We start from the raw sequence: 118,861 nt of genomic DNA, 5'->3' as shown, positions 1-118,861 counted from the left end.
CTCTACTCTGTTTCTGCCTTGCTCCCAAGTCTCATACCTTTCAGAGCCTTTCCCAGGTCCCACCTCTGCCTCCTCAGACTCTTACTGGGCTTTCTGTATGGCTCAGGAGGAGCATGTGAGAGAAGAACATTTTCTTGGCCCATTCTTCCTGCAATATAGCCAGAGCTGTTTGTTTCTCCACCAGGAACAGCCCATCACCTTCATCCCATCTCAGGCTTCCGAGAGGAGCAGGTTGTAAAAAGAGCAGAACAGGACTTCCAGTGTTTACTGGAGTATTCAAACACCTCTTGGATATTTTGCAATAGAAGGAACAGGCATTCTCTATCCCTACTCAAATCTTCCTCAGACTCTTCTTGGGCAAGTCCCCACTGACTATTAGGCAACACAAAAAACAGAGCTGAAACTCCCAGAAGTTGCCTGGGGCTGTACCTCCAGATGGTTTTGCCAAGAAACCCTGGGTCCCAAAGAAGCACCCCTGGATTCTCTTCAACATGCAATGCTTTATTCTTCTCCGCTGATTGCACTGGCTCCGTGGTAATGCAACCAGCCAACTCTTTGTGGTTTAGCTGCTATTTCCTTGCCTGTGTGGTCCTTCTGTTCTTCACTTTCCTGCAGGAGATGGTCTTTGATGTCTTCTTCCTTGCTCTGAAGGTTTTGCAAGTCTGCCCAGTTGTCCCTCAGGATCTGAGCTGCTGCCTGCTGCACAGTAGGTTGCTTGTCTTCCTGCAGTCAATGGAGGGCTGAAATGACACAGAAAGATGCATCAATGACTGTGAAATCCCAAGTCAGAACACTCATGCCTTCCCTGTCTTCCCAAGCAGAGCAACACTTGAGAAAGCTTGAAAGCCTTCCATGGGTTCAGTCTCATATCCAGGCTGATGTTTGGGACAGGGCACCAGAGAGAAGAGGCAGTGTAGGGTCAGCAGAAGGTGGTGATGACTTTCCCCAGTCAAGGAGACTGTAAAAAAAGAGGGACAATTTTAACCTACATATCCTTAGAAGACTCATACACTGCTCTGTCCCAGATGTCTGGGATGTCTGGCCATACACATGCCCTTGAAACTCTTCCTTGTGAAGAAGGAGGCCCATCATAGTCACCAAAGCCCTGATGTTGGCCTGGTTGAGCTGCAGACAGAGAAGGGAGACATTTGCTTCAGCTGAACCCCACTGAACTCAGTATCCCCCAGACACAAGCTGTCTCTTCCCAAAATAATTATTTCCTCTATTTCTCTGGAGGAAAGGAGCTTGTTCAAGAGGGTAGTATTTCCCTTCTTTTGTACCCATAACCCTTCTGACTGAAAGGCCACTGGGATTCATCTGGTTCTCAGCAGGAATTCTCCAGGCCCAGCTCATGGGAGAGGTGGGAAGGTGGAATACACACACACAGCATTTCCATGCTTGTTAGCAGCACCTTCCAACTCCAGACGTTTTCACAGACAAGCTGCTTCTTGTCAAAGCATTTCTGACATGCTATCACTACACAGAAAGGCAAGGTGAACTCCAGCATCATAGCTACTGCTGAAGGGCCAACAGAAGCAGCAACTCACACCACTTCTTCACCATCCAGCCAGTTGCTGACCACATTTCTGACCACATAGCAGAACAAAGGGTAAATCTTGTCACAAAACTCATCTTCCTCCATTTGAGGGAAGGAACATTTTTCCCAGTCCTGGAAGTTGAGATTTACACCTTTTGATCCCCTTTCCAGAACTGTTTCAAAAGAAGGGAGGGGAAAAGGTCCCTATGTAAAGTATGGATCAGTGGGAGCATGTTGCATGATCACCCAGGTCTGTCTCAAATGGCAGTCCCATGCACATCAGCATTCAGTTCTGAACCAATTTGGATTCAGGAGCATATGTGAGGTGCCTTAAAATTCCTTCCTTGAAAAGTTAAGCTATTTCTCTCCTCCATCTTCTCTTCCTAGTTCCCTTTAGGTAACTCCTTTGTACATACATATTTCTATATATGTATATGTTATATGTATAGCATATATCATATATATTGGTTCCTGATGACCATTAAAAGGCAAATGTCACACCCATTTTCAAGGGCAAGAGGAAGGATCCGGGGAACTATAGAGCCATCAGCCTAATCTCAGGCTCCAGGAAGATTATGGAGCAGATCTTCCTGGCACCTGTGTTCAAGCTTGTTAACAGAGGGTTGAAGAAGAGCTGAAAGCACTGTCTGATCCTGGAAACACTATTAACCTGCAAAATAAGGACTCAAACTGATCATAATATTTTTTCTTTCTGGATGTAAGACAAGACTTGCTAAAAGATGTAAGTATTGTTTGACCATGCAAGTAGAAAAAGGCAGAAGTTGACCACAGTCATGTTTAAGTGCTGTTAGTTTTTGGCACAGTGAGATTTAAATATGTCCAAGTTAAAGTTCTTGTGCTACAAAGTACAAAGGTCAAGGCTGTGTTTGTCTTTGCCAGCTGAATTAAGATGCTGTTCTTTCTTTTTCCTGACCTCCTATTCAAAGTCTGGTTTATGTGTCAGCTGGCTACTGTGTCCTAATAGCATCATTCAATCCATAATATAGAAGAAGGAACTTTAAAGTCACTAGTTTTTTATGATTTGTTTTTTTTTGCTTTTTTTTTTTTTTGCTTTCTCATCTGAGATGTTATATGGGGCAGCTGCCTACTGTCTTCAGTATAGATGCATTGCAAATTATGATCTCTGCCTATAGGACTAAAAGTGGTTTGTCCTTGCTTTAATGAATATGCCTTAATTACAGAGACTGCTGTACTATGTCAAACAGGACTTGTCATAGGAGAGCATAAGCTCCCACTGGACTGGACAAAAACTGTGAACAAAGTAGGTGAATGTGAATTTTGCCCAAGAGTGAATCACAACTTATTTCTGTGGCAGAGTATGGCTCCTAGGGTAACACAGCCCAGTGATGTCCTGTGAAGGATGACATACTGAGCCCATCCAAAATCAATGGAGGTCCACTGGCCAGCAATAGAAAAGCAGAAGTAGTTTGGGATCAGCCTCCAGTCCTTCTTTCTATGTACTTATGCCCTGTCTCCACTGCTGGGGCATGGCTTTTTGCACAACACTGGTGTATGGGGCAGAGAGTTACAGGCAGCAGCGTATGGCTGCCTGTTACTCAGGTGGAGGAGTTTCCTCCGTCTCAGTGCCTCAGACAACTTAGGGAGCTTGTTCCTGAGAAACCAGCTCTGCAGTCATGGTTGACCCAGTTCACATTTACTGTGGAACTGCAGCTACCACTGCAAGGCTTGTAAATGCTCTTTTTCTTGAAGATGGCTGAAATTTTATTTCATGATTTTAAGCCTGCCACCATAGGTACCCATTTGGGTGCAACTCAGGCCACCCCATGACCTTTGTCACACAGAAATCCCTCTCAGGGCTTAAATTATCGCTGTACTGTTGTTAATGTTTGCTTTTCTCATTTAACAGAATCATAGAATAGTTTGAGTTGGAAGGAACATTTAAAGGCCATCTCATCCAACCCCCCTGCAATGAGCAGGGACATCTTCCATTAGATCAGGTTGCTCAGAGCCCTGTCCAGCCTGTCCTTGGATGTTTCCAGGGATGCGGCATCTACCACCACTCTGGGCAACCTGTTCCAGTGTTCCACCACCCACAGTGTAAAAAATTTCTTCCTTACATCTAGTCTGAATCTACCCTCCTTTACCTTAAAGCCATGACGCCTTGCCCTATTGCAACAGGCCCTACTAAAAAGTCTGTCCACATCTTTCTTACAGGTTCCCTTTAAGCCCTGGGAGGCCGCTCGAAGGTCTCCCCGGAGCCTTCTCTTCTCCAGGCTGAACCCCCCCCAACTCTCTCAGCCTGGCCTCACAGCGGGGTGCTTCAGCCCCCCGAGCATCTTCGTGGCCTCTGCTGACCCCGCTCGAGCAGCTCCGTGTCCTTCTGCTGTTGGGGGCCCCCGAGCTGGCCCCAGCACTGCAGGGGGGTCTCCCCAGAGCGGAGCAGTGGGGGAGAATCCCCTCCCTAGCCCTGCTGCCCCCCCTGCTCTGGCTGCAGCCCAGGGCACGGGTGGATTTCTGGGCTGCGAGCGCACATCGCTGGCTCACAGTCAGTTTTCCACCCGCTAATGCCCCCCAAGCCTTTCTCTGAGGGCTGTTTCCTAAGGCGAGGTGCCAAGCACGGGAATGACAGAGCGCTGTCTCCCGCCTCCCCCCCACCCCCCCCCCAAGAGCGCTGGCGGCCGCGGCGCTTTTCGCGGGCTTTTCCCCGGTGTCAGCTCCCGCGCGCTGCCGCCAGAGGGCGCCGCCGCCCCGCGGAACGCGCCGGCGGGGAGGGGGCGGGGCTCCCGTTGCCTTGGCGTCCCATGGCCGGTGGCGCCGCGGCGGGCGGGGCGCGGGGTAGGCCCTGAGCGAACTGCGCCTGCAGCCGGGCCGGGGGGTTTTGGGGAGGTCTGTGGGGCAGGGCCGGGCAGCAGAAAGAGCATGTGGGTGTAGCCAGGCCCCGGGTGGTGCTTGGATTCCGGGGGGTTGTCGTGAACGTTTAGGCCTTGGGGGCGAGAGCGCGCAGGGCCATGAGAGGGATTTGGGTGTGGGTGGTGGCGGGGTGAGGGGAGATACTTCAAAGCTTGGCGGTGTAGGGGAATATTCTGGTCATTCACGGGTTGGAGGGGGACAGTATGGGAGGGGCTTAGGCACTGGGTGACAGTGCCAGTGGGGTGTGGTGGCTGCGGACAGGGAGGCTCAGGCCACTGTGAGGGGTGGCCCAGCTTCATCCACTGAGGTGCCTGGTGATGAAGCTGGTGGCGGGGGAATATGTGCAAGGGACACAGAGGAAGGGATTGAGGGCAGGGGGAATTGTTAGCCTGCTTTGGAGATTGTGAAGGGTTTACGGTGTGGCTGCGGGGTGCTGAGGTAGTTGTTCATGGGGACTGAGGCTGTGGAGCCACTGCTTGAGGTACAGGGATAATAGTGTGAGTGCAAGTGCTGGTGTGGTTCCAACCAACGGTAGTGACTGAGCTTATGGGAGCAGTGGGCTGCCATCCAGGCAGTGCCTGCACTGCGTGTCTGGAAAGCCACAGTAGTTGGGTCACAATGTCTGGGATCTTCTTCTAAGGACGTAATGACAATGTACTTATTGGTTGAGAAAGTGCTGGTAGTGATAATGGGGATCTGTCAAGAGTTACGCCTCATAATGAATTTGTTTGGGAGAACAAATAGATCTTGCCTTCTACAAGCGTTTTCCTTCTGGTTTAAAATCTGCAGTCAATTCTCAGGCCCCCTAAATATGTTCCCTTGTCCCTCGTGTGTGTATTTTCTATGGTTTGCAAAGTCAAGCCAATCTATTATGCTATGTTTTTTTTACCTTGTTGTACAGCTTGGAGGCTTTCTTGTTCCCTGCAGAGGAAGAATTTCATAAATATATCACTGGAGCTCACCCCGGGGCTGTAGTTCCAAACAAACCCCAAAACCTTTTCAGAGTACTGCTGCTTGAAATGTTTCAGTTTGTATCTAGTATTGGTATTGCTGGTGGGAGTCAGAATTTTCCAAGTTTATGTGAATGGAATTACTGTATCTGCAACATAAATAATCAGGTGGTGCAAAGACAGTGATTGACAGCTCTAGACAGTTGTCCTTATGAGAGTGACTTTTCTTCAGCAGCAGAACAGACAAAATCTGCACAAGCAGGTTTCCAATACAGTGGAAGTAAAATTTTTCTGGATAAAACATTATGAAAAAGATATTCCAGGGTCTAAGGAGCTGCGTGGGGATGTAGACTCCAAGGTATGTTTACTCTTTCCTTCATTTACCTTGTAGAGCTGCCACACAGTGAGCATTCCTTTTACACGCCTTTCTGCAATATACAGCACACTGCCTGCCCTCAGCACCCTCACTTGTTTTATCAGCAGGCATCCACTAACTCATCTAGGGTAGAAAGTTATTTTGTATACAGAAAGCTGTCATTGCCTTGCTTCAGGGGGTGGTGAATGCAGTGTGAAGGCAAGCACCAGCGTATGGATTAGAGTGCATCTGTCAGTAGTTGGTTTAATTTAATTCCCTTGATTTTACATCGATTTGGCAGGCTTGCTATGTGGCTTTCCACTGGTATTTTTGTTTGTTTGTTTGTTTGTGCTCTTATTAACAGGAAGAATATCCAGCCTGCTGTATTTAGTCACAGAACAAGTTGTTATCAGTTAAAGCTATTAGAGTGATAATTGTTAGGATTCAGAACTTAAATTCAGAAAAGCCATTTAATATGAAGACAGGTTATATACAGTGTTTCTACTCGTTCAGTAATAAAACCTCCTATGTTATATGAACCAGTCTGGTTTTGGCATTTGATTATGTGACTCCTAAAAGTGAGGAATCTTTATAAGTGCCCTTTTCTTGAGACTTTTATATAATATATGCTACCAGTTCCATTACAGAACTATTCATTGTCAGTTGAATTCTGAGGTTGGTAGTTGTGACAACACACCCAGGGAATACTGCTGACATGCATATCCCTTCAGAGAGTGGTTTTGTTCCAGCTCTGACAATGAAAACTAGTATCAGAGTTGCAGTGAAAGGCAAATATTCATGGTGCTAGGAGAACAGAAGGAGAGGGAAAGAGATGCATATTAACAAGTGGACTCGATAAAACAAGCCTGATAAAGAAACAGAGGCAAAGAACTGGAAAAGGAACAACTGCCTATTTGATTTGCAAGAATGTAAACCACAGCCCACAGGAAAGGATGCAGTAACTAGTGATAGAGGCCCCTGTTCACCAGCATATCTTTACTCAAGACAGCACTTCAGGAAGTCACAAAAACATGGATCTGAGTGCTACCCTGGGCAGGATTATTGTTGTCAAAAAAAATACTGCTTTTTTATTTCAGAACTGTTAGCAACTTGTCACAAGTGACGAAGGCCTGTGAGCATATGACATTTTGTAAATCATTAATTTCTTTTTTTTTTTTTCTTTTTTCCTTTTCTGCTTATCCTTTCCTCCTTTTGGACCCAACTTCTAGCACAAGTACAACAAAAAGCATGGAAGAGAAAAAGAAAGAGGAGAAACCAGAAGAGCAACTTACAGAACCTGAATCAGCTGTCCCAGAAGCCTTACTAGAATTTCAGTAGGTTTACTGTATTTATCTTTTCACTTGTACAGAATATGTGAATGGATAAAACGGATAACAATGACAATTTACCCGATTCAGAGCTTGAGCTGATTGACTGTGGCAGTAGTTTTTCTTCTGTGTTCTTGTTTTGGGGTTTCAAGGCTGTTTTGGAAATATACACTTTTTAAATTGTAAGTATAAGGAAACATTTAAGTGGTTCAGAAACATTTTTATGCCATTAGGTTATAACTTTGGAAAAAGAGCTTTATTAAAAACAAAAACCTCCTACATTCTTGTCTGTTAGTAGCAAGCTTTTGATCAGCATACTCTGAAGTTGCAAGATCATATTTGGCTATTTTTTAGGATTCCTTGGTGTTCACAGAGGTACGTAGTCACTAGCCAAAGCCTCAAGACCTACATTTTGTTCCTTTGGTACAGATAAGACCAGAGCACAAAGGAAAGTGTTTTATTTTTAAAATAATGGAGGGATAACTTAAATGTCCCTTAAAATCAAGCAGAGAAAAGTAAGAGTCAAGAGGGGAATATCTGAAGTAGTTACAAAATAGTCCAATTTATTTGATCTCCAATTGCTTGAGTAGATGAATAAAAGGAGAAAAATTAAACACTGTGACTTTTATCAGAGACAGAAATTGAAAGGGAAAGATGCCAACAGCATCTAATATCCAGCAATTACCAGCACTTAGGGAGCGAGGAGTAGTGCTTTGGTATAGAAATGAAAAGCAGGACAAGCAATCTGAAGAGCAGCCACATATAGTTCCAGTGACATCCATAGGAGTTTACAGAATTAATGTGGGATTTTTTATTTCATTTTACAAAGAACAGAGTACAGGTTTCCATAGTGAAACAGCCCAGATTTGGCTGAATCATATCTCAAATAAATACCATTCCAAAAGTCAACAAACCAACCCATCTATTTTGCTAAGAAATAAGCAAACTGTATTATTAGGCCAAGAAAAAAAACCTGCACCACTCTCTGATAACATTAATGTTATACATGTTCAGATATCCAAGCAAATGACTCCTTTGTCTGAAGAGTGTTCCACTGAAATGGGTGCTGTACTGACACAGGATATTTAGTTTCTACAGCAACAGTAGGGGGAAAAGGGAAGAAAAGTATTTTTCTTTCTGTCTTTATCTTTCTCCCTCTCTCCTCTCATTTCCTCTTGCTCTCTTTTTCCCTCTCTCCACCTCTGTAATCTATAAATTCTCTGTACCACTTGCTTGAACATAGCAGCATAAGCAGCATAATTGTACAAGTGAATTATCTGTCACATTCCACTTTAAGTTTTATCAAGTGTATAGTATTTATTTAACTTCCACTTCTGCTTTTTCTTCCGTACATTGAAGAATGGTTGCTGTTCATAGCGAGTTTGTTATTTTGCATTTTTCAGTACAGTTTTCTGTTTCAGGATTGGTTAAGAACAACAGCCCCTTGAATTACTTGCCCTAGTAACATCCTATAGATGACTGACAAAACTGTCATGGTACTGGAAACAACTGGTGGTGTTTCTAGATAATTAAATCATCTAGATGAAACCTCATATACAGATTTGAGAAGAACGGTATCAAAGGAATAACCGATCAGGCTGTTTTGTAGCTTTAATCTGACAAGTACCATAGAAAAAAATAATCTAAAGAAGAAAGTTCCAATACGTAGCAGACAAAATAGCAAATACTACTCAAATTTTTGACACTAACAGTGACAGATATAGACTACCACTTCATTGAAAATCTTAAAGTAACAGAACTTAAGATCATCAGCAGTATTCAAAATACAGAAATGGTTTAAAATGGCAGGTAGTTTAGGAGGTCACACTGTATGGCCAAGCTGTCCCCTCTGTCTAATAAGTGGTGTATTTTTGCTGTAGCCATCACCACCATACCCCCATATCTCTGTTCTAGTCTCTCTAATAACCTTGTACTTAATGGAAAACCTGAAGAATACCTTGGAGCACACTGACACCAGAGGATGCAAATCTAGTAATCTGCAATTTGCATGTTCTGAGTGATACAAACTTAGTCAGGAGAAAATTATCTTCTTTTAAAACAACTTAATACAATAAGGAGGGGGAAAAAAAAACCAAAACAACAACAACAACAACAAAAAATGCCAAAACAAAAACTCCAGGAACAATAGCTGTTGAAACAGTAAAAGATATTGTGATATTTGTAATACTTGCCTCTATTGTGCCATAGTGTGAATGAATTCTGGGAACAGAGGGAAAGATTACAGAGAATTTTGTAAATAGACACCATTTGCAATCCAGCGTTTCTCATTCCAGAAGAGGGAACATGAGAAAAAAAAATACTTAGTTTACAGATGTAGCAAAGAGGATGATAAGTAGTCTATGAAAATTGTGAAAGTAGTGAGCTAGTTCTTTGACAAAAATGTATAAACATACTTGGAGGATACTACTCAGGCTGCAGACCCTATCCCCTTCATGCTTCTTAAAGGCTAACAAGTTCTGGGTGTACAAATGCAGTTTATGAAGATCAAGAAACCACATTTTTAGAAGAATTGAATCCCATTTAATTCACCAGTTTGGGATTCATCTGACCTATGTCTAGGTGAGTTGCCTAGGTGTCCCTTATCGTGACTGGTGAGTAATAACTATTTCTGGAGCACAAATAATCTTGTCCTAAAAGAGACCTGTGCAATAGGTCATCTAAACGATATCCAGAAAGAATGAACCAGCTTAATCATCTCTAGTGGTTACAAAGGAATAAATAATCAGGGAGTCTGTTTCTCAGTAGGAATATGAGATCCAAACTAACATGAAGGTCCAGGTGTATGTGGGAAGTAATTTCTAATATGAAGGTCCAGGTGTATATGAGAAATAATTTCTTTATGTATAGAAAGCAGATAGTGGTATCTATCCTAATGAGTCAAGTAATATGGTAGGAAAATAAACATCTGAGTAGTATTTACATCTATTCTAGTTTAAATACTATCCTTCCCTCTGCTGTTTCTGTAATAATATCTCTTTCTTTACTCTTTCTCCATAGAATTGAGACAAAAGAAGCAGCAATTGATTGTGTTTTGTCTAACCTGAAACAATTGAAAAAAAGGAACAAAGAATATCATGAAAGAGTAAGTGACCATGCATCCTTCTTCCGACACATTTTATATGTGATATTTTAACTCTGAGATTCAATTTTATTCTTTTAATCCTAATACTACGTTCACTAAAATTAGTCATCACAGTGAATTTCTTACAGTCAATGTAACTAGAGTTAGTGAGTCATTTCGTGTGCTAAAAGTTAGTGTTATCTGAATTAAATGTGACATAAAGCATAAATGTCCTAGATATAACCATGCAGAAAAGGAGCTGCAGGAGTAGAACACTGCAGAATAGGACACAGCAGTAAGGTAAAGTGAGTTCAGTGAAGGTGTTTTCCAATGCACATGAGATCCTCACTGACCGCTTCAGTATCTAATCTTATTCTGCAACTAACACAGGACAGCTAGCCTCTTTCAGTAGGCAACTTTACTGCAGTACATGCAGGTGTGCCTTTTTAAACAATCCTGCAAATGTTCCTCAATGTTTCAGCACACAAAGAATAAATGATACTAACTTAATTCCTGTCAGAAGTATTAGCAGATCTAACCAAGTATTGGGATTTGCTGACAACCTTTGATTCACTTCTGAGGTAACAGAATTGCACAGGTTTATATGAAAATGTAGTTACTCTTGCAAACTTTGTTACAATGAAAACAGAACAAAGAACATCACACAATTGTCTAGGTGCAATTGTTAGCACTGCTTGATGAAGACTCACTTTCTTGTGGATTGAGAGTTGTACTGGGTCATTTTTAGAAAAAGGTTATGTAACTACTGATTGCACCCGAGTGACACTTTAAAGAGCTGCATATATGAACTGCATATAAAGAACCATAATATAGCATCTGATGTCTGAGACCAGTGAACTTCAGAAGTGGATATGTATACGTTCACCTAATGAGTTCAAATTGCTCAAAAATCCTTAAACTGATTAATGTGATTAAACAACGTTGCAGGCTGCACTTCCTATAGAAGTGAAACATGGAAACAATGTTTCTGTCCTTCACCTGCCTGATATTTGCTCTGCTTTTATAAGTATTCATCTGTTTGCCTTTCCATGGTGTTCCTTTCAGTCTTGAAACCTGGATGATATTTCATTTGTGGCCTTAACTATCAGTGGAAGTGGCATTTGGCTCCTCTCTGTAGACATCTGAAGTCTCTCATGGTTACTCCCCCTATTTACTGCTGGTTCATGGTCTCACAAGTACTCCTTCGTGTTTTAGACTGTTCAGGGTACTTCAGGGCATGCTTGAAGTGCTGTTGGTTTAATTTACCTGTGTTTTTACAGTTCTTTGAGCTCAATTCTTTGTTTCCTGCTTCATGTTTCTGAGTGGTTTCATTAATTGTTCTAGAAGTGAGGAATGCTTGAGACTCTCTCTACTGCACAGTTGCTTTTACACTTCGGCTGGTATGGTTATTTGCTCCTTTATAGTATCCTCTGGGAGCAAACATACACGATCAGTAATTTCAAATAATTTGAGTGGCACTTGAGAGGGTCATGTCAAGGGGTTATAATCACAGTTATGGAATCAGTAGTTATAACTAATACCAGCTCTGACAACTCTCTGCTGGGGTTATATGCAGGTGACCTGATTGTCTGATGACATTTCTATATGAAGGTGGTACATTCTCATGAAGAACATTTATGTGAATTAAATAACTCCTACAAATAAAAGTTGTTATTAATTGACCCACAAAGAACTTTCTTTCCAGGCAGTGGAGGACCACTGATGTGCTGCACCAAGTAGAGCAGTGACTCATTGCTCATTTCCTTGTTATGATCTTGAAGTTACTGAGAAACTTCTGAGAATTGCAATCTCTTACTCCTGCTCCATCCTTTTTGAATATGAAGAATAGGTGTTTAGCTGAGTGTTTTTGCAGTGCATCCGGGCACTAGGTTAGATTTTACTTTATTACTTGTCACTTTGAAAACTAATTTGAAAATGTTTTAATACATGCCTTTTCTTCTGTTGTTCTTTCATAGAATGACATTCTGAAGGAAGAACAGCAGGCACGCATCAGGCATATACTAAGGCAAAAAAAAGAAAAGGAGAAAGAACAAGATGAGAAGGAGGTTGTAACTAAGGATAATGTGGAAGAGTCACTGAAAGCAAAATGGCAGTATGTTAAGGACCAAGAACAACTTCTGAAAGGTATGGTGTGAGTTGTGGAAGTGTGGTTTGCAGTTTATGCAGTTGAGATTGTGTACTTTTTTTTTTTTTTTTTGCATTTCAAATGGAGATTCACCTTCCTTGTCACATGAAAAGCGTAAAGCATTTCCTCCCCAGAATTAAGCTGTCTCAACATGGTAAGAGATTGTAAAGGGATTATAAGTAAATCTGTTCCTTCCAAGTGATGTATATTACAGAGGCTTCCTTTTTTTCTATGAAGTTGAAACTCGTGAAAGCTCTATGCACTGGCTCCACTGGAAGTTTAAAAAAAAATATTCGATGGCAACAAAAATAACCAGTTTTGATTGTTGAAAGTTCTGGCAGCCATCCCTGAAATTCTCTGTGGGAGACACATGTGTCTGGCTACAACATTTCAGTGAGAACTGTTCTCTCCCCTTGGCAGAATAAGATCTAGCTGTTTTCAGCAATGACGGTGGCCCTTGGCACTGTGTGAGGCCATCATGTTGTAATGTATTGGAGTGTAGAAGAATCACCCTTCTTTTTCCAATCCCAGTGAAGGCACCTTTATTAATTAATTTGATGAAGTTGTAAGAATTATGAGCTATCAGTTTGAGAAATCGGTAATGTACTTGTCTTCTGATGTTCTTATTTTAATAGATCTGCACTTTCAAATTGAAGAAACTGGCCAAAGATTTTTAGAAAAGCAGGCTGAGAGGGATTATTGGTTGGAGTACAAAAACGTAGGAAGTAAAGAACAGGCCAACAAGATTATGAATCTGGAAAAAGACATTAAGGAAGTCAAAGATGACCTTCACAGAACTACAGGTCAGTTTACAGCTAGTGTAATATAAGTTTTACAGGCTCTTTGTGTATTACTTGCAGGAATTAATTAAATTATAAATTTAGTTTGAGGTCAAGTTCTAGTAATTTCCAGCAGCTTTTCCAAGACAGTGCACCTAAGGTGAGCCACATAGTCCTATAAAATAGAAGAACTCTAGCTTTGTGAAAGTTCCTTTATTAAAGACTTTGATAAAGCTACAGAAATTGTGAACACTTTCAGAAACAGATAAGCTTGTCTTCTGATGATTTTCTTGTAAAATACAGGCAACCTGTTTTAAAAAAATGTTACTGTGAAGGACAGCAGTTTTCTAAAAATATGCCTACATATATTTAAGTCACCTACACACAGGACTCCCTTAGCAGTCATACTTGAAAATGTTGACTGTGCTGTTGTTGCTGTTGAAAACTCCTTTGAGAGGAAAGTAGTATGATCTCATTCTTGGAACAGTCTTTTCAATTGAGCGTACTGGTTTAAATGCAGAACTAGAGGGAGCTGTTTAGCCAGTGGTCTGAACTTTGCCTCCTAGTTGTGTAGCCCCATGTATGAGGCCCTGCAAAATTGCCAGTACAGACATACACAAATACTGGGAACTGTTTCAATACTGACACAACAGTGGAATTAATTTGAGAGCTTATGTGTTCTGGCGCTGAGTGCTTTACAAAGATTTCTTTACTACAGCATTATTTTAAAGTAGTTTAAATATTTTGCTGTTATATAACCCATGCTTCTAATGGGAGAAGGGTGTCCTGGTTTTCTTCCTTTATGTCCCTCTCAGTATGCATGGCCACAGCCAAGCAGCTGGTAGTAACAGGCAGTGACACGGCTCTAAGGGTCTCTGTATATTCTGTGCCAACCATTACCAGGCATCAACTACTGTGGACAAGGGCCAGCTAGCTATCTTTTTGTCTCTTGAAATATATTTTATCATGATTACGATCTGCACTGTGTTTTCTACATTGCCAGATAGCTTGTCAGATATTCATCTCTGTACTCAAGAGATGTTGATCTTTTCTTTAGGCATTTTCCATGTTTGTAATCAATTTAAAACTTTGCTATACAGCTGCTGAAATATGAAATGAAGAAGAGAATGGGCTTTTATATAGAATGCCAGAAAGAGCCAGTAGGAACATTCAGTCTGACCTCTTGCATGTTACAGGATACAGAGCCAAAAATCTCTGGTGGAACGGAAGTATATTTATAGAAAGACTGCTACAGAGGTACATACAGCAGTTGCCTAATTGACATACTGCAAAATGATGCTGCCAGCACTGGATGTTAGCATAGTGTTTTACTCAACTTCCTAAAATCGAATTTATAAAGTGGCTGTGGAGTACAGTCTTCTAGCCTACAAAAAAATTATAAAAAAAACCCTAACAGGCTTCCAGAGTGATACAGCAGCAAATGGGGCTTGTTCACTCCTTGAGTGTGTAACAGGCTTAGGGAATAATCATAGGTGAAGAGGTTTCTTTAGGTACCACTGAAGGGCTTGACACTAACGCAGTTCACGTAGTCTGGAGATAACATTTTAAAATTGCTAGAGGGGAGAGGACGCAAAAGAGCACCATACACTTATGTGAGCTGTGGGGAAAACAGTGTTGCAGTGAGAGAGTTAGGGAAAATAGTCTCATTAGAAACAGTATGAATGTCTGAACAGTTTCTCCTTCATTCTCCCAGTACAACTCAGGTTGTCTAGCTATCCGAAAGAATTAAACTATTAATTAATTATAGTATGTAAGTACTTCCATTTCATTCTTCCAAGTCTAGATGGTGGATTGAATAAGGCAAGCCAGCCTCCCCAGTGTTAAATTAAGAGCTAATGCACAACTAATGCACCTTTCATGTTTGACTGCCTATGACTCCACAGTGGGTCTTGTGACCAGATACTCATTTGCAGCCAGATCAGCAATGAGCTGTCTGCAACACAAGTGCAAAGCTAGGCTGAATTTCAAGCCTCGGGAACAACTGTGAAGTGCCTGCCTTCAAAGAAAATTGCTACAATCTCATTCATTCCTTCAAAAGGAGAAACTACCAAGCAGCAGTGGGCTATTTAGAATAGCACAAAAACAAGTGAAGGGAAGGATGAAATAATTAAATAGCAAGTGACTAGAACTTGAAGCCAGACAAATTCAGTTTGCTGTAAGACAGATTTTCTAAATAATGGCCACAAGTAATGATGAAAGCAAACCATCGAGGCAATTGCCACATTCTCCATTTTGTCCTGTTGTCAGATTAGAACCCTCTGGAAGGCTTATTTAAGTCAGAAAATTTATTAAGCTTTATATAATAACTGAAAAAAATGCCGTGTGAATAAGATGATCCAATATGCTTCTATACCTAACAAATAAGTTTTCTAAGCAAATCTCTCACATGACTCCAGGAGCTCTGCTATTGATAGAGACAAAATGTTAAGATACCAATATTTTAGCAGAGAATTGCTCAGCTTACTGCTCAGTTAACAGTGAATTGCTCAGCTCTTGTAGTTGCCAACAGAAATGTGTAAACCACTTCAGATTACTAGTTTTGCAATTAACACTACTGTCCTTTGAGTTTAGGAGGACAATTTCTATGGAGAATGAGTTTGAATCCTTTTCTGTGGAGCATCTATACATGTGATGCTGAGAAGTTCCAGTTTAGGAACAACAACTCCTTGTTGTCAGGAGAAATTGATGTCAAATAATTATTTCTGATTTTCTTTTTTTTTTTTTCTTTTTTGAAGAATACTATAGAAATGCTTTGAAAGCAGTGAAAAAAGAAAATGACAGGATGCTTGAGATGCACATGAGGTTAAGTAAGGAACAGGCCCCTGAGGTAATCCTTCTGCCTTTCTACAAGTTTGAACTGCATCATAGTTAGGATTAATGTACTCTGCATTAATAATTATTTTAACTTGAATTAAGACTTGGAACTTTTCTAACAAATTGAGAGTAAAATAAACTGTAAATCTTATTCCTAAACATGACACACACAGATGCTGTATGTACTTTTTTTTTTACATCAGACTAACAATGAGTAGATGTGAAGGCATTTTACAAATGAAGTGTGGGAAACTGGGAAATGATGCACTCATATAACTTGTTCAAGGACATGTCAGTTTTTCTGTGACCTTCATTTTGATGTTTGCATACACTTCAAAAAACAATAACACACTAAGAGACTGTCTGCATGGAAATACACATCAATTTGGAAAAAAAAAAAAAAGTTGTTTTGTACTTGTAAATGCAACATTTTTTAAATGCTAAGAGAGTGCAGTCTATGGTAAAATGTAGGCTTATTGATACATAGATTTTTTTTGTCATCTCTGCCAGCTCTGATTTTCAAACATGATTTTAAAAGTATTTATTGTGATGTCTTCTTATGCTCCTGAAATGCAAAGCATACGTCAGTACAGATCACTGGTTGGGCCCATTAGGTATTTAAATTCCCCGACTTCAGTGACATGTTTATGGTGATCTACAGGGGCATCTTCCCTCCCAGTTGTTCCTTTCCACTTACTGACATCAATAATTAAATTGTTGCCTTGGCTCATTAGCATAGACCTCTACATGTTTAAGTCAATTGTTATAGATCAGTAATGCCTCATTTGTGATTTTACTTGTTTTCTTTTAATAGCTAAACATTTGATTTCCTGAAAACAGGAAGATTAGAGCAGTAATGGGAACACAGCAGAACTTGTTAGGCAAAAAGGAAATGTCCTATTTTAATATGGGAAATTATTAAATATTGGTGAATTGCTTGACTCAAATTGCACTAGGCAGGATGATGGAGAAGAAACAGCTGGCCTTATGGGCTAAATCCCCTTGTAATCCCTCAGGGGATGCTACAGTCTGTTGTGTGGATTTTTCTTAATTATTTCCTGCTAAACAGCAGAAGGTTCTTCTTTGTAGTATGCAGCACTGTCAAAGTCCTGCTTTCAGATGAGATGATCTTAAATTATGTTTTCTCAGAATGCTGTAAGATACTTAGACAAAAACAGTTGCAGAGAAATTGAAGAGAATGAATGGCTGAAAGAAGAGGTAAGAGGATCACTTGCATACGGTTTATCATAGTAATCCAGGTTTGAAATACAGTCATAACTGCTTCCAGTGATGGGCTTCTGAAGACTTTCATAGGAAAAGGAAAACAATTTTCCTGTAATTAATCTGTAATCCTGAGTAGCAAACAGCATATGTGATAAATGAAGGTAAAAAGTGAACAACTACCTTCATAAATGAAGAACCCCTTTTCCTGCCCAAGCAGTTATATGATGTTTATATACCTATAATATACAATTATATACAGTTCATATACAATATATAAAATAATATATATACATTATATGCATATAATGTATCACATGTTATATACAATAATATACGATTGCATATATAAAAATATACAATTAAGTATTTATATCTATGGAGATTGAGATACTATATAGTGTAAAGGCTCAATCATGTAAGTATCTGAAGAGTGTAGTTTTAAATTGTATCAAAGTTCTAGTGCTGCAGTGTTGAAAGAAAATGGATATGGATGTTGGAAACAATTTTGGAGAAAGGGCTTGGGACAGCTTTAAATGGGAGGTAATAAAGAAACCATGGAGGTTATTACACTGAATAGAGGAAAATCAAAATCATATGTAGTTGTAACCAATTACTTGATAGCTTTTGTACTGTCCTTTAATGACAATTTAGAGCTATGTATTAGATAGTTGTAACTTTTCTTGTCAAGAAAAAACTGTTTTGTGAGCCAAATTTAGGAAACTGATTTTCCCATGGTGAAAGTTTGATTGTATTTATTCAATCAATACAGGTTCTTTGTTGTGATCAAATCTAAGCAAGAGATAGGAGGGAGGAAATACCTTTCCACACATTTACAACCTTACAGTTTAAAACTGAGCAAAACTTTTTGGGAAATTAATAAATGAACTTACTATTTTTCAGTGCCACATCAACAAGCCTGACAGAGGTTTCTCCATTTTACTTACTAGTTTAAGGTACTTGCCAGTATGCAGGGATACGGCTTTTCTTCTTCCCCTTAATGAGCTCTGAGCCTCCACATTTAACTTTCCAGGGAGGGTGTCCAAACCACAGCTTCTGAGGCAATGAGGTAGGGGTCAATAGGAAAGAATTAATGTTTTAATCTGTATAAACAGACAGGAGCTCAAATCTATACATCCTATCACTGCATAAGTATGAATTCTGTTCCCTTCTCCCTGTTTCACTGAGCATGTATGAATTTTACACGTATTAAGCAGTGTCAACAAGGGAGATCCACTTTGGAGTACTCTTAGGTCCCGACCTCAGAGTCGAGGGATTTGGATTTCTTCCCTCTCAACTAGAAGTTTCCTATGTTATGAATTCATTTCCTATGTTACTAGTTTCCTATGTTATGAATTAGTGCTTTGAATTATTGTGGAAAACAAAATTATTATCGGTAACTTCTCCAGTCATCTGAAATCACCTATTCATTTTCTCTGCTTTTCTTATACAGATGAAATATTTTCTTTCAGCCTAATGTTTATATGTAGCTGACAGACTCTTCCAGTAATTTCCTTTGGGGAGTTAAACCAAAACTTTCAGTTTTGTCCCAGTTCAAAGTCTGTATTTTTTTCAGTTTGGCCACTGAACTGAAAAATGACTTGCCAAAACAACCTTAAACTAGTTACCTCAAACTTTGAATGGATTTGGAGACTTCAGTCACACTTTTTTATGGTTACTGTGTCACACCAAGATGGTGCAAAGCTGCACCACCTCATCATGCCAGGCCACACCCTGTTACTGGCTAGTCTTCTGTCACTTCCACCTTTATTAATCCCTGTGAGAAATGGGAATTAGTTTATAACTGCAAATTTGGATGATTAGAGCTGGGTTAATTTGGCTTTGGTGAAAACAGTTGCATTCAGATCACAGGTACTGCTTTTAAACTTGAGCGTATGGCTAAGATTTTGGGGATGGTATCTGTCCCACAGTACATTCCACTTCCCAGTGAAGAGGGTAAAAACTTGCTTGTACTTCAGGAAAAGTGGGATGAACTGTGGGAACTGAATAACCAGTATCCTTTGGTTAATATAACTTAATGGCAACATGGGATGATTAGCTTCACTAATTTTGTGTAAGAAGGTTTTGTGTATAGGCAGGAATTAGAAAAGCAACACTTGCTGAGCAAGAGCCTGAATTTAACTCTACAAAGAAGTTTTATTTTCTCTCTCAAAGCTCTGATGTGAAAGCAAAAAAGAAGAATCCAGAGCTTGTGTCTCACAGACGTGTTTGGCTACGTAAGAAAATTTTGCTACAGGGGTTGCGTAGCCCAAATGTGTGGCTGTGACTGACAGAGTTGTGCCAGTAAAGGGTTCTAATAAAGGTGTGAAAGAGCCAGAGAAGCCTTCCCTTTGCCTGCAAATGTGTCACTGTTTCTCCACCAAATGCACAGGCTTGCTGATACAGCTGCAATTCTTTCTAGGCATGTGCTTTTAAGGTAGTTACAATGAAAGCTTTCCAAAATGGGTATAGTCTTTCCAAGATGATTTTTTTTTTTTTTTTTTTTTTTTTTTTTTTATAATTGTCAAAAGATTAAGATATACCAAAAGGAAGTAAGTGATTTGAAAGCCTCTATTCAGCTCCTGGAAGAAGAAAATATCAGTTTAGTAACAAAACTGATTGATGTCAGACTTCAGAATCTGAGAGTACCCAGGTAAAACGATGCCTTTACAGACTCAAAAGTGGTTTACTTTTTTTAAAAAAGATAATGCCTTCTTCTGCCTTTATAGCTATTTGGGTTCTCCCTCAACAAAGCTGAGGTAGTTTCCTGGTTGAGGGGAGGTAGGATTTGTTTAAATATGTGTGGGACTTGTGTCTCTGAAGGATGACATTGACACTGTAACCTCCTAAATACAAAAATTCAGGGAGGAAACTGGTTTCTTTAATAATCTGTTAAGACCTAGTGACACTCGCTTTCTTTTAGTGGGGATACCATTGGGACTTGGAAATAGTTTCTTTCTGTTGTAATTGTCTCAGACCCAGCTTCCCAGACCAAGTGCTGAATAACATTTTTCCTTTACTGTTGGCAAAATGTTTAAGGATGTGGAGATTAATACACAGATATATGGGGTTTTGCAATCTCAAGTGAAACAGATGACCTGGTACTGAGTAAGGAAGAGGCTTGAGGATAGATCTGTCTTCAGAGCTGTCCATAGTATTGGTTTCTTTTGTACTGAAATTATTTAACTTGTTCCCTGGAGAAAGATTAATTTAGCTGCAAAATGTCAACACTAATGGTAGTAAAAGAACAATGTAACAATGGGAATAGTCCATCTTCATTTTCCAGTCCCGGCTCAGTGATTTTAGCCATACTGCATAAAAAAGTTCCAAGTCCTGAGAAGTGACCGTTTTTCTCTCCTCTCAAAAGTTTGGACTGCTTTTAAGTGAGAGCTGCCAGCTGTGGTTTGAATCTTGGACTGACTGGAGACTATAACATTTGTTTTCTTTTAGTCTCATGGACATAGTTGAACTTAGGCAATAAGAATAAAAAAGAGCAGCTTATTAGCCACTAAGCTACCTGGCTGCCTCCATTGCATTTTTAAACCATTGCGCTATTCTGCATTTGTGGTTAAGCAGCAAATGGCTTTCAGAAAGGGTGCCCTCTCCCTCAGCCCAAAAGATTGCACAGAATAATTTAGAGAAAAAATCCAGACCTCTAAAATGAGTTTCACTTTATCTTTTTAATTTCATAGGCATTTGTTTCTTACCCAGGCAGCTGACTTGCAAGATGAATTTCCTAAGGAAGAAATGAAAGAATTAGAGTATAAAGAGTATGCAGGTAATGCACATGTCAGCAGCATGTAAGAACTGATGAGTTACTGAATGTTTGCATACTTTTTATTTCTTAAGTTTTTTATCAAACTGCCTGTTTGACATGGTGAACACATTAATATCCCAGTTAATGAAGGACCGTAGTTTGTGTTAAGAAGACAATCCCACAATCTACCTGTAATACAGTTTTAAAATTTAAAATGGTGTTTAGATTGTTGCATGTAATTACTCACATAGACCTAGCTTGGAATGTGGTTAACAGGATTTGCCATCTGTTATGAAGATATGATTCACACTGATCCATATCATCGTAACTTCATTATATCTTGTCCCTGAGAGGACACTTTCACTTGAAGTGTACATGCACTTTACAGTCATTCAACTCATGGAGATACACTGGAGTTAAATTATAAATAAATCCATAGCAAGAGCAGATGAAGCTAAATGGAGCTCAGACTAAATTGAAAATCTTGGTACTGAGTTTTGGGCCGAATCTCCACCTCTTCTGGTGTGTGTGTCCAGGAAAAAGATACACCATTAGACAAGGACGGTATGAGTGTGCTTATCCATTCAGGGTGGTTTGTATGGGTTCCTTAGTATCACATGTTTTATGTACTCACTTGTGTGAGTAGAAGAAAGGGGGGGAAAAAAGGGCAAAATTAAATTGAAGAGGTAAGTTCCAAAAATTGAAGCTATACAGTTACAAATATGCGAACAAGTCTGTTCTGATCAGTTCCAGCCATAGGTGTGCCTTTCTGGAACCAGCAGGCATCAGCAAACTTGTTGACTAAGACTTCTATAGGTTTACTTTGAACGATTCAGCTCTATTAACTTTGCTATACCTTTGCAATAGTTACTGGAAGGAGTATATTTTGTTCCCATAAGCTGGGGTCAAGTCACTGTCCTAGGTGAACATGTAACTTGGCAGTCCATGTCCAGGTTTGTCTATCAGCCTCAGAATTACTCAACTCCAAATGTGAGCTCTTCTGGGGAGTTGCAAGTAGACTAGCTGTGTTTCAGGAACTTGTACGTATGTACAACATATAGAGATATATACATGGATATAGAAAAGCTTTTTACTTGGTTTTGCTGCCTTTCCTATTCTTTTTGACTATTCATGGCTATATAGGATTTAAGTTGAACTGATAAAAGCTGATTTTCCCCCTGCCCCGTCCCACAGACCATTACTTCTAACTTCCAGTCAGTTTCAGTCCCTGATCTTGATCAGAAATGGTGAGCAGAAATATAGACAAATTAGTGAGCAACATCAACATTTGGCTTGGATTGCCAATTAAAAATCTTACCAAGCTGTTGATTGCACCACACTGGCCAAGCCACATTAAAGATTGCAGGCAATGCTCATACTGCATACTAATGCTGATCTTCATAAAGCTTAACAGTTACGTACTCATCATTGTTCATATCTTTAAAAAGCGAAAGCAGATGGAGATGAAAGCCTCAGAAGTGCCACAGTCCCCTGTCAGAAAAATAAGGCCTTTGCAAAGATTCAGTCTAAAACAGAGAAGGAGAAGTATCAAGACAGTGATGAGGAGCCGCGGGAAAAGTCTTTCACTCCAACTCTTGACAGCTTGTTGTATGAAGATGAAAAAGTTTTCCAGGTAAGAGTTAAAGTAATCGAGTCTTTCACTGACACAAACATATTTCAGTGTAAAGCACATGTTACTGCCAGGAGGGTTCTATTCCCAGTGGTGTTACGGCAGAAAAACCTCCAATGTTTTTTACCTAGTGTACAATTCAGATCTTAATCACAGGCACCTGGTGCTATCTGAGATGCTGAGGACACTCCCTGGCCTTCGGATGCTGGGCCAAAAGAGTATACGTCCTGTCATGCAGGTCAGCCTCAGCCTCATGTGGATGTTTGGGATGCCTTAGGGCATTTCCGATAGCACGAGACAATTGAATGGTGTCATAAGAATCAGCAGATGTGTCAGGATGGAATTCCCCCTAGAAGGAATCCGGAATGTCACCTAGTGACAGTTTTCTGTGGCACTGCACAGACTTGTTTGCTTGGATACTGGTCCTTTAGAATTTATGTTGCATAGTAGCATTAAAGGATCAATAAGGAATATATTCCTTCAACAGAAAGCCAAGATGAATCTGTTCCTGGGTGCAAAATACAGGGGTTGAGAAAAGAAAAAGGTACAGGTTATACATAAATAGGCAGTTTGTGATTCTCAAAAGAGGTGGTGGCACCTGCTCAGGAGATCTCTGATCCTAGGTCCCAAAAAGATGTTTCCTGGATGCCTTTGGTACTACATCCTGAGTTATAAAAACTTGAATACATTTCTAAATAAACTAATTTATCTCAGAAAATATATTACTCTACATCATCAATTTCTACTGCGAATTAAAGATGATACAGACGTGGTACACAATGCAGGGCTTGCTGTGTAAAGATACATCTCTGTGTTTCTCTACTCTTAAATAATCTGCTCAAACATTCCCAATATTTAGTTTAAAAAACAAAATCCCAAACCCCAACAACTCTTCTAGAAATCTGGCTTTAGTTTGATTAATACTCTGCTTCTTGTGTTCCAAGAAATCATCTTGCCTTGATCAGAGACTAACTTAAGGAATGGCTCTGTCCTGAAGAGAAAAGCTGAACACTTAACAAAAAAAAATTCTCTCCAGGTGTTTGTTTATTTGCATTTCTTGCCTTGGGAAAGGAATGCTAGCTTTACTCCTTTCTCCTGGCTGTTAGCACTGCAGAGCCCACCCCCCCGAGGGCCATAGGTGTTGCTGAAATCCTAACAGTGAAGGCCGAATTGCAGACAGTGGAGTTGCATTGGCAACTATTATGAAAGCATTTATTAAATAGAGGTGAGTCAGGAGTTTGCACTGTAGGGTTCCTTCTTCCCCATCCCTGGCCTTGGCTGAATGGTCCTGCTCCTGCTCTTAGAAAACCCATAGTGCACATCAGCCTGTAGCTGATTCACTAACCCAGCAGCAAAACTTGCCTTTTTTTCTCTTCCTGAATTAGTTTTCTGTTGGGTTAGTCAACCAAATTGACCCAGAGGTTTAGAGAAGACCTGAGCCAGCACAGATGTGGTGGAAGCACATGGCTGGACTTGGACCTCTCTCCTTTGGCAGTAGAGAGCTGTTGGATTATTTTAATTCTTCTCACAGAACTGAATTTGGGAGCAGAATTTGGTTTGCAGAGAAAGCGTTATTGGTGCAAACACATGGGAAAAGAAGAGGGCAACAGGGCTGCAGCCTCCTAAGGTGAACTGGCTTGCAACGGGAGCCTGTTAACTCTGACATTACCAAACATAACAACCCCAGGGCACCGTCTTTACAGTTGCTTTTAAAAGGAAAGTTGCTGGGTTTTTTTTGAAGAACTGCTGCTTTTCTGTGTAATTGCAGAAGAATAATACTCTTTCTTCTTAAGGAATACTTAAAACTGGGCCCTCTGGAAACAAATCTAATTGTGGTTGGAAGAGCCATGCCTATTCATAAAGAACCAGAAGAAATGCCAGGCAGGAGCCACACAGAAGATGGCATTATTGGTAAATCAGACGGGCACATCACAGCTCAGATGATCAAGGCCTTGTCTAAAGAAAAATTTGGTTAAAAATAGACAAGCTGTGCTGTTAACAAATGTAACATTCTCAGTTCATCATTAAACACTTGCTCTGATCTTCAAGGAGTATGTGGCACTGGGCTTTGTGGAAACTGTTTTTGAGTGCCTGAATCATGATTTACACATATGAGTTTAATGAGAGGTATGTCTGTGTGCAGATGGCTAATTGACAGGTCGCTTTCCCTACCCCTGTGAGAACTCCTGTGTACTTCTGGGGCTTTCTCAGTCCACGTAGCTGCACGTATATCTAATAAAAGATCTGAGTTAATATTTATTTTTTGTGGTCCCCAGTTGCAGTCTGACGAATATGTAATTCCTCCTTGATCAGACACTGAATGGGTAAACGCAGGCTGCCATAAAATGTTACAAAATACTTAATACTCTGCTAAAGCAGAATCTAATTTATCCAAGCATAATTCAACTGTTGCTAGAAATTGAATGTTTGAATGCATTTTAGGTCTCCATAAAATCCCTACTTAAATATATTGAAATAACCAAAATTTAACTGAAAAAAGTAATAATAAAAAGTATAAAGTCTTAATTTTTTTTTTCTTTACAATTGGCCAAATATGTTGTGTAACTCTCTATCTTTGGTTTGTGGCTAGTCTCTATGAGCACGTATCTTAGTGTGTTGATTCAGTGGGTTTTTTCCCACTTCCTTTGCACATCCTGAACACCCTACCAGGGGTACACAACACAGTTACTTCCCACAGGCACAAGTAAGCTTCTGGCCTATGCATTTCATATTTAGAAACTTCTAAAAGCATTGAATAATCTGATTTAAATCCTTGGCGGGTTAATCGGCTGTTTGGAATAAAGCTTTTTAAAAACCAAACATTTTAAGCAGCCTGTATCTATGCAGTGTCTCATCCTGCTCTTTAGTGCAAATATTTTTCATTTTTCAATTGAGCTCAGCTACTCCTGCCCAGTAGGCGTCTCCTTGAGCTGCAGGTGAGTGAACTGGCCTCCACCGGCTGCAGCTCCTTGGAAACAGGGCTCACAAGAGACATGGGAAGGTAGGAGCTTTCATCTCAGACCTAATCTCACTCGTGTTGCCGTGTAGCAAACAGTCAAAATGAGTTTGGACGCGTCTCTGCTGTAACCCAACCGAGCCACCACAAGACTGAGGTGACTCCTAGTGCTCAAGTGTTGAGAGAACAGGGATCAGTACTTGCGAGGCGGTAATGTTTTCAGCACGACAGAAACCTCCCCCTCTTCTCTGAGTGAAGTGCAAGCCCCATGAAATGGCTTATTTGAAAGAGAGATTAGTTCTGCTCCGTGATTAGTTTAGCTTTTCCTTTAGTCGCAGAATCAGAATGTGGCTTATGCTGAACAGCTTTTCAGTTAAAGAAAGGCCTCTCCTTCTTCCCACCGCTCCCCAAAGGGCGTTTACCTTTCCTAGTGATGTACATGTAGGGACCATCTCTCGGCTTCTCTTTGCTTACGCCCAGCAAGCATGCCACCATGTGTGGGACATACGGCAGGGCAACATAAACACGGACCTTGGAAAAAAAGAAACTTCGCCTCTTCAAGTCACTGTTTAGCCTTTCACCATAAATGCCTGTGTGGGTGAGAGGGAGTTAAAAAGGAATCTGAAACATGCTAATTAGGTTACAAGCCACAGGCAGCCTGCACCAGCCAGAAGCAACAGCCTGTAGCAAAACATATTTAGTGAAGTGTCCCAAATCCCCTTGATTTCTATAGGATTAGCATTAAGGCCACCGTGAGGCTGTTATATGGAGAAAGCTAGGTCTTCAGCAAATGCGGCAGCTGGATTTGATAATTTCGTTACTGGCAAAATCTCTCAGAAATGAGCAACATGTAAAACAAGGGGCTGAGCAGTCCACTTTCTGGCAGCACGGCCAATGCTCCCAACTCAGACAATGGGAGTCAGGGCTCACTACTCCAGTTAGGGCAAAACTTAGAGGAGTCACCCTTAAATTCCCAGCATTAAGAAACACCTTTCCTTTACTGTATTTCTGCTGTGCAAGACAACTCTAGGACACTAGTTAGGCTACAAGATCCAGGAAAGCATCCATATGTCCTCACAACTGTAATCCAAGCAAAGCCTCGATTGAGCTGGAGTTACACATTTAACTGGCACAAAGAAACTTGCACTTTCAACAGGGAAAAAAACCTCACAAGTGTTCACTGGAAATTCAAAGTTAAAGAAATATGAGCGTTACCCAAGTTGCATGTAAGTGTGTGGTAATAAAAGCCTTTTTAATAGAACCAAAGTCCATTTGCTGGAACTGAGAAACATCAATCCAGCAAATGCCTAAAAAGCACACTGGAGCGGGGTAGACTCTCGCCTGGATCCTCTCCAGTGCTGAAAGGAGCCGCTTACCTCAGCACGCTGCTGGGTTGAACCCGCGCTGAGCCATTTCCCTGTAGAGGCAAGCAATTGGACTGTATGGCTTTAGAGCCTGGCTCTGCAAGTCTGATCTCTCCCCAGCCCAAGCTGTGGGGAATGGAGGTTACTTAAAAACCAGACCAGAAGTTGAGAGGTTTGCAGCCTCCAGTGCAGCTCGGTTATATAACAAGGCAATCCTTCCACAGGCTCAGACCTGTGTGTTTTGGGAAATGAGGGGAGGAAACTTGTTCTGCAGCATTTATTCTTGTTTGGCTACTTTCTGAGAGAGAAGTTATTAAACACTCTGCTTCTGTGGGCTAAAAGGAGTTTGCCACAATAAGGTCAAGGCAGAAGCTAATGGACTGAAAAGTTACACTACAGTGACAAGCAAGGAACAGAGAATCTAATGGTATTCGTGTTTTAAGCCACTGATGTTTTGCAGCTGGGTGTTCCTCTGAAAAAGATTTTCCCTTGAATTTTGAGTCCACTGTAGAAGTAAGGATGTTTCTTGGTAACACTGCACTTCAGAGCTCGCCTTCTGCAGACTACCACAAACACTGTGTTGGTTTGGGACAGGACACAGTAACGATATGCCAACAACCGCTGCCATATGTGGCCCACCGAACATCCTCCCTGAGCCGTGGAAAAAAGGACTTGACATGGGGCTGGATCTTTTCCTCACTTTTAAGTGCAGAAAGAGGCTAAAATTGAGTCAAATAATGCTCTTCTAGAGACTACTTAGGCAACTTCTGGAGCTGGCACGGGGAAGCTCAGCAGTTACCACGCTGAACGCTCTGAAAACAAGCCCGAGAGCTCAGGTCTCCTCGTGTGCCGCAGCTGCCGGATATCCAGAGCACTGTGCTTGCATCCAGCGCATTTTCAGTACCGTTATCAGCTCACACAACATAACTTTTAAGGAAGTTGGCTGTTTGTTCCAAGGCTTTTTGATCTTTGCCTCAGGAAATTTCATCAGCAGAGAAGCAAGAAAAGAAATAAATGTGTTCTACTCAACTTGTAGACTGATTTATTTTGGGCAAGTGAAATGGATACGGTATTTACTCAGCCCTCAGATACCAAAGGGTGCCAGGGGGGCAGCAGCAGTGTTACACCTTCAGGAGACGCTGCTCAGGGTTCTGCTCCTCACTCCTCCTGGTTTCACGCGTCCCTCCATTCTCCACTGTGATCATGGAAAACAGCAGTAGTAGCTCATCACTCTTTCTTGTTGGGCAAATTCAGCAGAAGCTGTCAAGACTGTTTCTGCTCTCTCCACCGCAGCGTGAGCAAGCTCCAAGGGTCAAGTCAGAAGATTGCCAACAGGCCAAGGAGAAAGCTTTTATTTAGTTTACATATGCTCCCGTTATCATTGCTTTTTCTTCTGTATTCAGCACATTTCTTCACTACCTCTAACATTATCTTGTCAATCTTCTCATCAGCATTTCCTATCTCTCCCAGTGTTTTTTGGCACCTAATTCTCATTTTTCTGCCACAATCTTTATCGCAATTATGTCTTGGCTTTCAAGTTGCAATTCATTTATGTCACTACAAAATTTATACCGGGCTCTGAAAACGGTCACTTTTTGTCTAGTAAGAGATGCAGGGTTTGACCCTGTCCCGCCTTCCTGCTGAAGGGCTGTTTGGCAGCTGGGAGAGTCTGTGACTTACTCCAGTAGCTGGTGGAATGGACCATCTGACATCATGTAAAGTCATGCAAAGACAGTTTTTAAACATTTCCTGGGGTACTGTCAGTGTCAATTTACTGCACAGAACAGTTCAGTTTGTTTCAAAATCATAAAGAACAGAAGCAGCAAAAGAATTGAGGTTTCTCTTCAGATGAAAAATCTACATTTGGGCTTTTAGAAAACACAAGTTACAAGCTGTTCAGGTTCTTGTTCTGGCAAGAGTAACTGTCTCAGGAGGTAAATACAGTTGTTTTAATGATATAGTTCTCCGAGTATAAAAAAAAAAAAAAATTATGACATTCTGACACACTAGTTTCCTTCACAAAGCTCTAAAAGGAACCACACTCATACAGTTCACATTTTTGATATTCTGAGTACAAGCAAAAAACTAAAAAGTTGTTGTTCTCCAGTGGTGCAGTCCCTTGTTGAACACCTCAGTTGTAGAAAGGTAAAGGTTTAAGTAAACAGTCTATTAAATGCCCCAGATCTGGGTGTGTGCATCATATACAAGTAACAGGCTCAGGCTTTTTTTTTAAATTCATGATTTCAGAAAGGAATTTTAAATCTACTGGTCCATATTGACAGTTTTATGTTGTACACCCCTCAGGACAAGTTGCAGGTTAGTTGAGGAAAGTTCCACTTCTATCAAATCTCCCTGGGATGAAAACTAGTGTCTCATGGCAGACGATGCTCTCAGCAAACTGTTTGAAGCATCTCCGACCTCACCTTCTCCTGGAAGATTAGGGAAGACACCTAAATAATTTGGGGGGGCATATTTGTGCTTCTTGCTCAGTCACAAACAGTACAAGTTTATTGCCATGAATATTTTGAAAAACTTGAAGATCGTGGCTATCACATTAAGTAAGGAACCCAGCTCTTAATGAGATAACTCATTATTTGTAGTGGAACTAAGGCCGTCTACTACAGCACCGCCGGGAGGATGCTGCATAGATCATGTCACTCAGATTCACAGTGCTGCCCTTCCTGTAATACAATATACACATATGAAATATGTTTGGTATTTTATTAAGTAAACAAAGCAATTATCAGTGCACATCTTAAGCAGCAAAAAGAAAAGAAGCACCTCAGACTTTCATACCGTAACAAAAGTTCTGTGGAAGCTGCATTTTATTTGAAAATCCACCCATTTTTGCTAACATACATTTTAATATTTTAAACAAAAATAGAATCTGCAGAGACAATGCAGCAAGTATGCTTAATTCATGTACAGAATTGCTTTCATATCATGGACTATCCCTCTGAAGGCCCCACTCCACCCAAAAGTTATGATGTATTTACACAAAGCACCGATCAACAGTGCTACTTTAGTTCTTCGTTAACTAAATACCCACTAGACATATGTAAGGAAGCTACTTTCCCTTTTTTACTTTTAAAAGGTACATGATCATAAACATGGCACTAGCCAAATGAAAATTCCACCCCCCTCCCGCAACACACACCACCTCAGTGTTGGTTTTGGTTTTGTGTTTTTTTTTTTTTTCTTTTTTTTTCTTTTTTTTTTTTTTTGTTACAGAAAAGAAGGAAAGTCTTAAAGTGAAAGCAATTCCTCACATTCATTTTGGAAAGGCCTTATAATGTCAAATGTAAAAATAATGACATGCCAAGCACAAAGCAATAAAGTTCCTTCCCAATGCACTAATGCTGAATTAAAAATGTAGTGCTTCTTCTAGTCAGTTAACTGTTCCCTTGCAAAATCCTAGGCACAGAATTGACTATAAGGATTAATGCATTTTACAGCTCTTCCCTAATTCCCATATATACTGAGAATTCATTAGATTCAGACCTTTAAAATATTTAGTGCTCTGTATGTCAGCTGAAAAGCATTCTGAATCAGATTCATTCTTTGTGGATAAAAATCAGACATACTGTATACATCCATACTCATTTTCATAAGGAGGTTTTTTTGATACAATATTAATGTTAAATTGATAATCATAAATAAATACAAACAATAATACATAAGGAATGTCTACTGCAAACTGAATATATAATTTTTAAAAAAAGTTAATTTCCATTACTGCTGTGCCTACATTTGTGAGGACTGAAGAAAAGGTAACTGCAGAATTAAGAGTTAGGATTTGACCCTCCCCTGCCCAAAGTCTTGTTTTGAGTTACGGTAAAGGACACCTCTCCATTGCAGACAGCATTTCCAAACACCAATCTCAATTTCCAGAATAAAGGCTTCTCTTCGTATGTTACCGATTATGGATTAGAAGCTGAAAGTACTGATGTGTTAGTCACCAGGACAAGAAGTAGATCTTAGTCTTAATTCATGGCAATTCTTGGCTTTTTACTGTATAATGATGTTTTCCTATGGAGGTGTCCCAGGTTCCTTCATTGGTCTTCATCATTTCACTGCATCGTTTAATGGAAGAGGAGAGTTTGAGAGAATGAAGTTCATCTTTTCCTGGAAGTGGGGGTTTACTGGTGAGCACATTTTTTGAAACGTTCCTTTCTCTTCCATCTAAGAGAGTTACATAAACTGAATCTGAAAAGATTAAAAACCCTTGTGTTAACATCCAACAGAAGTAGGACTTCACTATAAACTTGTGTTTTCTTCAAAACTGTCCATTCTTCAAATGACCAAGCTACCCCAAGATCTGAAGTTTTAAACAGAAATAAGAAGTTTTATGAAAATCAGGGCCAGAAACCAACCAAAAGCCATTAGGATCTTTTTCCAACTACACCAGCCTTTGGAATATCTCTTTGCATTAAGCTGGCTTGTCCAGCAATAAAAAACCCTACTTAACCATGCAGTATTGTCACCAGTGGCAGCATAACACAGATCAATGTCATTAAGAAGAGAATTCGAGGACATTTTTCATGCTGAACCAGAGGAAGTGCACAAAAGAAAAGCAGAGTGCTGTGTGCAATAAAGCCTACTCTTTCTTTACACTACGTATTCTTGAATTTTTTTGTGTTTTCACTCATTTTAGTATTTAATTCACACCTGTCCCTGATGGATAAAAAAAGGAACAGAACTCCTCCAGTGCATATCTGCACCAAACTTTAAGCCTTGCACACAAGAAACAAGTACCTCCTCCTGCATCAAGTGAGCTCCGTGGTCAAGCAATGCGGTGAAGCGCAGGAGCAGACTACTAGCAGCAGTCAGGTGTTTACTGCTAACCATGAACCCTAAACCTTTTCCTGATGAAATAGTAAATACCAGGTAGCACCACTTCCTTCTCCCTGACTGCAGCAAGTACCGAGCATGCTGACTCTTGCAGTTCTGAAGGGATCTATCAAACTTTATTTCCAATGGACTGCAGCAAAACCAACTTGATTGGGCCTTTAACCCACTCCAGTTAAGTATATCGAGCTTCCGAGTCACTTCCACAATGCTTCCAACTCAACATGACTTGTTCTTATTTTCTTCAAAACCAGTTCTAGTCATGTTAATAAAACTTGAATTAGAACTTTAATTTTGTTTTATATCACAAAAAACAGCATCTCCCCAGAATAATGGACAATACCTAAGTTGTTCTACAAGAAATCCTGGAGAGAAAGCTCTGCAAAGGGATCCTTTCCTGAGGCTCTGTGAGGACTCTGACTGGAAGGGCTGGATGCTGCAGACAGCTAGTAGGAAAGACGACAGAGAAAGGGAAAGAAAAAGAAAAAAAGGTCTCAGAATGACAGAATATGAAAGCTGAATGTGTAATGAAAGGACAAGGGGAGGTTAAGAGGCAAACTTGGCAGAAATCAACTATTAAAACAAGATGTTTGGTCATATGGAAAACAGAAAGCCTCTGCAATGGTTGGTGTAATGCAGAAACAAGCTGGACATGACCCTCCAGAAACGAAACTTCAATTGGCATTTGCCAAATAAGCCAATAACCTCACACTTTCACAGCAGCTTTCTTGAGAAGAAGCTACATTAAGTGTGACACTCCTGTGAAACAGGTTAGCACTCTCCCCACTTTACTGGCAAAACTCCGTACTGGCAGGGAGAGATGAGACTGGGGGTCTGGCCAGAGCACAGCAGCTTCCCAGAAGCCTTCTCCATAACAAACAGCTCTCAGCATCTTTTCCTCTCAAAATTGGATGTGTATAAAAAGAAGCTGGAGAGCAGACAACAGATAATTGTCAATTTGGGGCCTAGGAGGAGAACATGAGATATGTTCTGGGGGTAGGGAAAAAAAACATAAAATAGATGAGAGTTTGTCAACTGCTGCTGTTTTAGGCAAGAACTTAAGACTGAGACCAATAGTCTATACTAACAAAAAAAAAAAAAAATCACATCTTATATATTTAAAGCACCACATTACAAATTCAGCCATATAAAGCACATAATTTACAAGTAGGTAATACTATGTACGCTGCTGTGGCTGGAAATGACCAATAATCTGCAGGCTGTAATTGCAGGAGTATCTGCTATTTGTTGATTTATTTTTTTAGCCCTTTGCTTTCTTTGTTAGTGCTTTCCCAGTTATAAATGGTGCTTTATTAAATTCTATTTGCCCTCCTCCTTCACAGGACTTACGTGTTTTTGCAGTTACAAAAAAAAACCTCAACTCTCTCCATTTCAGATTCCACCACTTTAACAGCTCTCTCGTAATTGAGTCATTAATCGCCAGTGCATACTTGCACTTCATACCCATTGCAAAAAACCTCGTATGAAGACGTATTTCCTTTGGAAATACCGAATGCCTGCCAACCTATCCATGACAGGGAACATGCTTATGGGAACTGCTTGCAGAAGTGCCCAGAGTGTAAATATTGCCATTGCAAATTTAAGTTTCTCACGTTAATGTTTTATCTCAGAAACAACGTGAGGAGAAAGAGAGTACTGATCCTGAAAGAGCTCCATCTGGTTGGAATCTTTATCTCCCTCCTGAAACCCCACTCCCAATGGGGCACTTGGATCCAGTCCCCATAAACGGATTATGGAGAAGTCACGAGTCAGAATGGAAAGTGCTTGAGAAGCAGTTTCAGGATGTCAGAAGTTCCCCTTCTAAACTTGGTCCTTCCCTTTGGAAAGCTGTAGCTCAACACACCCCACTGCTCTCCAGGATTTGGGCCAGAGTAATGATGAAGTCCAACAGAGTCCTAACTTCTGTAAGGCATGTCTGCTGCGACTTGATTTCATCAGACACTCCTCTTCTTCACGGTCAAATGGCTTGAAGTGACATATTAAAAGCCCTGTTAAACTGAGTTGGCAAATCTCCAATTGATATCAAGTCCAAAGTAATGTCCCAGTTTGAAAGCAGTGTGGAAGACTGGTAGGTTTAGAGCTCTGTCATTTGTGCAACATCAGCATGTAACCAGAAACAAAGGTGAAATTTCAGGAAGCCTTTTCAGATTAAATACTGGGAAAAAACTTGACAATGGTACTTCCTAGATGCCATGGCCAAATTCAGATAAGACATAGTACCTTACAGGAAATATATATTTTAAACGAGATTCCTCCAATTATTAAAAAGGAGGCCTAAAAAAAATGTGGAAAGTATACTTAGACAGTTTCCTACATTGCATCTATCCAGAATACCACTTACGAATACATCTGAAAACCAGAACCTACCTTAGCAGCTTCTGAGGAGAAGCATTTAAAACAGCAGCACTGGAAACCATCGGTTTCTCTAGCGCTAATAAATCTAGAGCTGTGGATTTAGCCTCCTTACTGCCCAGCACTTCTGTGATCTGAAACGCAACATCCTGCACTGGATCAGACCCAAAGCTCAGACTCCAACAGCAGTTGTCACTTCTCACCACTTCCAACAGAGACAAAAACTCTCCAGAGTCACAGTAACACAGAACCGCCCACCCGTGAGTGTTGTGCTGATTCTCATGATTAGCTTAGATACTGGTTTCTCATTAAACATGTCTCTCAGGCTGTTTTAGCATATATTTCAGGACTAACGTGCCAAAAGGAAGACTGTAAAGTCTACTTTCTGGCATGAAACTTCGTGTCCTCAGCTTCATACCCTGTTCTTCCAAAAAGCAAACAAACGAAAACAAACCAACCCCAAAACCCCCACAAAACCAACTGCCTCATTTGCACATTTACTGATTCTTCACCATCACCAGGCAGTCACTCCTACTTCTTCTGAAGAATTCGGTGACATTAACAACTGCAGCATTACAATTCACACAGATGCTGGCAGCAGGCTGAGTAATTGCTATTTTAAATCTTAATATTTTCACTATCCAGCTTCTTCCCCTTCCAAGGCCATGTCTTTTTGGGAGTAATCAGACCAGAATATGTAACGCTTACAGGCATACCGCTGAACTGTCAGTACTGTACCATTTTGTATTAGCCAACACGATAATGTTTCTGGTGATGGTGAAGATTCAAGCACTGCTGTTGTGCGTTACGACACTCAGGTCTTACAATGGGTAGTTATATTCCATGTAACTGGACATTATTCAGATCTAGCTCTTCTGAAATACTCTGCATTTGCTGTACTGTATCACATCTGGCATCCCTCTGGCTGCTCTTTAACCTTGTTTCGGCCATCGATTCAGCCTCTCCCTTCCTCATACACGCACACGCTCTCCCCCGCCACCAGCTAAAATTTAATCAAACAACTCCGGCCATTCTCTCTGTTCCGGGTAGCATGATATAATATTTTTCAGCGAGGAAAGCCTGCTATTTTATCATAATGAAAACTATGATTTTCTTTCTCTAGTGGGAAATACTGACCCTAATGCAAGGTGATTTAAAAGAAAAAAGGGACACACTAGCTTCTTTTAAAGCTACAAATATCTTCTGCACCTAGATCTTCAAAGAAACAACTGTTCTAGTCTGCTCCTCAACTTTTTGAAATTAGTTTGCCCTTAACCAAACTACCCTTGATAACAACAATTAGAAATAAAGTTGCATGCATGTAAACAGAACACCTGAAAGAAGTGCAAAATAGCTATGTCTAGAGGTAGGAAAGTATATTTATTGAGACAAATCCTTAAGGGTATCAAGTTAGGAGCACCAGTTTAAGTTATAAAGAAACTGGACAACACTGGGATGCCTATTTTACCAGTCTGTATACAGAGTAGGAGTTGTTCCCAACACACTACAACTTGGCAATACAGTTTTTCAGCAACAACTCTGTATCTGTCATTACACTTTTAAAGTACCTTCAAATTTCTTTAGTATAGACAGCAACCAAGATCTACCAGCAGACTAGAGGTAAGTGATATACTCTGGTGCTTTAAACGTAAATATGAAAAACTATTTAGATTTTGGCAGTGATGACACCATGGACAAAACTTGTATTAGAGTAATGGTGTTCAGAGTGATCCACGTGGGATGTTGGCAGTTCGAATTCTGTGCCTTTCAGATAACCATCACGCATTCTTTAAGATTTGTTCACTTACCCCAAGAACACACTTCTTTATTTCTTTATTTTCCTATTTCTATTTCTGGCACAACAGGAGTATTAACTAAATGTAAACAGACAAATATGTTCTCTGAAGAACCTCAAGACTAAGCATACAGTATATTTAGTGTAATAATATTGTAATTCCCCTCTGTGGCTATACATTAGCCAATGCCATCTTGGCCACATATGGGAAAGCAGCTCTCACACACAGCCTTTGTTTCTTTGAAGCTGCTTGACTGACATCAGACTTCTGAAAACTCAACACCTGAAGCAACGCGGGCTGTGTGTGTGTCTCAAGAAAAACCCTTCTTGGGCACACAGCAAAGGCCGATTCAAAGGCTGTGTTTTCTGTCAAATTAATTCTCACAGGAGCCAAACATGCTGTCAGAGAGGCACAATAAATACAGCTATCCACACTTCACTTGTAACCAATTCCTCTTTCTCCTGTTATGACAGCCAGCAGCGATTCAACCCAGACCAAGCCCTGCAATGTCAAATGAAGCAGAAAGGCTCACCTGGCTATTCAGACCTGTTTATTGGGCAGGTAGACTGATTTTTTTTTTTTTTTTTTTAAAGAGACATTTCAAAATTGACACTTTGGAAATTACAGAAAAAAACCCTCTTACCACTGAGAATCCTTTAACTTGTTCTTTAAGGTATTGTAAATATATTTTTTCCCCTTTAAGTAGTATAAAACCCATGTGAAAGATACCAAAATCACTTAAGTGACAGTAAATGTGCAAAGCGGCTCTCAGAAGCCTAAGAGAAAGTCAACTGAAAACTGTATTTCTAGCTAAAGAAACCCAAGAGCATCCTGTTCAGATAAAGCCTTTAAAAATAATTTTTAAATCTCCCCACAAGGCCCTATTTTAAGGAAGACAACAGACATACTGCCCGTCGGCAGCACACAGCAGAGCCTCTCCTGTTAAAGGATCAGATTCATGCATTGGAAAACATTTGAGGCTCTTTTCCTTTCCAACCCACTGCTGAATGCTTTTCACTCCACACTCTAACCCCAAACCCCACATATACACCAATGTGTATACCTAAGTGAGGTTATACACGCATGTTTTTAGTCATCTATAAAGGCAGAGGTCTTTATAGTGAGATCAAAATACAGTCCAAATATGTTATATTTTTCTAAAAGCGTTAAGATGTACAGTGTGAACTTCAACGATGAAACAACTGACTAGTAAGTAAAACCACACTGTTAATACTGGAGTTCCAAATCTGCTAGTTAAACTTGGCTCTGCCTCTAACTACAGTTTACAAACACAACAAAGTCTTAACGATCTCAATATTTGCTGAAAATAGTATGGAGGTGTTCAAGATTGTCCATCCCTCATCCCTCCTATTTATTTTAAAAACATTTCTCCTACTGCAAAAAACTATCATCAGATGGCTCTTGGGTTAAAAAAATGAATTCAGATAGAAACTCCCAGTGACTGAAGTTTGCAAAACAAACAAAACAGTAAAGGTAGGTGTTTAACTCCGGTATTGATAAAGTCAGTTCTATTCAATGTTCATCAGAGTAACCCTTCAGCAAACTCTCTCATTCCAGTACGTTAGGAAATGAATCTATGCACAACATATCATGCGAAGTAGAAAAGCAGGCAATTTAAGGAATGCTCCATTTAATGCAACACCTCACTTAACAGGGAAAGGCCAGACAGATTGGTAGAGCTATTGAAATTCTTCACTATGCTGGAAATACTATCTGCTGAAGAAACACTGAGGAATAAAGAGACCTTTAGAGAACACAATGGTTAAAACTAGATGAACATGCCACGTGCCCCCCACTGAGGGTGGTCAGTACTAACAACCAGGTGCTGGGTTGAAGTTTCACCAGGTTTGACAGCACGTCTTTTCAAACACATCTGTAACAGTCATAGACTTGAAAGGCTACACACACCCTGTTTGTCCCCTGGAAAATGCTGTCATAAAAGCATGCAGCTTACGTTTGAAAAATAAATTTCCAGACTTGGTTTCTTCATAATCTAATACTTTTAAGTGTAACAGGTCAAAGAACAGTGCCGCATATACTTAGGAAAATGCTGCAGTAGCACAATCTCACGAGGCCACACTTAGAGGTAAAGCAGCAGAGAACACAAACTTTGGGGGAGAAGCCTGTCTTTGGCAAACAGCACAGGCATTAACTATTCTTATCTTTTCACTGGAGTGTTGAGGATAATCTCAGCCACATTCCCAGAAAAACAATGCCCTAAAACGCTGCCCTCTTTGCTTCAGTAAAACAAACTTGATGCTGTCAACCTGACATAAGAAGCAATCCTTACATGACCTACCGGGCTTGTGCAATACATTTGTCCAACATAAGAAAATAGGAAAATACTTTCAAAGAATCTGACCCAGCTGCAATTTTTTCCTAGCACCACTGACGGTGAATATACACACCTGTGCTCCCGGTACAGGGCCAAAAGGGTTTGGTGGTCTCATGACTGGCTGACTGTATATTAAAGTTGGCTGTGTCATTACTGGTATGCCTCCCATCTGCGATGGCTGAAAAAATCCAAACACCAAATTACATATAGCATTACCACATTGCAAGAATTTAAGGAGAAGGAAAACAGTAAGTGGGTGAAAAGTTTTGGTTATATTTGATACATGCAATCATATAAGATATTTCTACAATATTCTGCAAATAAAGGTAATATTTTTAAGTGTAACAGGTCAAAGAACAGTATTGCATACGCTTAAGAAAAAGCTGTAACAGCATACTCTCACTAGAAAGGACCATTAGAGCCTTTTCAAGGAGTACTCTCAATAACAACTCAGCGCGTTTAATCTCTTGCTGCAAAGATCCAAACCACTAAAATACTTGTTAAAGCACAAGCATTTGTGCTGGTCCTCTTGCTCCCCAAACTGCGGTCTGACAACAAGCCTCTGTCTGCCTTCGAAAGCACAAGCACAGTTTTACAGGTATCAGTGTAGAGCTGACAGAGTTCAACAAAAATTGAAAACTGAGAACTGTATGTACAATTAATGTTAAGTCATTATGCAGTCAAAGTCTGAAGTGTTACTGACACTCTGGCTGAGCCAAATTAAGAGTTTAACATATATTAATGGTCTTAAAAGTCAGGTTTTATTTGTTTTAGGTAGACGCCCGTCTCTGGTGCCGCTTTTGGCACTCCCCTCAGGCTCAGGTTGATAGCCAGCAGCAGTCCTACCGAAGCAATCCCCATTCCAAGCAGCTCTTCCTTGACTAATGGTGGTGGTACTCCTATCACACCAACCAGCTGCTTGGGCAGTCACAGGGTGAACCCATTCAAGAAACTGACCCTGATGAAAACACCTACAAAAAAGTAAATTAAAAATAACTGCTGGCACAAGGAAGACAGAGGAACCAGCAGCCAGGGAATGATAAAGATGTTAACAAAACTGCCTGTCCCAGTATGCCCTCACGAAGGGAAAAACCTGCTACTAGACTGCTGCTTAGAAACAACCATGCTCAGAACTATGGTACCTACTACAGCTTTTGGGAAAAATTAAACAAAATGGGTCAACATTTCAGAGATTCCTAGCAGTAAGTGTCCTAAGTAAATTTTGAATGAGCCAGGTCAGTTTTCAGGCTGTGTTACAAAGCCACTGGTCATTCTGTAACGACTCATCTCGCCTGCCTGCTCAGGTGTTGCACACATTTGAACAAGCAACAACTCAGGTAACAGAGCTATGGCTTCCATTAACTCCAGCTTCCATTTCACATCGGCACTTAAACCCCACCATGAAAGCTGCTTCATGAAACATGCAAGATTGCTTTCTATACACTGTATGCATATAGTTAAACGTAGGTATGTAGTGTATAGAAAGTAACACATATAACATAACATACATGCGTTACCTTCCCCAGCTGCTGAATCAAAATAACTAAGAAAATGCTTCTAGCACCACCAGTGCCAAGTTGTGTAGGCCAAGTCTGAATCAACATTAAAGGTAGTTTAACCACAATGACTTTGCACAGAACATACTACTGGAGTTCACGGATGGATAACGGCGAACACGATGCTCTCCCAAAAGACTCTCAAGAACATTGTTGGCCATTTTAGCAGTTCACTTACAGAGCATATACAAATGATAAATCATTAATCGAATTTGATTATATGATGAAACATTTAGCTTATTTTCATCATCCTAATCTGAGTGCCATTTAACAGAATAATTGTTCTAAGGAAGTTTTCTCCCCTTTTATTCATCCAGCAAAGTTGTACTATATAAAAATATACTAATAAAGAAGAGTTAAGGCATATAATTTCAAAATATTTTCAAATTTGAGATATGAACAAGAATTTGAAAAACTTTTCAGAGCAACAAGCAGCAAGGTCATGTTTATGTCAAAAGCCTTTCACTACTGGTGCATCACTAAGAGATTCAATTCTCAGCGACACCAGGGCACACTGCAGTGTCACAAACTTGCAGTTTTGTAGCATCATTCATTACAGATGCCTTTTGCTGAGGTTGGGACCAAGGATTTAAGGAAGGTTTCACTTCACCAATAAAACATTCCTGCTGTGAATGTAGCTATTTATACTCATGATACACTTATTGCTATGATACACTAATTTGTACACCAGTAAAGCCCATGAAGAATAGACGCTCTTAATTTTAAAAAGTTTATGAAAAACCAAGCAAGGTAAGAAAGGGCAGACTTAACTTCACATAAAAATCACTGAAATAGTTCAGAAAACCAGGACTTAATGATTTGGTGAGGAATAAACTAACAGGAGCTGAAATTCAGTCTTCAGTCAAATGGTTCAGAAAAACGACTGCTACCAAACTGTAAGCAATCAAATGATACACAGCATCCGACTTCTTTTGAGTCACAGAAGTTCCACTCACCATCCCATAGCCCATCATTCCTGTTGGCGTTGTGGCAGGATACGCCATTACAGGTGGTGCCTGGTGTGAAAAACAGTGGTGAACTGAGAGCAGAAGAGATCAGCTGCATACTGGTAAGACATTGCTTTCTAAGGGTCAACTGCAGCACTTAGCTTATTATTAATACAGCAAAGAATAAATAGGATTTGCAGTCTTGTGTTAAGCATGTATCCAAATTATTTCAGATGGAATACAATACCTAAGCTAAAGTTTCTAGGAGATCTTGGCAAATCTGTAATTATGTATTTGCTTATAACCTGTTACAACTCCGGCTGGCTAAACTAAACTGCAAAGTACCATTCTCAGCATCCTGTTTGAAGAACACTGTATGAGACAGAAGTTTGAGAGAAAATATTCAGGAAGCAGAAGCATTTTTTTAATCCCATGAAGTATATATTTATATTTTAATATCAGAAATAATGGTGCTCAAGGAGTCTTAAGAGAGAATTTTAAAGACTGAAAGACCAAATGACCATTGCTTCTGCTAACACTAGATGAATTCTCTTCTCTTTAGCCAGGATGTACACACTATGGGGATTCTCCTACCATACTGAAATATAAATGCAACTCTAACATGAAAATCCAACTTGCATTCCCTCTCACCCACTTAGTACAGTGAATTTGAACAGGTTAAAAGTCATCTTAATACTTTGCAAATATGTTTGTATTACCTTTAACCTAAGTTAACTTTTATGAAGTTACGGTAAGATTGCCATCAACAGACAAAACCTGTGGTGAAGTTGCGTGTTGTAAACAACTTGGCAACATATACATAGAAAAACAGCTGATAACTCTTAGAAAGAAAAATACATTAAAGACAGTTCTTCATATCCTAACCACATTTTTTTGTTCCACAGTTTTATTATCCACTGTCTAAATTAGTATTAACTCTTACAAGGACAAAAAAAGGGTTTTTCTCCCAGAACTATAAATTGGTGCTTTGGTGCTTATAAATATTCAGATAATTTGCTGTCTATCCACTCCACGTCCTGTTAGCCTCTCCTTTAAGAAAAAAACCAGTCTAACTTTCATGCTATTGCTGTGGAGATTACTATTCATGACAAGACAAATAACATATGCATTTCTTAGTACACAGAGATTATTGATACAGAAAAGAGGAAAGTGACAATAATACTGAATTAATTAAAGCAGATAAATTGTAACATCAAGAGCAGGACATCAGCAAAGCTGCTTCTGAATTCAGTTCTAAGGTATCAGCTGCCTTTTCATAGATAGTAGCCAGTGTCAGTGGCATTTTAATTGCCATTAGATTTTCACAACTGAGAATTATCTAGACTGTGTACCATCCATATATTTCACACAGCTGGCAAAGCTATCCTAATAATTAATTTTTAGTTTGTTTTGCTTGTGTATCCACATCTACACACACAAACATGCTGACTACATTTATTTTTGAATGCTCAAGTATGGACCTACCATCCTTTAGTTACAGAGTTACCCTGCAATAAAAACAGAATACAGGGAAAGACCAATATCACTGTTGACATAAAGAAAAAAATACTTTGAAATTAAAGACTGCATTCCTCAGACAGCAAGCACAGGTTATCGCTTGCCCTTTGTAAACTGTCAGCATGGATTCTCTTTTTTCATATGAGCATTAATGGCATATTGGTCTCTCCTTAGCTAAAAAAAACCAAAACAACAAAAAAAAAAACAACAAAACAAACCAAAAAACCAACAACAACAAAAAAATCTACCATAAATGTGGATAAAGTGCCAAGTATAACAGAAGCCCGTGAGGTTTCATGCAGTTATTCAAACACAAACATTTTGATCGTCATTCATAATTCACCAAGTGCATTAAAGGCAGCACAGACACACACCCCAGCTCTCTGGCAGCAAATGGTACAGTTTAAAGCAAGGAAAAATAATCTTGGTATTTCCCATGCCATCATTCGAGTCAAGAGCCTGCAGACCACCTATGAAGTTTGTGTATGCTAGGAAAAGCTCAATTTTTGGCACACCAAAGATTTTAAAATGAGAAATGTGTAAATAGCAAGAAGGTTATGAGATTCTGCAACAGCAGTGGTTAATATCAGCATGCCAGTCGATTGCAAAAAGGCTGTGGGTTGTTTCACTTACGTATTGTGGAAAATGCATGCCATTCTGTATTTCCCAGGGAGAACAATTACATAATGCAATAACACTGGATTAGAAGCAAATACTTACACAATGGAATATACACAGATAGCTTTTTAGTTCACAGATACATTAAATGTTTACCCCAACACATTCTTGTAATTGAAGTAATTTACTGAGACAACATACACCTGTGATACTGTCATTGTTATTGGGATTGTAATTGTTTTGCATAGTCCATTTATTTGGTATATGCCTTTTTTCCAAAGACAAGAAAGCCTTATTTTCAAAAGCATACTTATTTAGCAAGCAGCAGCAACTCCACAATAAATAGACCAGCAGAGAAAGACAAACTTCTTTTTCTCCTCGGTTATTTCTGTTTCAAGATTTTTATGTTAATAGAACAGTTTCACAGGAAGAGAGGTGTCTCAACAGTATCTCTAAATAATAAAAGCAGTTAAATGTAATGACTTATCACAAGAAGATGTATATACAAGACATGAGTTATTAAACAGATTCAAGCACATAAGTAAACTCAAACCACCAGTCATTAAAGCAGGTGAGTAGTTAAAGTTTCTTCAATATCTACACACCCTCCGCTAAGGTCCACAGACACTTCTCTCTACATAAAATGTAGTGAGCTGATAAGGGACACCCAGTAGGGAAGAGGTGATGGATCCAGAGGAACAAGCTCTCTCTTCCCAAATCCACAGCACTGCATTATTACACTGCGGATTCAACCTCCCCCGGTGAGTTACAGACTCAGATGCAGTAAATCCTCGGGGGTGGATTGTTACCTGGTCTGCCCATGTACAGTTCTCCAGGTCATTGGTGAAAGGGTGAATGGGGTTCACATGCAAAAATGTTGTTAGCATTGTGAAAACTACTCATACAAACTCTTAACATCATTTTTTTTTTTTTCTTCACATAATTAAGAACACCCTTGCTCTACAACCTACCCAAAAATCCTTGCCGATACTACCTGATACAATAAACACTATAAAGTTGATCATTAAAACTGACATGCATTAAAAACAAATCACACACATCGGGCAGGAAAGCGGTAGTCACATACATTAAGAAAGCTACAGCCAACATCACTGTACAGACACTGTTACAAGTATCAAGAGGATTAATCTCTCAGCCCCTTCTTGCCCACAGAGCAGGCTGAGTTGTAATGTTATACATACTGCACGTATCAGTGCACCTGAAGAACACACTTTTCACACTTCTACTTTTCTAGACTACAAAGTGCTCCCCCCAGAATTCACGGTTTTATGTCAGTTGAGTGAAACACGAAGGATGCTATCTTGCCATGAGAGGAGCTGGTCAAACACTAGTGAAATTTCTGCTAAACCTGCACATGTTACATCCCAAACTTTACTAGAATGGCACAGCTAAGAAAAATAAATCCAAACAGTACACATCTCAGACTGACCATTTCAGTTTTCTACTACCCTTTCACTGCAACTACAGATCACTTTCAAATTTCTCCGTCATATATCAGCCTGTATACCTAGGTCTCAGGGAACTGACTATTTTAAAATGAGTATTTGCTTACCAATGTTGGAGCATTCCACGCAGTTGTAGGTGCAATCTTGGGTTGCCAGTTGGAACCACCTGTTAGTTTCTTTTCACCTGGCTGAGTCCAGTTTACATCACTTCAAATAAATTTTTTAAATAATTGTTAGAAAACATTGGATTTTGTTACAAAACTCCCTCAGGTAAACACAATTTCCTCTTGGAAATGTGGCTTTTGTTAGTGAAGAAACTCATTTAGCAAAGGAGTTGGTAAAAGGTCTCATGACAGCTTCACTAGGAAAAGTAAGGTAAGATGTTCAACAGGAGCCACCTCTGCTTTATCTAATCCCAGCCAAGTTCCCCAGCATAGGTAAATTACTCTAACCGACCTTCCTTGGGTCAAGACAGTTTAGGTTAGGAGCAACTGCACACTAGATTTCTGAAGGATTTAAAAGTTTGCACAGATGGTCCTGATAAGCCTGAAATCTGCTAATCACATTCTCAACTTTGCAGCTAGAGAAAATGTTCACTATTTTAGAATATGTTCTGCTTCAAAATTCACTTGTCTAAAGGTCAACCACAAGTCGGAGGTTGTAGTTTCACAGTCTTTAATACAGCTCTGCACACACTCAGATCACACAAAGTATTTACAAGGTGTGCTAAGATTACCTACACCTACAAAGAAACATTTTGATGAACCAATTTCCTAAAGATATACAAAGCCTGGAAGGAATCCAAGACAGGAGGATATCTTGGCTGCTGTTACCACTGTCACTACCACTCAGTCTACAGCACCTTCCAACAGCTCTCAACAATTCGTTATACCTTGTAGGAGAAAAAGTACAGTCCCAAACATGCTCTGAAGGTTAACATTATGTTTTTACACACAGGTTTGAACCCATACTTTCACAGAACTATACTATCAAGAAGATCAAAATCAAAATGCTCAACTCTTGATGAAGCATACTCACTTTTTAGTAGTTCCATTTCCAATGCCCAAATCTGTCACAAAGTAGAAAAAAATACTATTGAAATTGTATTAATTTAAAAGAATTAAAGTTGTGTATGTTAGTGGTTCAATACTTACTGCCTACAAGATTGGCTAAGGATGAATCCAGATCATCTGACACTAATTTGTTTGGTGGTACTTTGGCAACTGGAAGACTCTGGTTTTGAGAGGCCACTGTTGGTTTTAGGAGACCACCTAGTTCATCAAAGCCTTGGAATGATAAACATAAAAGTAATTTGAATCACTCCTCTACCGTGAATGTAATGACATTCAATTAAATATACACCAAGTCCACCACAGTGGCTAAAATACAAAATTTAACCTAGTGATGATATATTGTACAAGAAGGACAAAACTTATTATGCCTTTTGGTAAAGGAGATATTTACTATGGAATGGACATTTCTCTAGTTTAACTAGATGACATCAATTTGACATGGAATGGATTCACAATGATTGCAAAGCAATCAAAACGTACAACAAACTAAAGAATAAGTTTATAAGATTGAAATACTTTAGATAAACACATATGTATTTGCTTACAGTAGATCACTAGATTACTTAAAAAGAATCCTATGTCAAGAGATCAGTGTTAAAAGACGAGAAAGTATTTACTTTCCAGATGCTCAAAAGAGCAGGAAGAGTACTAACTAAGGCTACAGCCCAAATTAACTGCATGTATCTTGATAATTTACCATGTTCTGAAATAACATCAAAAGAGTAACAGATAGGCAAAGAAGTGCCAAAAATGTGTTGCACAAATATATAAAATTAAGATGTAAATTTAAATCTTCTGATCACACTCTACAAATACAGACTTAATTTCACTTGACAGCAGGTAAAAATTAAGGCTGTTCACTGTGAGAAGTTCTAATGCACAAAATACTTAAGTGACAGAAACAAATGTAAACATTTCAACAGGGTGCACATAGAGATAGGGTGTAAGGAAAAAGAAAAACTGGATAAGGATGTTGCTATTGACCTTTCAGAGTCAGCCTTCTTCAGCTGGAACACTGTCACAGCAGTATGAGCAAATACAGATTAAGAGATTTATACCTCAAGAAATAAGAAGTTAAAGGACATATGTCATCTATTTTAGTAAATGTCTTACCACCAGAATCTAGGACAACATTAGAAGATTTGTTTCCAAACACAGACTCAAAGTCAACATTAAGGCCAGCCGATGGCTGTGGTTGAGCAACAGGAGATGGAGTGAACCCTGTGGGGAAAAAGAAAGAAGATTAATGTTTTTATACAGCATTTCCCATGAACCCATCTTTATGCAAGATAAACCAAACAAATATGTAGACTATTTAAGTACCACAGAAAGACTAAATCCAGATTACACCAAGGAGCATATGAGAGAAAGAGCTGGAAGCAGTTTAGTTGAAGTTCATTTGGAGTTACTCCTCCAGTGAAAGGTGTTGTCTCAAACTGGACAGACAGGCCATAAGAGATACTCCTCCTCCCCACAGTTCCTAAATCTCTGGACTAACTATTCACATCTTCCTTCTTCTTTTACCAAATACTTGCAATAAAATTACTGAGGAAATAGTCATCATGCTTCTTCAGGAAAAGAAGCTGGCTGGGTACAGAATCTGTTTCAAGATAACTCGCCTGCCTGAAGATTATTCCCTCCATGTTTTGTATTAGTTGAGCAGTTCTCTTAGATACAGCTGGAGTAAGATCCAAAGCATCCCAAGGTGTCTGACTAGTAATGCCTTCGATTAGACACTCTTAATACTACTAATTTTATAGTTTTTTTGGACACATATTTTGCAGGTGACCATGTACTGCAGGTAAATTTATAGTAATTATGGCAAGATACTGGGGGTTAAAGGCAATTTTCAACTCCTATTCCTGTCCGAACTTACTGCATTTGTCACCTATGTATCTGTAAAGCACTGTTCTCCAAACACACAATTTTTTTTCCTGTGAAAACTTACTGCAGTACAAGGCATTGTGTATGATGTTCAGCAGTATTAAATCGATAGTTCTGTAATATGGAAGTGAATACTGATTTGTTTCTAAAATTGTATATTTTAACGTTATATGTGATCACACACACAAATATGCATGTACATCATCTTGATATTCAGGCAATTACAGAAGTAATTATCACTTTGTATGAAAAGCACCAAAATAATGCAACACCATCTTGAAAACTAGCTCTTCTGGTTTCTTACAGAAATTTTGATGCTACAGAAAAATAAAAGGATCATGAATACTTCAGCAGTAAAATATTGCAGTGAATGGAAATAACTGACCAAGAATACCTCTTGGATTTCATTTAGCTTGCTGTGACAGTACATCATTTCAATCTTACTATTTTCCTGAAATAAGTCACATTTCATCTAAAAAATTAATAATCACAGGATGCTATCCTTGAGCATAATTTTTACAGAAATTTGGATTACCTGTTCCTTCCTATTTGTCTTAAAGGAACATACAATTTATAACTCAGAAGCATCATCTCTAAGAATTAAAATAATGTACTTTTCATTAAAATCAAATAAAAGAAAACAGCATAAAGCAAAACATGGGAAGCAGTAATGTGGAAAAATATAGGGAGTAAGTAAACAACAAAACGAGTATCTTTATGACAAGTTACCATCAAGTTGTAACAAGCCATTTCAGAGGCTCTGAACTGCAGGTAGGAATTCCTTTGATGGGATGTCCTGCAACTCTTAAAACTGTGCCTGTACCAATAGAAAACTTGACTTACAATAGCTCATATTTTTCTTTAGAAAATGGCCTTAACTGAAATAGGCTGAGTTTTTCCTTCTCTTGCATTTTAGGAAGTCCCAAGCTGTATGAAGCTAAGGAGACGAGACAAGCTAGAGGACAAAACATTACACAGGACTCCTTTCAGTTAGCCTCTGAAAAAGATCAAATCCTACTCCCGGTATCAACTACCAGCCCAGGGCATTTTGTCTAACATGGATGTTTTGAAAGGTGCAAAGGTCAGTATTTTTAACGGAGTTCTTTTGAGGGAGTAAGCTTCGACAAGACTTGACAGAAACTAATCATCCTGCTTTCTAGATATGGAACAAAGGGAACAGAGTCATACGTAGTATTTAGCCTTTCGTCAAAGGACTCTAGCTAATTTCTTTTTAAAGACACTAAACCAAAATGTGACTTTATAGTGCTTTTAAGAACTAACTCTTCCACAGACCATTCATTGAAGGTGTTCCTGAACCTTGCGTAGCAACAACATTAATACTCCCTGCTCAATCTGGTTTAGACAGATTATCATCTGTCACAGTCTACAACCCATTTCGCAACTGTTGGGATGGTATTCCAGAATCAGTATTGGTACTGGGTTACTATACAGACATTACAGAGCTGCACAGATGATTAGCCAGTAATTCAACGCAGCAAATACCTTTCTCATGTTCTATTGCAAACCTCTGTACTAGTTTAGCGCACTGTTTAAGAGTAGCATATCAACAAAAATGCTATAAGCAGCAAGAACACCCCAATCCCTTTATCTTAAAAGCAATGAGGCAGAGTAAAACGAGAAGCTACTTATAACATGCAAGTCTTTGGTGTGGTATGTAGCAACATATAAACTACAAGAGATCCTGAAATGGGGAGATACTCATTTCATGTTTAGACTCAACAAGCCTTAGTTTAGCACAAACTGAAAAAATATATACCATTTGTGACAACAGACCTAGCACAAGCACATGAATAAAAGGTGGAGCCGCTATAACAACGCACTTCTGTAGCCAATAACATACCTACTAGTTCTAAGTACACACCACATTAAAACTTCTGTGTTTGTGGTAAAGTTGTATCCCATTACCTACCTCCAAATAGACCAGCTACAGAAGAAGGCTCATTGCGGAAATGAGAAGCATTAGGGTAAGCTTGAGGACCACAAAAAGAATCTGATAAGGCGTATCATACAAGAGAGAAAGCCAGGAAAGGAGAAGAGGGAGAGTTACAGAAAGAGAACCAAGATATACTATTTATCTGCTACTCAAAAATTTAATTTCAAGTCAGTCTATAGATCCACATACACTCTAATAACATAGAACCAACGGAATGAAATCAATACACGAGACATACAGTAAGAAACAAGTTTACATAATCTATAACACAAAAGGGGAAAGCACAGTTTCAAAGTTACAGCTATATTAGGATAAATACTTTTTTTTTTCTTCTAAGCAAATGCCATGTTTTACACAGTTGAAGATATGAGTGTAAAAACTTGAAGGCATTTTTCTTATACCTGAAGTATAAGGATACAGCCCATTAGTGGATTCATATTTGGTTGCCACAAAGGGATTTAGTTGAGTAAATGGATTGTAATGATCTAAAGAACCAGAAAGAATTGTTTTAAAACCGCATTGACATTATTGTAGCACCTTATTTGTGCTACAGCTGCATTTACATTTCACATATCAATCTGCCAGGAGGTTGTACACTGGTTCTAGAGATATCTTTAGAGATAGAGGCATTGGAAGGGAATGCAATGTATCAATGTACCAATGCCATCCATCTCCAGCAACTTCAGGGCTGTCAGCTGATGAACACTACACAAATCAGCGAGTGCCACAAAACCCCACCAGGCTCCTCGTTCACGGCCCCGCACTGTTACAATTTTTTGTATGACTGCAGAACAAATTATATAGAGGAAATCTGACTGAATAACAACCCTACTAAAAAAAAGCTGCATTTCAAATGGTTGTACATTCACACGAGCCATACAAATTTTATTGGAAGCATGGGAAAAAACAATTAGAAGCATAGGCCAGATTATTATGCAGTAGTACCAGCTTAAAGTATTTGTACACTACTGCCTTGGCCAACTAATCCTCCCTGGGAGTTGTAGAGAGAAGTTCACAGCAACAGCTCTTGTGCTTGATTTTGCTTGCATTCCCTCTCTGCCAAGCAAAGACAAGCTAGGAAATTAGTTATCTAAGGTGACAAAGAGTAGGTGGCATGAATATCTCTAAAGAGATGTCCTTGTTTTCACCTCTGTTAACAAGTATCAGAGATATCAAAGATCTCCGTTTTAAGAGTCTGGATTCTTTTTTGGTCAATGCTAGTGGGGTTCAACCTGCAAAAAGAAAGCCTGTGGTGCAGCACAATTGTCTTTAAACTTAGCTTTGCTTAAGAACACAACTGACATGTAATTAATGGATTTTTAGTCCACGAAAGCTAACTTAATTCTTCATATTGAAAAGTAATTGAATTACTGTGTAGCTGCACCAACAGAAATACTAAAAGGATTTCTAATATGACAGCCATGCTGAAACACCTCTGGTAAGCTTTCAACAGTTTTAAAAGGGTGAGTTGTTAGTTTATTGCCTAGTAGGTAAACACTTTGAATAAACCATGCACCAGACTGTGCATGGCTTGACTAGTTTTGTTAATGCTAACATGACTGGGGAAAAAACACCCACTACCAAAAAATTTACATTAAGCTCCTATGTTTGAAAAGAACATCTCAACCTGAGGAACAAAGTAGCAGCATTTACTTTTCATTCTCAGGCATACGTAGTATTTTACCTTAAAATTCCTAATAAGAGACTTTGTGTAAAACCACACTCAAACACCTGCTTTAACTATAACTAAGTTCCTTTACATCAGCTAGAATTCCATCTAGGTAGCCAAGCAAAGAGTTTAACCCCATTTTTCACAGCATAATTACTAAATCAAGCTCTAACATAACAAAATCAGCCCCAAACGATCAGCTTTTAGTTTCTCAAAGGCCCCACAAATATACTTTAGAAACTGAAATAACGTTAAAATTTTTAGGAAATTATTTTAAAATGGTACTTTACCAACAAACATTTCATGTGTGGGTGTCCTACTGGTGAAAGTAGATACATCAGAAGACACAGACAGATGAGCAGCATCGTTAGTTTTTGAAAGGAAAGGATTTAGGTTTGGAATGGCATCATCAACACTATCAACAGTAGCAGAAAAAGGATCTGTTTAATTCCAGAGAGCAAGAGAAAGAAGAAAAGGGAGATGGATTTAGTTACATGCTGCTTCCTAGGTATAGAAGAGTAAGAGTTAAGAATCAAGGGAGTATAATTTTCCCCTGTCACCTCTGAATTTGGGACGATCTAGTTAATCCTTTAATTATCAAATAATCCAGAATGATCTATTCTCTGCTCAGGAAAAATACTACAGATATTAGATAAAAATCTACTTTAAAAAAAAAAAATACCATCTTATAAAGTGAGCTTCTTCCTCAGTGTGTTTCATACTGAAAATTAGTATGTTCCTCTTAAAACATGAACCCTTTTTTCTTCACTCAGCCATGTCCTGACACTTTGCACCAAATTCTCTGGAGCGGAGACTGATTCTTCGCATAACAACCCCAGGTGCTAAGCGAGTATTCAATGCAATACCATCCTGATGATAGCTTTAAAAATCCAAACAAACAAGAACAACAGAATGCTTGCTGTGGATATGCCACTAGCTGCAAGCAAGCAAAAACCTGCTCTGCTTTGACGGACAACAGCCAGTGAGCAGTGATGAGAAAAATGTTCCTTATTAAATAACTATTGGACCCTACTGGGGAACGAAGGAAACACGGATTTATGTGAGTCACTTCCCGAAGCATATAGGAGAGTTTCAAGGTTTCCTGAGGACGGCTACAACTGCCAAGTTAAAATACCTCTGTACTCCAGGATCCAACAGATAAACAGGACAGGAAAGGCAGCTACAATACTTGCTGACAGAAGGAGCTGTGGTTTAGCTGTCTGGCTTCAAAGCACACAAATCTTTGATGGAAAACTCAAGAACTCACTAGTGAGATCAGCAAGAGTTGCATCTAGCCCTATTTATTTTATCACAGTGCCTAGAACTGCAACTTAATCTTCTAGGCAAAACCACTACAGAGAAATGTCTGAAGAGTAACTATAGGAGAGACTTCTAGAGTACTTCAGTTTCTGGCCGTGTTTTTAAAAAAAAACAAAACAAAACAACCAAAACCACGACCCAGCTAGATTACAGATTTATCCACAATTCTTGTAAATAGTCGTGATGTGTGCAGCAGCTTCAAAGTGTAAGTTACTTTCCCTCCCTGAATCTGGTCTCCTGATTCTTAGCTATAGACCTCACACAGCGTGATAGCATGTAGATTTCAGTCACAACCAAGTCCTAAAGAAGATGAAATTTTAAAACCATAACTGCATTATTCTTTGCAGGCTTAATACATGCTTCAATTTCCTGCAAGCTCAAGGTATTTTACTGAGTAAGAGCTGACTTCTCTCTCAATTCACTTGGCTATGTTGCAAGAATGAGTGAAGTACCTTAAAAAGCCTTTTTCTAAATCATTCAGTCAGCAAAATGACAGTGTCAAACACTGAATAAAGAATAAGCAGAATAAGCTAATACAGTATTTGCAATATGTAATAGCAGTACAAAACTTGGTATTGTTTTATGTACATTTTAGATAGCCACATTACCACCTAACACACTTGTGGACATGCCAAACTGCCAGTCACCTGAAACAGAGTTCTTGCTTTCAGGTACTGTTTAAAACTTTTGTCTGCTTTGAATGTTATTCTAGAATAAGCTGTAGAACAAACAGATCTGGCAATAAAGCAGCTCAGATTATCCTTTAATCAGCTCCTGTTTGCTTTTTCTGTTGCTGCTTCATATTCTTCTGATTCTATTGGTTCACCTTGTAATTGGAAAAAATCCAAACAGATAGGTCAAACATTATTTCCACATGGATACATTTGTTTTGCTTCTGAAGTTTAGGTACAAATTGATAGCTGGCAAATATACCAGACACAGCTGGAATAGTCTCTGAACAACCTCAATGAACAGCTTGGATAAAACAATAGGAAAAAAGCTAAAAAGGACAAAAAGTTTCAAACTGTATTTGCCTGAAACTGCCCACTGGAATTATTTTACACGTCCACTCAACAGAAAAGTGACTACACACTACTTTCTGTTCTGAAATCCTAAGGTTGTATATGGAGTTTCATGTGTTTTGATTAGTAAGACAATGCAACAGAACATTATCAAAAATTTCTCAGAAATGTAATCTGTTCTCATACTCTTCGCTCATCTGCTGCATTCTAATTCTAGCCAGTGTGTTCAATCTTGTCCAAGTCAATCTTGTCCAAGTCAACTTGCCAATGCTAGTGACAAGGGTAACTGGAAATTGGGTTTGGGTAATTTATATCCTTGCATATTCAGATTTTTAAAATAGCTGTCTCTTCTGACAGCAACACCTCAATGTTTCTAAAGCCCAATTTCATCCTTGAATACACACGGCACCTGTTTGTGTCAATGGAATCACTCTGCACCTTCAGGCTATCATCAGGCATTAATTATTCAGGTGAATTTAAGAGAGTAATTCAAATTTTGCAAACTTCTACCTTTAAGTTATCCCACTAGAAGTATTTTACCTGAAAGAACAATGACAAAGGTTTTTCAGGGGCATCTCTAACAGTTTGAAAAAAGTAAACTGAAAATATACAATCACAGAAGCCTTTCTCTGGGAGTTTTTAACTTCATTAGCTTTAATATTTTTAGAAGTGCAAGACAAAAGGCAGCAACCCAAATATAATGCCTTTGTAACGAATTATCCTTTTATTACACACCTAAGAGCTGCTGCATCAAATTTTGAACAGTAACTGATTTTAGTCCATTGCAACTTGTAGCTTGTTTGATAACTCTTCTCAAAGTCACCATATACACCAAATACAAACATCATGATGTCAAAAAATTACCTAAGGGAGGGATGCCGTGCAGTGGTTAGAGCACAGGACTGGAAATAGTTCAGGTTCCATTCTTGGCTCTGCCACTGACTTGCCGTATGACTTCAGACAAGTCAGTTAATTGCTCAGATTTCCCCATCTGTAAAACGTGGAAAGCACTTCTTATCTACCTCACCTATGTGAAATGAGTGTTCATGTCTGTAAAGCTGAAGAGAATTTTTTTTTTTTGATGAAAGATAACACAAAAAAATGTCAATCCCAGAATTTTAGCCTAAAATTTTAGCAATCTGAAATCTTCACAGTTAATTAAATCTTAGAAGTTTTTAGAAATGTGTCAATAGTAAGCAGATACATCAACGACTATTACTGAGGACTCTTACCAGGAATAACACAACATTGAACAAACACAGACTTTCAGGCTCAATTTTCAGGTTAATAAAGAAATGACAGATTGTGATGTGACCTTTGAGAGGAAGATAACTTCCCCTTTTCTCTCTCACCCATGAAACAAATAGCACAAGCTGAAACAGAAGATATTTTTCAGAAAGCAAACGGGATGAGTCAAAACACTTTTCTCCATTTCTAAACTCTAAGTCTTTTAAGCATTAGAATTTTTATGCAGAATTTGACACGCTTCTCACTGCATCCTTCTCAGAAGGTGCTCTGCTCAGCAAAGTTAAAGGACAAGTAAACTACTTTTTTTTATTTTTGAAGCTACCACATATTAGTACTGCCTCTGTCACTCAAAACTGTGTTATTTCCCTACAAAGAAACATGAGAAGGTACACAAAATGCAAAGTACAGAGCAAAAAGTAAATAGGAAAGTAGAATACATACACTACTTATTATGAAGTTATATTAGATAACCATAAATACGTTTAAGGAAAATCTATAGCTCATCAAAAGAAATTGTGCAGTAAAATTTCAGAACAGGATTATTTTGATGCCTACAAAACTTTCTGAAGCAGCAACTCCTAATTTTTCACATCATAAAAGAAAGCATCTGATTTATAAAAAAAATAATCTGGAAATAGCCACATAGTTCTGGAGTTTACTATTTTATTAAGTCACTTATGTAGAAAAGTAAAAAGAAACATCTAAGATTTTTAATTCTCCACCAGTATAACCAACAATACAAGCAGGCTGTATGTTACCTATATAAGTACTATTCTGGAATACTGCAAAGTAGCAAAGAGAAAACCAAGCTTTGAGTAAATGACTAATTGCTCTAACGCTCAAACTAATCTGGAAGTAGTATTCATGACTTCACAGAACGCTCTTGCTTGCCTCCTTGGTTTAAAGACTTGCCTGTATCAGTAAGATAATCTAATATCTCATTCAGTCTATCCTAGCAACTGGACAGAATGAGAATTTGGGTGTTCTGAAGTAAATTTCAGAGGGAGTTCATTACAAACTTTGTCTCTCCACTCAGAGATCCAACCACAGCTTTTTGCTAATTTGCCTTTGTAACTGAATGAAATACAGCATCAAATTTGTGAAGAGGTACCTTTTGTTTTCAATAATTTTGGCTTTTCTTGCTTTCTATGTACAGTTGTCACAACTGCCTCCCTTCCAGGCCTCATCCAAGTTCTGTTCTATTATCACCTGAAGATTTGATTTAACATTAAACAAAATTTAAAATGTGTGTTAAAAATATTCCATATTCAAGTTCCTGTGTACTGAACATGGGCTATCTGGCAGACATCTTCACAGAACTGACTTCTCACAGCTAAGATTCTGAAGCTTGCTTCGTGACTCTAAGACAGCAGTTTTGAGGCTAACACATCTGGTCAACGATTAAAGTAACTTTGCTACTAAGAACTCGTATCAAAATTCTTTGAAATCACCATATGCTGCTACATTATTTTAATCCACACACAGATTTTATTTTTTCCACTCCCTTCTTCCACTTGTAGCTTGTCTTTGCAAGATCTCTGTCTTTAAGGAAGAAACAGCCCACAGACTAGGGGAAACATTTACCGGAACATGGCCATAGCAATTAGAACCTTAATTCGATTCAGAATTCTTACCTCCCCAGGTACTTCCTACTGGTGGAGCAGCAGCTATAGGATGTACAGACGGATGAAAAGTTGGCTGCAAATCAAGCAGATCATTTGGCAGCTTTGAAGTGCTACAAAGATAAATTAATAAAACTGTTTGAACTACATCACAGTTTTCAAAACAAGGCAAATGCTAGAGACTCTCAACAGTAAGGAAAGCTTTGCTACAAATTGTTACAAAATGGATAGAACTAAGCCAAAATCAGAGTCTAGTGAACTTCACATTTTCAGCTCGGTAGGAAAGTGTTAATTTAGCAAGCTAAGTTCTATGCTATGCCAAGTGACTTTTGTCAAAGATGTTTAAGACAAAGACAACCAGTCTTATCTTCCTTGTAGTCCAACACCAGGGCTAGAGCATGTTATGTTCAGCAATCTTCAGCAACTTTTAAAATAACCTCATGAAAGCCCTACAGTATGACAAAAAGCAGACAGAATGAACTCTAATGGGCTGCACCACCAGAATATTACATCTAAATTCCACGACTCATATCTTTCCACTATCAACCACTGCTGAGAAACTGACTTACATCTATGAGCTATTAAAGAACTCTGGAGAAAGCAAAATATAAGTAGCCTTGAAACACTTTATGACAGTCGTGTGAATGAAAACTCATTTAAATGCACATTTTAGACTATTCAAAACCAAATTGAGACCTAAGAACATCACATGGAAGTGAAGAATGAAGTCTTAAATACAACTGTTGCAAAAATCTCAAGAGTCAAACAGGAACAGTAAAATTCATCCTCTTACAGAGTTCATTTCAGAATTAAAATTTGTATGGGAAAAAAAATGGAGTACAAGTGTTCATCTAGAACCTTTCAGCACATGAAATGAACCAAAATTTGCACATACGGCTGCTGCTATGGACAGAAGCTAAGTCACTGTGGCATCCAAGCATCTGTCGAAAGGAGACTGGCTCAAGAGATTAAAGGCTACTAGCATCACCCTAGATCTCTGTATATTTTCTTGCTGACCCATCCACTTGTATAATTCAGTTTTTACTACTTCATTTCAACAGTGAATGAAATCACATTTTGCCACTACTGCTCCTATTAAAAAGCAGCATGGTCTGACACAGCACTGAAATGTGAGCAGCAGAACCAAGGTAATTTTCAAGGTAAAGCCTGTTCAAGTTAATGATAGGGATTAATCAGACACACTGCATCTTATAGCAAGCAACTGAACTTATGACCCAACCTATCCCCTTCACGGCAGCTTCTGTTGTAAAATTTGTTCTTTGCTCACAGCAGTCATACTGCCAGCAACTGAGTTTAAACATGAAGACAAACTAGCATTTGCTTTTTCAGAAGAAAATGCTCTTGCCTTCACTACGTAGCATTTCTGGCTGTTTGAGGAAGCTTTATCAGATGTTTCTATGTTTCAGAACTTGTAAGGAACAAGATCAGAAATTCAAGTTACTACTTCAAAGCACATACTCATTTCAAATACTTTGGCCTCTAAAAAGCAATTTAAAATAAAATCTCTTTTTCAAGAAAGTCGTTCAGTTACTAACACTGACAGATTCTCTAGTTCCTTATATGAGATTCAGCTATTTTCCACATATTTGGTGTCAAGTAATTTCCTAGCTGTCTAATGGGGAAAGAAGGCTGTCAAAGTGCTGACTACTTTAAAAGAACAGTAGATTCTTATGTGAGCTTTAACAAAACTAAGCAATCCTTTATGTTTAGGATCACACTCAAGGCAAAAATATGCCTTCAGAGAGCTATTTTATTCTATACTGACAAAAGTACTGTACCTTCTGCTACTGCTCGATTTGACAGGTACTTTACAGTATCAAGATCACACACTTACTCATACCAACAGCTCGTACTAGTCAAAGATCAGGATTAGCGTGTAGTGAGTACTTTTGAACTGTCTTTGCAAGTCCTTGCACACAGGTATGTTCCAGATACAACTCAAGACTGCAAAACCTGCAGTCTTTCAAACCCTGTTTCAGGCTTTTTTTTTTTTTTCTGAAAATCTACAAAGAACACTGGTTATCACTCTACTTTTAAAGATCTAGAAATGAAACATTAAATTCTGTAGCATCTTTATGACCTCTAAAACGGAATTTTTATTTTACTTTTCCCAAATTAACTTATAAGGTTCTTTGGGGACAAAGCATGTGTGTTTTACAGTTCCGACTTTCTGGCTCACTAACTAAGAACAGCTACAAGGGCTGTCAGCAGTTGTTTCGTATCAAAAACTATTCTGCAAATGGACAATAACAACACACTTATGTTATTTATGGCAATAGGTTATTTTCTCATCAACTTTACCCAAAACATCATTTTTTATCACATCACTAATGTACTCTACAGTCAACCAACCTTCTGCAATGTACACTGCAGCAGAAATTTAGAGAAAACCCTAGCCACAGTGTACCTCACAGTGAAGCAACACCATTAAACATACCTGTTTGAAGAGCTAGGGGTAGAAAAAATATCAATGGCTGGTGTAGTCATTATGCTTCCTGCTGCAGTCGACACGGGAGAAGCTGCAGTTGTTAAAGAGGTATGAGGTTTCTTTGCAAGTTCTTTTAGACGTTGCTCCTGTTGGGAAAGTGAGCTGGTGTAAGAAATCCAGAAACAACATCTGTAGATATGACTTTGGAGATAAGTAAAGCAGGACACTAGAGAATTCTTTTTATTTATTCCACACACTTGTGTCAGCTATCTACTTGTGTCAGTGGTGCCACAAATCCTTCAGAAACTACCTTAAACCCTCCACAAGTTGCATGGTATATGTACATAAGATTCTATGAGCTCTTTGTCAGCAGTACATGTTTAGTATTAATAACTCTGGCTTGCTCCTTTAAGAATCCTAGTAAGCTATCAACAATAACATAGGAAAAGTGTTTTCAATTAAAAATTCTGTATGCTTACCTTTAAAGCTTTTAAGCGAGCCTGTTCTTCCTCTAACGCAGCTTGTTTTTCCCTTTCATCAACTTTTGTGAGGGACAGGCCAGTACTTGCAAGGGAAGAGACTGCATTGGAAAGGGTGGTAGCCCTAAAGTAATTGGACAGGAGAAAAGCTGGCTGTTAATAGGTAACACATGATAGGATCATCTAAAGAACACTTTGCTTGTGTCCACCCAGTCTCCTTCTGAACTCTTTATAACCACGGTTATATCTTACACTGTACCATACAAAGTGGTAAGTTTAAATAAGACACACTATGCAAACTGCAAAATGAAGAGGCCTAGAAATCATGTTGTCTACTCTTACACACTGGTTTTTGCATTTTCCCCTCCAAACTGCATCACAGAATTAATGTTTGAAGCCTTTGTTCTTTTCCTGTTTGCCTACAATGGCATTACTTGTAGATACATGGGAATTCCCAATGGTCTGGGCTCCAATTCAAATTGCTGCTAATTTAACAGGTTTAGTTAAGAAACTATCAATGTATTTAGTATATCTCAGAGGAAAAATTTGCAATCTATCATCATGTTTAGGAGTGTGCAAAAGTTTTAAAACAAATACTCAGCTTTTAAAACAAACTAAAGCAATCTTACAAAAGAAAGCAAATATTCTGAAAAGCAGCTAACAAAATGGTGCTAAACTCTAATACTGTCACTACCATAATAAAAGAATATATTTTACTGCCTTAGTTTTTGAACATGCAATATAGAAATGCTATTTAATTTCACAAGTCTTTCCCCCAATATTAAAACTTGAATAATGAACTTAGTTGCCTAGAGGCCTTTGCTAGACTGTACTTTGCATTTTAGCAAGCACTCAAAAATCAGTGTATGACTCTTCCCATATATGTTATGGCTTTAATCCCCAATTACTTTAAAAATACATTCTTAAATGTAAGGACTTCTGGAAGCATTTCCTTGCTTTTGACAAAACATGGAATAAAGTTGAGATAGAAGAGTCTGAGGACAGTAAGTGTTGCCTACCTTACAGAAGTCTAATTAACATAAAATGAACATTTGCAGGCAGTAAGTGAAAAAACCCTTAGTTTCTCTTCAGAAGTTCAAGATTAGATGTTAAAAGTATAATATACTACATGAGAGATTCTACAGCAAGTGCTTGAAGCTTCTTATACTACATGAGGGATTCTACAGCAAGTGTTTGAAGCTTCTTATAGTTCTCTTGACCTGTAAGAAGCTGTCTTAAGTACTCAGCAAAAGATATAACTTGCTATTCTATCATTGCTAATGCAATGTCTTCAACACAGCCTACGCAAACCTTAGTTTATAATAAAATCGAAAATAGTGGGTTTAACGTTCAATACAACAACTGTTTAAAAGGACAAGGGCATAAACACCTGCTTGCAGCTGTGGAATCTTTGATTTTCTTCCCTTCTAGAGAAGCTAAATGTTGTTCCAAAGCATCAAGAAGGCTACTGGGCGCCTGCAAAGAGAAACATTTGGGAACAGATTTGCAGAATCTAAGGCGAAGCAAATCAGTAGTTAAAAGACTTTCAGAGAATGCAACTGTAGGGCAACTGGTACAACAACTCAGAACACTTATACCACAACTTGGCAACCTGTATATATTTAATTACTTAAAATATTAGGTGATGTACTCTCCTCACGACATTACTTTTTCATGACTCACCCGTAAGTACTGAAATATGTCAAGAGATGTTGAAATTAACAGCTAGAAAACAGCAAGCAGACAATCGGAAGCAGTCAGTATTTCAAGAGACACTAAGGAGGAAATTGTATCTGAAGTAATTTCTATATGCATGCTCTGCAAGCCTTCACAATGTTTTAAGTGGGCACATAGCCAAAAGCAAGCTTGCTAAAAAACCCACATTCATAATATTATGTAAAATTTTCATTAGGCGAACTCACAGATATAAATTGCATCTTCAAGCATGATAAAAATAAGGTTGTCTTAAAACTCAATTAGAGTATGACAGAAATGATCTATAATATTTTACAATAGGATCACTGCATACAGGAGCCAGACTCTGACTGAGGTTGGATTTAATCACAAACTTGGAAATAACTTGGTCACAATGTACACAAGAAAGCCGAAGTGAATGCCATAATCACAAGTTTTTCAGCTTATGCAACCCCAAACCAGACATGTACCGACAAACACATAATAGGTTTATCTACCTGTGAGAGATCTGGTATGTCTCCTCTGTCAATTCCAACTTGCTGTAATAAAAGAAAGGAGCTTTAGAACCTGTTTGCTTTCTTTAAAGGCAGAGATGCTCAAAAAGCAAACAACATTAAGATGAAGTCATGTAAAAAGCACAAACCCATCCATATATATTTTAAATCCTCACAGTCTGAACTCTATAATGGTTGGCTATAATAAATTCCTCTGTTAAATGTATACAAATTTGAAGTAGACATTTTACAGAGATATTTTAACAGATACAACCTTAGAAATAAAACAGGAAGAATCAAGTGTTTCAGAATTTTAAGGCTAGGGTAGTTTGCCTATCCCACAATTTACATGGCAAGTTCTCAGACCTACTGATATAAAGCATATATTTACTAAAACAAAGCACTTTCAAAGTTTCATAAAGAAGCTGTTTTCTAAAATGCAGCTCAAGATGTACTGTAGCAGGATACATATTGTTATAATAGAAAGATTAATAGTCTCAACCTCAGTTGTTGTTATCCACTGACAGTGTTATCAACTGAAGACAGCAGAAGATAGTATCGCTGATAAAGATAGTCTGTAAGGTCAGACAAACTTACGGTAGAACTGTAGCTTTCAAATTATAATGCAGCTAAAATCATAGAAAGCATCAGATGATCATGAAGTTACTTTATTTGTTTAAAGCAAGGCTATTCAAAGAAAGTTCACAATTATTATGTAACCCAGGAAATTTTAAAATGCGTATTTATACACCCTCCTTAAGTAAAAGATAAACCAGTATGTGTTTTGTAGTCCTCAAATGAACTAATCACCAGGGTAGAGACTGACAAGATGGCCCCTGATAGAACTACAATTAATCTGGAAGGAAGAAGTATCTGCTTTATGAGAAAATAAGCACTTTATAAGATGTTTCAAATAGAGGGCAAAGTTTGGCTGACTGAAGCTTACCTCTGCAACTTTAAGGAACTCTGAGATGCGTGTCATTCTAGTGAGGAATTTCTTATATATATCAAGGCCTTCTTTGCATTGGTTCTTTTTCATATCAAAGTATTTTTCTATAAACAGTAAGAATACTGCCATTAAATAAGAAATCAAGCATTCCACAAAGGAGACGCAAAGTAAAAACATAATAAACAAGACAAACAGAAAATGCCTGCAAATCTGTTTTATTACATTAACTGCAGAAGTCACTATGCCTAACTTGCACCAAATGACAAAAGTTCTATCAAACATGAGCTAATGATCACATCCATGCAATTCTACCTTACCTTGAAGGTTCTAGATTTCACAAAAGCATAACCACCCTGAAGAGGACAATCAAGTTTAATAGGTCACCCAAAGAAATGTAAATTCATCCCCTTGGGGGAAAAAAAAGGCAATTTTACAATCTGGCAGTCAGACATCCACTCTATTCCAGTGGCCACGCATCAGGCAAAATATTCTCTGCCAGATGGATGCCTCTTGTTATGGTGTGGTCTACAACGAGGTGCAACCGATTACAAAAAAACCTGGTGCTAGAAGGGAGAAGGGCACACCCTCCTTCTTGGAATAACACTTTCAAGGCTTGTTTCTAAACTAAGATTTACCCGAAACATAAGTGAAAGCAACTGCATGCTAGTTTTTCTTACTGATGGAAAAGAAGTAGATGAGGTTTCATACTGGAAGCATGACTGGCCTTTACTGGCTAATTCTGGATTTTGCCTTCCATTTTGCAAGCATAGGGTAATAACAGCAATCAGGTAGCTTGACCCATCCACAGAATACAACCAAACCAAGCAAATCAACAGATTACTTTCATTACTTTTCCAAATTTAGGCTCCCCCACATCTCCAATGTGTGGAAGTGAAAGGGCCTGAATCCTGAATTTGTAATTCCTCTTAAAATATAAGATATGCTCTAGAAGCATAAGCCAACCAATCATTAAAACCAAAGTTTTGATAGCTAAGCAATCACAGATGCTGTGACTGCAAATTTGTAACTGACCATAATTTAGTGCACTTAAAAAGAAGTAACACCTGATCTTGTTTCTTAAAGAAAAAACACATAAGTAACATGATTCAGATTGTCTACGCAGTTCAATGAGACAAAAAAATCCTAACCAAAACAAAGCAGTGCAAGAAAAAAAAAAATTAAGTGATTTGTCTTTGTTTTCAGAAATTTATCCATCCCTGTATACAATGCAGTGGAAAACATAATTGGACAGAAAAATCTTGGAAGTCAGTCTAATCTGGAAATAACAGTAATATTTTTATGTTTTATAGTAAGACTATTTCAACTTCTCAAAAAATACCAGCCCTTTACAACTGTTTACTGAGCTCCCTCCTCAAAGTTTAACATTCCAGAAAGCAGTTATATTTACCCAGGAGGTTAATAATCCCTTCATTATATGCTGCGAACAGTCTAATGGCATCTTTGAAGAGGAGCATGAAGGCAGCATTAATTACACCATTTGTAAGTTCATTGCTATTGACCTAGGAAGATCAAAAAAAAAATTAATTTAACTGAATTGATTCCTTATTGGAAAACTTCTAGTTGAACTCCTGTACTCTATCCCGAGGCATGGTTTCCAATCATCTCACTGGCTATTAATGGAAAGTAGCAGCATAGCAAATCAACACAGGATCACAGCACAGAATTAAATCAAATCATGTTGGCAGATATTTCTGTTAACTAATGTTAATGTTAACTAATGTAACTAAAAGACAGAAGGCAGAAGTAATCAACTTTTAAATAAACAAATTCTTACATGATGTCCACAACAAACAACGCTACTTTAGCACAAAGCATTCTCTCTAGTGAGCACCATATTCATTTTTTTCTGGTTTCTGGGGCATTAGCGCTCTTTCAGACGTGCAGGTAACATGGAACCAAGTTCAAGACCTTTAGTCTTGACCTATTTTACAAGCTTGTGCAGATTTGTAGAACAAAGTCAATAGTACGTTAGACATGTACACGATGCTAAACTTACATTGAAGTCAAGAAGTGCATCCATTTGATTTTGTATAATTGGTACAGTTTTTAAGAGTTTTTCTGTGCTCATTGTTCTCATCACCCCATCAGCCCTGTTGTGCAAAACAAAAGAAAATTCTTCACCTGAATTTTGAAAGCAATTGTTAGTGAGACATAACATAGAATATAAAATAGGTCATCAGAGAAAACTTTTAAATAATTGTCATTCAAATCAGGCATTTTGATCTTTAGGAATGCTGTCCAGTGAATGCAACTATAATAACTCCAGTGCACAAAAGCAAAAACTTTTATTCGGACAAAATACAAATCCAAGATGAATTTTTATTGAGAAGTAAAACTGATAGTGCTCAAAAATATAGCAGAGCTATATGCATCAGGTAACCACGAAAATGCTCTGAAGGTTATTTCTGAAGAAAATTTTTACCTACACTTTTTCCAATTGCCTGATTGCTATTTCCTGTCAGTTAAGATTATTTTCTTTTCAACTAAAAGCAATAAAATAGAATAAACATATGTGACTTTTTCAAGCTTTTTCAGAAAGATGAGAGACTACATGACACTTCCTTTTAATGGCTGACTACCAATATTTGGTAGTTTACTAGTTGTCCAGATTAAACAGATTAAGACCAAAAATATCCAAGAAAAGCAACAACCGAAATAGAGATTAAATCACCTCAGTGACAAGAAACAACTGTTTTCTGTAAAACAAACCAGACAGCCTTGCAGTTGCACCAGCACGCACACAGCAATCCAAACGGTTCCTGAAAGTGCAACTCTCAGTGCATCTGCACAGAAAAGGCTGTGACTGTTCTCCAGGCTGGGAGGCAACAATAAACTCACTGCTTCCAGCTTTCTACATGTGCCATATACTCCCTCCTAACAACAAACAGCAACTGCAATAAACTTAAGGTGGCAGAGCATGGGAGCAGAGCCCCTGAGAAAAAACAGGGTCTGCAAAAAGTAGATTGCTGCCACTAGAACAGTTATTCCTGCTGGCTCCAAGAAGGACCTCCAGGCACATGCTGTGGATTAAGTAATTTACTTCATAAAGCCTACAACACCTGATTATAAAGCAACTGTGTAACTCTCTACTGTATCTGCAGCCACCTGACAACAAACATATCCCTTATGTGGAAAAGGCCGAGTGTTTTATGCTGTTGGGACTCCAACCATCTTTAAAGGCTGAAACAGTGAAAGAAGCCCAAGAATTCCCCTTTTACTTTACCATCACATTTCAAAACAAAACGGACTGTACAGTATTAGCAAGGAGGTGTAAAGGATTTGGACAGTCTTCTCAGGACAATTTCAGATGCCGTTGTAACACTAACACAAGATATCATTAGGTAGCCCACTACCGCAGTTAACTCATTTAATGTTTTTAGGCTGAGATTTTTGGGGGTTAGTGAAGAATTAGCTTTTAAGCATCAAGATAAATTATCCTGTATATAGATGACAAAGATTACCCAAATGTGAAGCTAAAATTATGTTTTTAAACTTTAAAAAACACTGCATACAGAGATAATGGGCAAAGTTGGAAAGACTTTCAACTGTGACCAGTAAATCCTCTCAAGCCTTCCCAATGGAGGACATCTCCATATTAATTCCATCATTCCCTGTAACATAAAATTTACCCAACTACTGGTGCTCTGCACTGTGTTATTTTACATGTAAACATGTACCTAGTCTCAAACAACAGATTTCTCCTAAAGGAGTTCACTTTCCAGGGAAAATTTTAATTCCTCTAGACAAACTCCTCTGAATACTATATATTACAATGTTCTGTTAAAAATATGAACTGTACTACCTTTACAAAGGTAAAGACAGAGATTGTGGGACAAGAACAGAGAAACACCAGGAAGGACTGCAAAGTGTTTCACAAAACATGTGTCATTTAAACATTCCAGAGATAGAAACACAAGTAAATTGCATAGTCCCCTATACTACATGCAAGACAAAGTAACTTTGTGATGTATCCTGGAAGATTTGTCCAAACTTGTATTTTTTTGATATATACTTTTTCACTGGGTTTGCATGGCAAGGTTTTGGTAGTGGGGGGATGGCAGAGGTGGCTTCTGTGAGAAGCTGCCAGAAGCTTCCCCCATGTCTGACAGAGCCAACGCCAGCCGGCTGCAAGATGGACCCACCGCTGGCTGAGGCTGAGCCCATCAGTGACAGTGGGAGCACCTCTGGGATAATGTATTTAAAGGGAGAATAAAACCTGCAAAACTGTAACCGGAGAGAGGAGTGAGAATATGTGAGAGCAACAACTCTGCAGCCCCCAAGGTCAGTGAAGAAGGAGGGGCAGGAGGTGCTCCAGGTGCCGGAGCAGAGATTCCCCCGCAGCCCGTGGGGCAGCCCATGGCGAGGCAGGCTGTGCCCTGCAGCCCAGGGAGGGCCGTGGGGGAGCAGATCCCCACCTGCAGCCCGTGGAGGACCCCACAGCAGAGCAGGGGGATCCATGAAGGAGCCTGGGACCCTATGGGAAGCCCACACTGGAGCAGGTTTGCTGGCAGGACTTGTAACCCCGTGGGAGACCCATGCTGGAGCAAGTCTGTTCCTGAAAGACTGCAACCTGTGGGAGGGACCCACACTGGAACAGTTCATGAAGAGCTGCAGCCCGTGGGAAGGACTCACATTGAAGAAGCTTGTGGAGGACTGTCTCCTGTGGGAGGGACTCCGTGCTGGAGCAGGGAAAGAGTGTGAGGAGTCCTCCCCCTGAGGAGGAAGAAGTGGCAGAGACAATACGTGATGAACTGACCACAACCCCCATTCCCCATCCCCCTGTGCTGCTCAGAGGGAGAGAAATTGGGAGTGAAGTTGAGCCCAGGAAGAAGGAAGGGGTGGTGGGAAGGTCTTGTAAGATTTAGTTTTTACTTCTCATTATCCTAGTCTGAATTGATTGGTAATAAATTAATTTTCCCCAAGTCAAGTCCGTAATTGGTGAGTGATATCTCTCTATCGTTATCTTAACCCATGAGTCTTTCATTATATTTTCTCTTCCCTGTCCAGCTGAGAAGGGGAGTGATAAAGCAGCTTTGGTGGGCACTTGCTGTCCAGCCAGGGTCAACCCACCACAACTTTGATGTATAGCATTTTTCATTCCTTAAACATTAACAGTTTAATATAAAAGTAGTAACATTACAGTAACTGAAGTAAACTACTGCAGTATACATAACTGGGCAGTTGAACCTTTGTGTGTCATGGGAGATATCCAACTGAGAAAAGCAGACATGACTGACTGTACTAAATTAAAGCCAACATTGGTATTTGCCACTTGAATTACAGGACATAAGACAAAACCTCAAAATAGACAAAACAAAAAAAAAATACAGTCCTTACCCTCTTTTTACTTTTGTGAAGTCAAAAGCCACTTGTCTATAGGAAACTGCCTTTTCATTCAGATATCTACTATACCGTCTGATAAACGTTGACATGTCATAACCTAAAAAACAAGTTTCAAAAGCTTATTACTTACCTAGTCAGTCAAAGATCAAGAACCTTACTCTAAATAAAGTGCAAGATATTAACACAAGACAGCTTTGCTGATTTTTGGTGATTTTGTATAGTTACTCTGTGTTATTAAAAACTGACTATGTCATTATAGTTACCATGTAAATGAAACAGACAATACTGCAAATCTCTATAAGACCTGAACTTGTCAGAAGTTTACACTTCACTTCCTAATTACTTCTAAAAGCAAAACAAAGTATTTTTATGCAAGTTCTCTCATACTATGAAAGAAATTACTATCAAAAAAGTTACACGGTGCATTCATGAAGATATTCACATCAACTCCATAACACATTCTCTCATTTACAACTGAATAGAGAAAAAAAAAAATGCATTGAAGAAAACATTAAGACATGACAGAAATTTTTCTACGCTACGACAGCAGAAATAGGAAATATTTTTATAACTGCCAGTCTAAGGATACAGACCAAGAAAAAGATAGATCTGTTCATAATCTATACTGAGACCGTGGAAGTTAGGACTCAATAAAATGAGGCAATTTGGTGGGCCCTTGGTTATCACTGAGGAGGTTTCTGTTCCATGGCAACCACTTTGTGTGCCTGTTTTAGTCCATTTGTGGCAAAAATTAGAAGCAGCTATATAAAACGTAATGCAGAAAGTAACAAACCAACTCAGGAGACGACAGCTACATGTATGATCAAAACTGCTCTGAACTTCAGCATAACAGTTTGGAAGGGTCTTTCAGTTGAAAAATTTGAACTAGAGAAAAACTTATTTGCCCAGAGTTAGCCTCAAAAATGGATGGAATGGTCTTTGAACAATTCTCCAAAAAGTTAATTTATTTTTTTTGCTTTAGATACAGCTCTTGTCTCACTGCCCTGCTGTATCTGATGTACGTATGATGAATTTTTTGAAGTTTAACTTACTAATCAAAATATACCTCTCCAAATGGAAAAATCTCTTCAGAAATCTGAGGCATACTAAATCAGACCTGTTTAGCTAAGGAAGAGTTTATAAGTAAGCCTTTCCTAAAAGATGCAACAAATTCCTCCAGCAGACAGCTTCTGCCATGTCACAACAGCATTTTAAATTAAGAAACGCAATCTGAGCTAAAACAGACAGAAAAATTACTTGTTAAATGACACGGTCCATTGCGTTACCAGGTTGTATTTACTATCCCCCAGCACACTACTAGCTTTTAATGAAAAAGACGCCTTACCTTGCAATCCACTTTTGTCTAGGAAATTGCTCAAATTAAACAATGTGTTTCTGGACGCCAGATACTGGATAAAGCGCTAGATGAAAGGAAAAATTTGAATGCTTTTACTTATATTACCAATGAGCTGGAACTGAGGTAATAGTACTAGAAACTGGTTTTATCCAGTTTATGAAATTCAACTTTTATGCTTTAAGACCGATTTCAGATCTGGAAACTATTACAAAAACTCAGCTAAATTTTCAAATGAAGCTAGTTATTTTTTATGTAAAAATCTGTGAACAAATCCAAGTCACGTAGATATTGCATGAAGGCTTCTGACTGGAAGACCTTGTTTATTTTAAGCCAGAATATGGAACTGAAAACTTCTGAACTCCGCACCCACCCCAATACATTCTCATTTTACATGCTTACAGTTGTTTCACTAAATTCAATATTATAACAGTTGATTTTATTTTACCATTAGCCAAGGCATCTCTGCTTAGCATACAATTGTAATAGTACTTAGCTTAAATATGAAAATAAGGTGACAAAGATCAGTCTGCTTATAAATCAAACATAAGAAAATAAATAATCATGTTTATAAACATAAGAATTCATATAAAACATTAACACAGTATCACATAGTGCATCATTAGTTACATATAATTCTGAATTACATTTCACAAAAATAATGATGCTATTTTCATCTCAAAGATACATTTCAGATCACTGGCACCACATCTTTAGTAGGAAAAATAATTTTGTCTTATGAACCACTGTATAGACAGCTGCTACTAAAATAAACCATCATTCACTTGTAATAACGTTTTGACAGAGGAAAATATAGTTCTGATTAGTATGACATCTACTAGTGAATTATCTTCATTAGCAAAAATACATAGGTTACATTGATAAAAGACTGGAGAAGGGTAAAAGCACTCAGTACTTCACTGTAAATGAATTAAGCAAAAGCTGGAGGACCAAATGCTTTTCAAATTTTTTTGTTTAAAAAGGGATTTACAGATTCTCTGTAAACTTCTAGACATTTTCATAAGCACTTGATTTCTGTGTTCATTGCTCAAGTACTATTTTTAGCTGTGAAAAGTTTCATCTTGAGCAACAATCTTACGCTCATTACTTCTAGTAACACATCTGGCAAGCAAAATTTGTTGGGCAGTTTTATTCTTAAAACGGAAAGTATTTTAGACAGTGGTCCCATGAAATACCCTTAATTACTATGAAGTATATTGGCATCAGTTTAAAATTTATATGACTCAAAGTGCAAGCACATCAAAAGTATATAGACTCTATTTGAGAAAGCGTCAATTATCCCAGTGATAATGCTTAAAGTCAACATGAGAAGTTTGCCCTCTTGTGGCTTACTTAGCTTCAAAGTATAGGTTTTCACCAAGACCAAAAATACTCTGCAGCTGACCTGCAAGAGAAACCGGTGTGTGTATATATATTTTATATTTTTGTTTTTTGAAAACTTAAAACCCTTTGCAACACAGCCAGTCAGTCACAGGAAGTAGTTACACGACCTATAAGAACTCTGCAACTTGAAATGGAAAGTTTTGGTCCTCTCCACAAAGTCCTACTTGCAATTATCTGAAGCTATCCTTATTAATTCCAAAATTCAGATAGCTTACATTATACTGACTGTTCACAGTAAAAAGGAATGTTTACAAACACTTTCTAAGAAAGTATTCAAAGTATAGTCTGTTGTTTTTTTTTTTTTCATGCAGAAAATTCAAGCTGTTGCTATGCTTGGCTTGGTATCTCAAAAAAATAAGGCCCTATAGGAATTCAAGTTGTAGAACAAAACAAGCTTACTCATTTTTGTTTAAACTGGGGTTTTGTTTAATTGTTCTACAGTATTTGGTGTTATTTATATGCTCATACTCAAAGCTAGACCACAAGCACACATTTGGCTTCTCTGCAAAAGGTTGGGGGGTGATGGAAATCCATTCAGAATTATCTGGGAGAAAAACCATCCGGATTAGCTAGAGCATGAACCTAAAAATGATATTCTATTTTCAGCTTTCGGAATACTATTCAAGGTAATTTCAGTTGATTTTGTTTGGGTTTTTATTATTAGAGTAACATCACAGGGAAAGGTACCTCCAGCATTCAGGACACTTACTTTTGATTCCAGAATTACAAACTTTAAAGTAGACAAACATATAATAAGACCTGTGTTCATGCAGAGCTAGACACAAAGTCAAAAATAAAGGCTTTCTTACAAAGGTAATTGGTGGAAGCATTTAGCTGACATTTACAGGAACGAAGTTCTGTAACTGTTCTCAGACATAGCATTTTTTCTATTACCTCATTTCCATACACCATTAGATGATGGGTTGTGATGAGAGATTTGAAGACCACTACCCAGCTACTGTTGGTAGTTCTTTCAAACAAACTGTCTGCCAGCTGTGGGATGTTCACATTCATCTCATTTGTACACTGGATTAAATCTGCAATACAGAAATTTTTATTATTACAAGTTCCATTAAGGAGGATCAATAACATAAAAAAAGGAATAAGTACACTCATTTTATATAGTAGTATTTTCTATAAAAATTGAAGGGCTTTCCAGTAAAATAAGTAATTTCTTTAAAAATACTGTAGCACTGGTCTACTAGAACCTCATAATGCAAACTCCACTCTGCTCACTGCCAAGATTATTGGTCCTCAATAGCTTTTGAGGTTGCCTTAGAAGGTCCTGGAACAGAAGTACCATAATGACTAACACTATCTCTGACTAATAACTCCCAGCTTTCAAACATCTAAAGCATTAACAGCAAATTACATGCTACCATTTAATCAAGTTTTACTGGTAGATCAATTAATTATAACCCTCAGATTTCTGGACTCTTAATGGACCAGTATTCTGTTCTAGACATTGGTTCAATGTGAGTAATAAAAGAGTCAAATACTGCTTAGTCTTGATACAATGCTATCAACACCTTCAAAAGGGCAGACAAAATGTCCAGTTAAAAAATAAGCCTCTAGCTACAATGCCAGAAGCTGACAGATGAGTTTAGTTACAACAAAGCGGGTTGTTAACAGAAAAGTTGGTTAAGGGGCGCAGCAAAACCTGAGGTTTGTTAGCTAAAACAAAGCTATCCAATTTTTGCTCAACCCGGACTTCCGGTAGATAAGATGTAGTGACTCTTCATATACTTGTTAAAAGTTACCCTGTCTATCTTTCTTCTAGATTTGCTACTGTCACAACTGTATAACCATGAGAAGCCATACTTATATTGCAACCAACATAACAGATAATAATCCAGTAACTTCTTTCCAAATGCCAATGAAGGAATCAATAACTTAATGATGCTACAGTGACAAATACAACAGAAGCAACTTTATTAATTCCCGAATGTGATATAACACAGCTTGCTAGCATTTAACATGAATCTTGAACACAACATAGTACTGATGACTTTACTACTATTACTACCCCCAAAACTAAAACAGTAATTTTCACTCAAACTGCCAGCACTACCAAAGGCCATAGCTCAGTAAGGATCAAGACTTGTGTAAGCCCTATGCCTGCTTGTCTATGGATCTACTAAAACTAAATGGAAACATCCATTTAATCTGAAGGGAAACATTTAACCTTTGAAGACAGTTGAAGACAGTTTTATATCCTGCTATGAACAATCACTCATCAAGGACTCCTGAAAGACAGGACCCTCCTTCATCCACAGCAGCAGGTAAGCATGGCTACCACAAACTCAGAACCAGCACAGTCAGAGCTGAAAAAGCTGCTGTTTACAACTTTAAGTATTAAAGGAAGCAAGCAGGAAATGATTTCCACATTCAAAATGTAATGAGATTGAGAGATTAGCCATTCCTTTATCTGCAAGTAAAACTGTGATGATTACAGGCATTTATGACCTCATTTTTAGGTCATGGTTATCTATTATTGGATGATGACTTGGGGCTGTTAAGACAATGCTAGGATATTACTCAGCAAGAGACATGCTCTGAACTGGATCATTAAAACCAAGCCCTGCAGCTTCTTGATCTTCAGGTCTTCACACCTATGTAATAACACAAGCAGTTTAGTGCAAGGCTATCTGTCAGGAACGCACATTAAATACAAAGGTATATGGATCACAGGATGTCAAGTCATACATTTTGGCATAGGAGGTGCAAATGCATATTAGAAAGTGAGAACTTCTATTCTTAAATGCAACATTTGCCAACTAGTCAACAGTAACAAAGAAAGAAGCGATACTTGAAAATCTACTATCTAAAATTACTAAATAAATAAATAAATAAATAAATCCATTCTAGATATTTTGTGCCAGAAGGAATGTTTTCTAAAATGCCACTGGACTTTCAAGTGATGTTTTGGTATCTGTTTCAGTGTGTAAAAGAAAACAAGCTCTGTAACCCAGCAGAAAATCATCCCTCACAGAACTGATGAGTGTTTCTGTGAAAAGCATACAAATGAACTTGAGGGGGCGAGGGGGAGAGAGGGCAGGCACGTTAGAAAGGAGCACTAGTAGTCACCTGGGAAAGAATATAGGCAAGAACAGAAGTACATAGACAAGTCTAGCCTTGAATGGAAGGAAGTAATTGCAAATGCAAACAAGGTAAAGAGTCACTGTGATACCACAGTTACTACAAACTAAGTTTAGCAAAATATGAAGTTTCTTTCTCCACAAAATGCAGGTTGAATAACACAGATGCTTAATAAAACTGGTATGTCCTGATACCCCAAAGTGCCTACATCATATACATTTCTGAAAAGCTACATCTGTCTAAAAGCTTCTTTGAAAGTATTCGCATAAGCAATGCTAGTTAGGTAAAGAAATACTTGTACAGTTAAATCCAAATTAGATCAACAATTTTTGTGCTAACCATAGCATAAGCAGCATAGCACAGACACGGCAGAAGAGAAGATAGTACCCTGCATCCCACGTTGCAGCACTGCCTATTCAGGAAGACTGTCATATAGAGAGTTCTTGCTTATTTATCCTATTCCCACAGACACCCTTCATTAAGGGAGAGGAACAAATATATCATTATTTTCACATCCTACACTTTACACAACTCATCTCACACCCACCTATGAAAATACTAGCTACATATTTTGAAACCTAAGTGCCCAAAGCAATATATCTCAAGACTGCTCATTACTGGGTATGGTATGAGCAATATGACAGGCAGGTATATAACCAAAGGGCAAGGCATTAAAGGGAATAGCTATAACCTTCGAAAAGAAACAAACAAAAAAAAAGGAAAGAAAGAAGGATAATCCTTGGTGAAAGCATGAAGGCTGTTTTGTCTTTGATCTTGTTGTAGGAGAGAAGGAGTAGGATTGAATACTTACCCCCATCAATAATATAGAAAGGGAAGTCAGTCACTCTATTGACCTTCTGCATTAATGCCTACACCATCTCACAGCTGAAAAAATAAACTCTCTCAGGAAGTACAAACCACCTTCCCAACTCTAAAAGCTGCTACAACTTTCACAGCCTAAGACACAGAGTGTACAGATATTAAAGAATAAACATTGATCACTGTTTCAAAGAAAGCAGTAGTTAGCAACAAGAATTTTAAGTTAAGCTTGCAGCTGGCTTAGAATTGTATGAGGGACAGCAATGAATGCACAGTCACATCTACGGCTGTAGCTGGAGACAGCCCAGAGAGAGACCATCAGGAGAGTCAGAGTTTAGAGCACATGATGCACAAGAAGCCGTTGAAGCAGGTGGGTTTATTCCATCTGCAGAACAGAAGGCTAAAAGCAGGGAAGGAGAACACAAACCCTGCCCTCATAGTCAGATGTTGCTTGGAGGTTCGCAGCAAAAGGATGAGAGGCATCATCAGTCATGTTACAACAAGGGAAATTCTTATCAGATGTGGAAATTAGAAATCTTCACGATGAAAGTGGTCAGGCATTAGAACCCATAAACAACCAGATCTTTTGAAGTCTGACATGGTTTAAACTGGGTGTTGATTAAAGGACCTTCTGAGGTCCCTTCCTACCTAAAGTAATCTACAGCTTTATGTACTGTCTATGGAAAGAGAATGAGAAATGGAGACAGGTCAAACAAGAGCAGTGACTTACAAAGTGTTAAAGTCCTGTTCAATAAAAGCATATTTCTGAAGATTTCAAAACCTTAGACCTATTTAAGTCATTGATAAGACATGTTTTGAAGAACTCCAGTTACCTACCCTCACTAAATCATACACCAAGTTTCAGTAGAGACATCAAAACTAGATTTTTCTAGAAAAAAGCTCTAGATTGTTTTTTCAATATGGTTTAGTGTCTTCTATTTTTGCTGCAATAGTTAAAATTTTTACCACTAAATGACTTTCACATAATTCAGTTCTGTTTGGGATTATGGCTTTTTTCCAACAAAGCAAAGATTTTTGCAAGGAATCATAACAAAGGTCTCTACAGATATTTCAGTAACATTTAAGATTTGTAACAGCACCTGTGCCAAAGCAATTTTATTGCCAAACCCTGTTGAAGTTAGCAAGTACAGAGTGTGCAGTAAAATAGTGTATAATAGTCTGGGTAAGAAAAATAATATATTTCTACTCCCACCCAAGATACTAGCAGTCTTTACAACTGTTCAGCCTTCATTACAGGAAAGAACCAAATCACAGAATGGTCTGGCTTGGAAGGGACTTTAAGGATCATCCAGTTCCAACCCCCCTGCCATGGGCACACACCTTCCACTAGACCAGGTTGCTTCAAGCCCCATCCAACCTGGCCTTGAACCCTTCCAGGGAGGGGGCAGCCACAGCTTCTCTGGGCACCCTGTACCAGCATCTCAGCTCCCTTACAGTAAAGAATTTCTTCCTGAAATCTAACCTAAAGTTTAAAACCGTTACCTCTCATCTTATCACTACACTCCTCAAAAAAGTCTCTCTCCTAGCCCCCTTTAAGTACTGGCAGGACACTATAAGGTCTCCTCGGAGCCTTCTCTTCTCCAGACTGAAGACCTCCCCAACTCTCTCAGCCTGTCTTCACAGGGAGCTGCTCCAGCCCCCCGAGTATCTTCGTGGCCTCCCCTGAACCCACTCTAGCAGGTCTGTGTTATTCTGACTTTGAGGGCCCCAGAGTTGGACACAGCACTGCAGGTGGGGGTCTCACCAGAGCAAACAGGAAGGGGAGAGTGCCCTCCCTCGACCTGTTGGCCACAATACCCTTGACACAGCCCAGGATACAGTGGGCTTTCTGGGCTGCAAGCGTACATCACTGGGTCATATCGATAAATCATAAATGATTTGTTGCTATAAACAATTGATAGTTATTAGGCGAGAGAAGTATAAAGGTGAAGAGTACAGTAAAAGTACAGTAAGACTGAAGATTCATATCCAATAAACAAGCAGCAATCTTCTACACAACGCAGCTACTACAAGGCTATGTGGATTTGAAGTACAGCATCCACTCTACAGTAGGCATATGGACAAGGAGTTGCCAACTCATGGTAAGTGATCATATGAGTCTTGATCCATGGCAAACACAAGTCAGACTAAATAATAAAGCATTAAAGGCATCTGCCACGAATTATCCTAGAGAACGTGTGTGCTTTCAACATGTGCCTGTGACCAAACTTATTGTGCAGAACTTCATTCTGCACTAAGCAGACTCCTAAGACAAAGCTACGAAAAACTGGTTTACTTCCCCACAAACAGAACCACCAGGTAACCTGAAGTAGTTCTATTTTTTTTTCCCCCAGAATCTCACCTATACTAATTCACAGTAAGATTATAAAAATTTGGTTTCAAAATAGCTCAGACTGTACCATTTGCAGTAACTTGACAAGTAGATTGAACATAAACTACAACTGCATACTTCGTGTACATACAGTATCTGATTATTTCCAATGGTTTACCCATACCTCTCATTTTGAACAATGTTTCCATTCATAAGTATCAACCTGAAAATATTTACAAGAATCAGATCTTCTAGGCCAGAAAGTGTGCCCCACATCCATAGTTACTCCAAAAATCGGTCAAGCAACTGTGACAGATTCTCATCTTGGTAACTATTGCTTTTTTATCTAGAGTGAGCACATAGTTGGTTATATTCTCCAACATGCTGATGTTTTGGGATTTTTTTTTTGTGGTTTGCTTTGGTTTTTAATAATGTACAAGACAGTATCCATTCAGTAAGCATGCAATTGAAATATTGATCATCCAACATTAGTAGGCACAGACAGTGCCAAGTGTTAAAAACATTACATTCTTAGTTAAAAAAAAAACAAACAAAACCTGCAAAAAAAACAAAAAAAAACCACCAACAAAAACCAGAAACATAAAGGGAGAGTAAGGTAAATTCCATCCCACTTAGCTAATTCTTTATTTATATATTCCCTCAGATACAGATTAAATTATTTCAACCCCTCAAACAATGTTTTAGCCAAAAACCAAAAAGCTTGAAAATGCTGTATTGCTTTGCCCAGTAAGTCACCTGCCCATCTTCTACATCTCATAGAATCTGAATTCATGTTTGTTAAAACAACTAAAATCATAAGACAATTCTGGTGCAAGATTCAGCAGTTGAGCTTGCCCAGGACAAACTGCTGCAAAATAAGTTTTTTAAACACTTAGGTGGAAATTACTTGGAAACAGAAGTTATTCTAGATTACATACTGCCTTTGTAAATTGGGAAGCTACAACAGAATAAGTGATGTATGGAACAGCATTGCCAAGTAACAGTTGAAGTGAAGGAGCTCATTACCCCACTGTTGATGAAAAAAATTAAGTGAAAATATGGCAATTATATAGTTCTTCCAGACTGGCTAAGTTTCATCTAAAACAGGACCAAAAAAATACTCAGAATAAGTGTACTTTGCTCTTCATTCGCACGTGTATGTGGATACTGCAGTTTTATGAAGTTGACTGGAAGATGATTAGGAAACAAGTACTGCAATCCTGGGAAGCAGCTCATATACACTATTGAGACTAATTACAACTAGAAAATAAAATAAATCACAGGTCCTGCCAGAAACTCAAGAAGTTTGAATTGTAATAATTAGCCTAATTTATTTATTTTCAAGAAGATATTAAAAAACAGAGCTCAAAAAGAATAGCTCCACAAGACAAGCAGATCAGTTTACTACTGGTCCTGTTTTAAGGGATCCAGTTTTCACACTGCAGCTCTCCACTCCGTCAGCAGCTTTGCTTGGACAGCATGTTTTCTTCTGATCCCTGCTAGAGGTACTACTGTTCTGAAAACTTGGGTGACCCCCAAAACAGCTCGTTACAGGAGTCAAGCCTGTGTCTGACATCCACCCATGGTCACAGAAATTGGTGACATAAATGCAGCATTGCAATGTAGTGCAAGATTCAATATGGAAACAACCATCTGAACAATAAAAGGGGCAAAATTTGCCTTAAAGCATATTTTAACTTCATAAATGAACAAATACTGGCATGATTACAAGGCATGATTAAAGACAGGCATGTATACCTTCACCACATTAAACAAATATTTGATTTCTCCCGAGCGAACATAAAATAAACATATAAAAGACACTAGGGACAATTAATCAGGTAAACCACATGTTAACAGCCTGAGCTTATATATTCAGAATATGCACATACTTAGCTCCAGGTCCAACACAAGTCTTCAATTTATTCTGTGATCTTCCACAAACACACATTTACACAGCTATGCCTAATAACAAGTCCTATATAGAAGTAGCTCTGATTATTTTTTTTTAAGATTATTAAAGTACCACTCTATTAAATTAAGCAAATAGCTAATTTCTTTGTATCATTATCTTTGAGCAGAAGTTGCATGTTGCATATCTCTGCCCTACCTCAAGGTACTGTCAAAGCTTAAAGGTCATTCTGACTAGACTACACACTGTTCAGATTGCATATGCTGCTTTATTTCAGATCAATTCAGTGACCAGAAAAGGAAAATACTATGATAAAAGGGATGCACATATAATCACACACAAATTAAAACTTCAAACATGAAAAATTCTTAATACCCTGCTCTTCCAGAATAATCATAATCTAAATACTCTAAAATACAAACTACACAGAAGTTCAGCATGCCAGGAAAAGTGAAGTTACCGAACAAGCTTCATAAAGTTGTCAGGAAGCTCTTTTTTACCTTAACACTTAACAGGATGAAAGCAAAAAACTATTATTAGAATTTAAATTCCTATTGATGGATCCAAAGTATAAGCCAGCTATGCACCAGACCAAGTTTACCTAATTGGTAAATTTATAAGTGAAGCCAAAACACACAGCAAAGCTGTTTCTTTTTTAAATATAAAAGGAAGTATGAAACATTTCTTTAATGAGTTATTCTTATGAAATTATATCCACACAGAGGAGTTCAATAGAACACAATCCATTTAGCATATGGATTAGCTTTCAAACTGAAGAGATACCATGCTAGTGACTGACATTCCACTTGCATGAGGTAAGACTTGTGGCTAATCATTAATGGTGGAATAAGGGTCAGTGTCTATATTTAAAATAATTCTATTCAAGAGTGTGCATTTGCTTATGATCAATCTTCTCCCCTTTCACCTATGGCCATACAAAAGGATTTTAGTAAAATGCTTGAGATTTTAAAATCTACTGATACAGTATTATTTTTTTTCCTCTAGGGGAGCAGTTTCTTCACAAGACAGAACATTCAAAACTGAAACGTTTTCATTTGATTACAGTTTTGAAAAATTACATACACTGAGGAAAATTTTGGTGTCTCCATTTAACCCAACAGCTGAAATAAAAGAAAAAAAATCTACTACTCCCCATGTAACATAAAATCTAACATAGATGTCTGCTCTGCTAAGACTCAAGCTTAATTTCCTTCTCTAGCTGTCTAGATTTCAATCCATATCTTATAACTCTCAAGTTATACCACTTTCCACTATGTTATGGTCTTATTTTCTTATGTTAATACTTCTCTCTCTAGACAATATTTGATCACTGGAACAAAGCAATAAATGTGAAGTGTTCCCTCATGTGATAAGCAATCTTAACTAAGATGCAAATGATGAATATAAACGTTACACAGTTCCACTGGGAAGTCATTACACCCAGGAGTGGATGAGAATGTCAGCAGAGACACAACCATTTGCCGCATAATGACACACAGTGTAGCAGTAGATAACGCTGTCAACTGTCTAAGAATTTGATGAGAACTTTCAAAGATCAGCAAATTTGGACCAAATTTGATCAATGAACTATTGGTTTACGCCAATAGAAAGTTTGCCACTAGACAAAAAAATCCCCTCCTTTGATTTTGTGTTAGAAATGCAGTTACAGCAAGCACTAGTGGTGGCATAAAGTGTAATTTACTAGTTCTAAAGAAATTTTACAGGTTTAGGATTAACCCCCCATCCACCCCCTCAAAACAGCTCACATGATCTATGTACCCATGTTGATTTTAAATACTCCAGTCACAGATTCTGGCAAGGAACACACATGCCTGCCACATCTTTCCTTTCCAGGAGGACATGGAAAAATATTATGCAATAGGGAAAAATAAGTATTAATGAAGAAAAAACAAACAAACAAAAAGACACTCCAGTTAAATTAATGGAACATTTGACAGCAAATCTTGAATGAAGCAGAAATTGAATTTAGGCACACACTGCAGCAGTTTTCCATGGTCAGTTTTTATTCTGGCATTTGCTGAACTAAAGATTTCTTTTTAGCCTTGGTGGTTTGTGTGAAGTTTAACATGAAAGATTAGAATTACCTAGTCTCTGTATTAGATATTTTTTCTAATTGCATTGTTTTCTTTCAATTTCCATAATAGATCATCTTTGTACCTTTAATAGAAGACAAGTCAAGATAGCCCTTCATTTTCAAGTGTCCAATATGAAGTATCAAGGAGAAGAGCTTTTCAACTGGCTGCTGCTGACAACAAGTATTTTGGATTACAGTGGTTATTTCTTATAAGATACAGAATAAGATATTCTTCTAATCTTATCCAGTTTCAAAAAAAAAACCCAAATTTGAAATTACTTCACAAGTATATACCAGTTTTATTTAAAAAGTTTATGAATTCTAACAAAAAACCTTGAAAACATTTACAGAACATTTGTTTAAATATTGAAGAAAAGGACATAGTGGATTTAGTTGTGCCATGAAAAGATACTTAAAAAACCCATACAAAACCACAAATACTAAAGTAATAACAAAATACAGAGGTTGGCTGCAAAATCTAGTATTAAAATCCGCTTCTACAGATTAACAGTTCTGATTACTGTGAACCCTAACACATTCAAATCTGATTCTACACATTCCAACTGACATTTTAAACCCAGAATTTAATGTATGCATATGGTAAATTTCTAAATAATTTCTCACCTCTTCCATAGGTGATGTCCTTATTTAAATATGGAAAATAGCATGAGAAAGGTCCTGGATGTAAGATAGTTTTCATTAGAGAACCAAACAACCTGCCTAGAAACAAAAATCAAGGTAGTTTTGAACATGAATTCAAGCAGGCAAAACAGACAATGTTTAAAAATTTATTTCCTCTTCAAAGAGATATATTTGGTAACTGAAGATGAAGCCTGTGCCAAAACAAAGATATGGTATACTTAAGTGATTAAGTTAGAAAAAGAGAGTGATGTTAAAATTCAGTCTGAGCCAGTAAACGACATTTAATCTGTCAGAAGAATATTATATAACCACCATGTATTTGAAAACTGAGTGATACTTAAATGTTTTCACAATTACCAGAAAATACCTACATTTGCAGTTTACAACAAAATATGCCATAAACAATATCTGTTCTAAATTTAACTTTGATTCACTTCTGAATAAACCCATTTGTACTAAACAGCTTTACTAAAAGGAGTTTTCTACAGCAGATTTCCTGGTGGCTTCACCCAAGTTGAGAGGAAGACAAAGAAATCTGGACTACACATTTCTTTTAACTAACAACAGAAGTTCCAGTTGAAAATTCTGCCTCTTCATATAATGTTATTCTAAGAACCAGATACAGTGACTCAGAAAATAATTTATGGAAGAGTTAAAGAAATCTGAGAAGACCCACTCTGTTCAGGGTTTTCCATGTTTAAAAAGGAATGTGATTTAATTTTATTTATATTAGATAAGCAGGATAAAAAGGCAGAAAGCAGGTTTAATCTAATGTGGAATAACTTGTTCTGTAGCCAACAATTTATATTTTCATTTCATCAAGTTGCATCTTGTCTTTTTCTTCCAATTCAAATAAGACTGTCATGTTCTCTCTCATACCTAAAACTGCAATTTCTAATTGCAATTCTTAGAAACTACTTTAAATCTCTATCAGCAACCCTGTGAACTCAGCATTGTCTCAGCTATCTCTAACTGTCTAGATTTACTCTTATGGCAACTCTTTGACTAACCTAGACTTCTCACATTTGAGAACTGTAAAAAATTATTATGATACCTTCTGTGAAAAATAGAGTAAAAACAGCTTAAACTGGACAACGAAGACTTCTGAGTAACATTAGGATTGTCTACCAAAACTCATCAGCAAAAAAAGTATTAACAAATGAAACAGTAAAAGAAGTTCAAAATAAGGGAAGTACAACTCAAAAATCAATAGGTGAGTCACACTGACAAACAAGATTTTTTCTTTTTTTCACCTTAATTCCCAAATATAGGTAGGTGCCAAATTACCATTTAGATCCGTCATTCATAACAACTATTCAAATTTCTCCAGAGTTATAAATACTGTGGAAATTACAGGTCTGGCTAAGCTACCTTTACATATTCAATTTCTCAAGACATAGCAGAACATCACTTCCCAAATAATTTCTTACCTTTAAACTTGTTTAGTACCCACCACCACACTTTAAAGGCTAACATTAAAATACTGATAAATTTTGTCTCAACAGCTCCAGCCACATATTGTAAATACTACACTCTAATTTCAACTACATTTGTCTCATTAATCCAGCAACAGTTACAGGCACAATTACATAAGTGTAAGCCTACCACAATGGCACATAAACAAGTTAGAGCAGTTTACAAACTGAATATATCAACACCACAATCCTTCATCTTATCTGCTCACCTAATCAGATACATTCCTCCTTGGAAAAAGTGACAATTTTAAGCTGCTCCATTGATCCTGCAAGCATCATCACATTACATTTTCAGACAAGAGAAGTTGCTGGTATTCTGTTAAACTAAATTTAAGAATATAACCTGAAGAGCCAGATCATCATAGCAGATAAATACAGTAAGTTATACATCCTTAGGATCACCAAGTTACAAAATAATTCATGTTGAGCGGAACCTCTGGAGGTCATGTACTCTAATTCCATATCTGAAACAGGTCCATTTAGACCAGCTAGGTTTGCTAAACTCCACTTAGGTACTTGCAGAGTCTTGACTAAACTTTAAGGTTGTTGAAGCCTGGATCCCTCTGAGGAACAAATTCTTAAAGACATCCAATTGTGGAACCAGTATCAAAGACAACTAGTTTTGTTCAGTTTTATGACTCTTTCTCTCCCCTTTCATATAAGAAAAGGCTATTAAGCTCACAACTGAACAGACTTGGAGCTAATGGATCTGGCTTATGTGGCTACTGCTACAAGCTAACTCATTCCTTCATTCCCCCAACATTTCCACTCCACAAGTTGAATATAAACCATAGCTTAATTCACCTAGATCTTAATGTAAGTTTAACACATCACATAAGCTAGGTTTTTAGACCAACAAAAATTCATAAGAACAGGTCATGACTGATACACAATAAGGTTAGGAGAACCATCAATGGGGAAGCAAGAGTGGGCCTTAAATTATACTTCTGACTCCCAACTAACTGCCCTTTATATTATTTCAAAGCCCCTCATAAGTTCAGCCTATCGCATCTCAATCACTACCAAATCACAGAAATCACTAAAGCTGGAAAAGGACCTCAGTTAGCATGTAATTCCCCTGCTTCATCTTAGACATAAATACCAATAGGATATGTTATCATGACAGATCACTGATATGAAACAGGGTGGTCCCATTCCTGCCTCTAACTGCTAACAGTCCCACACTTCCATTGCTTCCATTTAAACCACGACACTCATGTTATGCCAGCACTGACGTACTTCTCTCCAAACCATATTAATTTCTCAGGAAAGAAAAAAAAAAAAGCCTAACTTAAGGATGACAGGTGAGGGAACACAACCCACATAGTTTTCCTGCTGTCCTTCAATATAAAAAATGGCTCACAGAAGATCAAAACTGGCAAAAGCCACTACAGAAGAGGAAATCATGACATACAAAAGTAAGAACAACAAGAAGAAAAAGGGAAGTGGACAAGTCTTCCCACTTTTAGCAACAATGAACGATTACATTACTCAGCCATTAAACTACAGCCATCCGTTGTTCTCCAAAGATGTCTGACTTGGCTTTCAGTGGTTACTTCACATCTCCATAATTCCAAGTTTCCTTAGACCTATCTTGTATCCCAAAAAAACAATGTTATGGTGAAGATTAAAAAAGGAACTTCCTCATGTCCTTCTCAGTGGAGGCAGAATCTCTGCCCTCTGTGTAAGAGCCAAGAGCCATCAACACAATGGAAAAGTATTATTCTCTAGTTTTCTATTTTTCTTAATATAAGAAATATTTTTCTTTTAATGTTTCCTAACTTTCCAGTCTTAATTCAGCTAATCTCCTCTGGATTCTCTACAATACCACTATTTTTTTTTTTTTTTTTTTAATAGTGCCCCAGGCTGCATACTGAAGCTCCCTGATATCAAATATAGTGGAAACAACTTTCCGTCTCATAATACATTCTTTTATAGACATATGGAAGGACGCCCATCTTCCCTGCAGTCTCACACTGCTGGTTTATAATGAAAATTAATTGAGCCAAAACCTCTTGTAGTGCTCCTGCACTTTCAGCTAATCCTTTTATACTCAACTTTGACACCTTCCTTATCCATTTAGAACTTTGCACTTGCAAGCATTCCAATTTATCAGCGTAACTTTGTCTTCTAGTCTCGCCCTGAAGAGCAGCTGCAAAGATTCCCAGCACAATGCTATTCTCTGTTAACACACAGTATATTCCAATATACTGGTTATTAATAAAACGCATCATTAGAACCTGATATGGACATATTCTCCACTTCAAATATCCTCCAATTTGATTGCAAACTGATGTAAGCAGCCTGTATTGAAGCACTTCTCCCATGCATTACTTAGAGTCACGAAGAAAAAACACACCAAAACACATGCTTGTTACCTGCAGACATCAAGATCAGTTGTAACAGGAGAGAACTATCTTTGTTAAAATCTTAAAATATGGATCAATACAGAAGTATTGAAATTATATTAGTTATATTTCTGAAGTTTCATTTTCCATGTCCTCTCCCTACAATTCCTTTTTGTCTGCTGTTCTTCAGTATTCACATTTTCTTAAACAGCCACAAAAAATTTCATTTCAGATGATGTTTATCAGGTTCTGCCAATTTGAATTCAACTAACTAAATAAATATGTATGCAAAGTTCCAAGTGTTATTAATAATGAATTACTCTTAAGACCTTATTTTCTTCCTTTAAATAAGACAACAAATCAGCTTCAGCACCCTAAGGCTGAGAAATATGCAAGACATGCTAAAACTACTGAACATTTCTGCTCTATATCCAGTTCCTACAGTACCTCTTAAAAGCATTTTATCATGAAATCTAGTCCAAAAGAAGTATTAGCTCCCAAACGTGCACTAGCACATTATTCCCACTGAAAACTATTTGTAAACTTAGAGCCTTGATCCTATCTTTACAAACATGCTTCATACTGAGCCTATGAATCATATTCTAAAGGTGATTCTTGATTACAAGATGAAAAATGCCTGTATCAGCCAACTAACAGGACAATTCTTGCATAAGCAGTACATCCAATCTGCGTATTTAACACATTGGCCTATTTAAACCAGGGACAAACAATTATTCTTTTTCACTGATCATATGCTAGTTTCAATGCATTCATGAATAAAATCATTAACAGTTATTTGTTCAACATGAAGTCGGTATTCTCAGAGCACATAACTGCAAACAGTTGAGGATGCATCCACTTTTTTAGGTTCTGACAAGCTAGAAGGCAGGTACATACCTTAAGGGTTCAGTATGAGCAGAGCTGTTTGAGAATGCATTAGGACAGGTGGCTGGACAGGCTTTGATTTTGAATGACAGCCATCTGAGTCAATATTGAAATAAATATTTAAGTTGAATATATTAGGTTATAACATTAAATTACTATATTAAAAATTATAATAAATATTTAGGTATCCAATATAATATTTATCGTGTGGATCGTTATACACAGTGGACAGACTGGAGCACAATGAATTGCATTAGATGGAAGATTTCTATTTTGAAGACTACTAATTACTTTGAAAATTGTATAACTTTAACACTACTTTTATCTCCTACTGCAAACATGAAGCTATTTCAAGTAGTCAGCATACATGCGAATTTATGCTATGATATTACCTTAAGGTGCATAGAAAAGGCACATAACATGGTTTATAGACAGCTGATAGAGATCAATATGTGAGGCTGAAGATATTAACCCTCAGGTCTCTTCATCACCATGTACACATTGAATATATTATCATGCTGGTTTTTATTTTTCTCTCCAACAAGAATTGTGCCCAAGCCATCTGCCTTTACATACTGTAAATTTTTAGTTATAGCATGAACTTACAGCCCTTTCCTTCTGCTCCAAATGAACCTAGTCTGTAAATACTCCATAGCTATTACACTTCCATACAATAAAAAGAAGTTGTGCTAATAGACTTGTGCTAAAAACCAAGACTTGTGAAACACATGTACAGTCCTCTGTTGTACTGCCAATACTATGCAACCAATCCTCGCAGATTGCTCTGGAATACCTCCTGGACTCATGCGAAGTACTATCAAATGCCCTTACCTAGCAGCTTTTTATTGCATTACATTATTGCATATACTTATTACATTATTGCAGCCCAGCCGACTCAGAGAAACCATTCTGACAACAGCAGACTCTGCAGAACAAAAAAAAAAAACCCAACGACCACAACTCTACAGTTGTTTTGCAGCAAAATGACTTTTATTTTTTCAAGAAGGTGGGCCTTTAACAGAACTAGGGTTCACTTCAGCATCTAACCCCCCTCAATCCTGCAAAGAACTCCTGATCTCAACCTGTGGGAGTCAGTCCCAGAGCTGTTAATGCCATCTGTGATAAAGCTAAAGTGCCTGTCTTCAAAGCTTCCAGCCCCAGAGCTCACCAGGTCCACATAGGATTCACATCAAACCTGTTAAAAAGTATACCCAGAGGCGGCCAAAGTACTTGTGACACCTTCCAACATCTGTGACTTCCCGAATCCTGCATTACAGCAAAACACAGAAAACATACCTGATTTCAGGTACAACACATTTTGTCAGTAAACACCTCTAGCTCAGTTCGTAAATCTAAATCTATGCATCTTCTAAATATAAAAAGTATTCACACAATTGTATTTTAGGTGTTTCTTAGTTTAACTTCTACATCAGTTTATTCTAAAATGTGCAAAGTATATTTGTAGTAGTGATGTACCATCACTTTACAGCATAGTGAAACTGAAACCACCAACAAGCATTAACACCAGCCTGACCTGCCACCACATCTCACTGAACAGATTTTCAAGCCAAAAAATTCTCCTGATCTTTATTTTAAAGCTAATCACACACATGTAATTCACATTTTTTTTCCTTTGAACAGCAGTGCCGCATCTTTAATTAGACAGTTTTAATATACAAAACCAAAGATAATAACCAAAGCCATGTGACCTCAGGTTTTTCTACTTCAATACTTGTTTCATTTCAGTAGCTCAAAGGTCTTACTCTAGCAAAGTTGTTTGGAGTATCTGTTTTCTCCCTCATTTTAAAATAAGACTTTGGAAATTAAATTTCCTTCTAAACAGAATCTAATTCAGAGCAAGAATAGCACATTTTCCCTGAATGCCTTTGGGAGCTGTCAGGAAACATGTATTTGCATTGAAGAAGTGATGCCTCTGTATTTGCATACGTCCATCAGTGCTGAAACTGCAGATGAAGATGTGTATATACACCTCCACACAGCAAAGTTTTCTGGTTGGACTATGACCTTCCCTACATCAAACGTTTTCCAGTTTCTAGAAAGCATTCATGCCAAAACATACCTTCTACTATGCAGCCTTCCCAACTGTGCAATGCCTGCAGCACACTAAGTGTACTGGTGTCCTCAGCAAACCAGAAATTACATAGCACAATAAATTCCATGTAATTGTAAAAATATTTAAATGCATGGTAGGAAATATTTCTTGGCAGATACCATCATCTACAGCTGCACCTACAGTAAAGAGCCGTCCGGCTAATTACTGGCAAGAAAAGCACCAAAACAACAGATATAGAATTCTGTGAAAATATACTTTCTTTTGTTGAGAGTTCATGCTAGTTTGCTGTACAAAATAAGCTGTACTGTCAAGAGATTCTAATCATGCAACAGCATCTATTATAGGTCCTTTTGCCACTACAATATATTAGTTAAAAAACAACACTCCACATTTAACTGCTTTTCATATACTTACAGAGTAGCAAAATTGGGAGTTTAATCTGACAAAGGGAAAAATCAGGGAGACTTTTGGACCTAACACCAAAGAATTTTAAGTCATATACTAAAATGGTATGAATATTAAATCACGCTCTTCCACCATCATAAAGGTGCAAAAATTACTTTAAGTAATTTGTGTTCATTTTAATATAGGAAGCATCAAAAGCCCAGTACATAAACGCTACACACATCATGCTACAATCCAGCTATGCAATATCTCCTCTTTTGTGAGGAAAAACAAAATCTGTATATCTTAATTTTCTGTTGATCTCTCAGGAAATATCTACAGCATTGCCCTCCCTGTCAGATGATTGGTTACCATCTTAGCTGACTGAACAGAACTTAACAGGTTTTAATAGAAACTATAGCTCTGATTTAACCATGACATAAGAAATAGTCCAACAAAAGTGAAAAATGGGAAAAGTGGGGAAAATAAACCAAAGTTAAGAAAATCATGCTACTAGTAAGTGACAAAACAAAACACAGATTTCATGAGGGAGTTTTGCTGAGGAATACTTTTTTCTTTTTCCCCTGTAGTTTCTATGACAGAAGCTAGTCAGCCCCAAACTAATAATCCTCAAGATTTTACCATAAGAGTTCTCACTCCACTGACAATTCAGGGGCAATAAAAACACTTGCCCAAAGCTTGCTGCAAAGCTCTCCTTACTTAATCTTAGTTAACAGACCAATGTAGAAAGCAATATAAATTATTTGCCTATTGTCACACACAATTAATTTCCTTAAAGAAAAAAAAAAAAAAAAAATCCTGACAAATGATCTGAATGTGCAAAGCAGCAAATCCCCAAACTTCAAATATTCATCATTTAATGAAAATCCAACACCAGCCTTCTCCTACAAAGTGACTGGCAGAAAATCACATGAGATAGCACAGGTTTACACAATTAGGTGTATGGGCTGGTATCTCAGAGATCAAACAGGCTGCATTTTGTACTCCCTGATGTTATACAGCAAGTTTGAATACACAGTTTTGCATAATGTGTCAGATCTATCTTTCTCTAAGCTGAAACACTGAAAGAAAAATAGTCAGCTTTATCTCAGTCCCCATGATTTGTTACAATGGTATAAAGTCTGAAATGGATTTTACACATGTAATTGTGTTTTCCTTCTATTCCTTGCTCTTTCCCCTAAATCTCACAACTGATATCTTTATGTGAAAGGCCATCTACATACCAACCATCTCAATATGACTTCTATCTGCTCCTAAGTGGGACTAATCTTCATCTGTCCCAGCAGGAATAGGAGAAATAAGTGTAATAAAACACATGAAGCTGTTCTTTCCATGCTAACATATTTGGTGATGTGCAAAATTCTAGTAATTTTGGTTAAAAAAGTGTCACTGCTTTCTAAATTACCATTTTCTTTTAAGCAACTAACATTCAAGATACCTGGATCTAGAGTACTTTTTGCAGCCATTTTAATGCAAGCTCCATCAATTCCATACCATCTATTTCACATTTTGCACTTGAAGTAGGTGAACTCATTAAAGGAGATCTGTCACTGTCAAACACTTTCATATGTTTTCTTTTGGCCAATACAGAATCATATTTTGACACAAACTTATAACAAGCTGGATAAAACAAAGCACTGGAGCTCAAAGAAAAATAAATATATAAATAAAAATCACCTCTCTGCCCCATCAAAACACAGGTATCATCACAAAACTGTTTCAAGTGACACTAATGTACTATAAGTGTGCAGCTCTCCCATGAAAGGGAGCAGTCAAGTAAAGGAACAGCTAAAATCCTCTATGCTATTAATAGAAATGTTGGAAATGTCTGCCTAATTTAGCTTTAACTTCCTTCTTCAATTTAGACATCTCCCATGAGATATTTGGAGCTCCCTGACCAAACAAAACTCATCCCGGTTCATCCCAAGTACAGCTTGAATGTACATTTGAATAGCACCTTTTTACAAGGGCACAACAGCTAAAGGATCAAACCCATCCTTTACAGCCCATATCAAAACTGCTCAGAGTAAAAGTTTTAAAACATCCTGTGATACATGTCAGGGTGGAGCAGGAATGGTCTTTCACTGAGGAAAAATTAAGTTATATTTTCCAGCACCAAACATTAAGCTTTACTGATTCTCAGTGTATAAAAAGCAAAGGACCTTTCAAGGGGGAACCCACCCCCTTACAGCAATGCTGTTATGCCTGAGTTTCATAAATCCAGATCAGCTCTTTCCCTTCTTCTCATTTTAGAAATTGTTCCCAAGCACTTTATTAGCGATATTGTGGTTATCACATTTCACAGCGTTTCAAAGCAAACATGGAGATTCAAACCCTTAAGTCTGAAACTGGACCAGTAAGGGAAGTTGTATACAGAAGGAACTCCTCCATATCCCACAGATTTCAGATGGGAATTTCTGTATTTACCATGCACAAAGACATGTCCCTATCACAAACAGCCTCTAAGATAAACTAAAGCCAAGAGCAGAAGTAAATAACATCTGCCTTTTGGTCCTCAGTAAAAGGAAAGATGACTTCAGCCAGATTCCCTCTTTAAATTGTTTAGCAAAGAAAATCTCTAACAATGCAAAATATAGTTATTCCATTTGATTCAAAGTAAGATTTGTTCACTGGTTAAAACCTCAGACAGCTAAAAAGAATATGGAGCTATAGTAAAACTAGGTGTTACAACATATAGTGTCAGCCCTACTACATACCAAGAAGCTGACCACATTCCTGTCTACAAAGGCTCCTCATTAACAGTTTAAAATAAGGACAAAAACTATCTCCTCTAATGCACTATATTTTACTTACATATAATTAAATCTGAAGAAAGTCTCTTCATAAAATAACTGTGTATAAACAATAAGCAAAAAAACCCCAAAACACAAAACAGAAAATCAGCCCCCAGAAATGTAAGTGCTCCAAACTGATAACATACAATTCCAAACATAAGAGGTTGAACTAACTGTGCTGTTCCTTGGTATTTGAGAACTAACACAAAAGCATCTCTGTATTTCCATCCACTTACACACCAAATTCAGCACTGAAACTTCACATATTCTGTATTTTTAATGTAAAGTAAGCTGCTAGGCAATTTACTTTATTTATGTTTTAGTTTGTTACATATGATAGGCTTAATGATGCTACTGTTGGGGCAAAGCATTCCAACTGAACAGATCTGAAAGACAAGTTTGAGTTAACTCTCTATTAACTATCAAGAACTTAAAAATAAAAGTCTGTATCCAGACCATCATTTTTCCCCAAAGCACAACATAGTGTGCTTAGTCCCTCTGTTTGAAACAGTTTACAGCTAGGAGTTGTGCAACTTGAGATTTTTGCATCAGACAGCTAATCAAATGCAGCAGCTTACTATGCACTGCATATCCTTATTATAATTAACTACAGCCCGGGAATCAAAAAGTGTTCCTAGTTGGTTTCCATTGACTTTTCTTTCATTCCTATGATTAAAATATACTTCATGTATATTTTTGATACTCTAAATTTCACTTTGCAATGCTGTACTGTGATATGCATGACTAAAATGCAAGCACTCCAGGGAGAAATAACTCCTACTGAATTTAAACAGGTTATTAATATATTACATTTAAAAATATATTAAAAGGATAATAAATCCAAATTCAGTAATTTGAATAAAAACCAGCTAATTAGAACATATCTATATCAATGAAAGCAAAGTGACATGGACTGTCACCCTGAGAATTAATTTGAAATTAAAATCTACGTAAGGATTACAGTATATTTCTAAAGAGTAAACAAACTTGGTTTATCAAGGGGAAAAAAAGCACAAGGATATTGGTCAGAAAGGCATTTTTTTCTTGCTTATCTGCAACTGACTTGGAAAAGTACTAGTTTGCAGCTCATGGTGAAAAGTAATTGCAAGTAAGCCACATGAATTTCACCCCTAAAACTTACAAACTGACATAATCACTTATGTAAATATTAAACCTAAGTACCCCTTGTAAGACAGAAGGATGAAGGCTTTTCATGAGTAAGATAGACTATGAAGCTAGCTTTACATCCATACAGAAATGAAGAATTGCCTTGTGAACTACAGCTGTATGTAGCTGCCATACATAATGAAGTAAATATTCTTAACAGGCTGATTTTTAAATTAAAGTAATTTCTAATCTCTTCATAAAAGTATATTTGTTGAATTATGAACACCTATTGTTTCTAGCAAATAGAAAATGGGACAAAATTAAATCCAATCAAAATACACCACCATACTCAATATGGCAGCTTAACTATCACTATAGTTTAAACAACTTCTAACATTTCACATCAAAAACGAGGTCAGGTCAAGAATACACACAGAGCTGTGGATCAGAAAAATTCATAAAGTTTAAAAATAGGTTGCATTGATGGCTGCAACTATGATGGCAATACTGGGCGGGAGGAAGGGGAAGGGGGATATAAATCAAATTTAGGTGTGACTCAATTTCCAATTAAATATCAACTCATTTGTCAGCAACAGCAGAGATATCAGCCAAATATACAAAGTTCAACTGTAAACAAATAGGTAAAATGCTAATGTGATTTCTGAACATATGGGGAGAAGGGGGAGAAAAAGAGGGACACAATACTACATAACAAAACTAAACCCAAACCAAAAAGCACACACCTGAAAAGCAGGAGACAGGTAGAGAAACATTGCCATATCGAATTACAGCTTGAAATCTGTCCCATAAAAATCCAAACATTGCCAACAGCAAAGCAAGTTACAAGCAGCTCGTAACAACACCAAAGAACATGAAGACATCTACTTCTACCTTTTGATAGCCAAGACACCCAACCTTCTGATTTGGCAGATAGCACAAGAAATCACAGAGCTGCTCTGAGTTGATTTATTGACAGATTTAAGGCACAGAAAAAAAAAAATATTAAAAGCATGTTTACTCCTGTTTGTAACCCAAGTTTAGTTTAAAACTTTGTATGTTATTCGTTCTGGGTCTTGAAATCCAGTTTACCTTTGTAACTTTAGAAACTTAGACCATGCAGCTGAATACCAGTGGATTAGTTTTGTTTTGCCAGGTTGGTTTTTTTTTGAATAAAACTAATTGAGGAATGATATGGATTTCATTATCACCCCTTTCAACAGGATAAAAAAAACATCTGTTTTTACAAGCTATTAACATGGAAAAACATTTTTTTATACACTAAATATCTGACTAGGAAACTATTATTAACAATTCATAATTTGTGTTTTAAATTGTATTAAATTAACTATTAAAAATTGTCAGTGGTGACAAACAATAAAGATGTTTTGTTGATGTCATAGTACATGGTTGATGACTGGAATAGCTGAGCTACATGCTACTGCAAGTACCATATTTTGAGTAAATATGTGAAATACCAGAGCATTCTCAACCCGTGCAAACTTATCACTTCCTACATAAGCAAAAGTATCACCGCTGCTAGAGCGTATAGATGCTGTGACTGAAGGACTGCTTGCTTGGGAGGAAGAAGTAAAGAATGTTAAATGAGGATTTCAAAAGTCTCTTTTCAGAAGAAAAGAAAAGGGTTCATGTGGAGAGCTCTTTCTCAGTAAATCAACATAGGTCTGAGAGAAATTGTATAGGAAAGCTCAGAATGAGTATAAACCCCACCTTTTGTACTTTTTTTCATAGACCATGTGTATGTGATGATAAGAATTAAAATAAACCCACATGATTTCCCTTTATGTCACCACTGTTCACTCCAGTAAATTTTCTTATGCTTTATGCTAGGAATTGACATTCCCAAGTTAAATTTTGGTGTAGAACTTGTTACTTTACACCCTCTGTTTTGAGGTAAAACTTGTAAGAGATTAATTTACTCATGTTTAATATTGCAAATGATCTTGATAAGCATTACTTTAATAAAACTCCTTTAGCAAAATAGCACAGGAGATGTTTAGTCACAATCAGAAAACCCAGCGTAATTGTCAGGTCTTTATGAAACACTTAACTTCATTAAGTTATTTTCACACAGTTAAATAAAGCTTAGTTCCCTAATTTCTCAAATTTCAATACCTAATTTGCCACATATTACTTATAACTTGGATTTGCCATTAGTGCACTGGAAAGTACCACAAGTTCGCACTGAATTTACTAACATTAATTTGAGGTTTAGAAACTACCAGCTAATTGATAAAGCTCTGATGTAAAGCTAGGGGTGAAATACAAAGTATAACAGTATTCCTGACTCCTTTGCGTTTAGAGGGATACATAGTTAAGAAAAGTTCACACTCTGCCTGCTCTACTATCTCATTTCACAATGGAGAAAAACTACTAGAAGAGCAAGAAAAATATCAAACACAGCAATTTTATATCAACATCAGCTTCATCTCTTTCCACTTGGCTGCAGCTTTTTGGCCAGTCATTTCTTCTAATCCAGGGCACACGCAGTCAGTAACAAAATCTCTCTCCTACCTAAACCTTTGCGAGATAACATTCAGCTCCAAATTACAACTACTTCTGGCATTAAGACTTCAACTAGCAGGAAATTTAAATGGTTAAACTCACAAACTGATGGACAAAAAAAAAATAGATCAGTTGACACAAAGCAAAGTTTTCATTGCTGCAGCAGAAGTTTGCTAAAATATTCAGAAGAACAAACATGCACCTGACATTATTGTTTTAATCTTTTATTATGAACTATTTGGAAATGTTTAATATCTGTCCCACTACTGGACTTCAAGATTTTATATGCAAGTCATTTACAGTACTCACATGATTTCTTTTAACATGCTTGAGGAACAGCTTCTGCACAGTCTACAGAAAATAAGAGTGGGCATATCCGAACAGTAGTAGACCAGTGGGCTATTTTTAAGGAAGTAATTGATGTTTGAGAATTAACAAGTGAAAAGATTTGAAAAATATTAAGAAACTTAAATTTAAGAAAGCTGTTAAAACATTAAGCTTTCAAATACAAAAAGTGTCTCTGCCTCAGAAAACATGTTGCATTTTCCAGGTAGAGCAGGATGTCAGTAACATTTTATAAGTGAACTTTCTCAGCATTCTACAATGGTCAGTAGTTTACTGATTATGTACTTTACATACAACATAAACAAAGCAAAAAAGGGAAGCTTTAAATTCCATCTTGGATAAGTCATCTCCACATTATTATGCAAACTAGTGTTACTTTGCAAACCAAGTCACTAGGATCAGCTTAAAACTTTCACATCTACAGATCAAAAACTGATTTAGGATTGGGAACTAAAGACTGAACCAGATCATTAGGTCACAAGCTGAACTGCAAAAGAATGCTTCTTCCAAATATCACTTTTAGAAGATGTAAGAGATAACGGCACCATTAAAAAAAATTTTTTTAAATCACAACAAGAGCTATAGCCCACAGTTACATGACACCTGAATAACCACAGCTGATGGGAAACAATGGCAGCATGAAGATTCACTGTAAGCTGATTGCAGGTGTCCTACAGCTTCTCCTCCTTACTTCATATGAAGTAGAATACTGCTTCAGGCTAAGTAAAATGAAACAACAGCTGCAGAACTAAATGGCTATTCTTTCTTCAAATGAGCAGCTGTGGTAGAAAATTAGCCCTCTGGCAGTCTAGAAGAGTATGATAGTTCTCATACTCTGCTAAAAGGCACAAACAAATATTCCAAAAGAATGCCAGTAAAAAGTTAGGAAAAGTTGGCTAAGGAAGAAATGATAAAGGAATCATGGAAGAACTCAGAGAGAAAAGTGAATACTTCAAAAGAAAGTTGTAATAATGCAATTATCTGTATTGAAAATAATTACAGTTACACAGAATAGTTCTAAGCAAAAATAACAATGGATTGCCTCCAGAAATTTAAGTCAACTATAAAATGTGAGGCAAAGCCACAAGAAACTTCAGGTAATCCTGCCAAAACCAGAAAGAAAATATGAATTTGGTGAAGTACTACATTACCATAAAAGGAACGTGGATTATCTTTTTTTAATGGAAAATACAGTAGTATCCACAGACACCAGGATTTAACTCACTGCATCACTGAAACAATCCAGTTATGCCTTGGTATATAAAGGCAGGCGAACACTTAAAACGCTGTTTCTTCCCAGCTTTACTAAATATCTCTTGTGAGATACAAGGAAAAAACATGATCCTTGTCCCCCAGTTCCACAACATACCCTCTGGGTACAGCCTGATTTGGAAGCAGGGGCTGTCCCCAGTACAGACATAAAGCAAGTCTTTAGCTGGACTTTTATTTGTACTAGTAGCAGACTCCAGACAAAACCAAACCAGCTGACACTAGGGACTTGGGAGATAAGTTCCCAACAAGCTCAGTCAAATTTACTTTCACTTACACAGCTTCTCACAAACATCTGCCCAACACAGCACAGGGTTCTTTCTTAAAAATACAGATTTTCCTTCACAATGAAGTCAAGGAAATTACACTCTGGAATAACTATAGAGAGATTTCCTGTTAAGGATGGATAATTACAGCATTGCAACTTCCTTCCAAGCCATCCATCCACATTCTCCTTTAAAGAGAGCTACTCCATTAGCTACAAGCAGATAGGGTTACTATGCCATACTCATCTAAGAACCCAACCCTAAATATGTTTCACATCAAAGCTGTTTACTCCACACCACAACATGCACATATACATAAACATTTTTATGCTACTGAGATACCACTTCTACAGCAGTTTCACTGAATTGACCTAATGAAACATCCTTAAGTGGCATTAACTATGTATCTTCTGGTTTTTCTAATATTAATTATCCACCACAGATACATATGCAAGCACACACACCCACCCCCATTAGAATCAAGTAAAAAAAGAGTGAAACCTGACAAGTTTTCCAGCACCTTGTGCATTCAAACAACCTAAAGCACTTGTTCGTAGCATCACTATACAGCACTGAACACAGCAACAAAAAGCTAAACACGGAAGAAAGGGTTGTATAACTCTCAGTATACAAGTTAAACCCACAAACCAGTTTTGAGCTATAGCTGCTCAGAGGTATGAAAACTAGGACAAAGTCCTAGTGAAACTAGGTTTTCTGCAAAAGAAATTTCATTAACTATGCTTTGAGGGTTTCAAGACTATTAAACCTGTCTGATTACTGTAAAACAAGTAATCCATCATTACAAAAGCAGCACCTGTATTACAAAACAGAGAATCCTTATCCCAGCTCTAAGACTGGACCATCAAAACAGGAGGGAAAAAAAAAAAAAAAACCAAACATATCCTGAGTGAAAGTATATGACCAAAAGACGACTGTTGTTACCTATCGTAGGCCATGACTAGTTGTAAATTAGAATTCTTTCCCCCTCAAACCAAAAAAGCAACTAAGCTTTGTAATGGGAGAGAAAAAATGCTTTTTGGAGTAATTATATTTTTGTCATCATGGGCTAAGAATGCCATTTTACATTCTTCGATTATTAAGGTAACGGTCACTGAAGGAAATACAGAGGGAATATACAAACCCAGGATGTGGAATACTTCTGCTTTGGAATTCCCTAGACAGTCAAGAGCAAGACAATAAGAATAGGAATAAACATCTGCACAGGTACCTATGTTAGATTTCTCCCCACTTGTATGAGTTAATGTGAGGCTGAGCTACTTAAGTGTGTTCATGATGGCTCAAGCTTAATAAAGAAAGAATTTCAGAAACAGAACAGTCAGAGATACTGAGATATGTACATACCACATTAACAAGAATGTATGTCGTGTTCACAGAAAATGCTACAATACTAAGATTTCATTCCAGGACAGTACAAGAAAACTCAGCTTATCAACTTGTTCAGGACACAACCTTTAGCAAAGTAAGTTTTAACTATCATTATCACAATAAACACTAATTAGAAAAATATTTAAGCAGCATGCCACCTATGAAGACTGGTATATTGTCATTCACAGTGAGATGTCAGTTCGTAAGACTTACCTAATAGTTAAACTTTTTGTTGTAAAAGGAAGATATGTGCAAATCAGAGATGGGGCTTAAGTCACAGCTTGTGAAAAAAAGGATTCATACAAAACTTATCTACCCATGATCGCAACCATTAGTAAAACTAATAAAAAAACCCCAAGTTCGCTTTGCTCTGATAAAAGAATTCTCTGAGAAAGAGGTAGAAACTGGGACTTCTGACAGCCTAGAGTAGACAAGGGAAATACATTAATGGTTTTCTCATCCAGCAACTACTACCAGATAGTTTTCCAGCACCCTTCCACAGCATCATCCTACAGGTCTCAATTAGGATGCACCCCCAGCAATCATGTTCAGAACGCCATCCCCTTTTATATACACGCCAGTCTAAAGAACAGTTGTCTAGTCAGCTCGATACTCTTTTTCATAAAGCCGATACCATGAAATAATTCAGCTGCTAAATGCCTTATTACAGAAACTGTACTTTTAGCACTACTCCAGGCTAAACCTGATAGGTTTTTTCCCGTAATATTTCCCTTTTGTTGTGTGAAACCCAGTGTCACTATGACTTCATACATCAGCCATATGACAAGGTGTGTTCTCTACCTGAGACCAGGTTTCTTAAAGCCCAAAGATCTCCTCAGCCTTCTGTCACCCTGGGCCACTCAAAAATAGCAAAGCCATTCAGTTACTACTTCGTCTACAGGCAGAAGATTAAGTGGAAGAGGGAATACGAGAAAGAAAGTGAGATGTGTTCTGGGGCTAACCTAAAAAACTGATCACATCCCTCTCAGGTACTCACCAAACAAGAATTTCTTAAGCCTGTAAGTCAGACATGTTTGGGTGGAAAGAAGAAGTAACTACAGTACAATTAATCCTAGTACTATCATCTGGTCTTCTCATCTGGATACAGACCAACTCAGAAGGCAGAAATTCAAGACACATGAAGACCCAACCTTCTCACAGATGTGGGTGGGAGGAAAGGAGAAAGCATCCACACAGAAGGCATAGCCGCAAAACTCTCTCCAGTACCTTTCATTACATACTGGGGAAAATGGAGGTGAGGGGGTGGGGTGGAAAGAAGAGAGAAGGGTCCTTAAAAGGCCTTGAATAAACAGATGCAAAATAATCTGGTATTCAAGCCAAGAACAACCTCAGTCCTGTGACCTTATAGCTTAGTGGGAGACACACTAATATGAACTTTGGTGTTCATCATTCTCTTCATAATCACCTTGATGGAACAGAGTTGGTAGAAAACCTTTTAAGACTTCCCACCTTGAATCTATTTTTAATAGAAGCTGGAAAATAGCCAGTTCCTCTATGGAATGTTAAGCTCAGCTACTGAAGGTCTAAAGAAGTCTTCTTATGCTCATTTTCCCAAGCAAAGGAGACAGACTAGAATGTTAAGACTAAGAACACCCTTACTGATAGAGATCAGTCTCTCAAGCACTCATTTCACGTATTCTTCTACGTGGAAGAGTTATAAGAATGATAGAGAAGCATTTTTTTTTTTTCTAGTAGACTATCTGGGAAATAATTAAGATAACTGACCAGCTATTCCTTCTTAAAACTCCTGCACCTCCTCTACAGAATGGGGGAGTGCTGCCCTAGCAAAACACAAATGAAATCGATTAGTAAAGAAATTACAGCCCATTCCTCCGCTTGGCATCCGTGTTTCTCTCTCTCCAAGGAAGAAGTATGGGGCAAGTCCTGTCCTTCAGAAGCTCACATTCTCCAGGGCCCTGTGTATAGGGAAGAGCTAATAAGGCCACTCCTGGAGAGCAGATACACTAACAGCCTCTCCCAAGCTCTCCATCGCCACGTCCCCGATCCTACGCCTCCCCCCCGCCCTCCCTTCCGACCATGAGAGTGTCCTATGCTGAAACACACAGAGCTACTCCGCCTGAGGAGGCTTCACGATCCTGCGAGGCCGGTGGGAAATGAGGCAGCCCCACTGCCGGAACTCCGCTCCACAGGACCCCGGGACAGAGGGGAGCCCAGCGGGACGCGCGGGGAAAGCCCTTCGGCCGCCATCCCTCCCCGGTACTCACAGTCCAGGTGCTTCTTCTTGGGCCCCATGACCTCGTGGGTCGTGGCCTTGCAGACGGTTTTCGAGACCGCCGAGCCGGTCACGCTGTGCTGCGCCGCCGTGATGCGGTCGGTGAGGCTTTGGCCGGACATGGCGGGTTGCTGGCGGCGCTGGAAGCGAGAGCGGCTCCGCTCCCACCTCAGGGGCCGGGACGGGAGGACTAGCCGGGGGATGGAGCTGCACGGACTCCACACCCCGCCGTGCCGCAGGCGGCCCCCGCTCCGCCCTCAGGGACGGACCTGTCACCCGAGCAGGGACCCCTCCTCCTCCGCCCACCCCCCCCCTCCCTCCCTCCCTCAGCCGCCGTCCCCTCCCCCTGCGCGCCTTCCGCTCGGCCGGGGACAGGGGACACACACTTGGGCACCGCAAGGAAAATGGCGACGGCGGAGCTCCTCCTCGGATCTTTCCGGGGGGGGGGGGGGGGGAAGGGGGGGGAGAGGCCTCCCGCGTCACGTGACGCGCCCCGGCGCCCCGCCCACGTGACACACACCGCCCCTCTTCATCGGCGCGAAGCTCTTCGGTCAAACAAGGGAGGGGAAAAAGGGGGGGCGTGTCACGTGTCGCCTCGCGCGCCCCAGCGCGGGGCTGACCGTTGGGGGGGGGGGGGGGGCGGCAGCTCTGTCCCCTCAGGGCTCGCGGGTGGCGGCGGAGGGGAGCGGGGAAAGGCAAGGCGCGGCAAGGCAGGGCAAGGCGCAGCCCGCCGAAGCTGGGCGATGCCTGAGGGCGGGCGGTGTCCCTGCCCCCGTGGGCTGGCCGCCGCGTGTGGGCCCCTGAGGGTTCAGCAGGGCGGATTCGGGCGCTGCCTGATATGTGGGGGTCTCTCCGCCCTCAAGGAAGGGTTTTTTTGGTTTGGTTTTTTTTTTTATGCTTCTCGGCTTGGAAAGTTTTGTGGGAACTCCCTTCAGTGGCACCTTGGACAATGGAAGTGTAAAGGAAAAATCTGTTCACAGGCAGTGAGGAGTTTGGAGCTATGTCGTTGCTGCAATCATGCTTCTCCTCAGAGTTACTTTTCTTTGAAAGTTTGCCAAGAGTTTCGCAAATGAACATCATGGCAAGCATAAAAAATTGGTGGGTTTCAGGTCTTTCATGATCAGCCTCCCACTGTTCTGCTACTCAGCTAATGCTTCTCTGGAGTCTTGGACTTGGTGGCTCTGTCCTTGGCTTGTTGGGATTTTATATGAAGTCACTTAATGTTGCTGTTCACAAAAGTTAGCTAACTGTCCCTTAACATGCCTTCTGTAAGCCTGGTACCTATATGACCCAGACACAGTGGTGGGCAATGAGGAACAGCTACTGGAGTTGTTACCTCCTTACTGTGCATTGCCAAAGCACAGTCACAACCTCCCAGCTATCTGCAACTTTCATTACTTGTTACAACAGGGCTCTTTTCCTCTTTCCCAAATGCACAGCAGCAAATAATACAGCAAAACCACAGGATTCCAGCAGACAAATGTTCTTCCTCTCCCAGAAGAGCCTCCTGAGGAGTTGTCTTGGAACTGTCCCTCATCCATGAAGCCACTGAAATAGTTATTAGGCAACTTAAACAGAAGCAGTATACAAATGATCCTCAGCTCCGTCTGCTTGACAGGATATATAAGTAGGATTATCTGTTTATAATGCGTAAGGAAAATCGGTGTCAGAGGAAGGACATCTGGCGAAAGCTGAACCCAAATAATGCCATTGTTGTGTGTATGGAAGGAGCACTTGCACATGAAGAACTTACTTCGTCCATAATGCCAGGATCTTTGAAGATACTGTCATGTTTGTATTTCTTGGCTCCTTCTGAACTGCTTCTGGAGTCCCAAATATCCATGCTGGGGAAATAAATCACTGATGTATACAGCAGTGGACTCTGAGATAAGACAGCTTTAGCATAAAGCTTTGCACCATGAGAACACTGAGACTGCTACAGGCTATTGATACAGCAACACATATCACTGAATATATCATCTTTTTGTAGTATTTCCAAATTACACTGTAAATCAGAGATATAAATAATTTTGACACTGTGGATATTTTTTATGCTAACTCCATCTAGGATCAGGATTTCAACACCCTACTTCAAGTTGCTTTTTGAGAAGTTCCATGGAGTTATCCTAAGTAATTTAGGCTCCATCAGTTCTTCTCTGATTATGCCTGTCATTTTCTCCAGGAACAGTGAAACTAACTGTCCAAACAGAGGACACTTGCAACTCTAGGAGTTACTGAGACCAGATTTGGACAAAATATCTCATTCCTAAGGGGACAAAAATTGACCTCGGTCTTAGAGGTCCAAAACCAAAACTAAATTTAGCCTTTTTGCAGCTTGTCATACACACAGAAACCTCACAGTTTTAACCCACAGTTAAAACTTCTCATTATTGTTGTTCATAAGCAGAAATGAGAGAAGTGATAGGAAAACATATTTTTGTAATTGTTTGTTGATTTTTAATTGCTTGGGAGCCACTTGATACCATTACAGTGAGGATCTTGAAACACTGTGATAGATAATATCTGAGCACCTCCCAAAGATTTGGAAATTGAAATCAAAATATTATTTCTTTTCCTTTCCAACCTGAAGAAAACAAGTCTGATTAGTTTATAACTCATTTGTTTTTGTTTGTGTGCCTGGGTGTGCTTGAGAATGAAAGGAGAAAGGAGTACATATCTGAAGAGAAACTAATGTAAAGACAGGAGTCCCTGTATTTAGCGAAGTGGCAAACCTAAACAACATTCTTTCTCTTGTGAAAAGTTCTTCCAGAACCTGCATCCAGCTCCTGCAAAAATGCTGCTGCATTCACAAGCTCCCCAAAGTGTCAGTGTTTCACTGGCATCCAGCTACCCGGGAAGGACAGACAAGCTGACAGGGCTGTTTCTCCCCCTGTGTATCGTACAGTGCTGAAAGCCTCGCCTCAGCATGAGTGCTGTAATTTATTATGTATATCACTTTCTTGCAACAGTGTCATTTCTACTCTGGTACCTGCCTGAAGCCCGACTGGGTGCTTTGGTCTTCACAGTGTTGCTGGCATCTTTGTGGTTCCTCCATGGTTCATAATATTGCAAATGATTAGGAAAGCTCTGGGTTGGTGGGCACTATTAATCAGATGTAGCTTCAGATTTAAAACCGGTGTTTTGGCTGAATTTCAGGTCTATTACAAATCAGCTCTTCTGGGGCATAAAACTGATGAGGCACAAAGCTGAGCACATGCTAATAAAGTGTAGCAGGTTCATCAGCAAGGATTTGAGGGCATATGGAAGAAGTAACAAAAATCCTCAGCAACCATAATCTAGGAAGTGAAGACGGCTGTTGAAAATTTTCAGAGAGGTGAAAAATTTGAAATAGGGCTGGGATGATGGAACAGAGATGGAACTGCTGAAGGGAACAATAAGAGGAACAGTGACAGGGCAAGAAAGCAATGAGGAGGAAAACTAGAGGCAGTGAAGCCACATGAATAAGGTTGGGAAACACTTTCAGTGTTATATAAGTGATTTGGAAACATGTTACGATCCAGATGTTTCCCATGACCCATTTCAATGATCGCCATAGTTTCATTTTCTGTTAAGGGTTATAGTATTTTCCAAATTTTTAAGGAAAGGTGAATTTGATGTCAGCCCATGGAAATTATCATCTGTTTGAGTTAGAGACATGAGATATAGAATAGACTGTAGGAAACAGGAAACAGCAACTCTTTGGCTTCCCCAATGTAGCTGGCTATGACATATGCCAGTGTCCATGGCCTTTTAGGACTATATGGTTCATTTCTCATGCACCTCGGGCAACACAGAACTCCAGAGGAGCTGCACAGCTAGAACCAGGCCACTCACTGACTGTATACAGCAACCCGAGGTTATTGATGCACTTTTGAGTAGCCTAATTTTGCCCAGCCTAGTAGAACTCTGCCAATTTAACTGCCGTGTAATAATTTCAAAACCATTTTCAAAGAGTTTGGCAAAGAATTACCCAATGTTGCTTTTCTATGAAAGACATTTAGGGTCATACCCCATCTTGACTATAATAACAATTCAATATAATTTGCGTCACCATTGCAATTTTATCAAAAATTTTATGGACAATAATTGATTTGTTCTTGCAACACCTCTAAGAAGATAAAACAAAACTGGGACATAGAAAAGTTACAGTCAAAGTAACACTTGTTAGTGGCACAGTGAAATAAAGTCGCCTGTGTGTGTGGTGGTTGTTACTCATCCATGCTGCCAACATGACCAGGCAGCCAGCAGAGGTTTGCAAAGTGGCCAGATTACATGTGGGGGCAGGAGGTGGCACGGCCACTGAGGACTGCTGGAATATCGCAAAATAGCCACAACACACAAGGGAGTTGGGATACTTTTTTAATTGATAGCCCTTTCCACTACTCCAGATGTGCTTGTTTACACCTCCAACATTCCTCCTGCCCACACGTAACATGATGACCTGCCAGATTTTACTTTTGCTTCTCTTCAAGGCCAGGTTGGATGGGGCTTTGAGCAACCCGGTCTAGTGGAAGGTGTCCCTGCCCATGGCAGGGGGGTTGGAACTAGATGATCTTTAAGGTCGCTTCCAGCCCAAACCATTCTGTGATTCTCTTGTGTCCAACTTGTATGAATTCTGATCCATCAAAATTTAAGTACTCGGCTCCTTTTCCTAATGAACATTATTCCATTCTCAGTTCATTCCTGTTTCAAATACATCACCCTCTTCCATCTAAATACCCACGTTGAGCTTATACAGAATGTTCCTGCTGAAATCACCTATTGCTCTGCGTTGTTCTTTCAGCACCTGCTTTTCTTCTAGCTCCTCCCTGTCCTCACATCTAGTCCAAATCATGTCCTTGCAGACAAAACCAACTTCCTCAAATCGATGTTGAATCAGACATCTCTTTTTAAATTCTCTTCCCTCTTTCTGGAAATGGTGACAGCTTTGATGTTTCTATTGTTCCTTTCACATTTCCTCTTTTGTGCCTCTATATAAGACCAATATGCAACCTCCTTCCTCATGCACAGTATTCTGAGCTCTGCAGCTTCTATCACCTTCTCCTGCAGCTCCAGTTAACTAGCAATTGACATCCCTTGCTGTTCTGTTCGCCAAAAGGGAGCTCACTTTGTCAAGAAAGAAAACAGCTGCCCGAGAGCTAACATAATTTTGACATGAGAAAGAGCAGGTAGGAAGGGAGAAAAGTGAGTCAGTACTGTTTCACGGGAGGGGGGCAATCAGAAATAATTTTACTGCATTCACTTAAGAGGAGGGTATTTGGGTAGGAGCTCCCATGCCATATGAGATCTAAGTAGAGGTGGAAAACAAATATGATGCTTCTGAATTCTGTGGTGTGTTATAACACCTTTCTCTCCTTGCCCTGACATGAAACTTGCACATTGCAAAATTGATCGTGTCATTAAAGCTACAAGCAAATGCCTTCAAAACCGGGATTGCTACCTGACCGACAAATGCGTGTAACAAATGTCTTCCCAAGTGTGAGATAGAAAGGAAACAAGCTTCCCTACATTTTGTTCACACTCTCCAGTGGATGTGTCAAACACTGACACCTCTGAAGAGCGAGAGGTATGCTGCCCTCTGTGTCTGCTATGCATTGCCCATCAGCAAGCATTCCTAGTGCACTCCCACTGCTCTTTTCTAGGGACTGTTTTTTACACATTTTTCTTGACAGCAGGCACTCTCACAGTAACTCAGTCAGATGCTCCAAGGGGAAAAGCAGACTTTGCAACACAGCCTTACCAGCATGGTAAGAGCACCAATATATTTCCCCAAAATTTCTGGAGACTTTCTTTCATACAGGAAAAACAAGTGGCCCAGTTGCAGCTAGTGACATTGTCTCCATCCCCTCCCCCCGAGTTTCATCTCAGAAACCTGGGGCCTTGCTGCCATATACTTCTCCCCATCATTCCAGGCTGGCAGTGTTCCTGAGAATTGGCAGGAGATAGCAGCTGATAAGAATCCTTCTCTGGGCACTTTGGAGAGGGCACTGTCATTCATCTCGCTCCTCTGCCAGTTCACAAGCACCAAGCCAGCAGGATGAGTGCAGGAGGAACTGCATTCCTCCTGTAACTCAGAAGCAGCTCCTATAATTTTCTTCAGTCACCTTTGAGCCAAAAGCAAGCATAGCACTCTTCAGCCCCAAAGGGATATTTTTAAGGAAAGTTGTAAGCAAACGAAAATGCAGGGTATGAATGGAACAGACACTTCAGCCTGCTGCCAAGATACAATTGGTGCTTATGCTCACACTCTTGCACACACATACGTGCAGCAGAGCTTAATAGATTCCCTCATTAATGTTGAGGCTCATGTGCTCATGCTCTATGTCTGAGAAAGCTTTACACCCACATGAATTTTGATGCGGAGCTGAAACAAAAATGTTGATGCTGGCAATGCCAACTATAAAGAGTAAATAGCTGGGTCCAGTCCTGCCAATGCTGACTTGAATGGGGCTTCTCACCCAGAAGAAAACCTATGTGTGAAATGTATTCTCAGGACTGGGTCTGTGCAGCAAAAGTAAATCCTGGTTCCCTTCCTCAAATGAATAAATCTATTTATGCCAATGAGTTGGTTTCAGGCTTTGTATAGGTAGGTCCCACTCCCTGGTCTTTATGTGAGATCTGAATCTTGCCCACTGGAGTGAGTCAGGCTATCAGTGTTTGGCTCTGTGCTTCAGGGGTCAGTGACTGCATCTACACGTGGGCAGACTTTGTGCTGATTAAATCAACCTGCTGCACTGGAAAGGGCATTAACTAAATGCTTCCCAACATTCTGATGGTGTATAAGCTATTCTGAATCTTAAAATCAATAGACAATTTCTCCCGATTTGTTTCAATACACACAAGTACATAAAGGAGAGTGCTTTCCATTCAGTGAAACAGAAGAAATGCATTAAAAAATAAATTAATTGGATATTTAAAATTGCTCAGTTTTTCAGGATTACAAGTAATATCTCACCATCTCTGTCATCCTGTGTTTCTGAGTTTTATTTCCTAGAACTCAAAAAGCAATACTTTCCAAGTAGCAGTGATTCGGGCTTGTCCTGATAACGTGCTTCAGCCACAAGCCCTGTCTAGAAGTGATCAGATTATATGTTCTGCTTGTTTCCTCCACTGAGACCAGGGACAGATGCAGGCCAGATGTGAATGTCAGGGACGCAGCACTCCCTTCACAACCCTATGTCAGGCACCCACCCTTATGCCAGCTCATCGGCCACGGGGAGATCCCACAGTGGAGGACCAAATGCAGGAGAATACATACTCACAGTTCTGCCTCGGGTTGTGCCTTCTCTCTGACTCCCCACCTCTTGCAGCTGGGGTTGAGGTGCCAGAGAGAGGATGAGGTGATTCACTGGGAACAAGTGCATTGCCAGCACTACGACAGTTGAGTGGGAGAGGGTCTATAATAAGGCTAAAATTTGCTTTGTAGCCTTCTGGTAAATCCATATTGGTTTAAAGCTACAAGTGAATCTGGCAACAAACTTCTGCGACTTCAGATCAGAAGATGCCTACTGTGTTGGAAGTTGTGTGATGTGGACCTTTCCACTAGCGACTGGCTGCTGGCCAACAAATTCACTTTCCATGGATCACAAAATCACCGGAATTTTTACTGGTCATTTTTATCTGAATGCAGGAGCAAAGAGCAGTAGAGGATCTGTATCTCATTTCTAATGTGTCCACCTATCTAGTTCTCCTCTTTGGGCCACTTCTGTGTGCTTTTGCTAACCAACTAAGCCCTCCCTTGCCTTTTCATACAGCGTCCCTTTTCATTGGAAAGCCAGACATGTTGGCAGTGCTTGCTACCAGAGGAATAAAGAAGGAATAACGATCCAAAAGAAAGGATTATAGTCTCTCAAATTGCACTGGGATATTCTCAAGTCAAATACTAACCCTGCATGTGTTGGTATTCACTTTCAACATTCTCCAAGAACCTGTTCATTGCTAGACTTTGTGCATTGCAACAACAACAGAAACCTAGGAAGAACCACAAAAGCAAGACACTGATGAACATTCTGTGCACCTGTGTTTTTTAGCCCCCACAATCTAAAAAGCAGCAAAAGATAAAGAGCAAAAATGGATATCAGATGCATTGAACTGATTCAGATTACATAACCCAGTTGGAGGAAATAGGAGAAGATAAGTAGTTTGTGCAACAGCTCGTTCACCTGAAAGATCAGATGCCTAAAAGAACATTTATCTAAGAACAGCTGTAAAGAAAACAGTAGTGTAGGCAGGTAAAACCACAGTTCAAATACTTTGTAGGTCCATATTTCAACACACACGGTATGCTTTCAAATGCCAAACTCTGTTCCTACTGAATCTATGGCAAAATGCCCACCAGCTTCAAACACGATAGGTTTTGTCCCTGTAAGCTAAGAGTACGGCCAGCAATACCAAGGCAGTATAGAAATAAATTGTATAGGCGAGGAGGGAGTTGGTACTGCAAATTTAGTGCCTGCCTTATCAGAATGCTTTTATGTTCAAGTCAACAAAACCCTTTCACTCTTGGGACATTACATCAATAATTTTTTTTAGGTCCACAATATTTTAAAGTCTGTTGTCCGGAGTGCTTAATGCTAATAAACATTACTTAGTAAATATTTTTTAAATGATTAAGCAAAGTGTTCGGAAACATTAGAAACATTCTTTGCAAAACAGAACTTTTTGGTATTGTAGCAAGTTTTGTTCAGTAAAGGTCTTTAAACCTTAGTATTGCTATTCTTTTTCTTTTACCTTCTCCTCTGTTCCATGACATTCTGTTTACTGAAGTTTACCCAAAACTATATTTTTAAGCCTTATTGTGAAAGTGGATTTGATAAATATTTGTAAGTGTTTGGCATCTTTGTAAATGTTTGGCATTATGCACATATCTGAGCATAGGTCTATGCACAGACATGAAAATGAATAGCAGAAAACAAACTGCTGAACCTTTTGTGCAATTAACTAATTTTGCATCAAAACAAGTACAATTTCCAGCAGTGTATCTGTAGTATTTTAAAATCAGATAAAAATAGGATTGCTGTATTCTTTAATTAGCATAGTTGAAAGTTAGCCAAATCGGCTTCGGACACAGCAGGAGACATACAGTTTGTCCTGATTTTGTGGGGAATGAAAAAATGTAACACTTGGCACATGAACTAACTATGCTAACTGAAAATGTTATTAAAACATATTCAACTAAATAAAATATGGTGGTTTACCAGAGATTAGTCCGCATATTTTAACAGAACAGAAGAGCAGTTTTAAAGTTGTGGACTACTGAAAGAAAGAAACAAAGTCTAGAGAAAGATACTATCAGTGACATGAAAATTTTGAGGAAAACTACTTACATATTGAAATCAGTAAGCTTCTTTTGCCAAACCTTGGCATTCTTACTGACGCGGAGTAACATCAACCCCTACAAATAGTTTTGTTTATTCGGGAATCCAGTCTTTTATCACAAATAAAATTGCAAGGTGTTTCTACTTGAGTGAACATTTTCAAATGCTAACAAGTTAAAAGCCACCACTTTTTAATTTCTATGTGCCCAGTTGAATAAGATGGGTTTCTATGAGATTAGAGGTATAATATTAACGTGGGATAAATTGTTTGTTAAACAGGAACAAACATCAGCTGAGTAAACATCTTAGTGCTTACAACATCTAACCTAGCTGCAGTCCCTGCCTGTGCATGATGGAACTGCAGTGTCTTACTAAGCAGATACTTTGTAGTGCAAATTTAAGGGTAGAATTCTGTCATTCTCAAATGCACATCTTTAAGCGAAGTTATTCTCAAGAGTCATAAAAAACTTATGAGAAGTCCAATAAGAAAGCCTCTGATGAAATCAGATGCGGGCTTCAAACCAGTCCTGTTAGAGAAAGGTAAAACTGATTCTTCCTGAAGCAGTAGGGACTGAATCCAGAGAAATTCCTTGAGGAGTGGCCTTCCTACCCTCCCTGCAAAGTTTTACTGCTTTAAAATGCAATTTGAATTCCTGCTAGTAACGTTATGAAGGATATTCAATAAATCAGTGCATGTGGCAGCTGATCTCACCATTCACTTCTCCACAGACAGCCCAGCTCAGTTGGGGAGCAACACTGTCCCCTATACTAGAGGGCTATGTGGAGACAGCTACCAAATTTACATTTCCTGGTCTTTTCTGCCTCTAGAAATCCTTACTTTATTTCAAGAACTTAATCATGAAGTTTACCTCAGTCCCAGATGTGACATTTCACAGCTTTAGAAGAAACAGTTACCTGAAGAACTTTTAAAAACTGCATCACAGAACATATCTCTTGGTGTTTCTCTAATTCAGACATTTTGTTTCTTAGAAAGGACAGCTCATCATTTCATAGCACTGACTTTCCTCTGCACAGATGGTTTGCCTGTTAAAACTGTCTTTCAGAAACCACAATAGAACATGAGCAGTCTTAGACAATAGTTCCCAAATTTGGGTTTCTGACCCTTCATGAGGTTGTAGCAGTCCTGAGTGAGGTTGTGATTATAGCCAAAATTAAATTGTTTAGATCATTCTGGGGCTGTGAGCCACACTGAAGGGGAACTTGCAATCATAGGAGGACTTACTCAAAATCCAACTGGACCACATCTTACTCTTGTACCAGCTTCCATCCCTTGAGACTTTGATAATTATACACATCAGACTGTCTATAAGATGTACCTGATAGTCACAGCGGGTGAAGATTATTATAGCCAATCCATTTTACAGACAATAAACACCAAGACAGGAGGCACAAAGATGTGAAAGGCCCTGAAGACTAGAGGGTGAAGCAGAAATCTTGCCTTTTCTCGAGTAGGAGCCACTGATTCACTTCTCAGCACACTCCACAGAGCTGTGACCTCTTTAGGTGAAAGACCTTTGTTGGGCATCCTTCCTCAAAGATCTTCAGATCTCCTTTCTACACCAACCCCATATCCCATTGGTGGGAGGAGGTAGGATGGCTCAGTCACCCCACAGGCTCTCTGTCGCTTCTCCCTGGTACGTACTCTCAACAAAAGCAGAATGCATCCAGGTTCTTTGATAAACAAAAGGATGTTTAGGAGCATTCATCCCCTTAGAGACTTACTAAACATCTCATGGGTAAATGGAGCATAGCTGAAAACAAAGACATAATTCCAGTGCTCTTGCAAAAACTTCTGGCCAGCACTGCCTCTTAAAAAAACAGACTGGAAGAATGTAAACATGTGTTTGGCCAGTAAAGGAGTCGTTATATAAATGTTAATTATGAAGAGGATTTCCCATGAGTACATAAAGGCTTTTGACACAACTCTGATCCCATGCAAGACAGAAGTCTCTGGAGTCACATGCTCTGCCTTAGAACTGTGCTGACACCTCTCTGAGCCCCACGAAGCTGTAAGGACATTTGCTGTAGCACAGGAACATAATCTTTGATGATTGAAACTGAAGCTTGCACAGCATCAAGCTGAAGAAACCCTCTGTTTAATTAAAAAGCTCCATTGGTGAGAACATGTGAGTATCTAGCGATGATCCCTGGCAAAATATAGGAAAATAATTTTCTAATGATCCTCCCAAACTGTCTCTTGCTCTCTATAATCTAGCTGAAACTAGCCATAAAATGCATGTATCTCATCTGCTCAGCCAGCTATTATTTCCTCACCAGGTTTAAATGCCTTCCTTTGGTCTCCCCTCACCTTCTGCATCTTCCCAAAGGTCTTTGTTTTACTTTGTGAGGCCAATAAAATTCAGGCTACACCTACAGAGCACACTATAGCAGCTTACTGAGCAGGTAGGTGTAGTAATGAGATAGATTGCTGAGCTACAATACCTACAGTGCATACTGCAACCCAGCCAGCTCATTCACTGTATAGAGTAAATGTACCCTTAGACCTTCCCTGTCTCCTCCCTGACATATTTTCCATCTTGTCTTTGCTTCCTATGCCCTGATCTTCCTTCCCTCTCCCCGCTTACCTTCCTCCCCAAACTGTTTGCCCCTTGGTCTCATTGTGCCCCTAATCCTGATCTGGACTGCTGCTCTCTTCTTGGAACATGCTTTTTTAAGTAGAATGCATTGAACGCTGCTTTTCCTTTAATGAATAGCAAACAAAATAGCTAATAAAAAAGAATTAAATAAAAGCCATACATTTGGCATAGTGTGGGCTATGGAGTCGTTACATTTTTGCTGTTATGAATGTGAGATTATTCTCTTTGCTTTCATCATTGTGAGCTCTTAGGATCTGACTTGAATGCTTTTTCCCTCCACAGCCAGGAGGGATTCAAGTTAAACTGACCTTTCCAAAGGGATGCGGAGATTCTTACATGGGTAGCATGACTCCAGGCTCCCCAAAAGATCAGAAGGACTGAGGACAACCTTAGGCTTTTTTTTCTGTGAATAGTGAAGGAAATGACTCACAGTGTCTAAAGTGAAGCCTGTCCTCAGACCATCAGAGTGAAAGCACAAGAGGAATAGTTTAATAATCACTCTGTCAGCATTGCTGGTGGCTTAAGCAGACACAGTGATACCCTCCTCCTCCCCCTACAGCCATCCCTTCCTCATGTGCTGCTCTTGTGCATGCAGAATTTGTGCTGCTGGGTGATGAATCTGACCAGGGAACTTATCTGACCAAAAAATATCGCTGGCCCTTTTTCGCAGAGTTATTTTTTTCAGCTGTATCAAAGTTCCCTGATCCAATTTGTGATGTGTCTCCAAAGTGTGTCAGCACAGAGTAAAGGAGATGAGAGGTGGGAAGATGCAGGCAAGAGTGGGAGTTTGGGGATATGAAAATTGTGCAAGTGGTCTTTGGCAGTCCAGTGACTGAATATTGAACCCTGCTTTGGGACTGAAACCTTCTGTCTGCTTTGCCTGTTAAACTCTTATTGCATGTGGTGCTCTATAAATAATGTCTTTTGAAACTATTGCAAGGCTATTTTAAAAGAGAAATACAGTTACTGAATTTCCATTGTGATTTATCTTCCAGCCCTCCTCCCTTCCCAGTCCCCTGTGACTGATCATCTCATTTATGTATTTAACAAATGTGAAACAGAATACTCCACTGCTTTTCTTCTAGTTCTTAAATAAAATGGTGAGAATTCAGCCTTTCAAAATGACTAAGCAAGACAACAGGAATTCTGCTCGGGAAGAAAGAGAGAGATCTCTATTTGAGGCTTTAGAGGGTTTCAAATGGCGAGAAAGAGTTGAAGTATTTAAAAACCAGAATTTTTAAGTGACCTTTTAATTGAAGGACTGTTTTATATATCAGAATCTCTGCTCGTATCCGAGAGGCTGTATAGGACTTCTGTGCTGGCATCAGACAGAGTTTGTAGTCACAAGGTAAATGTACGCTTTGAGTTAGTTAAGGTACTAATGTTGAAAATAGCATTTTTATTCCAACCAGTAAAATGGGAGTTACAGTTCTGAAAATGAAGAAGCATATTTATTTGCAGTACAAAATAGCCTCTGAAGGAGGAAATAATGGTTTGTTGATAATATTGATTCTGAAATAAAAAAACTCAACAGTGTCAGAGGGTCAGATTTTCCAAGAAGATGATTTCGTGAGTGCCATTGGTACCCCCAGAGCAGGTGATAAATGATGCATTCTTGATCTATGGCTTCTAGCCATGTTACCTTTTCTTCTAGTGATGTAATAACAAGGTCCAGAAGGGAGTCAAAGCTTCAGCTGTATTTAATATTGACTCACAAGCTTTTGTGACAGGCGGGCATGATTTCCTGATGTCTTTGACACCCAGGAAAGAAGGATGACTGAGAGACCTATAAATCTCAAAGTTTTAGACATAACAGAGCGAAGGAGAGAAAATTACGGCAACATAGCATTTACATGGTCAAAGTACTACAGTTGTAATAACAGCCCCAATACCTTTGTAAAGTTAAGGAGTAAACACTATTATCTCCATACAGAAACTTGCCAGAGGTGATATGCCCTGGAATTTATTTCAGGTAAGATTGAACTCTTCAGTTCCTCTCTGGAAACTAATAAGCAGTTTCAAAACAAGCCTGTAGCAGAAGTAAGAATAGATCCTGGGACTTGCTGGGTTTCAAGCCCACGCCACCTCACAACCATCAAAATTTCCTGTACAAAAGGTAGCTGGAAGCTATATTAAAAGCTGGGGTTTATTGTGTTGTTGCTGCTGAGTGGACCAGTTGTCTGGAAGTTGGCTCCTGCAAATTGTCCTTCATTTGGCATGTCCCCAAAAAGAAGTAACCCTTGTTTCCACTTCTGATGATAAACCACAAGTTAAAACCAGCAAGTTTTTTCTTGAATGCCAACCAACTATTATTATACAATTTGTTATCAGATGAAAGCAAACATGACCTTAGCCCTCGGACAGTGCATCATAGCTCCATACCTTTCACATGGAAAGGAGGAGGAAGCAGGGAGCAGAATACATATCCTGCTTTACTCACCAGATGTGACTGCAGGTATTTTAAAACATAATTATGGAACCAGCTAAGGTCTTTGGCTTTCAGACTGATTGGGTGTCTCGCCTCCTCAGTCTATTTCTGGGTGCTGTAAATATTGCTGTTCATGTAGCAGGAAAAGCAACTGAGCCACAGCCTTGCTAGCTAATGACTCAAAAATGTGAGGACAGAAGCCATACCTATTTCTGAAGTCACTTGCTCAGCAAATCAGTACAAATCTATGCAGCCTTTATACCTTAGCAATAGTCCTCACTGCACAAAGGTGATTTCACATGAGGGGTCGTGTTGTGACAAGTATCCTTTCCCCAACCAACCCCTTACTGTGTGTTGCAAGAAGAGAGAGAGCAGAGCCCAAACTTGTCACCTGTAGGAAGCCTTTGCCAAGAACAGATGATACTTCATGAAGATCTTAGCTCTGTTGTTGACATTTATAATTCTTTACATTTTACATTAAAGCCCATCTTCTGGAATTGAGTGGTTATGTGAGAAATTCAACTTTTGTTTAATTTTTTGGAAGGTTTCTAGCATTCAAGTTTGCAAAGAAAGGACTTAGGAATTCAAGGCTCAAAAGTTAGAAGGAAAGGAAACCCCTCTTCACAATTGCTACCTATAGGAAATGTTGAGGTTTTTAAAGCAAATTTCATGGTAATGAAATCTGAGTCATAATGTTTTAAGATCTGGGCTGCTGATAGTGCCTCTTTTAATGTTCTTTGCATAGTCCCACAGACTCATTCACATCTGGTTGTAGACCAAGCACATAGTTTGTGCTGTGTAATAGCCATACAACAGGTTTCTTGATACCTGCTTACACCTCAAAAGTCATGTCAGGTAGGCACTGCTTGCAAAGGAAGAGCTTTAGACTAGTGTGGATGGCACTCCCCACAGGTGGTGGCTTTTCCCCATTTTCCTCAATACAATGTTTTCATCAGCATTAAGACTGAGCTCAGCATATAGCACTGCTGTTCCTCAAATGGCTCTTTCTGTAAGGCTTCATTCAGCTCAGCATCACTCTGAAGGTGATCCCTTTTTCACATGCTGCTCACAGTTTTCATTGTAACATTTTGAGCAATTACATATTACTTTACAGACTAATTTATCACTCACGACACCCCTCAGAGGTGTGCAAATGTGTTTTATTATCCTTCTTTTCCTGGTGGGGAAAGCAAGACATGGAGATTAAAGGTGATATTCTCTCCTTCATTTCTATTCTTGAAAAAGAGCCAAATTTATTAAATTCTGGCTAAAGAAGGGGGAAAAAAATCAGGATTTGGGGGCAGGTCTGGGGCAAATTCCTACCATTCCTTGGAGCCTGTTAAAAGCAGCTCTGCCACATAGGCCAGGTCTCCGTGAGGTCCTGGGGATGACAAGAGGGAAGAGGGATTTTTGTGACAGTATAAATTTTCCATAGGTCTGAGTGGAAAGTTGCAGTCTGTCACTGCAGAGACAGGAGGTGGCCAGTGACACATGTTTTATAAGGAGCCTTTACAGGAGCAGTGAGATGGCTGTAAGAAGTGATAGGGTTTCTTGCAAAGTTCATTGGATTGAGGTGGGCCTTCAGAGGAAGAGCTGCTGGTAAAGGAGCAGGGAACGAACACTGAACAGCAGGATGGTGGAAGGTTTGCTGTGACACCAGTGAACTCTCCCTGCTCTCGCTGTAGCTGAGTGTTCCTGGCTCACAGAGGAAAGGCCAATCCGTTAGGAAAGAGAAAATTATGCTGATTAAATCAAGCAGAATTTTGAATGCTTTTGCAAAGACCGTAACTTCCAGTGAACAAGATATGTAATCTAAGTACAGGGGGCCAAAACAGGGCTCTAACTTAATAGCAAGACTATATACTAGTGGGTGAATGTCACAGTGATAGATAGGTATCTTCCCCTCATCCTTAGGACAAGGCATTCCTTGTGGGAGTTGGATAGGATTCCCTGAGAGAATTATGAATTCTATGTAAGATGAAGCAACTCCTATACTTAAAAGTCATCCGAATGAATCTCCAAAACAGTTGGTACCTGGCAAAAAGTCTGTGTTCTTGCACTTAAATTTATGCCACAAACTGGCCTTCCTCCATTGAGCTGTCTGTCTCAATAATGACTCCAGTTTCCGGAAAAGGAAGGAGATGCCTCTATCCATCATCTGCTTAAGATTCAGTTCACCTACCACTGTCATTCCTGAGGAGCAGAGAGAAATATGTGGTTCCTCTGAACTCTGTAATTCTGTAATTTTGTTTGGATTTTAGAAAACAGAGTGAGGTGATAGATGTCTTCTAAATGTCATGGATAAGACAGATAGGTGTTCCCTCCTTAACTTACCATTTTCTTTTAAAGTCTTCCCATCTTTTTGTTGTTTCTTCTTGTTTCATGTATTCACTGTGAACTTGCGAGCTAAGGCCTGCTGGTGTATACTGCACTGGCAGCCCTGTGGCCAGGATCCCTGACTTCTCACCACTGCCAAAACTGTACCAGTAACAGTGCCAAACTCTGTTGGAAACACATTCAAAGAGAATCTAGTCATCATTCTTATATCTCTGTGCCTTCAATTCCTATATCCAGGGGAATCACTAGCCATGGTGTTCTGTCTTGAGAGTGAGATTTCTTCTCTTCCTGTTTTCTTGTTCACTGATCTTAGTTAGCATGGTATCCAGTCTCCCAGTTTATATTCTGATCTAATCCCTCTGATCACTATGGACATAAAATGGAAAATTCCCACTCAAGCAGTGAATTTTTTTACAATGAGGATGGTGAGACACTGGCACAGGGTGCCCAGAGCAGCTGTGGCTGCCCCCTCCCTGGAAGGGTTCAAGGCCAGGTTGGACGGGGCTGGGAGCACCCTGGTCTAGTGGAAGGTAACCCTGCCTGTGGCAGGGGATGGGCTAGAGGTTCTTTAAAGGCCCCTTCCAACCCAAATCATTCTATGTTTCTATGACACAAATATGTTCATAGGGCAGTGCAGGGTGTTTGTTGACATGCCTTTTTTGAAAGGTGAGGCCTAGCACACATTTAGATCAAGTTTGCCAGGCTGTGTTCTCTCTTTCAGCTCCCCAAAAATCTCTTCCTGAGGCTGCACTTTTTTCCTCACCTTTTTATTTACACTTGTCCAAACTAAGACCCCACCACATTGTGGGACCTCCTCACTTACCTCCTTCTGGCCTTGGCCAAGCCAGCCAGTTGTGTTAGCAGAAGAATTAAGCTTGACTGATCCCCAAGACTGTGAGGCTTTTTTCCGTTTGTCCTCCTGCTCCTGGACAGCATAGCACTGCAGTTTCAGCAGTTTACTGTAGTGGTGGTGCTGTTGGGAGTCCTTTGCGCTTTGTCCCCCTCCAGTTCCTTACTTGTACATTTTTAAAGCTTTGTTGCTGTCTCTTTCCTTCTTTTCAGTCACTGTTTCCTGCAGTCATTTGGTTTCTCCTTTTCTTTGCCTTCTTTCTGTCTTCCGTCCTCCTTAGTTTCTGAGGGAGGGCTTTGAAGTTGTTTCAGAGTTGGGCTAATCCCTGTCCCTAAAACACGGACACCAAAGGGACAGTGGCCAAACTGTTGAATGAAGAGCCATCTTCTTTTGTTTGTTCCACACCTGGTGTCTCCTAGCTTTACCTGATGGCCCCATGCTCTTGCACTGGAAGAGACTGTGGAGAGTGGCCTAAAGAGCTTGTCTGTTCCGTGTCACCTAGGAACTGTAGGAAGGATTTGAGGAACTCTCAGCCCTTGCATGATTTAGAAGTGTAGAAGTGTAGAAGAGTTCTCTTGCTGAGAGCACAACAGTATGAAGTTTTTGTGGGATGCAGGGAGGGGGGTAAAAGCAATGCTCAAATAAAAGCCAGGGGTGGGGGTGACACGAAGACATTTTCTTCATTTCTGCACTCTATTCTCAGATTTGTCCTTCTTCTCTTCTCTGCCTCTCTCCCCACCAAGGCAAGACTGTCTGTCCAGTGCAGTGGGACACTCCTGCTGACACAGATGGAAGGGCAGTGATATAGTGATAGTGAAATTTCAAACTCCTTACACAACTCTGTGTCAGATGCTTTCTCTGCAGATTTAAGTGCACAGCTCTTAAATCAAGCTACAGTCTGTCTTCACATCCCTTACACATTCATGTGTATCCTCTTTTTCCGAGTCAGATGTACCAGCATGTTCTTGCTACTGGGCATCCCAGTAGATT

General features: G+C 38.9%; 2 protein-coding genes across 16 annotated transcripts; one reads left to right on the top strand and one right to left on the bottom strand.

Moving 5' to 3' along the window:
* Positions 1–4,305: 4,305 nt before the first annotated feature.
* On the top strand, positions 4,306–24,563 carry CCDC83 (coiled-coil domain containing 83). Of its 5 annotated transcripts, none has more exons than XM_042791980.1 (12): positions 4,306–4,354; positions 5,615–5,737; positions 6,964–7,068; positions 10,081–10,165; positions 12,121–12,289; positions 12,926–13,093; positions 15,826–15,917; positions 17,054–17,122; positions 19,657–19,778; positions 20,818–20,903; positions 22,331–22,515; positions 24,306–24,563. In XM_042791980.1, exons 3-12 carry the CDS (start codon positions 6,983–6,985, stop codon positions 24,486–24,488), a joined length of 1,245 nt encoding a protein of 414 aa, XP_042647914.1. In that variant the 5' UTR covers positions 4,306–4,354; positions 5,615–5,737; positions 6,964–6,982; the 3' UTR covers positions 24,489–24,563. The 5 variants fall into 5 exon arrangements, with proteins under 5 accessions (XP_042647914.1, XP_042647913.1, XP_042647916.1 ...); XM_042791979.1 differs by having other exon boundaries at positions 4,322–4,354; positions 5,331–5,737; XM_042791982.1 differs by having other exon boundaries at positions 4,332–4,354; positions 5,618–5,737.
* Positions 24,564–29,539: 4,976 nt separating this feature from the next.
* PICALM (phosphatidylinositol binding clathrin assembly protein) lies at positions 29,540–100,617 on the bottom strand. Of its 11 annotated transcripts, XM_032990732.2 has the most exons (24): positions 100,314–100,617; positions 71,185–71,327; positions 68,878–68,953; positions 67,527–67,629; positions 64,186–64,279; positions 63,577–63,688; positions 62,166–62,272; positions 61,223–61,264; positions 60,421–60,506; positions 59,031–59,154; positions 58,561–58,697; positions 56,115–56,215; positions 51,181–51,330; positions 49,623–49,706; positions 49,198–49,278; positions 46,497–46,604; positions 45,465–45,596; positions 45,349–45,379; positions 44,418–44,517; positions 42,860–42,883; positions 40,718–40,777; positions 38,279–38,383; positions 32,024–32,126; positions 29,540–31,038 (listed from the first exon to the last, which is right to left on the bottom strand). In XM_032990732.2, exons 1-23 carry the CDS (start codon positions 100,441–100,443, stop codon positions 32,034–32,036), a joined length of 2,223 nt encoding a protein of 740 aa, XP_032846623.2. In that variant the 5' UTR covers positions 100,444–100,617; the 3' UTR covers positions 29,540–31,038; positions 32,024–32,033. The 11 variants fall into 11 exon arrangements, with proteins under 11 accessions (XP_032846623.2, XP_032846625.2, XP_032846624.2 ...); XM_032990734.2 differs by lacking the exon at positions 32,024–32,126; XM_032990733.2 differs by lacking the exon at positions 42,860–42,883.
* Positions 100,618–118,861: the final 18,244 nt, after the last annotated feature.

Source organism: Tyto alba, unplaced genomic scaffold (genome assembly GCF_018691265.1).
Source record: "Tyto alba isolate M040663 unplaced genomic scaffold, T.alba_DEE_v4.0 Super-Scaffold_2, whole genome shotgun sequence".
In the NCBI taxonomy this organism is placed as follows: domain Eukaryota; kingdom Metazoa; phylum Chordata; class Aves; order Strigiformes; family Tytonidae; genus Tyto; species Tyto alba.
This window is presented reverse-complemented; position numbering and strand designations above follow the sequence as displayed.

Bases quoted from the DNA above. Each gene is read 5' to 3' on its own strand.
- CCDC83 (XM_042791978.1), top strand. From the start codon at position 6,875: ATGACATTTTGTAAATCATTAATTTCTTTTTTTTTTTTTCTTTTTTCC. The intron at 13,094-15,825 runs GTCAGTTTACAG...TCTTTTTTGAAG, and splicing joins TGACCTTCACAGAACTACAG to AATACTATAGAAATGCTTTG. The intron at 15,918-17,053 runs GTAATCCTTCTG...ATGTTTTCTCAG, and splicing joins GTAAGGAACAGGCCCCTGAG to AATGCTGTAAGATACTTAGA.
- PICALM (XM_032990732.2), bottom strand. From the start codon at position 100,443: ATGTCCGGCCAAAGCCTCACCGACCGCATCACGGCGGCGCAGCACAGC. The intron at 68,954-71,184 runs GTAATAGAAAAA...CCTTTCATCTAG, and splicing joins TAATGGTGTATGGAAATGAG to CGCTTTATCCAGTATCTGGC. The intron at 49,279-49,622 runs GTATAAGAAAAA...ACGCCTTATCAG, and splicing joins GCTGTATCCTTATACTTCAG to ATTCTTTTTGTGGTCCTCAA.